The sequence below is a fragment of the Mauremys mutica genome, chromosome 13, assembly GCF_020497125.1.
Source record: "Mauremys mutica isolate MM-2020 ecotype Southern chromosome 13, ASM2049712v1, whole genome shotgun sequence".
In the NCBI taxonomy this organism is placed as follows: Eukaryota; Metazoa; Chordata; order Testudines; family Geoemydidae; genus Mauremys; species Mauremys mutica.
In genome coordinates, this window is record NC_059084.1 from 15,166,988 (window position 1) to 15,291,175 (window position 124,188).

General features: G+C 43.0%; 1 protein-coding gene and 2 long non-coding RNA genes across 5 annotated transcripts; 2 read left to right on the forward strand and 1 right to left on the reverse strand.

The window, feature by feature from the left end:
- Nucleotides 1-32,133: 32,133 nt before the first annotated feature.
- Nucleotides 32,134-88,404, forward strand: LOC123348791. The gene is made up of 3 exons (XR_006573258.1): nucleotides 32,134-32,779; nucleotides 34,595-34,763; nucleotides 87,470-88,404. It is a non-coding gene; the product is annotated as an uncharacterized LOC123348791 (long non-coding RNA).
- Nucleotides 57,489-60,468, reverse strand: LOC123348789. The gene is made up of 3 exons (XR_006573257.1): nucleotides 60,237-60,468; nucleotides 59,240-59,373; nucleotides 57,489-58,288 (listed from the first exon to the last, which is right to left on the reverse strand). It is a non-coding gene; the product is annotated as an uncharacterized LOC123348789 (long non-coding RNA).
- A 6,923-nt stretch (nucleotides 88,405-95,327) lies between the features above and the next one.
- KCNG1 (potassium voltage-gated channel modifier subfamily G member 1) lies at nucleotides 95,328-110,163 on the forward strand. 3 transcript variants are annotated; one of them, XM_044986428.1, is made up of 4 exons: nucleotides 97,163-97,293; nucleotides 101,393-101,495; nucleotides 103,200-104,007; nucleotides 104,544-110,163. In XM_044986428.1, the coding sequence occupies exons 3-4, from the start codon at nucleotides 103,246-103,248 to the stop codon at nucleotides 105,312-105,314; spliced, it is 1,533 nt and encodes a 510-aa protein (XP_044842363.1). In that variant the 5' UTR covers nucleotides 97,163-97,293; nucleotides 101,393-101,495; nucleotides 103,200-103,245; the 3' UTR covers nucleotides 105,315-110,163. The 3 variants fall into 3 exon arrangements, with proteins under 3 accessions (XP_044842365.1, XP_044842363.1, XP_044842364.1); XM_044986430.1 differs by lacking the exons at nucleotides 97,163-97,293; nucleotides 101,393-101,495 and adding an exon at nucleotides 95,328-95,423; XM_044986429.1 differs by lacking the exon at nucleotides 101,393-101,495 and having other exon boundaries at nucleotides 97,169-97,293.
- Nucleotides 110,164-124,188: the final 14,025 nt, after the last annotated feature.

The window sequence follows — 124,188 nt, forward strand, 5'->3', positions numbered from 1 at the left end:
AGAGGAACGAGTTTGAAGTGACTGGAAGCATGTGGTCCAGACTGCGCTGTTCTCAGTTCTGCTGCAATAAGTCTAGGCAGTGGGCCAAGTTCACCACGGATGTCACTGGCTACAACTTCAGCAAAGGTGCTCCTGTTTAGCTAGGATGGATTTTGGCTTCAGTGGAGTTGAATTATAGTCTGTGTGAATGAGAGAAGACTATAACCCATGTGTATTTATTCTTATGGATTTTAGTGCTGCTTGGAAACTTTGCAATCCATAGAACAATTTTTAACAAGTTTTTCAACTAGCTTTAACACACATTGTAATAATTTAATATATTAAAAGCTAGAATATGAACACCAAGTATTAGTTGAGGCAACAGAGCGGGAGAGTTTCATAGAGATTTCAGCAAAGATTCAGCTTGTTCTCATGAGATTTAGCCTGATTCAGGCGGAAGCAGCTCAGATAAGTACAAATTCCCAATTTGTGGCATGTCCCTTACTCACTGCCTAAATTCACACACACACTGTCAGCAAATGGCCATACAGACACAGGGAGAGTTTAAAGATATGCCAAAATATGGCTTCAATTTAGTACATATCAGTTATTAGAAAAATGCATTTTTCTACATGAATGATCGTACATTGCTTTTATGCACATATTCCAAGCCTTTGGATCTTGCTTGTTTCTGCAGTTACAGATTTACTGAGGCCTGTATAAACTTGCCTGGCACAAACCCTGCATCATCTGCCTGCTCTCTGATACCAAATGGTCTTGCTTTTGCATCTCTTTCCAGAATCTCAGAGCGCACAGCCCAGCAGCCATCTGCAAGGCTATTTTTTTCAATTATCTATTTTTTGGCCATATAAGCAACAGCCAAACAAAAAACTGCACCCAAATCCTGATGAGCTATTTTCACATCTGATTGTGTCTGCAGTGGAGCTGCTTTCCTGCTTTGCAAAACCATTTCATTTAGCTGAGCACCAACAACGAGAGAGGAGCCAGCTCAGTCAATAAGCGATCGCACATAACACCGATGTCATTGATACCGCCAGCCTCATACACCTTGGATAGGAAGCAGGTTACAATTCCAGAGCTCAACGTTGTAATGATGCTTGTTTTCTTCACATCTTATGGCCAAATCTGTCCTCTGATGCAGATATACAACTCCCAGGGATGTTAATGAGTGCAATGTACATGCATCCTCCAGAAGAGCTTGTCTCTTAATTATTTGCATTGCAGTAGCTCCCAGGAACCTCAGAATCAAGGATCAGGGTGCTATTGTGCTAGGCACTGTAGAGACATGTAACAAAGAAGATGGACCCTGCCACAGAGAGCTTGGACAGTAAATTTCACCATGCCATTATTCCAGTTTTGAAGTGCTCCTTGCTTTACTCATCTTCACATCTGGTCCAGTCTGGAATGAGAGAGCTAAAGCAAGAATATTGATATGCCCTGTTGGTGCAACTGATGCTCTTGTCCTCCTCACACAGGAACATAGATCTGCTGCAATCCACCACTCTGATAATATTTACTAGTCTGAAAATATTGCTTCTGCCACCTTTCCCTTTTCTCTACTAGACTTCTTAACTACCCAAGCTCTCTCTCCTGTATGGCCTTTTGACACTTGAGCAGGTGTTTCTCCTCTACAGTTCCTTGAGCTATAACCCCCGTTCTCCCTCTTTCACTCAGCTGACCCCAATTCAATAGGAGGGATGAATGAATATCCTGAACGATTCTGGTTACAATGAGAACCAGAACTCAAACTTTCTGATCATCAGAAAGTGTTTTCACTCTCATTCTCCTCTGTACTTCCTGGTTCCAGCCAACCCTGAAAGCATAGGTACCAAAACTGTTTTAGAAGTTGGTTTTCCAACTGAACATGGTTTCCAACTGAAACTTCAAGAGGAATTTTAAAAGAGGCAGACTTCAATTATGCCAAACTGCAATTTGGCCAGGACACCGCTGCTAACACCAAAGTGCCATGGGATCTCCAATGGCCACAGGAGATTAGAATTTCACTTGAATCTCTCATGTAGGAGACCAGCATTCCCAGAAACAGGACCCAATCCACTGGCACTAGACCCCTTATTGACTGAAAAAATACTAGCTATTCAATCCACAATATCATTTCCCACAGCACCTGAGCTATGACCAGGCAAGCCATACTTAGCTTGTGAGCCCTGACACAGTCCCCAGCTGCTGAAAATAAAGCTTTAGCCTGTCAGAATAAAGCAGCCCACATGTTTCCATTATGTGCCTGCTTTGTTGGCACACAAAAGATCCAATTTTGAAGTTATCACAAGGGACACACTGATCAATAATTCCTCCCTCATCTCTGCTCCTTCTCCACTCATATTTCTGTGATAAGAATGAAAAGCATGAAGTAGGCCAGCACAATAGCCAGACAGTGAAATTACCATCATCATGGGAAGAGATTCAAATCCTGCATACAATTTTCCCTTTGAACTACCTTATGATTGTTAAACTCCTTCATTTGAATTGCACCGCATCTGTCGATAGGGACAATAGCTTTGATTTATTCCCCTTTTATTATAAAAAAAATTTTAATTGTAATTCAGGCCACTTTATCCTTCCCTTCCATTTATTTGAACAGCTGTTATATTTCTCTAGTTATCTTCATTACAGATTTTATGCTGAGGTGTTTTGTTTGTTTATTTTGTTGTACATCAATCAGATCGGCCTATTTTGGCTTCTGTCAAGAAGGCACTCTCATGACATCATCCTGAGAGCAGATGGAAAAGACTGCAGCTGTGCTCATGAAAGTGATCAAATAATCAACCTGCTGATGAGCCTTAATGATAGTCATAGTCCTTGAAGCACGGGAAATGCCACTGCATTTCAGAGTCAGGCCCAAGCATCAGAACTGACCTTCCCCCACAGAGCTCAGGACAAAGACAGGACCCAGATCTAGACCTGAACTTCCACCAAATTCAGAGACATTCCGATGGGGTCTGATCCTACAGCACATTTCAGTAAAGCAGTCAAAGCACTGTTTGAGATCATACTTATAGAGAGAAACTGGCCCAATTCAACACTCGGACAGCCTTGCCAATCACATGGGTATGCAGATCATGTGAAAGGATTTCTATTTCTCTGGTAATCTGAGAGCTCAATAATCTCTCTAGGATTTTGTACCATGCCTTCCACCGGAGAGACTAAAGTAAAGCTTGTTTGAAAATTGTCATCCTATTTTCATTAGATCTCCATTGCTTCATCTCACTTTTGGTTAATAAAGTTTATGCTGTAGGTTATTCAATTTACAATATCTTTTTCTATTCATTTTGTCTCCTTTTTCAACATGGGCTCCTCTGACCATGATATGTAAAGTGCTTGGCACATTCTGCAATGAACATTAAACATTAGCACAGCCTCTTCATGCAATGCAATAGGGAACACTGTGACATGGACATGTCATGAAGACTAAACAGAGAGAAGGTGGGTCAGGTAATATATTTTAGTGGACCAACTTCTGTTGGTGAGACAGACAAGCTTTTGAGCCGCCTAGATCTGAAGAAAAGCTCGGTGCGGCTCGAAAGCTTGTCTCACTCACCAACAGAAGTTGGTCCAATAACAGATATCACCGCACCCACCTTGTGTCTCTAACATCCTGGGACCCACATGGCTACAACTATACTGCATACGTGAAGACTAAATGGCATCAGACACTCATGCACCTGCCAGTCCATTGCCTTTTTAAACCACAATGTTTCAATGCCAGTATAACCCACATTTATACAGTGTGGCACTCTGTACAGCCTTTAAATGCATTCATTTCCAAAGATACATGGACTCAAATGCTTGAAATGTGGAACTCACCACTGCTGCATTTCCCAGTTATTGACTGGTAGCCCTGAGACCTGAAGATGAGTCATTCACTGCAGAGGGCTTTAACTTGCATGTTACACAAGCAGCATTTGCCTTCACTGGGCCATCTGCTAAAAATTCTTTATCTATTACCCAATTTATAGCTGACATGCCATGTGCATTTCCCCAAAGGGTTAAAATAAGTCTCTCGTATCTATAGCACCTTGTCTTGGTCCCCAGGTAAGCCAAATAGAATGGGTATTATCCTCTTTAACCTCTGGAAATATGGCTCTTGTCCTGAAGCATATGCTATAAACATGTTATTAGAATGGCAATATTGGCACAAAGTTACTGTTTTGGTTTTCACCCTTTTAGCCAAGAACAAATGCAGCAGTATGTAATTGATCATTTTTTTAATTGGCTTTGAATTACACAAAAAAACATGTTTACTCATGTTAAAAAGGCACTGAAGATATCGACTGGTTTGTTTCATAGTTGTCTGACGTCCTTTTCATGAAGCATCTAAAACAGATTATCTTGAAGGGATTACTCCACTTTTTCTCATAGTGACTGGATTTCAACTGGATTATAACATAACATAAATCTGAGAGCAATAATCTCTTAGCTAATATGTTTATGTTCTGAAAGTGAGTCAGCTGGAATATTAGCCACATGTAGACACCTGCTTTGGGAATTTTAGGATGATCACGCTCAGCACTTTGACTCCACTCACAAGTGACATCTAGAATTGATGATGACAAAACCAGCCAATGATTAGAATTTGTTTTTCCCGTTACATTCTTATATGGTTTTAATTTTTATTATTTAGTTGGCCAGTTTATAAATGAAGAATGAGAAACTGCAGGGAGAATCCATTTCAGTTATGCTAGCCTCTAGCTCTCATCTGAAGCCCAGAAATGTGGTTGCAACCTGATCCTTTGAACCCAGAAGTATGATAACATGATTCCCGTTTACAGGAGAACTTTTTCTGATGTCAATATAAATTTGCCAAGCACTGGAATTCAATTTACATTCTCAAAATGTATGAAAGCTGAACAGATTTCCACCTCTGGTGAATGCTAGTTAGGTTCACTTCCATATTGCTTTCTTGCCTATGATTGACAGGAATGACTGTAAAAAATTAGTGCCTGCAAACCATGCAGCCATTCCTTTTGACATGCTCTTGTAATTTATAAGCTTGCATTATTATACTGCACAGTCTGTCAGCAAAAGATGTCTGGGTTTCATTTAAGCCAAAACATTATATAATCATCTGCAGCTTTATCCTTTCAAGGCTTAATTTTGCATCCTCATTGCTTTCAGCAGTGACCAATTGGTGAAAATATTTACTGAGCAAACATCTTCATACACGTACTATTAAGGCTTCATGAAGTTCACACACGTGGCTTAGTTTCCCTCTTATTCAGCTGATGGAGGACAACCACAACATTTCCGAAACTGTTCTTGGGAGCTTTTAAAAGAAGGAGCTATAGGGAGAGCTGCAGGAGACTACAAAAACTTGGGAGTGATGGGATCACAGAAGTTAGAAGGAGAAAGGCTTATTAATGGAGCTGGTTGAATAATTTGTAGCAGATTGTTATCTGATGAATGTAGCCCTTTCTTCCTCCCCTCCCCCTAATTTGTGAATCCTTTGTAAATTCATCATTCATTTCTGTGAATGGATTATTACTAAGTATTTACCTAGTGTTTTAGACAAGATGATCTGCAGACTATGGTTTGTTTGCAAACTGACTCTTCGCTATTCGTTGCACCTGGTGTGAGACTTATCACTTGCATTGCATGGGATTGTTTCTATTCCCTAACTGGTTGAGTGAAGCTTTTTGGACAGTTGAATACGGAAAGCGAAATGATGCTGAGAACAGTGAAAACTCCTGTGGTCACACAAATCTGGCACCTTGTTTGCAGCGGGGTATGTGTACTTGCACAAAGAACAGCCTTTCCCCAAACGTTCATATGAAATAAAACCTATGTTTGCATCAGCATTCACGAATAACAATTTATAAGTGGTACAAACAAGGCCTAAGTTAACAGCTGTTCAGAAATCCAACAAATGTTCTCACAGACAGATTTTGGACTGCTCAGCCAGCTCCACCCATTTAATGTGACATCATCTAATCTAGCACCCAGAATTGTTCCCCACAGCACATGTTCTAGGGTCAGGACCAGTATATTGCAAGGGTAGGATTTTTCAAGGAAAAAAAAAAGAGAAGTGGTGTTTTACCCATGAAAGCTTATGCCCAAATAAATCTGTTAGTCTTTAAGGTGCCACCAGACTTCTTGTTGTTTTTCTGCTCCCACTGAAGTCAATGGTGATGCTCCCATTACACTTCAATGGATGCAGAGTTGGACCATTGCTCAGCCCTTTTGAAAATCCCATCCTAAAGTGGTCCAAGCAGTAGGGTTTGCCATGCTCCTGTTGGAATACTGTTCTACTCTATAGCAGTTAGGAATATTCAAGCTACATTTTCCTTTTAGTAATTGCAACCCAATACTCAATAATACCACCATAAATAATTCCTCCCCCTCTCAGGATTTATGCACCTACAGCCTACTGGACTGAGTCTGGACCTGGCATTTGAAAATAGAGATTGTATGCCCAGCTCTTCTAATGATCTTGAGCAAGTTACTTTATCTCTATGGTGCCTCCATTTCCCCATCTGTAGGATGGGAATGATAATACTTGCCCACTATTCTGAAGTGTTTTGAGATCTATAGTAGGAAAGCTCTATGAGGGCAAAGAACATTATTACTCATGTACTTGTAGATGCACAAGCCCTCTTACGTTGTTAGTATTTCTGAGACATGGCAGATAACTATCATCAAAGCTAGGGCTGTATAGGGCAAATGTTTAGCTCTGAAATGCAGAGACGAGTATTATAATAAAATCACAATTTCATATTAGCATTTTTATTACTTTAATCTGAGAAGCAAAACTGAATTGTGGTTTGTATATTAAATGTCTTAATCAAAAAGTCTAACCGATGTTTAATGTGCTGACAATTCTGCTTCCAAAGCAGAATGCAGAACTGTGTCTCACAAGATAAAATGCATTCTCCTCGGCCTGAACCTCCCTCCAGACTGCAAAGATTTATATTTCTTTTGGGGACCAAGCTAGCCTGTCCAACTTTTCTGGGCCTTCTTTGAATGCATCATCATCAGGGATATTTTTCAGAGGGGTAGGCGTGTTAGTCTGTATCAGCAAAAACAACGAGGAGTCCTTGTGGCACCTTACACATTTATTTGGGCATAAGTTTTTGTGGGCTAAACCCACTTCATCAGATGCATGGAGTGGAAAATACAGTAGGCAGGTATAAATACACAGTACATGAAAAGATGGGAGTTACCTTACCAAGTGCTATAGAGACAATTCAATTAAGGTGGAAGTGGGCTATTTTCAACAGTAGAATACCAAGGGAGGAAAAATCACTTTTGTAAGAATTTGAAGTCAAGTCCAGCCCCTTGCGCTGAGGCAGGATCAAGTAAACCTAGACCATCCCTGACAGCTGTCCAACCTGTTCCAAAAAGCCTCTAATGACAAGGATTCCACAGCCTCCCTTAGAAGTCTATTCCAGATCTTAACTACCTTTCCCTCACCATGGATTCCAATCTTAAACCTGACCTGTCCTCTAGCTTTGATTCAGGCTTGAACTGAAACCAGAAATCCCAATCCCAATTCCTTAGCCCATCTCTACTAATGATTAGGGAAAATAATTATCTTTAGACTTTAAAAAAACCAACCACTTATTAGGAGGAACAAAACATTTTAGTTAAATAAGAACTGACCAGGATCCTAACCTGAAGCTTAGACCAAAGTCGGCCTTTTTTTGAGGTTCAAGAGAGTTCAATTAACATTTTGAAGTTATTCCTTTCATCTCCACAATTCCTGGTTTCCAGAACACAACATTAGCAAAGTCCATTCATTTTCACAATAAGTTAGCACATTCCAAGGTTTGATTTTATAATGCCAAGCCCCAAAAGCATCAAATACTTACATTTAATAAAATACTTTTGCCTTGAGGATTAAAATATTGTGAGATGTTTTAGTATGAACCAGGAAGGAAAACAGCATTAGGAATCAATACATAAAGCATTTGTATTAGCTATGGGTGTTGAGAAGAATAGCAGGACAGTAGAAAAGCTGGTGTTTCATTAAACTAGGCAGCCTGTGCATAACATGCAAATAGTATGAAATCAAATAGATTAAACAAGCAAAGTCAAGCTGAAGTCGATATATTAAAACTTGGATCTTGCACTGAATAAAAGCAAGGCATTTTCTGGAGAGTAATTTAAAAGTTTTATTAAAGTTTCTGTTAAAATAGATAGCAATAATACTTGGCAAATACACCACTAGAGCTCTAAGTATTAGAGAGAGAGAGAGAGAAGTTATTTCTGAATGATAAGCAGTGTGAAATACCACACCATATTACTTTGAGGCAGGGAGAGAGTCAGGCTATGCCAGATGTTCGGTGGCAATATATACTTTCAGTTCTTAATTAAATGTAACACAAGAATAGCAAGTCCCAAGTCATCATCCTTGCAAAGAATTGGAGAAAGAACTAAATTAAATCTCTGCTGATTCTCCCAGGACTTAAATGAGTGTACACTAAAATGCACAGTTAACTACATGAGCATATATCTTTTTACTGACTTAATTAAATGTCACTCAACTGAGTCAAAACATTTTTGGAACCTTCAAAGATGGTACCGATCTCCCAAGGGAGAAAAAATAAAAATCACAGGAGAGTGTGAATGAACATACAGCTTATTGTACAAAATTGCATTTTGGAGATGATACTGGTAAATAGACTCCATATATTATGAGGAGCAGATTTAAAGATTTTGCAACAAGCTGTGCCAGACCTCTGACATTTGGTGCATAAGCTTCTTTGCTTCAGATAAGGAGGTAATGGAAACGTGCTATGCAGCATAAAACATTTCAAGAGGAGTAAAGCATTGATAGTATAGGCAATCTTATGAAATGTGCACTAAAGGTCAGTGAGCGAAATTACGGCCCTGTGAGCCTTTGGAGGGGATGGAAACACTTTAGCACTCCAGCTGCGTTGGAGAAAGGCATTTTGCTTGGAAAATGTTTAATGTTTCATGGGAAGCTGGAGAGAGTGAAGTAAGGAGTAGCCTGTGCTCTACCCGTTCTCCTCTGCCGGTGCTTACTTGTATGTAGAGATGGGACATGGCCACATTCCTGCCACACCCTCTGCAGGCCAGTAATTGTTGCCCACAGGACTAATTGACTCCCACCACTTACACTTCTAGTCAAACTACAGTTACTGCCATGCCTGCTCTGGAATACCTACAAGAGATACCAGTGTCTGCCCAGCATAGAACCACGCAGAGGTTTACAAGAGACGACACGCTTGATTTTCCAAAAGTGCAGTTTTCCAAGACTTCTGCCTGTGCACAACATCTATTGCACCTTTGCAAGCAGGGGAGCTACATGCACGTGTCCCACCTGCACACCTAGTATGTATCTGGACCTAGACGACATTAATACTGGAGACTGGCAAACCAGTGCGACTCCAATAAGAAATGTCTTATCTTGTCCATCCCTTTCAATGATTCCAAACCCAAATCCTGTCTGATGCTCACATTTTTTTCAATTAAGCATTTTGCCATTTTATGTTTGATTTGAAATTCCAGGCTCAGCACAGAAGCAGAAATGCCAGAAGAAAGAGGCTTTCACCATATTTAGGGTCCAGCCTAAAACAGGAAGCACTGAAAATCTTACTAAAAAACCTGGTTTTAGGCGATTTCTAGACACAATCTCAGCCCAAAAAGGTGTGGATGAGAGTCCAAACTTTCATGACTTCTTCAAACTGAATCTTTTGAGCCCTATTTAAGAAACTCCCCACAGCTCCCACTTTGCTTTGCTGGCAAAATTAGTTCTCTTGTTGTTCTGCATAGAGACCCATTTCTTTTTCTCCTAACATGAAAACAAACTCCATCGAATGTAAGAACTTTTTACGTGAAGATTTGCACAGCTTTCTGCCTACAGTATTTGTATTTGTAGTTTTATTGTATTGTTTGGATCTTGTAATATAAAAAGAAACTGTATAAAAGAGTGGAATCCCACCAAATACCTAGAAGTGGTGAGGAGACTTGACCTTAATAATATCACTGCTCTTTAGAGCTGTGTAAAAAAATGTATGAAACCTTTTTTGCGCTGACAAATGCAAATTTGTGTTGACTGAAGCAATTTGTAAATTTGGGTCAATTTTGGCAAATTGTTCTTAGTTTAAAAAAATATGTCAGAAATATCAAATGCTTCATTTCAGTATTTCCAAAACATTGCAGTTGTCACAAAACAAAAATATTTAACGTTCACATTTGCTGAAAATTTCAAAGCATTTTCATTTTGGCTCAACCCAAAACTCTCCTCCTCTCCCCCCAGGTTTTTGCACCTCTTTCCAAACCAAATAGTGCATTCTTCAAACAGCCCCACTTCTCATTTCCACTCCTATTGTATATAATGATACAGTATCACTTGGTGCTCACAAGTGGCATTTCAACATGCTGCCCAATATACATACAGTTAATAACAGAGGCGCATTTTCAAGGCACCCTATACAGATGGACTGTGTCTCATGGTTAAAGCATTGGACTGGAAGTCAGCAGAACTGGGTTCTAATTCCTGAATCTGCCACTGACCTGCTTCATGTTATTGCCAAGTCACTTAACTCAGCTTCCCCCTCTGAGATGTTAATTGTTATCTTTCCTTGCACCCCACATGGACAATGTGAGGCACACATCACTGTTTGCAAAGTGGTTTGGGATATCTGGACTGACGGTGCTATCAAATATCAGAGGGGTAGCCATGTTAGTCTGGTTCTGTAAAAGCAGCAAAGAATCCTGTGGCACCTTATAGACTAACAGACGTTTTGCAACATGAGCTTTCGTGGGTGAATGCCCACTTCGTCGGATGCAAGAGTGGAAATTTCCAGGGGCAGGTAAATATAAGCAAGCAAGAAGCAAGCTAGAGATAACGAGTTTAGATCAATCAGGGAGGATGAGGCCCTGTTCTAGCAGTTGAGGTGTGAAAACCAAGGGAGGAGAAACTGGTTCTGTAGTTGGCAAGCCATTCACAGTCTTTGTTTAATCCTAAACTGATGGTGTCAAATTTGCAAATGAACTGAAGCTCAGCAGTTTCTCTTAGAAGTCTGGTCCTAAAGTTTTTTTGCTGCAGGATGGCCACCTTAAGATCTGCTATTGTGTGGCCAGAGAGGTTGAAGTGTTCTCCTACAGGTTTTTGTATATTGCCATTCCTAATATCTGATTTGTGTCCATTTATCCTTTTCCTTAGAGACTGTCCAATTTGGCCGATGTACATAGCAGAAGGGCATTGCTGGCATATGATGGCATATATTACATTGGTGGATGTGCAGGTGAATGAACTGGTGATAGTGTGGCTGATCTGGTTAGGTCCTGTGATGGTGTTGCTGGTGTAGATATGTGGGCAGAGTTGGCATCGAGGTTTGTTGCATGGATTGGTTCCTGAGCTAGAGTTACTATGGTGCGGTGTGCAGTTACTGGTGAGAATATGCTTCAGGTTGGCAGGTTGTCTGTGGGCGAGGACTGGCCTGCCACCCAAGGCCTGTGAAAGTGTGGGATCATTGTCCAGGATGGGTTGTAGATCCCTGATGATGCGTTGGAGGGGCTTTAGCTGGGGACTGTATGTGATGGCCAGTGGAGTCCTGTTGGTTTCTTTCTTGGGTTTGTCTTGCAGTAGGAGGCTTCTAGGTACACGTCTGGCTCTGTTGATCTGTTTCCTTATTTCCTCGTGCGGGTACTGTAGTTTTGAGAATGCTTGGTGGAGATTTTCTAGGTGTTGGTCTCTGTCTCCGGAGTTAGAGCAGTTACGGTTGTACCTCAGTGCTTGGCTGTAGACAATGGATCTTGTGGTGTGTCCGAGATGGAAGCTGGAGGGATGAAGGTAGGCATAGCGGTCAGTAGGTTTTTGGTATAGGGTGGTGTTAATGTGACCATCACTTATTAGCACCATGGTGTCTAGGAAGTGGACCTCCCCGTGTAGATTGGTCCAGGCTGAGGTTGATGGAGGGGTGGAAGCTGTTGAAATCGTGGTGGAATTTTTCCAGAGTCTCCTTCCCATGGGTCCAGATGATGAAGATGACATCAATGTAGCGTAGGTAGAGAAGGGGTGTGAGTGGACGGGAGCTGAGGAAGCGTTGTTCCAGGTCGGCCATAAAAATATTGGCATATTGTGGGGCCATGCGGGTGCCCATAGCGGGGCCACTGATCTGGAGATATATATTGTCATCAAATTTGAAATAGTTGTGTGTGAGGATAAAGGCACAGAGCTCAGCAACCAGTTGTGCTGTGGCATCATCAGGGATACTGTTCCTGGCAGCTTGTATTCCATCAGTGTGTGGGATGTTTGTGTAGAGAGCCTCTACATCCATGGTGGCTAGGATGGTGTTTTCTGGAAGGTCACCAATGCATTGTAGTTTCCTCAGGAAATCAGTGGTGTCACGGAGATAGCTGGGAGTGCTAGTGGCGTAGGGTCTGAGCAGAGAGTCCACATATCCAGACAGTCCTTCGGTGAGAGTTCCAATGCCCGAGATGATGGGGCGTCCAGGATTTTCGGGTTTGTGGATCTTGGGTAGTAGATAGAATAACCCTGGTCGGGGCTCTAAGGGTATGTTGATTTGTTCTGGTGTTAGTGTAGGGAGTGTCCTGAGTAGATGGTGCAGTTTCTTAGTGTATTCCTCAGTGGGATCTGAGGGAAGTAGCCTGTAAAATTTGGTATTGGAGAGTTGTCTGGCGGCCTCCTTTTGGTAGTCAGACCTGTTCATGATGATATCAAAGAATTCTGCAACACGCTATAATCTCTTTGTGGCCGCAGGAGTGTTTGTGAGCCATTGGAAGGCTTAAATACACAGGATGTACCTTAAAATCACAAAAGTATGTCTCAGTGGCCAGGCTATCTTGTGTGAAATCTTAACTAGGTGGTTGAAGGCAGGTTAAAAGACTTTCTTCCTTATCATTCCCCATACCTTGGTGAGTGAGGTCATTTTACTTGGTATTAAACTATGTAGGTTGTTTCTCACTGCAGAGTAAATTGGCACAACATGATTAATGGCCAATTTTACACATTTCCAAAGGAAATCTATTTGGCTCTCATGATATTAAACTAGGTTTGAACTTTGGCAAATCTAATTTTCTTTTCTAGACCAATATTTCCAACATGAGGCTTAGGGAAAACAAAATTACATTTTCTGTACTTCTACATTTTGAAATAAGTCATAATCAGACCTTGTTTGTTGGCCTTCAAAACTCATCTCTTGTCATCTACTGGAAGGAAACTTTGGCTACTTAGTTAGCCTACAAAATAAAAACACTGATACAGACACAAGTTCTGAGGAATTAATGTCTTCACCCAGGGATTTAACTCACTCCACTATCACATCCACATAATCCCAAAACTCAAGGGCATTTGCTCTCATCGCTTATATTAGACAATGGGTTTGCTTGAATACTAAAGCAAAGAGTATTAACATCGGTGCTAGAGCCCATATAGGTCATGGCATTACATGGCTATTTGAACTTCTCTTGAATGTGCAATACTTTAATGTAAACCCAGTGAGACAGGATTTATTAAACAATTAAAGAAGAAAAATTACAAACTTCTCCAGGTAAGGACCATGCCCTCTAAAGTGTTTGGACAGTGCAGGAAAAATTGAGTGGTTTCTTAAACAGAAATAATAGTTCTGATAAACTGGGCTCATGAAAGCAGAATCATAATATTTATTGCGATTTTCAGCAACAATTTTTATACTGAAATTTTTAAATCAATTAAAATAAAACTATGTATCCAAACACTGCAAAAACAGGCATGCAGCAGGTTACAGATACAAGACACAAATTTGACATCAGAACAGTGCCTGTTCTAACCATAGTCCTGGTGTTTGATCCAACTCCCCCTGAAGTCAGTAGTAAAACTCACCAATTTCTAGGCTGGAAGGTGGAGTCTTGTACTAGATATATTCAAGATGAACAGATCAAAGGATAGAATGGTGCTTATCCCAAAACTCCTACCCTACTAACCGTGGGCCCAAGCCTGCTGCCTGAGTCAGGGAAGACTCCCCAGAATTTCATACCCAGTCCTATACCCATTGAAGTTAATGGAAGTTTTGTTGAATCAAGACAACAGGAGAGGGATCCATAGAAGTCTGCATGGAATATGGATAGTCAAAAAGACCTTCCTAGAAACCAACTTTTCACTACAAATCCAATAGTGTTTCTCAGGCCAGCATATCCTCCAGGGCTCCCAACATCTTCATAAGTCCCCCAGTTCAGCAATCCTGCCTCTAGATGGAGAGCAGGGTATGCGCAATACCCTCCAGAATCTACTAGCACCACCCCATGAGTGGCCAGAGATGTCGCATAAGAGAAGCTTGAGGTGCTTCTTGCTTTCCCACATCTGCCAGGGGTTAAATTACCTCCCAGAAGTATCAAATCAACTACTGCAGTACCATGGAGATCATTTAAAGCCTTCTATAAAGGGAAAAGAAAGACTATGACTTTGGCCCAGATCCTGCAAACATTTATGCATGTTAACTTTGTGTGCTTGAGGAATCCACTGACGTCAGTGGAGATACTTTTCAGAGTAGCAGCCGTGTTAGTCTGTATCCGCAAAAAGAACAGGAGTACTTGTGGCACCTTAAAGACTAACAAAGTCTTTAAGGTGCCACAAGTACTCCTGTTCTTTTAGTGGAGATACTGACACACATGAAGTTATGCACATGTGTGAATGTTTGCAGGATCAGATTGGTATTTTCTAATAAAAACCAGTTCACCTGCCCACATGGTACTCTAGGTTGGAAGCAGCACCAAAACTGCACTTTTCATCTGAAAATAAAAGATTAGCTCCGGCTGCTTCGAACAAATACACACACACAGTCTGGATGGAGTTAGTTCACCTCACTGTTTAGTCTAATACAAAATGCAGTACTGACTCTGAGAGACACTCAATATTCTTGACCGCTTCTATCATCATCTCTGTCCTTTTTAACTTTAGGAGGAAGAAAACTTCACAGGTTCTCCCATTCCTTTATTTTGCTGATTTTATTGATTGCTTATGAGCTGTGTTATAGTTTGTACTCAGAAAAGTTACTTTAAACACAGCCACAAAACGTCAAGCTAATGTACTAAAATAATGTTATACTTTATGGGATATTCTTCTGGTTTTGCGAACAAAGCTACAATGCACAAAAATCATGCACACGCAAATGAAGGCTATGTTTTGATAATCTGCTCCAATACACACGTGGGAGGGAAGCCAATTTTCAGTATACAAAACAATGAATCAGATTTATAAATAGTTTAGACACAAAACTATATTAAGAATGCATCCACAATGATTACCCACATAACCTGGTATCTGCACAGAGAAATGGCCAGTTATTCTTTGCCTTTGATTTAGGCACTTCAGACTCTAAATTGTCTGGTTGTGGAAGCTCAGATTTGGAAAAAAAAAAAAAAGAGAGACAAGTGGCTGCAGCATTAGCCTTGATGTGAAACAAAGCGATGAAGAAGAGTACCCTTGAATAGCTTTTATAATATTGAGCAAACAGAGCTATTGCTGGTAGATATTTTTTTTATGCTTTCTCCCTTCAGAAATTTTTCATAGAGCAAAACAAACACCACAATCCCAACTCTTCTCTCTCAGTCATAATGCTTCTCCTCGCATCTTCTGTTTGGATACTCTCCCCCTAATTGTTATCTCCCAGGCATACATTTGTCACAATAGGCAGAGGGTCTCATCTTGCACTCAATTAGGAAACTGTTTTCTTCTTGAAAGCTCATCAGATCCCTGCTGCTACAGTACAGCATTTCCATTGCCTCTTTAGATCCCAAAGTGCCTGGGCTCCATGCTGGGATGAGTGAACAGTGATATCTCAAAGAATGGCAGCTCCCTCCGTTCTGGGTTCTCTCAGGTCAGTGGGAGATTCCAGCATGAGGCCCCAAAACAAACTCTTAAGAAAGCACTTTGCTGTTTTAGGACATCTACTTTTCCACACACCATGGTGAAGAGGTTGTGTTGCTATTCTTAATAACTAATTAAAAAATATCAAGAATCTTGTTAAATAGTTTATCTCAGAGGTTCTCAAACAGGGGGTTGTGAGGCTATTACATGAGGGTCCCAAGCTGTCAGCCTCCACCCCAAACCCCGCTTTGCCTCCAGCATTTATAATGGTGTTAAATATTTTATTAAGATGATGTCTAAAAAAAGTGAACGGTACAGAGTTTATACTATAAAGTGCTTTTAGCCTATTGGAGGTGTGTCATGCTCTGAGGCTCGCTATGTGAAAGGAGTCACCAGTGCAAAAGTTTGAGAACCACTGGTGTCTTTACAACAAGGAGTCCTATGCCCAAATAAATCTGTTAGTCTTTAAGGTGCTCCCGGACTCCTTGTTGTTTTTGCGGATACAGACTAACATAGCTACCCCATGATTCTTGACTGCTGCCTTTGAATGCCAGGTAATAAAAAAAAATTGTTTTCCCCTGTGAAAATAAGAGCAGTGGTTTATAAACAAACAAAAACTCTTGAGTTTGAGGGAATGTCCAGGTTGTCTACAATGCTATTTTAATGAGCCTAATTAGGAGAGTGTGATTTAAATGAAAGGTGGGTGCAGAAGCTTTAAGGTAAAAGGATAGGATGAAACCAAGAGAGAGTAACATACAAACAGATAGGTATAAATACAGAAACAAGAGAGAGAGAGAGAGAGAGAGTCAGTTGCCACCCTTTCAACCACTGAAGTCAAATTAAGACAATGACATGGGATTAATTGCAGCAGACTAAAGGGTACTGGGCTCTTGGGACCCTTGTCCATTTCTTAGGTATAAAATGGAGGAAATACGTACAATAGCAGCAGAGAAAAGGAGCTGGTGGCTTACAGAATAACTCCACTGTCAGAAGGCAAACAGCCTCAGCTAACATGCAGCTGCCTTAGGTGGGGTGCTCTAGACTCTGACCCCCGTACCCCCTGTGGATTGCAAGCTGTATAAGGAAGGATTTACCTGTAGAAACAGCTCTGACACTTCACATTTTGTGAAGCTGGCCTCTAATTAGCTTCTGGCTTCTTCCTTATGCTGGGTCTGTGGATCAGGAATATTTTGTCCCCTACCACTCAGACTTTGTCAACACGTAACCTTTCCCAATTCCTCCTTGGAGTGTCAGGCTTAACCTTTAAGGCTCTATAGAATTTGAAAGAATATGCAAGTCATCAAAAACAGCGAGAAGTCCTTGTGGAACCTTAGAGACTAACAAATTTATTTGGGCATAAGCTTTCGTGGGCTAAAACCCACTTCATCAGATGCATGGAGTGGAACATACAGTAGGGAGGTGTAAATACACAGCATATGAAAAGATGGGAGTTGCCTTACCAAGTGAAAGGTCAGTGCTAATGAGCCAAGTCAATTAAGGTGGAAGTAGGCTATTCTCAACAGTTGACAAGAAGGGGTGGAAATCACTTGTGTAGTGCTAATGAGGCCAGTGTAAACAAGGTGTATCAACAAGGGGAAATTAGTTTTTGTACCTCCCTACTGTATGTTCCACTCCATGCATCTGATGAAGTGGGTTTTAGCCCACAAAAGCTTATGCCCAAACAAATTTGTTAGTCTCTAAGGTGCCACAAGGCCTCCTCATTTTTTTTAATTTTTTTTTTTTTGCTGCTACAGACTAACACAGCTACCACTCTGAAAAAAGGTAAGTCCTATTTTCTACTTTGCATTTGTAGAACAGCTTTCTTCCAAGGACCCCAAATCCATTGTGGGCATTAATTAATGAAGGCTTTTAATATGCCTGTGAAGGAGGAATTGTAATTGTATAGTTGATTAAATTGAGCATAGGAAGGTTCACGTCTAGATTTTGGGTTGTACATGCAAAGGCAAGCCTGCTTGCATACCTCATTGGCACACACAATTACCGTAGCTGTGCGCACAATTACATAACTGTCTGAGTAAATAACCAAGGAACTGTCTTTGTCCAGATTGTGCACTTTTGCACGTAAATGCATCAGCAGATTAGATGTGCAAGTGTACGTGGGTCCATGTGATTTGCCCAAGACCACACAGAGTTAATGGCAAAAACTAGAACCCCAGAATTTTGATTCTAAGCACTGGACTTTGCTGCTGCACTAGTTATGAAAAGAGTGGTGCGATCAGTGGCAAAGTTAAATAAAAAGTCCAAGTGTGCTCTTTACTCATGACTAATAATGTTTTTCTTGTATGCTTGCCACCACCTCTCTTGTGGAGGCAGTGCATCATCAGAGCCTGTGTGGTCTTCTCAGCTGCCTGTCTCCGTGTTTCGCTCCTCTCAGTACAAATGGTGCCTTGCTGTGAGCGGGAGGTCCTGGACCACAGAGTGTGCTCTGAAAAAGTAGCTGTCATTAAGGAAAATGGTCAAGAGAAAAGAACACACTTTCTAAAGGTCAGCTGAACCCATGAAGCACTTAGAGGAGAGGAAATTATAGCTTTAGTCATTCTCATTAGTACAAGGCTAGCGGGCTCTGCAAGAGAATGAAAGGAACAAAGATTCATTACAATGTGCCCCAAAGAAAAGCCTTTTTAGTGTAGCTATTAGAAGGTTCCATGCATTTCATTGGCACAAATGAAAGGCAGCTCTATTCAAGTGGAATGTTCTTTACTTTTCATGTGTTAAATGGCTCCCTTGATTATACAGGCTTGCTTGGCAGTTCCTGTAAACTGCATATTAACTTTTAGAGTAATTCTGATACCACGTGCAGATTAGGTGAAGTTAACCCTGAATTAGTGATCCTGACAGAAGCCCAATGCTTTTCCTTTCCATCCTACTGCAAAAAGCTGACATGAGTGCATGTTCATCAGGTGCTAGATAAGGATTTTGGCAACGTGGCCTGATTTACAGTACAAAGTTACAATTCTCTCCTCTCCAAAAAGGGTTGGGGGGGTGGGGACACTTCAAGTATCTTTGCACAAACAACAGAAATCCTCAATGCCCAGGACAATGAGGCTCTGATTCTTATATAGGGGCTCCAGGCACTACTGCAATAGGAATAATAAAAATGGCTGTTTTATAAACACATTTCTGTACTTCTTTGCAAGCTGCAATGTATTACCTTTTTGGCTAGGTCCTGGTAATGTAATATAACTAGAAAAATTGAACCAAAGTCATTTTTCAGAGTCCTCTTAGCAGAAACAGTTGCAAACTGCAGAATGTGCAATGTGACATAACCTAACTGAAAGGTTTTTTTCACGCAGAATTAAGCAAATTTGCAGGAAGAAACCGGTGTCCTGTTCAGACTTGATTAGCCCAAAAGACCCCACACCAGCAACAAGGCTATGCCTCCAACATCCATCAGTGACCTGAAGCCTTTGCCTTCTGAAAATTCCTCAGGACTTTAAGATACCTAAGGCTTTACTGTATGTCTGTGCAAACCTACTCATAGCAGCAATATGTCTTGGAATATCTAGGAGATATTATTAACAGAGCAGCACTCTGTATATATTAGAAATCCTCCTCCTTTATTGTACAGAAAGCTTTCTTAGCCTCTCAGTACTATCTAAAGGATAAGTTTCGATGGTGAAATGCTATGCAACATTATTGCTATACATCAGCTATTTGAATGTCAGTACATAACTTCTAGCTACAAATATGGTAATTCATAAGAGAAATAACCAATATAAAGTATGACTTTGCTAGAGGCTTATTACTCAATCCATTAGCTTTCCAGATGAAAGTAAGGACATTATAGAAAAGCCTATTAAATAATCACATATCTTTTTCTTTGAAGACTATTCTAGAGAACTGGAAAGAATTTAACATTCTGGATCTCAACACTTGATTTAATCCAGCGGACCAAATTCTGCTCTGAGTTACATGAGTGACATTTCAAATTACTGGCTATAAGATCTTGCTGTCTAATCACTCTCCTGTTTTAGGATATCGGACACACATATGCATGTGAAGCATTACCCAGAGCTGGATCCTGGCTTCCCAATAGTTCTGCAATGCTCCTGTTAGATACTTACATGTTCGCCAAAGCCTATTTCTTCCAATCATAGTTTTAGCCAGCCAGATGCCAGTGCAGATGCCAGTGGATCTGAGTATGCTAGCATAGCTTGAATGGCATCATACATGACCAACAGTCCATAAACTGTTTGACCAGCCTAACCACAAAATGCATGATATGGCTGAAATAAACATTGGCAAAATGAGCATTTTTCTTGAATGTTGGACAAATTCATGTAGTTTTCCAACAATAAAGGAAATGTATTTTGAATGTTTTCTGGTGAGACAGAAGCCATGTGAATGAACTGAGGAAGAGTGATAGTGGAGTGCAGTGCATTCAGCATAAAGGTCAGGTGTCAGGGGAAAAAATACTTTATTTTCTTGACCAACTTAGTAACTGGATAACCTTCTACAACATGTTAGTTTCTCTTTGAGAAATGCAGCCTGTTGATTCTGAAGCACATCAGCATAAGAATAAATTATCATTCTCTCTTTCAGCATTACTATCAAAGTCACCCTACTAGTTGTGGTGAATCTGTATAACAAATTCCTACCTTATTGTAACTAGGTTGACTTCAGTGAAGTTACACCAGATACAAGTTTGATTGCATGTTTCCTGTCTTATTTTACTACTAATCTGTAAACAGAGATATTTCCATTTTTATAGCAGTTCACGATGGTCTCTGCACAACGCAGTCCCTATCCTGCAACCTTTTTAGGTGAATCAGGAATGTTTCTCATTGGCATTCAGGGAGGATGGATTGAACATCTTAAAAATTGGCTTCCTTGTGTTTAAAGTTAAATTCACTGAGTGCTAGACCAGGGCCATAGCTTAAATGTAGGGAAATTCCCCTTTTCATCAAAGGTGAATTTGTTTTCCATTCTTCTTCTTCTTGAGTTTCTTTGTAATTGGCAACATGCCTCTTCACTTGTTCCCTTGTCTTTCATGTCCTGGAAGACTTGCAGGGAAAGTCAGAGTTCCTAACACAGCAAGTCAATGGCCAAATCCTGCTCTTACCATCACAGGAGTAGACTCAAGGAAGTCATTGGGACTATTTGCGAGTAGAGCGAGTGGAACAGAAGCGGTATTCATGGGGGGAGGGAACCCTCTATTTTTGCTATTATTTGTATCAATTTATTCAGACTGCATATTTGGATGACTGCTCAATAGTCACCAAAATGTTTGTAAATTTGGAAAGTTTCATGCATTTTAGCACAAAAGATGACTAGTAACAAAAAAAATCATAGTCAAAAGTGTTATTTGTTCTTCCTTGTTCCCCTGTTGCTTGTGAAATTGGGAAGCAGAAAAAATACCATGTGATTTACAAGACTTACTGCACACCATGAAGAACAAATAGCTGAAGAGAACAATCAGAAGAGATCCCCATTGTGCTGCACACTGCACAAACACAGGAAGATCTGGACCCGACAAATCTCATTGAAGACAAAATGCAACAAGTTAGTGTAATAAACAATGGAAAGGAAGGAGAGGATGAGGGTAACAAGATCATAGGTCATGTAGGCTAAAATGTGCACAATTTGAAGGTTCCAAATCACACTCTAAACAAATAGTGAATACTTACAAATAGTGTGAAGAAACTGTACTTGGTTAGTGACTATTCACTAGTCAATTAAAAAAAAACGTGCTCAGTTCCTGGGGAGATCCTTGACTGGTGTGAATGTCACTGAAATCACTAGAAATATGACCAATGCTATGACAATTCATACCAGTTTAGGATCTGCCCTGTGATGAATATTAGATGCAACATAGTTGAACAAGCACAACTGCAATGCCAAGTCCTGCTTTGCTCATCTGAGACTTTCAGGTTCTGGAACAAACTGTTGTTTGTCTCTGTGGACTTCAGAGGTAGTCTCCATTTCTGAAGGGTCCCTATAGCTTTTCCCTGCAGTTCACTTATAGCTCACTGTGACTTTTTATTTTGAAAACTATGATCATAATTGCAATATGTCTTACCTCCACCACCACGGCAAATCTGTTAATGTGTTTGCATAATAACTTGTCTCTCACATACAATCTGTGTTGGTGGAATATCCAGCCTTTTGAATTGGCTATTCTGCAAGATACAAGCTGACAATGCAGCACACATTAAAGACGCCCTTGCAAAATTCTTTGCCATCACCTGCTAATGTTATGTTATCAACCACCTTTCCTGTGCTGAATGATCTCATACAAATTGTCACTACCCTATCCATTCCTTTTCTTAAAAAGGATTGCAGTAAAGCAGAGGATTAGTTAGCTGAAGATAATGACACAGCTGCAGCTGGATGACTCAAGTGAAAGCAATGTTTACTGAGAAAATTATCACAAAATAATTAGCAATGAATAAATCCTTAGTGACATCGGTCTGTGGTATTTGTACAGTATTTTCCTGCAGATAAAAGTGACTAGAGCTGGGGTTTGTAAAGTTTTAACCAATTATTTTATGTACACAAGGCAGAGTTAAAATACAGCTGAAGAACCTGCATTATATTTTATATAGGAAAGAAATGGTCTGCCAGCTCCATTCTCCACTGCAGCTCCATGGTTATAAGCTCACTAAGATAGTGCATGCTGGGGTGTTGTCCTAATGGAGTGTGACCCTGTGATCTATAACTCTTTTGATGGGGCATAAAAGGTGCTCATGTGCTCCACATCCCTCTCTTGCTTCTTGGGGCATTGCTTTGCAAGTCGATCACTCAAATCAAAATACTTGGCAGAATTTTACTATTTATACTGTGGCCATTGCGTGACTGAAGGGCACACAAATTCCCATGTGCCCTGGAAACCAGAAGGGGAATCCACTTCCTGATCTGGCACCACTGAAGTCAGCGGGAGCTATACCATTGACTTGAGTGGGGACCGGGTCAAGCCATAAATATCCTAAAGGAAAATGGTGCATTAAGTGTGGCAAAACAAAGTAGGAAAATGCCTCGGGGGCAAACAAGAATGAGGCAAAGGGGTGACTGAAAGCAGAGCTGATCATTTTGTAAATGGGACCTAATATCATTGGTCTTAATTCTTAAAAAATTAGAGACCAACAATAGTAATCTCTTCATTGCACAAAACCGCTGCTCTAGAGGTATCACTACACCCGTTACCCAGGGGAATAATAAGAGAGAGATAAGGATGGGGGCAGAAAACAATATTTGTGAGCTGGGGAGGGAGAAGAGGGTTTGAGGATGGGGGAGAAGACTGCACACCAGTAAGACGATAGACCTAGAGCAGGAAAGGGACCTCAATAAACCTTACGCTGCAGGTTATCCTGTGTGTGTGGATTTTTGTTTTGTTTTGTTCATTGGGACGAGCAGGAACAATATGGCCCAATGGGGTTCTTAAGAGCCCAGTCTTATACGCAAGGCCTAATGGAAAACAATGCATTTCAGGCTGCAATGTCCAATGACTAAAGGAAAACAGGGAGACAGAAAATAGCACTCTGTGCTGGCCTGCTCCGATGGTAGTTAAAATGTATCCACTCTGCCTTCTGAATTGGGTGCAGAAACAGGCCCTTAGATAGATAAATCATTTTAGTACCTGCTAGGCAGACACACTTTGAGCTGCAAGACTGAATCCTTGTTCCCCCCCCTAGTTTCTAGAGGAGATGGTGGCATGAGATACCTTGTGGAATTTGTGTTCAGTTCATTCACTTATTGAAAACGCATTGCAGCAGGGTATGGGGCTGGATGTTCGGGGGGGGGGGTAATGGGTTATGGGGCGAGGGGGTGTATTTATATTGCTGGTTTGAATCTATTCCAGGCTGGTAGTAATAGAAAGCCTTTATCCAGCTATTTGATATCCTGGGGCAATTCCTAGTGGAGCAGTGCTTTCATCACCAAATCCACTACTGCTTGGCCCTTTTGTTGCCTTTCTCAGATGCTGTAGTTCTGCTCCCTGTCCACACTAATGCTGTTCTAAACCATTTCACCTTCCAGGATCCCACTTGGCTCTCAAAAGCATTGAATTCTGGGAGATTCTTAAAATGCATAGTGGGCAGTAGTGAGCAGACAGAATTTCTAGGATGCAGTCAGTGGCAGGATGCAGCCCTCATATCCCTGAACAGTGGCACCTGTCCATGAGTGTGGCCACAGCTCCTGGCTTGAAGTAGTTTCCATCATATGGAGGTGTTGCAGGTTGGTTCAAAGGCTCTCAGCACCCCCACTGTACAAATTGTTCCAGCACCCCTGCACATGGTGCTTTTGCTGTACCTTGGTGACCAGTTTGGTGTCTGCCTTCCACTGCTGGATGTCAGGTGGAGGAATATTGGCTAGGATTGGTAACTATGGAGGTTCTGTTGGCTTCAGTGTGCCTCTGATGATTGTCATGGCATGGCTGAGCTGTGTGACTAGTAGTCTAGTGTGGGCAGAGTTTAACCAAAGTGGGGCAAAGTATTCACCAGCTGAGTAGCAGAACACGAGCCTCGAAAGATGCAGTGTTTGCACATTGGCTCCCCAGGAATCCAACACAGGTTTAAGATACAAGCACACGGCCAATATTCATAACTTCTGGTACAAAAATGAAACATGCATATAACAGTATAATCATACTTAGCAAATCATGACATCTTACATGATACACTTGGTATAAGATTATGGAAATTTGTGTAACCGTGATATAAATGGTCACCTCTCTCATACACAGCATCACACTTGGCTAGACTGTTTTGCCCATGTGCAATCACTATAGACAGTAGAGTGCAGGCACTGTGAGTTGTTTCTGAGTCATCATGGCACCATCAGGGATATTAACCTGGTTCAGACTAAGCCAGTATTTATCTACACTGAAAACAAGTCTAATCCATGTATTCAGATTGAACCACTCCAATATGCTCTACATGCGTGCTGGGGTGCCATGTTGTTCTTAGCATGGCAGACTTTCCTGGGGTAGACAAGGCTTGGATGAGGAGGAGACTGGTATGTTTCAGTCTCTGACCTGCTGAGGAATGCAGTGCAGAATGGTGCTCCCATGTGCTGTCACGTACCCAGGCCTGCTCACAAATCCATCCATGACAGGTTGGCCAGGAGAAAAACTGATTTTAACAGTATTAAAATTGGAGTGTGGGGGGGAAAGATTCACCCTCCCACCCCCACCGAAATCTGGAAGAATTTTTCTTGGAAAAGGCTCTCGGTGGGGCAAGTTCAACTTGAACCTGTCAATGTTCAAAGTGTCCCTTTAAGTATGTAGAGCATTGGGGGCATACAGTGTTTCTCATAGCATCCAACTTTGTGCTTCATCAGAATTGTCAAGTTTTACCTCTGTGTTGTACAGGAATAATAAAGGCAGGCATTCAGTAACAACTGTCAGGGCCAAGTGCTGGTAAAAAAATGCTAGGAGAGCATTGACTGAAGAGTGTTGGGTCTCCTCAAGGGAACAAATATCTTCTGAAAATAAACAAGTTTTGTCAAATTTTAAGTAGAAAAGAAATCCAGTTGAACCTTAAAAAGTTTCCGTTACTGATGAGCTCAAAATATCCAATGACAGAACTTTGTCAACCAGAGTTTTTCTTGCCACAACCCATTTTACCTTTTCCAAGGCAGCATATTAGTTTTTTGTGCTTCCATTTTAAGGTCTAACCATTGTACTTAACATTCATTGCCCTTCAGCACTCCTCTTCACTCAATGATATGATTATTCCTGGGGGAATTCTGCGCCACTGCAGATTTCTTTGCTTCCCCGCAGAAAAATGACTTTCTGATAGGGAATCAAAGGAAAGTAACAAGAACGGTCATGTGACCCTCCCCAGCAGTATGTTTCAGGTGCCCAGGGCAGTCGGCAGAGAGGTAAATCACCATGGGGCAGGACTGGGGAAGAGCTGGCTGCTGGCTCCTACCCTGCGCCAGGCTCAGCTGCTAGTCCTGGATGGGCTGTGGAGGACAGGACTTCCTCTTCCCCTGCACAGCATCCAGGGCTGGATCAGACTTGCCCCCAGCTTTCTCCTCTGGCTGCAGGAAGCTCTGCAAATTCCCCCCCACCCCGGCTTCCTGCGCTCATTGTCCTCAGCCGTAGAGGGAGGGATCACTGTACAAGAAGCTGGTCCCCCATCTGCCTGTGCATCCAGACCCCTATAGCCAGACCCTCCCACTGAGCCTCACCCCCCTCAGGTTCCCCCCAATGAGCCCCACTCCCCCTGCACCTGGACCACCCCGATGAGCCACCCACACCTGGATCCACACCCTACTGAGCCCCACTCCCCCCAGCATCCAGACCCCCATTAAGCCCTCCACACCAAGACTCCCCTGCCGAGCTCTATCCCCCCCATGAAGACATCCCCTGCTGAGCCCCAACCACCTTCACCCAGACCTTCCCGCAGTCCCATTACCGCTGCACTCAGATCCCCCTGCCAAAGAAGCCCCTGTGCATCCAGATCCCCCCACATCCAGATCCCCCACTGAGCTGCCCACACCCAGATTGCCCCATACAGAACCCTCTCAACCCACACCTGGATCCCCCCAGACTAAGCCCATCCATACTTGGATCCTGGCTTGCTGAGCTTGCCTGACCACAACCTGGTACACCTGGCACGGAGGGGCAGGGGCCTGGGGTGTCCTTGGGGCAGACCTGGTCCTTGCTCTGTGTCAGGGTTGGGTGCAGCCTCATCGCTGAGTCCATGCCCCGGGGGGGGGAAGGGGGGAAGGGGGGAAGCTGCACAGTGATCTCCCACCTCTATGCAGCTAGTGGCCTGTGCTCCCCAATGCCAGGCTGGAGCCTCCACATTTATTTGAGAAATAAAATTTACAGAATTTTAAAATATTGTGCACAGATTTTTTAATTTTTTGGTGCAGAATGCCCTCAGGAGTACATGATCTCCATGCAAGCATATGGTGGTGCTGCTCTGTACAAATGGTCTAGCTTTGTTGTGTGACTAATGGGACAGATTTTTCTGGAATTTACAAAAATGTCTCTGCATATGCAAAGTAGGCTCATGTGTCTACACTCACTACACAGTTAGAATTCTAAAAATCTGACCCAAAGAATTGATGTTTGCATGCAAAATTCATGTCTTAACTACTTATGACATTTCCATGAGATGTGGGCTAAATGGATAATACTATGCACAAATGATCAGAACTAAAAGTTTCAGGTTTCAGAGGGGTAGCTGTGTTAGTCTGTATCAGCAAAAACAGTGAGGAGTCCTTCTGGCACTTTAGAGACTAACAAATTTATTTGGGCATAAGCTTTTGTGGGCTAAAACCCACTTCATCAGATGCATGGAGTGAGAAATACAGTAGGCAATACATATATTACAGCACATAAAAAGATGGGAGTTGCCTTACCAAGTGGGGGGTCAGTGCTAACGAGGCCAATTGAAAAGTTTCAGGCATTTCAATATTTCAGAGTATTTCAAACGGAAGTTTTCAGCTGCAATTCCCCTTGTTAGTATCTGTGCCAGGGTCTCCTGCTTCCTGTTAAAGGTCTCTGGATGGATAGATGGATGGACACAACTATGATGGTGGATGTTATGTTTCTGTACTAGATATAGACTGGCTACAGAGCTTCCTTCTTAGCCAGGTACGCAAATCATAAGATCCTTTAACATTCTCCCAGGTATGGCTGAGGTTAGCTTAAATAAGGTATTTATACTCAGTGCCACCTAGTGGTGGAACAGTATAATACAGTTTAGCATTCCTTTGCAGTTGACACCCAGATACCATGACTGATGATGGACCCTTCATATATTCATTAAACTGCCAAAGTTTTATGTTTAGAAAATTGTCCGCTTATTAACTTACATTTAGGGTTTGATTCTGCAATCCCTATTCAGGTCAAGTGCCAGTAATATTGATTTTTAAGGGCTTACTCATATGAATAACTGACTAATGGTGGCAGATTTGGTGGGCTATATTTACCATCATACTGATACATAATGTAATACCTGGTGCTGAAAGTATCATGGAAATTCACTTGCTAGTATATTTTGCATTTCCCAGACTGAGTGCAGAATTTCATAGAGTTCAACAAGAACTGTGAAATTCTTCTCTTAATAGGGATTCCAGAAGGATTCTTACAGCACTTCAATTTTTTCCTAAGTTAGGTTCTTATAATACACTCAGTCTAGTATTTTGAGGCCTTTGGATGGAAGAGAACAATCTTGTTTTTTTATAAATATTATTAGAGATGGGCCCAAACCACAAACCTCAGATTTGACTCCAAAGCTCTGCAAGGGTAGGGACGTTTAGATCCGGCAGTTTACTTTGGGCCCAATTCTAATTGTATTTGAGGTTGAGAAATACAAAACTGAGGTTCATTTTAACAGTGAAGCATAATAAATCCAGACAAAACCACCCCAAATTCTTCTCACCAATATAAATGTGAAAGAATACTACAGGGAGTTCAGATCTTCTTTCATTTATGATGTAACTCAAGAGTGGCTCCACTGAAGTCAGTGAATTTACACAGATATAAAAATCAGTGCAAGTGAAAGACGACTCAGACCATTAATATTTCCTAAGTGTTCTCCTCAGACCTCATCAGAAGATCTGTTCAGATTAAAGTTCTTGGTTGTCTTGTAACTCAAGTTACAATAAAACAAAAACCTCTAGTCTAGACAAAGCCAGTAAGATGGCTTTTTTCAGCTCAGGTTTGTCAGGTTACTCCAAGAAACAGCAGTATTACAAAGCTGTAGCTCCTGCTATTCAGTCAGCTTCTTTCAGACCCAGGTGTTTGTTTATTTGGTAGTTACTCACAGAGCAACATCCAGATATATTTTTACACCACCATTAGCAGATGGCTGCAAGGGGGCAGGAAGCCAACTAACCTATTCATCACATTAACCAATGACATTATTCAAGTGGCCCATGTGTTTTTCCTGGGCTTTTATTTGAGCACAATGCAATTTAGTTATAAACATTGCTTCCTCTTTCAGCTGCAACAGTCTTTACACAATTAACTTCTCAATAAAGAAATCTTGAAGTACAATTAATTCACTACCTCTTCCATAATATTCCATTAATTAGTGGTAAAAATAGGTACATCTGCCTGCCAGACAGACTATGCAATTATATAGTAAGTAGAACTTTGGCACTCATAATATGCTAATAGACTGGTAATTAATAGCTTCAGAATTTTTTTTAATTACTATGTTCCATTGCCTAAAAATTAACTCATCTTTTTCCAGCCCTATTTTTTTTCTGCAGTGAATATACAATAGACAAGAACTGTGCAGACAAAAAAAGAATTTGATTCATGTTTATGGTAGTAAATTGAATATATTAGCTGCCAAATCAACATGCTTTGTATGCTAGGATGCACGTGAGACAAATATTTCTTCTCTTTTCTTTGAGGGCTATTCTGATGCCAAAAGTTAACTGATAAGTCATTTCTTCCTGTTAGGGACTAGTCCAAGCCCATCCCCAAATTTGGGGTAGCTCAAATGCAGTGTTCAGGCCCCATTCCTACTCACTGGTCATAATCCGGCAAGAGGCAAAACAGAAGTGGAAAATAAACTCTTCTCGGAGCAATACCTGTAGGTTATAGCAAAAGTGCAACACCCATCATAGACTAAGGGGACCAAATGTCCCAATTTTATAGGGACAGTCCAGATATTCAGGGTTTTGTCTTATATAGGCATTACCCACCATTACCCACCCGCCCACCCCACCCCCCCGTCCCAATTTTTCACACTTGTTATCTGGTCACCTTATCATAGACATTTCTCTCATTCATCAAGCCAAGTCACTGCAGCCATTTTGCTACCCTGTTAAGAGTTCCACAGATCAGGCATAAAGACACCATATTTATGGGGAAGTGGAGTGGTGGAGAAGACCCGTAGGATGCTGTCCCCTGCTAAAAATCCACTGACACCCTGCTCCAAGACTCATGGCAACCTGGCTGAAATGTACCATATTTGCTTCGAGTCAGAGATTACACCAACCAAGGAGTCAGAAAAACACAGTACCCACCAAGAAACATACTTATTTTGTTGTATTTACCAAAATTAGGACATCATAAAAATCCTTATATCTGAATGCACAGAAACAACCTGTACACGATCAGTTATAGCCTAACCTTGCTGTCCCTATACGATTGTGCTGTAATGCAGAACACTGGATTCCAACTCACTAAGGCCCTTTTGCTTGGCACTGTAGACACACAAAAGGGACAACCTGCACCTTAAAGGGCTTACTTTCTAAAGGAGTTGTACAAAGTGTATTTGTATATGAGTGACTATGTGAACTCTAGACTATCTCCCGAATACCTCAAATCTGCCTGACTAGCTTAGACCAGTGGCTCTCACACTATAGACCAGTGGTGGGCAAGCCACTAGTGGCCTGCCAGATTGTTTACATTTCCACAACCGCCCGCAGTTCCCAGTGGCTGCGGTTTGCTGTTCCCAGCCAATAGGAGCTGTGAGAAGTGGCAACCAGGCCCACACCATTTCCTGCAGCTCCCATTGGCCGGGAACAGCAAACTGCAGCCACTGGGAACTGCAGGCAGCTGTGCAAGTGTAAACAAACCGTCTGGTGGCCTGCCAGTGGCTTGCCCTGACGGGCTGCCGGTTGCCCACCACTGCTATGGACCACCAGTGCAAAACCACTCCTCAGTGAGCTAGAGAATGAAGCATTTCAGGAACCAAGCCATGGAGGACTGGGAGTAGTTAGATGGGTGAGTGAGACAGATCTCTTTGTGATGTCAAATGGTTATAGAATAAATACATGAGTCACTAGCGTAAGCACATATCACTTAAAGTAAACTAAGAATTTCTTTTTCTTCTCTACGAATGTATTTTTAAACAAAAAAAGCTCTGTAGATTTTAAATTTCAAATTGGAACATATTACACCCCCTGACGACTGCTTTCTTATCCACTATAACCCCACCCAGATTGCCTCAAACTCAAAGTGTCTAAGATTTTTCCAGTAATTGTTTAACAGCACATACCCCTAAGGGATGTTTAGCTGCAGAGAGAAAAAAGAAAAGAAAAGAAAATCAGAAATTGGCAAATATAACCCCATCTGAATTTACCTAGCAGCAGTAGAAGGGAAACTAGACATTTCCATCTTTCTTTGTCAAAAGTGAATTCAAAGCATCACAAAGAGAGCTACAGAAATCTTGACTATATTAAATCTCAACTGAAAAAATACATTTAAATACTAAGGCGCAAGCTTTAAACCTACACAAGCATGAAATGGCCTCTCCGTCTTTAATTCATCCCATTTAACTCTAGAAAAATCATTAGACCAGGGAGTTAATTTTGTATTTACAATCAACTTGATACTCAATGTTCATATTAATGCATTTGTGACCTTTTAAACCTAACCTTTCAGAAACTTTTAAGCATCTCTTGTACTTAAAGTCAGCTGTAACCTAAAATGTCCAGCTTTTCTTTTTAAAAATTTGTATAAAAACCTATTCTCTGCTTGAAGGAGCGTGATACATCTGCAGTGCTGATGGTTACCACCCTCTGATACAGGGCAAGAGTCTCCAATTGCCATGTCCCTGGAATTGCAACTTCAATCAGTCCCATTGCAACACCTGTTTATAACACCGCATCAGTTAAAGTAAACATCATTAGGAAAGAGGTTTCAGATGGATTCAAGATGGCAGATGAGAACTTCTGTTGACATGAATAATTAATCCGTGGTCATTAGAGTAATCAAATGGTATAACCAACCAACCACCTCATACTGCTACCTTGGGCACAAACAGTTCAATCTGATTACCAAGTGTTAGCATTCCCCCACTGAGAATGCTCAATGGAAACTCACTGACATTCCTATGATGGCCATGGTATCTTACAAGGATATTGAACGGGCCCATTCACCTCAGTGTGAGCTGACCAAGTGCCTGCCAATTAGACTAACTTCCCTGGAAACAGATGAGTTTCTTGTAATTGGCCTAAGCAATTCTAACTTTTAGTAACTTCCACCCCATCCCCCCCAACACAGCAGAGGGAGAGAGTTACATTGGTATGTTCAAATGCATGTAACTGTCTATTCGTGCACGTTTGATTTCATGACATGCAAGTACTGCCATTGTGCACAGAAGTTAGCTGAACAATTAAGATCTTTTCCCCCAAACTGATCCTATAGATTCTCTGGAGGGGCCCTGACTAAAGGATAAATTTCTCTCCAAAATTATCAGAAGTTCTTCTGAATCTGACCTCCACTATCTCTTCAAGAACAAGCAGCATGGGAACATTCCTCAGTAATGAAAAGTTTTCTTGGGAAACACTCCAATTACTTCCTTAGTGTGCGTTTCCTTATAAGGCTGACATCCAAATACATGGAGGGGAAAATTATCTGTTCAAGAGAAGAAAATGCCCCATTGAAGTCTTTCTATGGACAGACTAGGTCAGATCATCATAGAGGAAAACATCCCAATAAGAAAAGGGGGTAATCGAACGTAGAAAAAGAGAGTTTCTCCACATTACGAACAATCATAAAAATGGATTAATCTAGCAAGACACAGGAAATGCTTTGTTTTCACACAAGAAGTTACATGGCAAATCCATCAGAAACACAAAATGGATCACTTGGATTTCTCAGCTACTGTGTAACAAACTGGATAATATAATAAGGGAATTGATTTTTGGACAGTGAAGATAGAAACTGCATTTTTGTGGTTTCTCCCTCCTCACCGTTTATCTTTGGGAGACACCTCTTCATTCTAAAATGTGGGGGGGGGTTGTTGTTGTTTTTTTTTAAACCAAAGTGCAGTTTGGATTCTGTCCCAATGGTTTTGCCAGGGAGGCAGTCATTCTTGAATTGCATCTGACACTTAGCACTTCCTGTGTTAGGCAAAAACCTCAGGAGGAGGCCAGAAGGTTGACTTTACACTTGTAAAGACGTGGGAAGGTGTGATCACACCCTCAAGGAGAACATCTGCTGTAACAGGGCCTGAGTATGGGGACTGGATACTTGAATTCATTTTCTGCTTTCTATTCATCTCTCTACAGAAACATGAAAGACAGTGTTTGAAAGATACCTTGCAGGTCAGTAAATCAAGACAGCAAAGCTATTTAACACACAGTCCCAGCAAGGCTCAATCCATTCCATCAGTGGTTCTGCCTCCTCTTTGCCCTTTTTAGGATGCAATGTTGGTCCTCTATCCCCCACGGTCCAGAGGGATCACTCCTGCACTCCACCAAGCATGGGGACTCCCGCTGTGACTGGAAGGCTCCTTTTGTTCCCCTGAATTTGAGAGGTGTTTATACCCCAGGATGTGATCAAGTTAATTGCAACCTGTCATAAGTAGTTAGTTAAGGGTTAAGTTCTACCTGTAAAGGGTTAACACAGACCTGGTGAAACACCTGACCAAAGGACCAATCAGGGAAGAGAATTTGAAAATCCCAGAGAGCGGGAACTTGGGTCTCTGTGTTCTTTGTTCTGTGTTCTTAGCCGTCTGGAACTACACCAGCCCAGACGCTTAATCAAGTCTGCTCATCTTTCTGAACTAATTTCTTCTATTCAAGCTAGTGAGTATTAGAAGTACTGGGTAATTTCATATAAGAATCCTGTGTCTGCAATTCTGTGTGTTTGTATTGATTATTCATAATTTTGCCTGTATTGTTTGTACTGAGGAAAAGGGAGAAATTTCTCCAGGAATTAATAAGATTAGACCCTATGAATGTCTATCTGGGATTCATAGAGATTGTGTATTTTTTTTCTTTTTTTATTCTTTTAATAAACTCTTTTAGGTTCAGGACTTGGTTAAGTTCCTTACCTGTGGATTCAGGGGAAGGAAGCTAGGCGCCACTCTGTGGAGACAAGGGTTGTCTCCAAGCAGAGAAAGCAGGGAAGGGAGAGGGAAGTGAAAGGAATCTTTCTCCCTCTGTGATTTGATCTGTGCTTCCCCAGGAAAGTCTCTGGAAGGAGGAGGGGGGAACAGAGGGGTGTCTCGATTCACCGAATCAATCGAGTGGTGGCAGCGAAAAGGAAACCTACCCTAAGGGTTAGGGTGGGGGGAGAATACATGCGGGTCCCCATCTTTGAACGCAAAAGCTCAAAGTGGGGGTGAGACCCTATGACACAACCATATTGAGTGTATTCAGCCACTCTGAATTAATGAAATAGAACACCACATTGTTAAGGGTTAATTTGAAGACAGGCTTTCAGAAGGAAGATCAAAACTAGCTACAGTTTCTGCTAATCAGAATAGGAGGAGGGGACAGACAAGTGAACAACTGAGACTGAAAACCTTGGTGGTTGGAAAACCTTGAATCTAGATGCCCCCGATATTAAAAGTTTATTGAAAGTTAAAAAAGTGATGATCCACCAGGGGTCATTTTGACCTATGTGTTTTGTAGAAGTTAATTACAAAAGATTAGCTAATATTGTGTATTTTGGAACAGTCCTCTGAGGCCATCTTGAGAGAGGTTTTTCCTCACACCTTTTCTCCCTGGCAGCTGAGCAACTGGCCACTGCAAACCTGCTGTTAATTAGTCAATACTGTGACAGTTAGCAGCGACCCCCCGAACAGCTAGTAGCCTTATAATAGCTGGCAACCATTAGGGGAAATTGGACACCTTACGGACACAGTAGCCTGAACTTTTGAACTGTTTTTTTTATTGGTTTTGAGGCAGTTGAAGCTGGTTTTAAGCCATTTTTTGTTGAGCAGATTGCAGAAGTGCAGGGTTTGCTAACCACCAATTAAATGCTAACACAACCGAAGCCTGTGTGTGAGTGTGTATAAAAGATTTTTGGCTTTTGTATGGAGTAGAGTCTTTGTACCAAGGTACAAAACTCTCCTTTTTTTTGCAGAATAAAGCAACCTTTTTTATTCCTGTTTGGCTGTTCTTGGCTTTTAGCTAGGCGGACCCGACATTTTGGTAACGGTTTCTGGCGACCCCAGATGGGACACTCCTAGCTCGGACATCGGACTCCGGACGGCTGCGGCGAACTAGGAGCGGCGCCACCGGGGTGCTTAGCCCCTCTTCCTCACTTCACCGCGGCCCCTGGGGTTCGTGCTCCGATAAGGTGAGCCCTATAGGATAAGGAAACATTTCCCGGGTTCTGGTTATATTCTGGTTACCTGGTTACTGTATTTCTGTCTTATACCTTTGGGTGTCAGGTGTGTGGGTGGAACTGAGCTTCTTGTTCATAATTCCTCAGAGTGGAAGCCGTGGGATGTTAAGGATTGACTAGATACGGGCACTAGATAGAGCTTGATGTCCCGGGGTCAGTACATGACCAAGGTAGGTTACCTGGTTTTTGGCAAACTGAAGCTTAGAACGGGACACTTTATGTCCCTTATTTGCCAAGCAATTTAGCAAGTAAATAGTAAATTTGTAGTCAGCTGGAAGAGTGACTGCAACCTTTCTGGGGCTATATTATCAGTTCAGCTGTGCAATTGTATGCTAAACTTGCATGCAGAAAAACTACAGCAGCTGTACTTGCTAACCAGACAGCCGTCTTCAAAATTAGCTAATAGGATGCATTTATGCTTGCCGTTATGCAATTCATATTAGCAAACATCATAACTGCCTGCTCAAAATAGGTATATAATTGTGCATGGCTTTCACAAACATAAGCTGTCTGAAATATGGCTCCTGTTGGCTGTGGGAATATGTTTAAGGGTTCTATTCGTAGGTTAAATCTGCTCTAAAGAGTTGCACACTAACAGATGAACATATCCTTATCCCCCTCTCCCAGCACCATATACTGACATACATTTTTTCTTGCCAAAACAGCCTGTCTCCCCATTCTTTATAACAGCATACTTCTTGCAATATTTGGCACTGAAGTTTCAGACAGCAGTAAAATATGTTGCTCAGTTTTCCACACGCTAACAAACCATTTAGCTAGTCCACTATTCTTAGCAGTGTCAAGCAATCAAGACTCTGTTTATAATACAGCTTCGCCTTGAAAGCTAACCAAATCCTCAAAGTAGTTTGAGGATTTGTTGTTCTCACCTTTATTGTGAAATCTTAAATAAAATAATAATAATAATAAAAAGATATGGTTTATTGTGAAACTTCCATACACCATAAAGATTGCTCTTAATTGTAGGGGAAAATGCTATTCTAATAGCCCACACTGTATTTTAATGACACTGAATGATCAGAAGCCTGCATCCCAAGAAAGGGGAAAAAATTCATAGGCAGGAGTTGTAGACCAAGCATCTCAGAGAGGTGATTGAGAAAAAGCAGAAAGCCTACAAGAAGTGGAAGATGGGAGTGATCAGCAAGGAAAGCTACCTTATTGAGGTCAGAACATGTAGGGATAAAGTGAGAAAGGCCAAAAGCCAAGTAGAGTTGGACCTTGCAAAGGGAATTAAAACCAATAGTAAAAAGGTTCTATAGCCATATAAGTAAGAAGAAAACAAAGAAAGAAGAAGTGGGACCGCTAAACACTGAGGATGGAGTGGAGGTTAAGGATAATCTAGGCATGGCCCAATAGCTAAACAAATACTTTGCCTCAGTCTTTAATGAGGCTAATGAGGAGCTTAGAGATAACGGTAGAATGACAAATGGGAATGAGGATATGGAGGTAGATATTACCACATCCAAGGTAGAAGCCAAAACTCGAACAGCTTAGTGGTACTATATCGAGGGGCCCAGATAATCTTCATCCAAGAATATTAAAGGAACTGGCACATGAAATTGAAAGCCCATTAGCAAGAATTTTTAATGAATCTGTAAACTCAGGGGTTGTACTGTATGACTGGAGAATTGCTAACATAATTCCTATCTTTAAGAAAGGGGAAAAAGGTGATCTGGGCAACTACAGGCCTGTTAGACATCTGTAGTATGCAAGGTCTTGGAAAAAAATTTGAAGGCGAAAGTAGTTAAGGACATTGAAGTCAATGGTAATTGGAACAAATTACAACATGGTTTTACAAAAGGTAGATCGTGCCAAACCAACCTGATCTCCTTCTTTGAGAAGGTAACAGATTTTTTAGACAAAGGAAATGCAGTGGCTCTAATTTACCTCGATTCAGTAAGGCATTTGATATGGTTCCACATGGGGAATTATTAGCTAAATTGGAAAAGATGGGGATCAATATGAAAATTGAAAGGTGGATAAGGAACTGGTTAAAGGGGAGACTACAACAGGTCATAGTGAAAGGTGAACTGTCAGGCTGCAGGGAGGTTACTAGTGGAGTTCCTCAGGGATCGGTTTTGGGACCAATTTTATTTAATCTTTTTATTACTGACCTTGACACAAAAAGTGGGAATGTGCCAATAAAGTTTGCGGATGACTCAAAGCTGGGAGGTATTGCCAATACAGAGAAGGACCGGGATATCATACAGGAGGATCTGGATGACCTTGTAAACTGGAGTAATAGTAATAGGATGAAATTTAATAGTGAAACGTGCAAGGTCATGCATTTAGGGATTAATAACAAGAATTATTGTTATAAGCTGGGGACGCATCAGTTGGAAGTAACAGAGGAGGAGAAGGACCTTGGAGTATTGGTTGACCACAGGATGACTATGAGCCACCAATGTGATAGGGCCGTAAAAAGGCTAATGCGGTCTTGGGATGCATTAGGCGAGGTATTTCCAGTAGAGATAAGGAGGTGTTAGTACCATTATACAAGGCACTGGTGAGACCTCATCTGGAATACTGTGTGCAGTTCTGGTCTCCTATGTTTAAGAAGGATGAATTCAAACTGAAACAGGTACAGAGAAGGGCTACTAGGATACTCCGAGGAATGGAAAACCTGTCTTATGAAAGGAGACTCAAAGAGCTTGGCTTGTTTAGCCTAAGCAAAAGAAGGCTGAGGGGAGATATGATTGCTCTCTACAAATATATCAGAGGAATAAATACCAGGGAGGGAGAGGAATTATTTAATCTCAATACCAATGTGGACACAAGAACAAATGGATATAAACTGGTCATCAGGAAGTTTAAACTTGAAATTAGATGAAGGTTTCTACATCATCAGAGGAGTGAAGTTCTGGAACAGCCTTCCAAGGGGAGTAGTCGGGGTAAAAGACATATCTGGCTTCAAGACTAAGCTTGATAAGTTTATGGAGGGGATTGTATAATGGGATAGCCTAATTTTGACAATTAATTGGTCTTTGACTATTAGCGGTAAATATACCCTATGGCTTGTGATGGAATGTTAGATGGGGTGGGATCTGAGTTACTACAGAGAATTCTTTCCTGGGTGTTTGGCTGGTGAGTCTTGCCCACATGCTCAGGGTTTAGCTGATCGCCATATTTGGAGTCGGGAAGGAATTTTCCTCCAAGGCAGATTGGCAGAGGCCCTGGGGGTTTTTGCCTTCCTCTGCAACGTGGGGCACGGGTCATTTGCTGGAAGATTCTCTGCACCTTGAAGTCTTTAAACCATGATTTGAGGACTTCAGTGGCTCAGACACAGGTTTGATACAGGAGTGGGTGGGTGAGATTCTGTAGCCTGTGTTGTGCAGGAGGTCAGACTAGATGATCATAATGGTCCCTTCTGACCTTAAAAAGTCTATGATTCTATGATTATTGCTCTTTGAAGGAAGGAGGGGGGGACTAGATCTTAGATAAGAGATTGTGGGGGAGGAGGGAGGGAATGGAGCTAAAGGAGTTTAAAAATATGGAGCAGACATGACCTGAACTTGTATATTTCTCAAAGGCTTGGCTTTGTAAGCAAACCTTGACCTGAATCAGCATCATTCCTTTGTATGGCTCTTCCCCTCTCCTTTCCAAGCTAGTAATTATTGCATAGCTCTGGGTAATTTTTGTTACTTCACAAGCGTGGGCCCTCATTGAAAAAAAAAAAAGCCAAGTGAAGCACAAAGTGCTAAGTTCATGCTAAGTTATTCATTTGTATGCCTCTTTAGCACTTCAAGTACACACTGGTAGGGTCACTGATTATTTTAAGCAAAATAACTTGCCACAGTTGAATCCCACCACCAGGCAAGGATGGAGAGGACAATTCTAGCCACCCGAATATAGGATTTTGACAACAAACAAGTAACAGAGAAAATAGATTTGCCAGCCTTTCCTACTGTGTAAGACTCACGTGCACTCTTATGGAAGGAGACAACAAAACTTTTCATTCAAAAATTCACAGTCTACATTATGTGAGTGTTATAGGGTCTTTTAGTACTAAGCTAGGGTACTGAACGTCTCCCAGCATTCACAGGAGGCTTGCTTTAATCCCTCTTCGTGCCTTGTGCTGCACACCCTCCCTACCAGAGACAGTGATCACTACTGTGAGCAGACCCAATGGCTCCCATTATCCAGCTGGAAGGAGGCCAGGGATGTAGCTTAATTAGGCTGCAAACTTTATTCACTTAAAATATCTGGGAGTAGCCAGTGATAGATTGTACAGTGCAGGTCATCATCATCTCCAGCCTGGTGCCAGCCGTTCTGTTGCTGTGACCCGGCCGCCCTCCCCTGCCATAAGAAAGGGGGCTATAAAAGACGGGGGTCAGCTCCCCACAGTACCAGACATAGGAGCCCCAAACCCCTTCCTCATCTCCCTTAAGAGAAGCTTTCCTTCAAACTCAGTCTTAATCCATTTTATCCAATAACCATACCCCTTCCATACCAAGTGATTGCACTGGACTTCTGCCACAAGGAAGAGCCAGCAATCATGCTTAGCTGCCTCACCCTAACCCCCATCAAGTTCCCAGGTAATCACCGATTCTTTCCTTACAATCAGACAGGACTCCTCTGTACAGGGCTTCTCCGAGGTATAAATACCCCCCACTCTTCCGTCAGCAAAATGGGCAGTGCTCTCCCCACCCTCTGACCTGGTCCAGCCCTTTCCTGCCCCTCTCCGATGAACTAATTGCTGGGGAGGGGACTTTAAAAGGGGCAACAACCCCTTTTCTGCCATCCAAGGACCCACCACATCAAGCTGCGATGAGCACTTTGTCTGGCTTCACTCACACCTACCTATCCTTTTCCTTGCCCCTGCTAGCACCACATTTATACTTATTCTCTCTCCTTGTGTGTCTTTCCCTACAACCTTCCCCCATCCTTCTCTTCCCTGCCACCCACAGCTGGCTTCCTCCTCTCTCACCACCTCAGTTTCTCCTGCCCTCTCCTAAAGCCAGCGCACAAAAAAATCCATTATCGACCATCCATATTCTGAAGCAGCCACTATTTAAAACCCAAAGCCCTGGCCCTTTCGGAACTGTCCCTCGCTAAATGGAACAACTACAAGCCCTTATCATATCTCACGCCCTCCTTTCTTCTACTAGCTCTAACACATTTTCCCTGGCTTTCCTGGTCACGTGAAATCCAATCTGAGATTGTAAATCCTTTGTGGCACACACGATGGTCTGATCTGCACCCTGCTCTCTGCTATGTGTGTGTAAATCTGGAGTAATTCCAATTAAATCAGAGTTAGACTGCACCATTGAGACTGGGTCTGTCTTTTGTCTGTAAAATGATGGGCCTATTTATGGATCTGTAAACTTAAAGAAATAAATGGCATATAAAAGCAAATATGACCCATACACCAAAGCATTTTAATTCTCCATCAATAATAATCTAGGATACTTTTAAGGTTTGTTTTTTTGGTGGTTTTTTTTTGGTTTTTAACACATAAAACTTAGGTGTGTACAATTAAACCCATAAAGTAGCAAGAGGAATCTTTCCTGTACCACAAGTCATCTTAATCTCAAAATCATTTCCCAACCAAAATACACACTCACTTTTGCAGAGAGAATATATCTACATCTGAAACTGTAATTAAGTGACTGCCGTAGGTACGTTGATGACATTTGCAAATCCATCGTCACAATATGCTGTCAGCACTTGATAACACAATAAGCTGCCTCATGGAATAAGTCAACATACTGTTTAGAAAATAGTTCCTATGACAACTATGTGGTCAGAGCTCCCAAAATATCAAACTGAAAGTGACATGTAGGTAGAGAAAGCTCTATCTGAACATCAAGGCAGTTTGTTAACTTGTACTAAACAGCAGTTCAGAGCCCAATTCTAAACACCTTTGTTCATATTCGGCAATATTTCAAGGCCTGATCTAACTCTAGCTGAGACCAATAGGAATGGGATCAGACCCTTAGTACTCAAGAACTCATACTGATTTCAGTAAGCCCACTTGTAGTGTAAGTTATTGCTCAGTAAGAATAAGGATCAGGCTCTCTGTGATATTACCTGTTCATTTGACTCATGTTAGAGATCAGTAGATACTGGGGAAATTGACAGGAAGTCAGAACATACCATTCTCTGCACAGCTTGGCATTGCGAACTTCAGGACATTGAGCCTGGTATGCTGGCTCCAGTGGTGTCACATCTTGGGGCACAAACAAGCTCTCACTCTTCCAGTCTGGGAGCAGAGTTATGCCAACCCAAACACACTGGGTCAAATTCAACACCTGCATATGCAGGCTCATCGCCCATTGAGCAAAATGAGCCGCCAAATTTAACCCATTTATACCCATTTAACCCAATACTAGATTTGGAGCATTGTCTCCAAACCTACTACCCCAGGCTCTTGGTCTAAACCAGAATTTATTTTGTACAGACGTGTGTGACTAAGTCTCAGCTAATCACACACACAAATGGAGACATCATTTACAAAATCTGTTTCAGTCTTTAGCCTAGAGGGACATGCCAGCAAGAAATATGCTCCCACTCACTCACGTTTATCAGGGAAGGTCAAGCAAGTCTGATAGCAGCAGTGATTAACTGGTTCAGCTGACCAGTAAGTACATCTTTAGCGGGCCCAAGGGGGGAGGGGCCATCATCTTTTAAATGTACTAAAGTAGTCATGGTGATGGGAATAGAGCTGTTCTACAGTTAGCAAACATCATGTTAAAGTTGTGGCCTGCCACTTAATAGAAATTCACATTGAATATCATCCATCCTGCCACTGGAACTTTAATACCCTAGGCTTGGGAACAAATTTTAAGGGAGAACTATTACCATAAGAACAGCTGAAAAAGGCAAACGCACTCACCTCAAAACTTTTCATTAGGTTATTTTAATCACCTTCATAAATCAACAGATATGTTATTTTCCTCCAGAATAGCTTTCCAAAAATCACTCAATATCTGTCTTTGAATAAAAACTACCACTGGGGTGCACAAGAGGAAACATTGTTGCATACATAATAATTCCATACACCGTGAAACCTTCAAGCAGAACTAGAGTTTATTAGGTGAGAAGTGTGATAAGCTGCAATATACACATGCAAAACATCCTGCTCAGATTCTGTACACCACAAACTAAAAATATCCCCGTGGCACGTCATTTGCAAATTCAAAGGCTGTTTAGATTGTGATCAAACACCACTTGATACTGTTTTTTACTAATGATTAAAGATACTGCTTGATTTTAGGTGTTCTGATTGCTTTCCTTGATTCATTTTTATTTCTATTTTTAACCTGCACTTCACGTTGTCAGCAGCACTGCGGGAAACATAAGATACAGAGTTTAGATGGGGACTAACAGGACACCTAGCTGGAGACACTGAGTGCACTGGCCAGTCTTTCATATGAAAGTGACATGAGGGTGGCCAAGGAGGTGAAGGGAAAGCTATTGCAGAAGCACAGACTGGTCAAGTGTCACTGATTTACACAGTAAAGGGGATAAGAGGCTGAAGGTATCGAGTGATACGTTTTCCAGCCTTTATTTGTATATGTGCATTACCTGGGCTTTGCAGCTGCAAATACCTGCTAAAAATATTAAACACTTGCACATGCCCTTTAAATTATCCAAAATTTGTGCACATGCATAGCTGCATCCACAAAATCTACTGATCACAGTGGGTTGTTAGAGTCTGATCCTGCAGGGTGCTGAGTGCCCACAACTTCAATGAAAGCAGAGGCCACAATACCTCACAAGCATTTTTCAGCACACATCAGGATTGGGCCCTGAACACATGCAGGTTTTATGCTATCTAAAAGCCTTGGAATAGTGTAGCATGGGGTATTAACACCTGGGAGTGTGTGGAAATTTTGTGCATTTTCAAATAGAGGCTGAGATCCGAAAGCCCTGAGCGGAAAGCTACCAGCATAACACGCTCCCTCTGTCTGTCCTTTGAAAAGATCCAAAGTCTGAATTAAAAAGGATATTTCAAGTCCAGGGTTAAAAGGTACTTGAACATAATGACTATAATCTTAGTTGGGTAACATGATTTTTCCAAAGCATTTGCAAGGATCAGTCAGTTTCCATTGAAATCAATGGGAGCTGGGAGTGGTCAGCACCTCGGGGGGAAGGAGGGAAGGCCCCTCTTATTTTAGGGGACTACACATAGATTCAGATGCCTAACTTTAGGCAACAAAATTGGAACATTGACCTTAACTTACCAATACAGGAAAGAATCACCTCTTTCTCTCCGGTCTTCATTTGTGGATATGAATTTGGTTACTTTGGGCTTTTGACCTAGGCCCACAGCATCAAGGCATAAGCAGCTCAAAAAAAAGAAAATAAATAAAAACCAAACAAACCAGACCCTTATATTTTTTGATGAAAAAAAGAAAAGCCCCCATCTGACTCTCTCCTCCTCCCACCCCCCTTTTTCCAACCAGCTGTAATCAGGACCTTTGCACAGCTCCCTAATCACCTCCCAGAGATTTCATAAAGGAGTGACTTCCAGATGCCTGGCTGGTGAGTCTTGCCCACATGCTCAGGGTTTAGCTGATCGCCATATTTGGGGTCGGGAAGGAATTTTCCTCCAGGGCAGATTGGCAGAGGCCCTAGGAGGTTTTTGCCTTCCTCTGCAGCGTGGGGCACAGGTCACTTGCTGGAGGATTCTCTGCACCTTGAAGTCTTTAAACCACAAGTTGAGGACTTCAATAGCTCAGACATAGGTCAGGGGTTTGTTACAGGAGTGGGTGGGTGAGATTCTGTGGCCTGAGGTCAGACTAGAAGATCATAATGGTCCCTTCTGACCATTGTGTAGAGCTTAAGTACATCTCTACCCCGATACAACGCGACCCAATATAAGGCGGGTTCGCATACAAGAGCTTTACCGCCTGACAGGCTGCTCTGAGCAGCGTGTTAAGGGTGCCGGGCCAGGCCAGGCCCGAGGGGTTCGATAAGGGGCAGAGGGTCTCGGGGGCGGTCAGGTCTGGAGGGCAGGAGCTGCGGGAGGGCACTTTTGGGCACCTTGCAGTCCCAGAGTGGGAGCAGCCCGCTCTGTTTCCCTCGCCCCGGCCCCAGCCGTGTCGCTCAGGGGAGCGGACTTGGGGGAAGGGATCCCCCCCGCACTCACCAGCAGTGGCGGAAGCAGAGCAGCCCGGCCCCAGCCCGCTCCACTCCGCTTCCCACCGCAGGTGAGTATGGGGAGGGCGTTCTTTCCCCAACCTCCCCGCACTCACGGCAGCAGGAAGCGGAGCAGCCCAGCCCCAGGCAGCTCCACTCCGCCAGCTCCCAGCCGTGGCGCTCCGCTTCCCGCCGCAGGTGAGTGCAGGACCTTTCCCCAGCGGCACCCTGTGACACAGCTGGGGCCGGGGCAAGGAAAGTGGAGCAGGCTGGGGCCGCGTCACTCCGCTTCCCGACGCAGATGAGTGCGGGGGGGCATCCTTTCCCCAACCTCCCCACACTCACCGACGGCAGGAAGCGGAGCGCCATGGCTGGGAGCTGGCAGGGTGAAGCGGGCTGGGGCCGGGCTGCTCCGCTTCCCGCCGCTGCTGATGAGTGCCTGTCCGGGGGGGGGATAGGGGTCAGAGCAGTCAGGGGGGTTAGGTAGGGGGTGGAGTCCTAGGGGTGATTAGGGATGGGGGTCTCTGGAGGGGGTGGTCAGGGAACAAGGAACGGGGGTTGGGGGGAAAAGCAAGTTTGATATAACATGGTCTCACCTATAACGCGGTGAGATTTTTTGTCTCCCAAGGACCACATTATATCGGGGTAGAGGTGTAGCTTAAGAAGCAGGAAAGCCCTAATGCAACAGAGCAGTTCTGAAGTCCAGACCGCCAAAGAGAGGGTTAAAAGCAACAGAGTAGAAAATTCTGTGTACAGAGCCCTGCTCAGCAAGTCTGGCAGCATCCTCAACTAAGTGATATTTACTGCTTGCCTCTCCGCTTCTTGCTTCTTTATGTGTTCATTGGACATTAGCCTTCATTCTTTATGAGTGTGCTCATTTCTTTTACTTGTTCTAGGAAGGCAATAAAAAGCTACTAATGGGCTCCCACTCCCTCTGAGCACAGAGCATATGAAAATTTGAAAACTCAGTTCAGCTTCCCTTTCTGAAGGCTCTCGGAGTTTCTCTTGTGATAGGCTGGTGAGATAAGAGGGGCAAAGAGGATTGTTTTAACAGAAAAGCCTCACACAAGCACCAGAGGGACTAGTTGCCTCTGGGGTCTCCCTTCAGGATAATAGACAGGCTATATTTTAAAGAAGGAAACTCCTATATCATTTTGCTGCACAAAGGGTCATGTCTAAGTGTGGCATTAGCTACCAGATTTAGCCACCCTTCTCTAGAAGGGTAACCTACTTTTATGCAGCCCATCTAGGAGGTGCTGTGGAGCCATTTTGCTACAAGAGCAACAGTGGAAGAGATTATAGCTCAGAGAAACAATCTCTCCAGCACTGCTTCCCGTGTGCAGAAGGTGAGCGATCTCTCCCTGGACAAGTGGCCTCATGCAGAAGGGGGGGCGGGGGGGCAAAGAGTGGCTCCACCTCCTCTGACCCTTTTTCATCATCTTTCTCCCTGGAGGATGGGGAAGAAGATGCAAGCAAGTCCCTGTACTCCCCAGAGCACAGGAAGCTCTCCTATGAGATTCCTTTGTACATCCATGCCAAGGGAGGGCAAGGGATGGGGAGAGATTCTTGCTCACCTCTTCAGTCATGCAAACACCTCTGCTGATGTAGCCCTCATGTAGCACCTAAGCACTTTTTATCACTTAAACTGATCTACAAAGCAGAATACAAGGATTGTGTCACCTGTCACCAAAACAGAGCCTTCTCTAAGGTGAATCAGAGTGACAGGAAGACTCCAAGGCCTTTGAATACAAGATGCACCAGAGCCAGAAGGAAGATGATATTTGCCTTACTCCAAGCTTTCAAACTGGAGCAGCTGATTTTGATTCTGTCTTCTGGGAACTATGCAGGTGACTAACTGACCTGACCATGCGATGCCACGGCTGCTCCATGCAAACGTATCCAAGAGAAAGCTTCTATGGCAAGAACAAGAGAACAAAACTCTTAAAGAGCTTCAGAAACAACAGCTTGTGTGTTCATGTTTCCACTCTGAGTTTCAGACTTCAGAGAGAAAAAACCTCAGGCTGTCTAATCTTTTTGCTTTCTAATCCCTTCAAGAGCAGAGTGCCTCATCGGACAGGATGGAAAGGAAAACTTTCCACAGCACAGCTCCAGGTTTAAAGACATACAAGGCTGACTGCCGTCTGGAGTTCTGAAAGTCAAAAGGACACCGTTAGAGATTTATGTACAGGTGATTATACAGCACAAGCCGCTCTGATTAAAGGGAGCTAGCAAATGCAAGAGATGAGCTGAAAGCCAGAGTGCCATGCAGAGAGCTTGTACAACCATGATCTCCAAATAAAAAAAATTGGGAACAGTCAAGTTACATGAACTCTATCTACCAACATCTAAATGGAAGAGTCTCAAAGACCCCAGATCTGCACAAGATTGTGTCATGGTTATTTTTAGTTAAAGTCACGGACAGGTCACAGCTTCCATTAATTTTTCTTTTTTGCCCGTGACCTGTCTGTGACTTTTACTAAAAATATCCATGATAAAATGGGGATCTGCGGGTCCCCACACCGCCTGAAGTGGGGCAGCAGCTAGGGGCTCCAGGGGTTCCCCCACTGCCTGCAAACTCCAGGGGCTGCCAGAGGCACCAGGTACACTGCAGCTCCCTGCCCTCGTGGGCAGCAGAGGACCCTGCAGCTCCCCACCACCTGAGGCTGAAGTCACAGCGGTCACTGGAAGTCATGGATTCCGTGACTTCTGCAACCTCCGTGACTAAAGCGTAGCCTTATGTACAAGTCACCTTATAATAGGAAGGATTTTTAGAGAACCACCTCAGGTCACCACAACTTAGAAAGATTGTCTCTGTCGTTCATTATTCATATATCTGTGATAATCCATGGCTGTGTGTACAAACAGACACCATAAACCTCAGCCCTAAAAATTAAAAAAAAATGTAAAAGACCCACAACATGGGGAATAGCATTCAAGAAAACTGGCTCCAGAAACATGGGCTTCAGACTTAAGGACCTTACTTCTTTCTACTCGTGGGCAGCGGGTATAATAGGCAAAGGAAGGCAGTGCCTCCCCTAGCACAGCTGTCCCTGCCATCTGGTCCATGGTGCTCCCTAGCCCTGCCCCTTCCCCTCCCTGCTCTGATCCTTCCCCAAGGCTCTCAGGGACTGTCGTTGCCGCCTGGTCAGTCTTCCTCCTCTTCTCTCCCCCATCCCCCTTGGGAGGTCCCCACAGCTGCTGGCTGAGTCTCTCCTCCCCCCTTCCCCCTGGGGCATGGTGTGCGTGCGCCTGCACACACACACACACACACACACACACACACACACGAAGCAGATGAGGGAAATGAGGAGAGGAGCGGAGGGGATCCCTGAGAAACTTTACACAGTGAAAAAGCCTTCCAGAGCAGAGACCTAGTAGCAGATCTCTGAAACTGTTCAAGGGCCATTAAAGTGGTAACGAAGCTGTTTAACAGGCATTTGCCAATGCCCAGGAAGCCTTTGGCCACATTCTGCTGGCTTTTATATTGTAGGAAAATGTGTTATTGGGGTTAAAAACAGTTTCCAAACGACCCGTCCGTTATTCTCTGTACCCAGCAGAAGTATTTTTGAGTAGCCTCGCTCAAGGAGAAGCTGACATAGCCAGTGAGTTTATTTCTCGATCTAGTCATTTTATACAAACCCAGCTTAAGTAAACGAGTCTGGCAGGGGATTCTGTGTATGAAAAGGGTATGAAACACTTTTTCAAAAGGAGAGATTAGGCTTAAATTTGGTGCAGGTAGCCTGGCTTTTCATCTCTATACAGTATACACTGAACTCCCTGCCACACAGAGGAGAATCCATCTGGCAATTGATCTATAGCTGCTGCTTGTTCGGTTCCCTTGGGGAATGTTATTAGTGCGTTAAAGTGAAAAGGGGGGAGGGTCTTGCAGTGGTGGTGGGGGCAGCAGCAGTGTGAGGAGGTGAGCAGCAGGCCAGCTGCACAGCAGGTGGGCGTGGGCCTCGTGTGGAGGGGGAGAGTTGGCGGGAGGGTGAGGAGGCGAACAGTAGGCGGGTGGGGGAGGAGGTCAGTGGAGGGGGGAACCTCATGGGGAAGGGGGAGAGGTGAGCGGTGAGTCAGCAGTGGGTGGGAGCAGGGCCTGGGGCAGAGCGGGGGTGGAGTGTGGGAGGGGCCATAGGCGGAAGAGGTGGGACAAGGAGCTAGCCTCCCACAGGGTAAGTTTCTCCCACCACCCATGTTTCTACTCCCCTCTTCACTCACTCTAGCATTGGCCTTCTCTGCTCTAGCCTGCCATACAATCTGGCCTCTGTTAGTTCAAGAGCCTTCTCCTTTGCAGCTCATGTCTTTACCAACTCTACGCCTCATTTGAAGACCAATCTGTTCTCACTAGTTGTACCCTTTAACTTTTTCCTTTTGAATTCTGTTAGTCAAGGACACTGCAAGATGCTGAGGCCTCCCGAGAGGAGCTGAGCATACTCACCCCAATAGGAACTATGGACATTTAGTGCATTGCAGAACCTAACCCATAGCATCCTCTTTTACAGAAACGCAATGGCTCCCAGGGCTCCTGGGGAATGTAGCCACTGTACTTCTCCAGAGAAGGGTTTGCATTGTGCCCCCTCACCTCCTTCAGAGTGGTTAGCACTTCCAGGGTATTAGCAAGGAGACACTCGCATCACTCAGCAGGGCTGAAGTATCGCAACAGTGCTAGGCCCCTGCACAAGAGAAAGCGAAGGTTCCTTGTACCCTACTTCCCCCTTAGCATACCCACACTATGAGACCCCAGACCTTTCCCTGTTCACCACCACCACACTCTTCACTTGCAGCAAAAACCTCATAGGACTGCTCTCGTGAGTGGAATTACAGACACTCCAGCTCCAGCTCCAGTTTCGCCCAGCTCTGATCACCTCATCTTTCATTTGTGCAGAGATGAAACAGATGGTCTCTCTTTACGGATATAAAACTTGATAGTACAAAGGCCAGGACATCCCCCATAGAGAGCAGGGATAAAATTCAGAAGAAGCCCATCATACTGATACAAGATTAAAGGTTTCAAATGATATCCCTTCTCATCACAACAGACTTTAAAATAGTTTTGACTTGCATGATGCAATCTCAAGAAACCATTGACTCTTTCATTGGTGAAGAAAATAAAACCTAGCTAAAGAATTTTTTTAATAAAAAGCACGGATTTAAATTTTATGTGATAATTTAAGAGATTAAGCAACTGTGATGGTTTGGGGTTCAACCCAGACCAGTAAGAGGTTGTGTTACCACCTTCCCTGCAATGCTGACTGCCTTAAAATGCTATCTTGCTAGGGCTCACAGCCCTCACATAAGCATTCAGGTCAACCCCGGGCTTCCACCACCCAGTCACTTTTTGATGAGTGACCCCAACACCTCCCAGTCCTGAACTGTCTGCCAACGTGTCCAGCTTTCTCCTGGAACAGTCCCAGAAGTCTGTTGCTCTTTTAAAGAGATGGTATACTGCAACCTGTTAGTTTAACTGGGATTAGCATACACTTCCATTCAATCAGTGTACAAAATTGGTTCACAGTGAAAAAGTGAAACAAATTTAACAAAAAGACATAGGATTAAGTGATACCAAGTATAAGGAAAAAAGATAGAAAGGGTTACTGTGACGTTTCACTTCATGTTCTTTATGAAAATATGTTTATGATAGGAATATGACATAACTGGGATGTACTTTATGCAAGATGCGTCTTGTAAAATATCATTGGAAAAGTTATAATTTACTGAATGTGATTATCCAATTTGTATGCATGTCTCATTTCTGTATCTGAAGTTAGGAATATGGACTATGTAACCATTACAACTGTATGTGTACTGGGAAGACACCCACCGGACGACAGGCCATCAAATCTGATGAGCCATCAGGAAGGAACAAAACCATGATGACACTAATCTCTCTCCCTCCTGGGAGGTGTCTGGGGACATAAAACTGTGACACTACTAGGTCAGGTGGTCTTGTCACCTGATACTAAACATTACCTGGGAGTTCTTGTAACTTCCCACTGGAAGGGAAGGGTGGGGGGGTCAAGTTTGGGAAACAAATGATTCCTGCCTTATGTTAATCCTATTTAAGGGTGGGCAGGAAGGAAAACGGGACTCTTCTTCTCCATGGCCTGTCTGCCCAAGAAGAAAGACTGCTAAAGCCACCTGAAGGGATAGCGGTGGGGAGTCCAGACTGAGACAGGGGTCCAGTCTGAAAAGAAATATAACTGGAACTCTGAACCACAGAATCTTTGCAACCTGCCTAAAATAACATTTAGGGTAAGAAATGCCATTGTGTAACCTGTTTCTTAAGTATATTGAGTTTAGCTGGTGTATTCTGGATTATTGGTTCAGTAATCTGCTTTGTTCTGTCTGTTATCTCTTATATTAACTTGAAATTCACCTTTTGTAGTTAAGAAACTTATTTCTTGTTTATATTATAAACCCAGTTTATGTAATTTCTAACTGGGGAGAGGGGGCAAGAAGTTGTGCATCTCCCTCCACATTGAGGGAGGGGGCAAATTTCATAAAACCTTTTGGTTTGTACCCCTTAAGGGGAGAGGACACCAGAATGTTGGGGCCAGCCCACCAGCATGTGTGCTACACAGCCCTGAGGTGTGTGCTACACAGCCCTGGTTCAGCACCTCTGACACCACCAGCCTGTCTACAGCCCCACTTTGGATTCCACCAGCCTTGGTTAACACACTCCCAAGTCCCAAACTTTCCCAAAACCATGTGTTCTGCAATGTCCAGCCCAATACTAGAGAGCTCAGAGAAATAATACAGTTTGTTTGTTCCTAAAGATACCAAAACACATCACAGCTTATTAACTTAACAGGAGTGAATATACCTTTTCCTTTAAACACAGCACCGTAAAATAAAACAAATTGGTTAGCATCACATATTTCCTATTGTTAAGTAAAAGGAATAAAGTTACAAAGGGTTACAAGCAAATAAAAAGTAAAAACACGCATCTAAAAGTCTAAACCTTAATCTAGCAAGATACAGGCTTTGTTCAAGATGGTTTCTCTCACCAGTCAGTAATTCTTCTTCTCAGCCATGGCTGACTTTTCCTCAGTCAGGACCTTTCACAAAAGTACAAGGTGCTGGCTTCCCTTGTCTTCTTAGCTGAAAGATCTTTCTTTGCCTAAGCAAGTTTCTCATCTATATTCAGTTCCAGAGACTTCAACCCCTGCTTGGTTAAAAGGACCCAACTTTCTCAGCTTGATCTTGTACAAAGATTATTACAATAGGGATGTGAATACAGGGGTGCTTAATGTCACAGTGTAGTATGTCATGCCTAACAAGAGTCATGGACACAGAATAGCAAGGCACCAGTGGCCCCTGGTGTCACAGTTGCACCAAATTCTCACAAATAAAATTCAGGCAGAACTTGATCTAACAATCCTATGAAATTCCTCAAAGTATTTAATTTACATTTATCTGCCACAAACCACCGCTAACCGAATGGCAATTCTCACCTCCACCACATGATACATTGTATAGATCTACAGATAGAAGAGCCTCCAGCCTGGAAATATCAGGGCATACTTGAAATAATAGATTTGAGAGATTTTCAAGCCAAAATTCTTCTCCAGAACATTTCCAAGCAGGAACTGAAATATAGTGTCTGGTGGGATTTGAAGGTAGTTTTATATTAACACTTGAAGATATAAGGGCCTTGATTTTCACAAGCCCCAATCACCAACATGAAGTCATTGGGAAGGGCACTAAGCCCTTCTGAAAACCCAGGTGCAGAATCTCAAAATAGTCAGAGAAGATTGGGAGTCAAAATTCCCAGGTTCTATTCCAAGTCTACTGCCAACTTACTCTGTGGCTTTATGTAATCCACTTCACCTCTCTGGGACTCAATTTACTCAAAACATAAAACCAAGACCTACCTGCCTCACAGGGGTCATCATCGGAATCTATTTGTAAGCTTAGTGATCCACAAATCATATGATGCTATAGAAATGCATATTACAACTAAAGTATTAAAAACACTAAGTGAAAGGTAACTGTCCTTTTGTTAATGGCAAAGGAACTACATAAATGCTGTGCAGCACTCAAGAATAGCTAGAAATTAAAACATGATCATGTAAAGAATTTTTATGTTTAAAGTCTCCATCCGCTGTATGGAAATTGCTCCCGCTGTATGCTGGTGTAACTCAGAACAGAATCAGGCCCAACATGTACAACTACACCTGCAGAATAATATAAATAAATAAAAACTTTGCTACATCACAAATCATGTGAATTTCTGACTCATTTCCAACAAAGAATATGCTCACATTTACAGAAAGGATTCACCTACATCTCAAACTTCAGTTAGGCGACTGATGATAGTTACCTTGGCGACATTTAAAAATCCATTGCCGGGCTCCACTGGCAGCACTTCATAACACATTAAGCTGCCTAGGAGAATAAATCATCACACCGCTCAGAAAACAACTTCCATGACAGCTCTGGCCTGTCCTAGACTAGCAAGAGCTATACCAGTAAACCCTCCTAGTGAAGATAGCTTATACCAGCAAAAGAGTGCTTTTGCCAGTATAGCTTCTACCATCAGCTCCACCAATGAAAAAAAGCTATGCTGACGAAAGGCTTTTTTGCGGTATAACTGCATCTATACTAAGGCTTTGGCCAACATAGTTTTGTCGTTTAGAGGTATGGATTTTTCACACTCCTGGCAGACATTGCTACGCTGCAGAAACTTTTCATTATAGACCAGGCCTTAAGGCACAGAGAAGATGCCAGAGATCCCAAGGTTTCAGACAGTGGTGTATGGGTAGAGAAAGTCCAGATGACAGTGCTGATGTGGTTTTGAAACTCATATTGAGTCGTACGTCAGTGAATATTCACTGCTTGTGCTACATATGTTTAGATATTGAAAAAGGCACTAAAGTGGATTATAGAACAGTGGTTCTCAAAGCCGGTCCGCTGCTTGTTCAGGGAAAGCCCCTGGTGGGCCCGGACAGTTTGTTTACCTGCCACGTCCGCAGGTTCAGCCGATCGCGGCTCCCATTGGCCACGGTTCGCCACTCCAGGCCAATGGGGGCTGCGGGAAGCGGCGGCCAGCATATCTCTCGGCCCATGCCACTTCCCACAGCCCCCATTGGCCTGGAGCAGCGAACTGCGGCCAGTGGGAGCTGCAATCGGCCGAACCTGCGGACGCTGCAGGTAAACAAACCGTCCTGGCCCGCCACCAGTGGATTTACCTGACGGGCCGCTTGCCAAAGGTTGCTGATCCCTGTATTAGGGTTTCTGACAAGAAAGCAAGAAATCCCCAAAATAGATGCAACCAAGAGAAATTGTACTTTATAAATGTAAATCATATGCTTGATTTTTAATCCTGGAAGGCACTTAGATACCACAGTGATGATATCTGCATAAGAATCTAACAGTAGTCTACCAATAGTAGACATTGTACAGAGATGGATCTGAGCCACAATGTTCACATCTAGATACAAGCTCTCCATAAGAATAAGGAAGCTAGGCCCCATCTATGGTCAGTAACTTGTATGGCATGCTTGGATAAATAGACTAAATATTTCGCTCAAATCCTTGCTCCTTTCTTCCCACCCCTCATTCAAGACTCCCACTGATTTTAATAGGAGTTCCACCTGAGTTAGGACTGGGTAAAAATGAGCAAGGTTTCAGGAACTGGTCCATGTACTGCAGATTCAGTGGCTAGGCCCAAGTGTAATGCTCACAGATCCCGGTCATCGGCAGGCAGGCTCAAACCGGAGACCTCTGAAGCTTGGCGTGTGCCTCTACTGCATGAGCTAAAAGCCACATGCCTCTTATTCAAGCCTGTAGCAGATCCATTAATCTTTAGGTGGGCTAGGTGCCATTAGAGGGGGACAGAGCGCCACACACCAAGCAGGCATGGGTTACACAAGCAAATACTTATTTTACAAAAATGAAACCGATTTGAAGCAGGATCATCTATAGCTGAGGGGACTAAGATCCTAATCCAATGGCCATTTAAGTCAACGGGAGTGTTTCCATTCTAAATCCTAGAATCCTGATCATACTTCCTTAGTTATGCTCTCCCCACCTTGGATTTAAGACAATTTAAAAATACTAAAACCAAAACACAACAACCTTCCAGAATCCTAAAAGTTTCAGGCAGAAAAGAGCTTCAGATTATATTTCAGTTACCTCCAGATATTAGCATTTCAAAGGACTTTTGTCCAACACACAATACAAGTTTTCTACTACCTTAATTTTACCTAGTCAGTCAATCTGAATTCAAAAATCACCAGATGGTTTTATTTGAAATACAAGCAAGTTCCATACCTTTCTAGCTATGCAGTCTTGAAAAGGTACAATGTTCTGTTTATTGATTCAACATACATACGTGGGTGGTTTCACTTAAAAAAAAAAAAAGACCCCAAAACTAATATTAGGTATTGTGTGTTACAAAGTAAACTTTTTCACTTATAAAACAAGCTGTTTCTATAGAAACTAATCCTTTTCTAGCAACACATTTCACATTGGGGTTGCTATAGAAACAGATCCAGAGAATTATAGAAATGTGTACAGTAAATAAATTCTCAATAGCTCTGTTTCCCCCTATTACCCCACCCACAGTTTCTACCTAGGGTATCTTAATTTCATTTATTCTTCAAACACTTAAGTATGCGGAACATTTCCCAGAATATAATTCTGACTGTGTAGCACTTGAATTCAATTCCACATCTTTCTTTAGTAAAGAAAATGCTCAATTCTGAATAAGGGAGTACTTCTGGAGTAGAGTCAGATAATAAGCCCAGCATTCACTGGAGCTATTACTCAGAAGGACAATAATGAAGCATCTAGGTCTTCATAGAACAAATGGTATTATCTGGCAGGCTGAGTACCTCTAAATATCAACCAGAAAGGCAAAAACTCCATATAATAAATTTTAAAAGTTAACCAAGACTGTGTTTTACCTTGTAGAAACGTTAAGGCATTGCTAGTAGTTATGGCAGGGAAACTCATGCAGCGAAGAGGACTGAATCCCATTTTTAATTATGGTTCATGGGCATATGTTTAGGACTATATGCTATCATCAGTCATGGCTGAACTCCCACTCACATCAAGGAAAGGTGTGCGTAAAGATCAAGCCTACAATTTGATGTTTACATAGTATGAGATATTGTTTTTGTTCAGTACCTTGTTGTTGCATTCAGTAGCACCCATGAACTCACCTTTAGAAGAACTACTATTTCTGCTTCTCATCTTTCCAAATCCTCCTTTCTTTGTTCTGCTGTCTCTTCCCTGCCTTTGTTTCTCTCCTCCTTTCCCACCTCCCCACCTTCATTTCCTTCCTGGTCTACAGTCTCAATCTCTTCTCTTTTCTGTCTGCTAAAATGGATCAGCAGTTAAATAGTTAATAAAAGTGTCTTTGTAAGGCTGTAGAGAAGCTCCTGAAGAGATGAATGCAGGATGATGTCGTTCGCACCTGCCATTGCTTCCAGCGGTTTATAGACTCAGGAAATCAACACCATCTCATTTTACACTTAGTTCACACATAGAAAGTTATCTTTGCAACAGTGAAGGATAGAAGCTTGTTCTGCACTTAAATGAAAGTTTGGATCCTGCAGAATCCAATTATGACATGCAGGCCATGTAATATACATCAAGTGAGGTGTATAACCACTGGGCGCAACTGTAATATAAATATTAAATGTTTTTTCCCTCCTCTTTCTAACTCTTTCAAAATCTCCATCTCACTGGATCCTAGGGTCTAGTAGACCTGTGCAGAATGGTCTCGTTGGCTGAGTTACCTCAAGGCAAGCACAGCTCTCTAAGTTCACATAGACTTAATTTCAAACAGATTGTCTAATGAACCCCACAAGAAAGCCAGGAAGGGAAGAGTCCAATCCAAACCCACAGCACTTACAAGCTATAATAGCCTCACTAAAGAAGAGGGATATGAAGTCTCACTAGACCCAATTAGACATTACGTCTACACACTAAAGAGTTTTATATATGTTCATCTGATTCAGGGTTCCTGCTGAACTTTTTTTAAAAATAAAGATTGAAGATCTTCGGTTCAGTGCATGTCTAATTGACAAATACTGCTATTTACTCAACGCTGTTCCAAATTTCTATAATATTCCATGAGTTGAGGAACGATACATGATTTGCACACTAGGAACATTTAAGTAACAAAAGCCTTTCCATACAGCACAGACATATGCGTTAGGTCATAAACGCCCCCAAAAGAAAGAGAATATAAGATCAAAAGGAATCCAAGAGATCTCCTCAGTAACAGAGTCTTTCCTGAGGCCACAACCTCTCATCTAGAGTTTCCTATGGGGATCTGAATTATTTCAGTCAGACATCAATAGGGTCTAATCAATACAAAGATAAAAAACTCATACCTGAATCAGAACTAAGAACTATACCTCCCTTAAAGGTACAGTTTCCCAATTTGTCAGCATATCACAGCAAACGACTCCCCCAAAATGTCAAGCAGGAAAAAGAAATCACAAGAGCAAACATTTGATGCTAATAATATTCAGAGTTGTATTTTAATTAAACTATGAAAGATGTGTTAGCTCTTCTTAAGGATAATTTTGGCATTCAAGGTCACCTTAAAAACATGACTGGCGTAAGAATCACCATCACTAGAAATGACCCTGAGCCAGCAAGTTTGGAAAGAAACCCAAACCTCCCCAATATTCAAGTATGCTCAGATCTGCGGTTTTTCATAGATTCATAGATTCTAGGACTGGCAGGAACCCAAGAGGTCATAGAGTCCAGTCCCTTGCCCTCATGGCAGGACCAAATAGTGGGGTGTATTGGTTGGGGTTGGATGAGCTTAACTCTACCTATAACACGGGTTTCCACATAGCAATGTGTGTTGCTACGGCCACCATATCAGGTTGCCAACCTGGTTTTTGCCATTTTGAAGTCCAGCCACTAATGGGCCAGATTCACAGGGCCGCCCGGCGGCGGTCCAGGTCTTTGGCAGCATTTCGGTGGCGGGGGGCCCTTTAGTGCTGCCAAAGACGCGGAGCGACTGAAGGGCCCCCCGCCGCCGAAATGACCTGCGAGCCCTGGCCCGGCAGCGGTCCAGGTCTTCGGCAGCATTTCGGCAGTGGGAGGCCCTTCAGTCGCTCTGTGTCTTCGTCAACACTGAAGGCCTCCTCCCCCGCTGCCGAAATGCCGCCAAAGACCCGGACCACCGCCGAGTGAGTACAAGCACTGCAGCTCCCCCGCTTTGCCCCAGGCCCCCTGAATCCTCTGGGCGGCCCTGCAGATTCAGATGTGAAGCTAAGATGATTGCCATGCTGAGGGGGTCAGAATTTAGTTATATTAACTTATACACACTGACAATCCTGCTCTCAATTACTCCATTGTAAATCTGTATACAGTCTATTGAGATCAAAGAGCAAGGTCATTTCATTCCTAAGTTTCAAGTATTTTAATATTTGGCTGTCATAGATAAAACATGAGTTACCCCAGCCCTATATTCATGCCTCTTCTGGAAACAACACCCCTCCATCTAAAGCATTTGGAATACTTTTTTTTTTAAGTCACTCTTCGCCACACCTGTGAAAACCACAGGTAAAATCCAGATCACCTTTCCGTCCTTCCAACCCAGTCCTGAAAATGGATTCCACGAATGCCTTGTCTCTCATAGAGGTTTTGTCATTTACTAACTGCTCTTCCGCTGGAGGATCTCCAGGGCTTGACAGATGCTCTGGACAGGTCTTCAGTAGCAACAGAAGGCCACTTAAGAAATTCTATGCCAGCAGATAACACAAGCACATGTTGCCTATAGAATGGCTGACTCGTCAACCTGAGGTGGCATCCAACTTCTAGGAGAAGGTCTCAGACTTTCACACCTCAGGTCCAAGGAACTTAGAAGTCCTTTAGCTGACCATTGGCATAGGGCCTGAGTCTGCCACCTGGCCTAATTTCTTCTACAGTCAACTTCTCCTCTATGGCAACTGCACAAATAATTTTAAGAAGTGTTGGGGTTTTTGGGGGGGGGTTAGTATTTTTGCTGCTGAAACACAACAAAAGTCTGAAGCAGTCAGTGATTTACACTGCTTATTAAATCGGAGAAATGAGTCTGAATAATTATAGTCCTCCTTGTCCTCAAGTAGGCAATAACCAGTGGCTGTTAGAGACTCACTGAGAAGCAGCAGAAGACACCCATCACAGGAAAAGAGCATAGTTTGGGGCTGGCCACGAATGGGTTCCCCAGGAAGAGAAGAAAAAAAAATACTTCACACGTCCCCCAGCAGTGTGTTCGGGTCCTCTCAGCTGTACATCACTGCAGCAGCTCATCGCAAGTTGCTGGAAGCAAACCCTGTGGCAAAAAATAGCTTTTCCAAATGGCAAAAACAGAAGGTGGCAAACTGTGACATATTCCCAAGCTTGCACACCAACAAAACAGCCTGCAAGCAAATTAAAAATAAAGGGACAACTTAAAATACACAGACTGGAAAGAAAGTTACACGCTTAATAAAGAAACCAACTTCATGCTGACTAATAAGAAAGAAGATTACACTTCCTATCGACAGGCTCCAAAGGGCTGTTTCTGTACGTTTTGAAGGCTAACTGAAGAAAGTTTGGATAAAATTGTAGATAGTCAGGATCTGACTAACCACCTACCTGCTTAACATTACTGCTGGAACTGCAGGCAGGACACAGGTCTCTAAAAAGGAGGGAAGTGGCCCTTTTTAAAGGCCGTGCATTAACCAAACTGTTCTCATGACATTTTGGCTTCAAAGAGCAAAAACTTTGCCAAATCTGCTCACCATATAAGATTTCCAACACCTTGACTTATGGCCAAAGTCACCTCTACTATTGAGACTGAGCCAAAACCTCTCAATAATAGGATACTTCTGACTGGGTAGCAGACCCAGAATCAAAACATTAAGGGCTTTCAGACACGGGGATCTGAATCTGAAACTACCCCAGATAAAGGGATCTGGATCTAAGGTTGTGGGTTTGGCTCATTTCTATTTGTAATCCTGTTAACTGTGATGTTGTTATTATATTGCACCCAGATGTTTACTTGTCTTGAGCATTAATTCGTCTGAGAAGTTGACCTGCAGACAAGCCACCAAGACCGGCTTGTTTCCTAGGTGAAACAAATAGGATAGAGAATTCAGTCCAGTCAATGGCCTGGTTTAACAAGAAGCTTGCCTAAAAGCCCATCCGTGGGGCAACGCTTTATACCACTTTGTCTTTTGGAATTAAATGACCCGTTTCACATCCCAGTGTTTCTACCAACATGGTTCACAATTGCTACACATTCTTAGCTTTCCACCATTCAAGATTCCCCTGCCATGCCTTCAAATTACTAAAACCCCAAATCTGCAAAGACTGGTGTATACGCTTACCTTTATTCGCTGAGAGTAGTCACACTGAAATCAATGATTCTGCCAGCACAGCAAGTACAAATTGCAGGTCGAGGCTTGAATTTGCAAACTCCTCATCCCTCACATCGTCCTCATTCAGTGTCACCAATTCACCCCTGCAAGAAGCAGTTGTTGCCATGAATATATTAACACTGACTTACCCAGTCCCTTTTCCCAGAACAGTTTTGTTTGAGTGCTTGATATGTTCATTAAAGATAGATAAACTTGGTTTACTTACTTCCAGACATTCTTAGACACTGGGGGCTCAAATGTTTAACCCCAACTCAAGTGTTGTTGGGTTTGCATTCTGGTTAGGGAGACTGATTAAGAGTAGCAGAGGGGGAAGGGAGGAAATCAAATTAAGAAGTAGGGGTCAGTATGAAGCAGGGAGCAAAACATTATTGCAAAGAGACTGTGGAAAAGACAAGAAGCAGAGTAGGGAAGTGAGAAGTTTTAATAGGAAACAGAAGCCTATCTGTACCCTATGTATGCCTTTGCCAGCTCAACATTTTGGGAGGGGATCTTCTATCATTAACACAAAGAACATGTTGCCCTTTGGGTAGGAAATGCAGTGCATTGAGTTGTCTTTTTGTTGTTTTTTTTAATTGAAAACACTCTTCTTAGGAAGAATGCAACTTCCCGGGTTTAAGAACCTGAACAAGTTTTGCAAACCCAGAACTAGTTTGAGAAGTTTTCAAATCTCAGATAACAAGGCTCACCCATCCCTGCATCTTGCATTTGAGAACAACAGTGCATGTTGTCTTAAAGGTGAATAAAAGAGTTTGGGAGGTTTTTTTATTATTTATTATTATTATTATTACTACTACTACAACAAAATACATTTTCAAAATCCTTTTAAGATCCAAAATTAGCTGATTTGTTTTGAGTTACAATTAGGGCCTAATCCTCCACCCTTACTGAGGATGGAGACTAAATACATTTTGAACTAAATGGTTGGAAAATCGATTCTTCTACTTACCTGCCAACAGCCAAATACAAGATTTGTGCTTCTCTCATAACAATTAACACATTGTTGTGCCTTTAAATCAAGGCACTAAGGGCCTGAATCTCTCCTGCTCTGTACTTTATGGAGTCATGCACACGTTGACAGTTGTATTTTACACTAACTTGACACAAATATAAATGACCAGCAGCACAAGGGAGCTAGCAGTCAGGTTCTGACTCACTAGTGAGGTTTATAGCTATTAGCTTTATTGATCACATCTGCACTGCATACCTACTCCCACAGCACTCATTAAACTCCAAAACTCCTGTTCTAGAGGCTCCAGGCACAATGTAAAGCCGGGATGGATTCTCTATGGTCAGCCTATTCTTTGGTTGTTCCAAAATCCTGGCCAGGAATTAAGAATGGATGGCCCTACAGCATTGCATACACTGTTACTACTTGAAGCAGTGCAAGAAATTCTGGTAATGCAGCTCTATATATTGATATCCATTAGAATTACATTGTGACTAGCCCATGCATAAATGCATGGCCAGGATGCAAGAAAACTTCTTGATCCCCTCTCGCATGCCCCCCACAAAGACAAAGGACAAGCAGAGTGCAGGGACTTCTCCTTCGGGGCCTGAACTAACAACCACTGAAGTCCGGATCGGGCTGCCAGTGAATGATTAGGTTTGCACATCTGCCCAGGGAGCCAAAGAAGAATTAGAACTATGGTTCCCATTCTCCTCTACATTAGCTCACTCTCTGAGAACCAGGTACAGCAGTGGAAAATAGACTATGGTGCAATTTACTCATTACTCAGCCAGGCTGGCGAGCTCAGGGGGCTTTCTGCCCCCTGGATCTGCACCACTAACAATGTAGAGACATAATTTTGCCCTTGCTGTTGCAGGAGAAGCAGAGACTCTTAAATGCAGGTTTAACAGATAAAGCAAACAAACTGAAAGTTCTGTTTAACCTTTAATATTAATATAGGCATCCATCCATCAGCATCTTTCATTATCCCATTTGTACAAAGCTCAGTGGTATATCACTTAGCATAAAAGAACAAAGCTTCATTTACAAAACAAATATAGTAAACAAAGAACTAATCCTCACAGACCAGAATAAAATCAAATGATAATAATGATGATAATTTTACTGGCAAGCAAGCCACTCAAAGATATGTCTGCCTATACGGAGGCTGATTAACTGACCCTCAGATGGCATCACATGCCAACCAGTGGGCAACAAACCTTCCCAAATAGACAGGCCCGCCAATGTGGGGGGACAAAGGGGACAATTGCCCAAAGGCCCGGGCAATTAAAAGGGTCTGAGGGCCCCTGGCCGCCGGCAGCGGAGCGGGGCTAAGACAGGCTTCCTGCCCACCCTCACTCCACACCACTCCCGAAGCGGCCGGCCCGCCCCTGCAGCCCCTGGGGAGGGGGTCTCTGTGTGCTGCCCCCTCCCCGAGCACTGACTCCGTAGCTCCCATTGGCCGGGAACTGCAGCCAATGGGAGTTGCGGGGACAGTGCCTGTGGTCAGAAGCACACAGAAACCCCCTGGGCCCCCCTGCCGAGGACCCTCTGCCAGAGGGGTGTGCCAGTCGCTTTCGGGAGCTGCCTGAGGTAAGCGCCGATCCCCTGACCCACTCCTGCACCTGAACCCCCTGCCCCAGCCTAGAGCCTGCACCCCGCACCCAAACGCCCTCCCAGAGCTGGCACCCTGCACCCCCTCCCACACCCAAACTCCCTCCCAGAGCCCAACCCCAAACCCTCTCCCACATCCAAAGTTCCTCCCAGAGCCCTCACCCCCTCCCGCACCCAAACGCCCTCCTAGAGCCTGTACTCCACCCCCCCACACACCCCAAATTCCTGCCCTAGCCTGGTGAAAGTGAATGAGGGTTGGGGAGAGCAAGCAATGGGGAGCGCGGACACAGCTTGTGTGTGCGTGGGGGCCCATTGACTGTTCTGCCCTGGAGCCTGGAATTGCTGTCGGCGGGCCTGCAAATAGACAAGAAACATTACTCTCTCCTTCAAGGAATCACAAATAAGGACAGATTGATTGCCCCTTCCAATACACAGAATTGTTCAGCTTTTCCAAACCATCATCGAAACATCTCCCTTATTTGTCAACAACTCAGCCTCAGTCTCTCCCTGAGATTTCCCAATACCAGGATGAGGTTCAACAAACATCACTGCATTGGGAAGGCCTTAATGTTCACATTCAACACTGAATGGATATAAGCACAAATGTTTACATTCTGCTGTTCACACAAATCAGTGTCTGTCCCCCTTCCATGTCCTGGAGATGAGAGTATGAGATTTTCTTTGGGAGAACGACCAGGCTCTGATTCCTGTTGGGTATCAGGTCCCAAATACTTCCTTTGCAAGTCTTCTTATACAGGTTGATGAACATAGGAGCCTAGAAAGTGCCATGATATTTTTTAAAAGCAGCTACTGGAGCCCACCAGAAGAGAAGCAGTTAGGTACAGTGAGCTTGACCCTGTATTCCTCATGAACCTACAGTTCGCATTAAAGTCAGTGGGCGTTTTGGTCATATAAGGAATGCAGGATCCAGCCTATTATGGAACCATAGATATCATTCCATAGTTAAGGCTCCAGTCCTACAAGGCAATCCACATTAGTCTTTACATCCATATAGAGCCCCACTGAAACCCATATAGATCAGCTCACAGGATCGGGCCTTAAAGTTGCAAGAAGCATTTAGTCAGAAGCCTCATTTTTAACCCACTGTTAACTTTCTAATTAGATAGATAGATAGATAGATAGATAGATAGATAGATAGATAGATAGATAGATAGATAGATAGATAGATAAGAGGAAAAGAGCCAGTGAGATTTTGCAGCTTATAAAGTGTGTTTAAAATACAACTACTCCTTTTTATAGAACTCCAAATATATGTCCAGTATTATTGTATAATGAGCTAACAATTTGACAGAATTCTTAAACTAAATGTGATTTCCAAAAGCAGCACTAAAAATAGAGACTATCTGGAGCTGGAATGGATCTAATGGTGATGCCAGGGGAAGCAAGACTAAACATGTTAGTTGTTACCGCAGTAATTTGTTTAAGAACACGTATACTGTTGTGTAGCATGGAGAAGAAAAATTGATTTTCCAGCAGCACTATAAAACATGCCAAGAAACTGCAAACCAAAGCAAAGCACAAACTATGATGAGATAATAAAGCACCCAATATTTCTATATATTTCCATTTATGGAAGGAATTAAGGAATTATTCTACACTTCTCTTGCCTTCCTTTTATGTCCTCTGCTGCAGGTCAAAAGACAAAAACACATATATAAAGGCAGAACTGGAACTCTAAAAGCTTGAATGCTAAAACTTGTGTGCATAAAGAGAGATACAGAAAGTGATTTAGCTGAGATGATAGAACTGGGAACAGAACCAAAAATTACTGATGATGATAATAATGATGATTTGTATTGTAGGAGTGCGTAGGAGCCCCACTCATAGGCCAGGATCCCACTGTGTTAGGTTCTGCACAAACACAGAATGAGAAGACAGACCCTGCCCCAGAAATCTTACAGTCTAATTACTAACCCCCAGTGCTTCTCTTCTAACTACTAGCCAAAGTAATCAGTAAGTACACTGAAGAGAGATATGAAGCTCCTGAATATGCTAAAACACTTCTGTTCCTTTTCTGTTATTAGGGGTCCCGATTTCCAGTTGGTATAACTAAGGGTAGTTTCACGGACTTCAGTGGTCCTACATCACTTTACACCATCTTATAGTCTGGATCTAATACATACCTTAATGCAGAGGTTCCAAACTGTGGTCTAAGCTCCATTCAGGTGGTCTGTGGATAGTTCCTTCTAAGGTGTGCACCTGGGCGGCTGCACACGAGAGAATGAAGGGCCGCCCACCTAATTAGTGGAGCCGTGCAGGTGTAGCTCCACTAATTAGGTGCCTGGACCCTGGAGAAGATGCACATGTAAGCTGAGGTGGTGGCCTTGGGGGGAACAGGAGGTAGGTGGGAAGGGACAGTGGGGTGAGGTGAGGGAAATAAGAGGTAGATGGGGGGGGCAGGGAGGTGAGAAGAGGGGGGAGGGGGAATTTAGGACATGCAGGGCTGCAGCAGCCAGAGAAAGAGGCGACTTGCTCCAGCTCCAGGGTTGCGGCAGCGGGAAGAGAACCTCCTCCTTCCCAGCCCAGCTCAGTGGCTGCCACAGCAGGAGAAAGACTACTGATATTAAAATATGAGTTGTGTGCTTTTATTTATAGAACAAAAACATGTTAATTATTATTTAGGGTTTTTTATATAACACATTATCCAAAGCGCTTTACAATAGTTAGCTAATGGTACAAACAACATTTGGAAAGATCATTAAGTGGTCCGCCAAGACCCTCAGCAATTTTCAAGTGGTCCATGAAAAATAAAAGTTTGAGAACCACTGCCTTAATGCTTAAAGCCATGCTAAAAGTTACGCAGCCATGTGGATGTAAGTTACACACATACCTCGAAGAGGTATCTCAGGAAGGCAGTTGCTACTAAATAACGGATGCAGAGCTAGTACTTGGGATGAAATGAGGATGGGGTTAGCTGTGCACGGGTGTATATAATAGGATTAAGGATTTCATCTTCATGAATTCTCTACTGGTTGGTTAGTTCTTTCAGGGTATTTAACAAGCTTCCAAAGAGCTACATCAATTATATGGCTTAATGCCATTGCGAGATGTTTGCTTCCATCAACCTGCTGATTCATTTCACATTTTATGCATCACTTTTTTTCTTCTCTCCCCTCTCTTTAGTGAATGTTTTTTGGTAAATATTTTTGGCTCATTTATAATTGTGCCAGGAGATGGCGAGTCAGTGCTGGGAACTGAACTCTCTGGGGTTATGACCAACCAGCTTGGTACAGGGCCATGGGCTGAAATGTCAGAATCGCATGAGTGAAGTGGCTCTTGCTGTGATCCAGCTAAGACTTTGCCTGGAAAATGCACCTTTCATTCTTACCACCTCACCCTTTTTGGGATAAGGAGGTCAAAGTATTCAGGAAACAAAGTGGGGAGAGAGGATTGGAAAAACTAGGGGGATAAGGAGTTAATAAGATCTGCCTTAAATTGAATTGAATAAAGGCCCCATTTCCAGGGAGTCTCCCTAGCTTCTAAAGAGTCGCTGATTGAAGAGTTGTATCATGTACAGCAGGGCCAGAAAGCATGCTCTGAGAACTAAGGTCATGCCACTAACATCAGTCACTACTTATGGAGAAGACAGAAGTAACTAGGATGGGACAGAGAAAAAAACAAATCTGATCCATAGTTCTGGTCCTTTAAAACTCATCCTATTCTTCAGGGTGGACTCCACTAAATAACATTGAGCTCCTGTTTTAAAATAAAAACATAACACTCTCTTCCTGAAGAGTAAGTGGAAATTTAACAGCCAGGACTGTAGTTAAAAAAAAAAGTTTCAAGTCATTTATACCAGTGTAGCCAGACCATAGGGTTAGATTAAATTCTATATTTCTATATTGCACCTAGAGGTCACAATTTAGGCTCCATTATGCTAGACACTATACACACACACACACACACACACACTTAGAGACAGACTCTGCACAAAGGGTTACAGTGTAAACAGACAGAGGGTGGGAGGAGAACCCAGAGATGAAGTGTCTGCCCAATGTCATACAGCAGGTTGGTGGTAACCGTGGGATTAAAAAAACAGGTCTTCTGACTCCCAATCCAGTGCCCTGTTCACTAGACTATGCTAGTGCTGACACCGATTTCCTGTGTCTTTGAGCATGTAACTCAACCTGACAATTATCCAGAGTGGCTGCTGCCCTTTTTTCAGATTTAATTGACAACACGCATTGACAGCTTCCAAAATTCCAACAATATCTGGAAAGGTAGGTTTAGAATGGAACATTTGTCCCTGCCCAGGAATTTTTTTTAAATTATGCCACTTCTAACCATGCAGGACCCCAACTGAAATGGATCCAGGGCCCTGTTTCACAGGACCATCATGCACTTGCACAGAAACAGCTCAATCTGTGTTTTTTAAATTTTTGTGCAATGTTAAACACTCTTGCCTGATATGAGTTTCCATCCATCTGCCCTCACAGGACAGAAAATTATAAAGACACCAGGAGTGATCCTGGGGAGTGCTACACACAATTGCCTGAACTGCTGTGATTCATAAAGGATACAGTGTGCAGGTTTATAACCACTATATTTGGAGGAGATGATTCAGAATGGATATTAAACAGGGAACCCAAACATCCAACTGTTGGAGACAGGATACCGGACCAGATGGGACACCCTTCTGATCCATAATGGAAATTGCTTATCTGAATGGGCCAAAGAGTTGTCTGTCTCTCACAGTTTAGTAGCCATGCCCTCCAGATGTCTCCCAGGGTGAGAGAGATCACTCATTTTACTCCCAAAGTTACCTATGCCCCACACATCCCACTGAGTCTAATTTATATCAGAAGTGAAGTTAATGAGGTTGAGGTTATAGTAAGAGGAATGAATCCCACAGCATACACAGTTTCCTGCATGAATAATTTTTTGTGTGTCCCTCCTTTTGAGTCTTTGTCACACATTTAGGCCTTAGAGGGGGTCCATGCTGGGAAGTCTAATAAGGTTCGAAGCCCCATGAACAGGCAGTTGCGTGAGGGCACTAGACTGCTGCTGTCTAGGCAATATACACCTCTAGAGATGTGTTTCTTTTGCTTTGTGTTGCTCTTTATCACCTCCTTTTGGCTGAATCAGAGTCAGGCTCCTTGACTAGGAGGTTGACTTGGCATGTGGAGTAAAACTGGGAAGATCCTGCTAATTCCCTCCAAGAGCAAGAGGATGCTTTAGTTGTAGATACAAGGTATTGGTATGCTACAGTCGTTGTAACAAAGCAGCTTATTTCTCCAGTGTAATTTATTGCAGACTCTCACTATAATAACTAGTGCCTCAAGCTTCCTCTGCAATGGCACAGTCTGGCATCAGATGATATTCTCTCATCTAGCTCAGAGATCTGAATGCACAATCCAGCTCTCAGGGACATCAGAAGGATTTGTGATACTCCTTGGAGGACTGTAGGTCCATAAACCAGCGAATTATTACAGCAAAACATAAATACAGTATTTTCATCCATGACAGATACGATGCTGTTCACAGTGTACCTACGAACATCATACCCATCTCGCTGAGATCAGCAATCAGAACGTCTCAAAGACACAAAGTGCTCCTCAACATTTATAAATTAAGTAGTGCATTCAAAACTGAAGTGTAATTAACAATGATAACAAGAAACTGAAATTGAGTAACTGGCTGTCAGTTCTTTGCTAAATTTCCAGTTTAGATGGCAAGCTACAAAGATAGTCACATTAAAAAGAAAGAGCTCAGTATAATTACTTCTTATATGGACCCAAAATGTTGTTTTATGGATACTGTTTAATTTTTATGCAGCTCTTCATTCATCAATACACCCACACGAACAGATCACAGATGATGTGCACCCCCGAATAAAAGATCTCCAGAAAACTGAGATACTTTTTGTGTATTTTTAAAGTAACACACAATATCCAAAGCTACCAATATTATCATGATGAATGAGGATCAGTCAATGGGTAAACTTTTCAAAAGTGTCTAAGTGATTTAGGAGCCTAAAATCCCTTTTTTGAAAGTGACTTAGGTACTTGGAGCCCAATTTTAAAGGGATTTAGGCACCTAAAGATACAGCTATGCATTTAGTGGGATCTTCAAAAGCACCTGAGGAGCTCAGCTCCCAAAAGTAAATGGGAGTAAGGCCTAGTCTACACCACAGACCTATATTGCTATAACTACATTGCTTGGGGGCGTGAAAAATCCACACCCCCTAAGCAACGTAGTTATCCCGGCCTAACCCCCTGTGTAGACAGTGCTATGTAGATGGGAGAGGTGGATTAACTATGCCCAGGGCAGACGCTCTCCCGTCAGCATAGTAACATCCTTACTAAAGCGCTACAGCCACGCAGCCACTGTAGCATTGTACGTGAAGACAAGCCCTAAGTGCCTACATCACTTTTGAAAATGAGACATGCTCCTGAGTCTCTTAGGCTCTTTTGAAAATTTTAGCCAATATTCCTGTTATGGGCCTGATCCAAAACCCATTGAAGTCAAAGACAAAGACTCACATTAACTTCAATGGGTTTGAACTAAGCTTCAAATGCCTTTTATAAAGAATTCATAAACTACCACAAATGATCATGCCGGCCTAAACCATGGCCTGCAAGCCCACTCCAGTTAGATACAAATTTCTTTATTCTTACAATATTAAAAGATTGGCTAACTAGTCTTTCTCTAGGCAAGTCAAACATTTAACAGCTACCGGAGCCTGTACACATTTGAGAAAGTTTAAACGAAAACCCCAACTCTGATTTTTGTAGAAAGGACTATTGAAAATAAATATGAGACCTATCAGATCCCATAAACTAAGCAGAGTCAGGTCCAGTCAGTACTTTGCTGGGGTGAGGGAGCTGTCAAAAACCATCCTGATTCTCAGAGAGCAATTACTGGTAATTCAGTCTGTGGCAAACCGTCTAGTGAGTTACCACTGAACCAATTCCCAGCACAGTATGTCGGAGCAAGGAGCTGTCAGAGGGGCCATTGTTTAGAAAAGGGCCAAATTCTTTATAGTCAGGCATGTTGGCAGGTTTAAAAAAATAAAGTTTTGGGGTCTGGAGTTCTGGCCAAATTCCAATTTGGGAAATTATAATCTACCTACATTTCTTTTATCGTTTCAGCTGCTTTGTATTCTTCACTTCCTGTCCAAATTGTGTAGTGTTGCTGCTAAACGAGATACCACATTGCACCCTAGAGCTGATGGCAGTTCACTGATGTCTGAAGTGACAGTAACCAAGCATTCGTGTAGATGTACATGGATAGCCTAGAGACTGCCCCTAACATTAAGACCGTTCATCAGGCTACCAACACCAGCATAAAAATCATGACTATAATGTTTTATCAGTACATCAGTCAGACCTGTAATGAAAGCAACCCACTCAAACTGGACATTCAGTTGATACCCAATGTAAAAATACTTCATTCCCAAAAAGAACAAAATAAGGTAGAGAATTAAAATGTTAAGCATGTCCACTTCCCCAGGGACCACTTGATATCCTTTATTATTCTGGTAATATGCTTATTATAACTCCTTTTCAGATCATTTTCTCAGGCTAATAGCTCCCCTATTACATCCAATCCTAGAATCTACAAAGAGCAGTGACAGGTTTAATACACTGAATGGTTTTGGGTCATTTTCATTCCCTGAACATAAAGGACATTAAGTGGCACAGTTACACCAGGGCTTTCGTTTTTGTATAAGTCATCTCAAGCAAGGGGAAATATTTGCTTCAGACATATTATACCAAGTCAACACAAATGTCTTGTAAACTGTAGGCCTCACACTGCATCCTTTATGTGCCCATTGAAATCAAGGAACTTTTGTGTGCACCAGAAATGCAGAATTGGACACTCTGTATTTTCATCTCATATGAGATGTGAATACAGTATAACATATGAAAATACTTTTTACTGCATTATATCGCTGGCTCTACAGCTGCTTAAAAGTTATTTGTCGAATGATGGATTTGATTGAACAGCAATATTTGATGATTAAATAATATGTTCACTTTTGCTTTATTGACTAGCTCTATTGAACAATCACATGTGATATTTTGCTACACAGGCCAAATTTTGAGTGGGGTCTCCAAAACTGCATTAATTATAGGTGTAAGTGCATCAGCTCATGCTGGGTCATGCACATGGGTACTGGCACATAAAGAGCCATCTTTTCAGACCTCTGCTTGTTCAAAGTCATAGGCACAAAAGTTTGCCAGTTTGTGATTACATTTATTGCAGTTGTGCATGCAAGTGAGGAAAAATATGCATGCATATGACAAATTATTAGTCTAACTGCTGTTTTTTCTATACATACCGACCATGAGTATATGCATTACTGCATTAAATGCACATACTATTAAAAACCCAGATCTTCCAAAGCTTTCAGCATGTCCTTAACTTTAAACACATGAGTAGCCCTATATGCTATGTTGAAAGTTAAATGCATGCCCAAGCTTTTGCAGGAGCAGAGCCTAAGTATTCAAATACATTCATGTTTTTGAACATACATTTTCACACACAGGAATCTGAAATTATGTCCCCAAATTGCCATGATAGCAAAAAGGAGAGAGGGTTGCACATAAGTATGTTATACACTGAATTGATAGAAGCATTTCTGAAAGCCTTTTTGAAAATCTGAACCACATTTGCTTTATTTCTGTTTACTTTATACACCATTAAGGAAACAAAAATAGCATGGAATATGCGTAATATGTAGCAGCACTGAAATCAGTCTCTTTCATTTGCATTATTATTTTAAACATCTGAGGTATATTTTTATGCAGTGGAAAATAAATGTTACTTTCACGCCATTTGAGCTCATTTTTCTACTTTTCTGTGATAAACTATTCTTTTAATTGATAGTTTTGAAAAGAGACTGAAAAGCTATTTTCTGCAGACTGAAACATCATTGTCAAAGTAAAATGAAATCTCCAAGCTCCACAAATCTAGGATTATTTGTAAGCATAAGTGTCTGAAGAAATTCCTGTGCTGTTCTGAACCCATGCGGCAGGTAGCGATGGTAACAAGACTAACAATGATAGAACCAAGCAAAGATAATTGAGCACATGTATCTTTTTATTATTGCTATTTTAAAATGTCTCTACTCTCTAAAGCAGCACTGTTGTCAATAAACACTTTCCTTCCTTCTTTCCTTTTCTTTTTTCGGTGAATTTACATTTTCTCCTTAGATAGTGATTATCATATTCGATTCTTATTCTCAAACAATGGGCCAAATTCATCCTCGTGGGAACTCCACTCCACTCCAGGGCATAGGTCGTGGAGGAATGACCTGGTGCATTTAAAGTTAGATTTATTCTGCAACCATTATTCTAGTTAATCAGAGTATCATTCTATACAATAAATGCTAACATTGCTAAAAACTATATATGGTTAAATTATCAAAACATTATGGGCCAGATTCTACCCTCAAATTACTGTAATTTGGTCCAAAATTTAAACCTCTTTCCTTCTCTGATGCTGCCATGTAATTTATTCCTCAGACCTAAACTTACCCTAAATCATATTTTGCATAAATAGGCCTGAGTGAGATTGTACAGTACAGCCACTGTGCTTCCTCCCCTCACAAAGGACATCTGTTCTGAACAGCCATTCCTACTTGGACTGATTATGCTATCTGCATTACTATGGTCATGTTTCATTAAATGTAGTCTCTAGAGCAGTGTTTCCCAAACTTGGGATGCCACTTGTTTAGGGAAAGCCCCTGGCGGGCCAGGCCAGTTTGTTTACTTGCCCTGTCCACAGGTTCTGCCTATCGTGGCTCCCAGTGGACGTGGTTCGCTGCTCCAGGCCAATGGGAGTTGAGGGAAGTGATGGCCAGTACGTCCCTCGGCCCGCATCGCTTCCAGCAGCTCCCATTGGCCTGGAGCAGCGAACCGCAGCCAGTGGGAGCCGCGATCGGCCGGACCTGCGGACACGGCAGATAAACAAAGCGGCCTGCCACGGGTTTCCCTGCACAAGCGGCATCCCAAGTTTGGGAAACTCTGCTCTAGAGGCTCAATTCTCCTCTCCAACTGAGTTCTGCTCAGCCCAGGAAAGGATGAAACATTTGGGAGCCATAACCAGCTCCCTGATTCTGTGTCGGCTAGCCCCAGCTTGAGGTGTGCTCTAACTCATACCACTGGCATATGGGACATTATTTCAAAGAAGGAACAATGTGGCAGAACAATGCTCTGCCACGGCCCCAACAAGCCACCTCACCATGCTCCAGCATGCCAACTGTGCCAGGAATGCAAAGAGCAGCTGGTGTAAGAGTCAATTTCACCTGCTGTATGCCAGTTGGGGAGTATCTCTCCACTAAAGGAATTCTCTGCTGGCCATTTATGGTCAGACTCCAGCTCCTATGTACCACCTGCCTGGCACAAAGTGGACCCAAAAATCTGGGCCTAAAAAAAATCCCTGCTCGTAGCAAAAACACAGTACATAGACAGATCTATCTACAGATCTACATCAACCACAGAGTATAAACAAGCCTCTACTGAAAAAGATCAGGGTCAGTTTTCATTTTTCACTACTTTGCTAAAGAAACAAAAAGTTTTAACCCCCTAACCAACTTGCTGAACCCTCTTCCACACATTCCATGAAGTTTCATTTCCCTTTCTCACCCCTTATATTATCCCTTTGGCCTCCTGCCATCTAAATCATAACAGAGGAGAATTCCACAGTTTGATAAAAAAATTCAGACAGAGTGTTCTGAGCCATGGCAAGCAGCTACTCTGCTCATCCAAAGAGTTTAATTCCTACCTGCCAAGGCTCAAATGAGGGGTGCTGCACTGTATGCCAAAGACCCAGAATGAGGGAGACCAATAAATTATTCATGCATGCATGCTGAAATGCTCTGGGACTCATTTATTCAGTGCAAATAACTATACCCTCACTTTTTTATTTCTGTTATAAATAATTTTCAGTGGCAAAAGTGAGAAGATCCTACATGTATAAGGGATGTAGGTAACCCTGGGATTAATGAAAATGATGTTCCTCAAAATGGGGGACATTGGAGAGATAAGGTTTAATTCAAAATGTGTCAATACTGGATTGAAAGCTGAGTTGTTTTCTATTTTCCTTGTCACTCAGCTACAAACAGACGTCCAGCTTTCCTAGAAAACTGGAACTCTACAGCGGGGTTGCATGACAAAGAAATCCCCAACATTCTAGTCATTATTGGTATGTTTACACTACAAAGAAGAACTGGTGGTGGAGAGTCTCAGAGCCTGGGTCAATTGACTGACAGGCTTACTCGCAGGGGTCCAGCTGCAGGGCTAAAAATAGCAGTGTAGATGGTCCCACTTAGGCTGGAGCCCAGGCTCTGAAACCCAGCAAACGAGGAGGGTCTTGGACCATAGGCTCCAGCCCGAGTGGGAATATCTACACTGTTATTTTTATTATCCAAGCTCTGAGATTCAGTGCCATGGGTTTTTCTGTGCATATCTTAGTAATACTGAGTCTTGGACTATGGGAACAGCTCATCAGCATGAGTAGAAGCAGCTTCTTTACATAGAGCTCCTTTAAGTTCTGTGTTTCTTTTGAATTCAGCAGCACAGCCAGGCACTTGGCAGGATGGAAGGACATAGTTTCACTGCCACCCAAAACAGCAAATGTTTAAGAAAAACAACAATAATCCTGATGTTTAAGCTTAGCAACTCAGTCAAAGATATTCCTGAGCTCCAGGCATCTCAGGTGAAGAAAGAAACTCAGCAAAGCACAGCAGCTGAAGAGATTCATTTGCAGTTAGGATTCAGTCACCATCCAAACAGATAGAAGGACCACACCAATTGCTAAAACACAGGGCATGCCAAAGAGAGACTGCACCACCCTTTGAGCTGGGAGTCGAACAGCAGTATTAGCCACTGGCACAGCCAATGATCATTCTACACCATTCAAGAGAATACCTATCCCATCTCAGTTGTTCCAGGTACTAAAGGCCAAATTCTGAGTAACACAAAAATAGAGTTTACTCTCTCTGGATTTATACCAGTATAGCTGGGAGGAGAACTGGGCCCAGCTCGTCTATCAAATTCCTATGTTCAGAAAACAATGAGCAAGCAGATAGGTTTCTCTAATTTCTTCTGGCAAATGAGCCTTACAGCAAAGAAAGAAAGTCTAACCTTCTCAGATACTGAAAATAGCTATCATTAAATTCTCTCCTTCATTGCCTTCAGAAGGAAGGTACTGAGGGTACGTCTACACTACGGGACTATTCCGAATTTGCATAAACCGGTTTTGTAAAACAGATTGTATAAAATCGAGTGCGCGCGGCCACACTAAACACATTAAATCGGTGGTGTGCATCCACGGTCCGAGGCTAGCGTCGATTTCTGGAGCATTGCACTGTGGGTAGCTATTCCATAGCTATCCCATAGTTCCCGCAGCCTCCCCCGCCCCTTGGCATTTCCGGGTTGAGATCCCAGTGCCTGATGGGGCAAAAATCATTGTCACGGGTGGTTCTGGGTACAGCCTCACCCCTCCCTCCCTGAAAGCAGCAGACAACCGTTTCGCGCCTTTTCTGCTTGGTGAACTGTGCAGACGCCATAACACAGCAAGCATGGACCCTGCTCAGCTCAATACCGCAATCGTGGATGTTTTAAACACCTCGCGCACTCTCGTGCAGTATATGCTGAACCAGGACCTTCAAACCGAGTCGAGGAGGAGGCGGATACGGCAGCGCGGCGATGACAGTGATGAGGACGTGGACACAGAATTCTCTCAAACCGCGGGCCCCCGCGCTTTGGAGATCCTGATGGTAATGGGGCAGATTCTATCCATTGAACGCCGATTTTGGGCCCGGGAAACAAGCACTGACTGGTGGGACCGCATTGTGTTGCAGGTGTGGGACGATTCCCAGTGGCTGCGAAACTTTCGCATGCGTAAGGGCACTTTCATGGAACTTTGTGACTTGCTTGCCCCTGCCCTGAAACGCCATAATACCAAGATGAGAGCAGCCCTCACAGTAGAGAAGCGAGTGGCGATAGCCCTGTGGAAGCTTGCAACGCCAGACAGCTACCGGTCAGTCGGGAATCAATTTGGAGTTGGAAAATCTACTGTGGGGGCTGCTGTGATGCAAGTAGCCAAAGCAATCACTAAGCTGCTGCTACGAAAGGTTGTGACTCTGGGAAACGTGCAGGCCATAGTGGATGGCTTTGCTGCAATGGGATTCCCTAACTGTGGTGGGGCGATAGATGGAACCCATATCCCTATCTTGGCACCGCAGCGCCAGGGCACCCAGTACGTAAACTGGAAGGGGTACTTTTCAATGGTGCTGCAAGCACTGGTGGATCACAAGGGACGTTTCACAAACATCCACGTGGGATGGCCAGGGAGTGTTCATGACGCTCGCGTATTCAGAAGCACTACTCTGTTTAAACGGCTGCAGCAAGGGAATTACTTCCCAGACCAGAAAATAACAGTTGGGGATGTTGAAATGCCTGTCGTTATCCTGGGGGACCCAGCCTACCCCTTGATGCCATGGCTCATGAAGCCATACACAGGCAGCCTGGACAGTGGTCAGGATCTGTTCAATTACAGGCTAAGCAAGTGCAGAATGGTGGTGGAATGTGCATTTGGCCGTTTAAAGGCGTGCTGGCGGACATTACTGACTCGCTCAGACCTCAGCCAAACCAATGTCCCCTATGTTATTGCTGCTTGCTGTATTCTCCACAATCTCTGTGAGAGTAAGGGGGAGACCTTTATGGCGGGGTGGGAGGCTGAGGCAAATCACCTGGCCGCTGATTACGCGCAGCCAGACACCAGAGAGATTAGAAGAGCACACCAGGAAGCGGTGCGCATCAGAGAAGCTTTGAAAACGAGCTTCATCAATGGCCAGGGTACAGTGTGACTGCTGTGTTTGTTGATGAACACCCAACCCCCCTTGATTGACTCATTCCCTGTAAGTAACTCACCCTCCCCCTTCGAGTACAGCTTACTTATGCAAATAAAGTCACTCTCATTTAAAAATCATGAATTCTTTATTAATTCATTATAAAAAGAGGGAGAGAAGTAAGGGTGTGGTTTGGGAGGAGGATAGGAAGGATGGAGAAGGCCATTAAAAAATTTCACATTAACGACAGCCTTCTGGTTGGGCTGTCCACGGGGGTGGAGTGGGCGGGTGCACGGAGTCTCCCCCCACGCGTTCTTACACGTCTGGGTGAGGAGGATATGGAATATGGTGAGGGTTGAGGGTGGTTACACAGGGGCTGCAGCAGTACTCTGTGATCCTGCTGCCGTTCCTGAAGCTCCACCAGACGCCGGAGCATGTCAGTTTGATCACGCAGCAGCCCCAGAGTTGCATCCCGCCACACTGATCTTCCTGCCGCCACCTCTCATCTCGGTTGTCCCTCCTGTCCTCACGTTCACTGGCCTCTTTCCTGTAATTTGATACCACGTCCTTCCACTCATTCAGATGAGCTCTTTCATTGCGTGTAACTTCCATAATATCCGAGAACATCTCATCTCGCGTCTTCTTTTTCCTGCGCCTTATCTGTGCTAGCCTTTGGGATGGAGGAGGGACGCTTGAAATATTTGCAGCTGCATGAGAGGGAGAGAAATATTTAAAAAGATACATTTTACAGAACAATGGTTATACTCTTTCACAGTGAACAGCACTATTCACCTTACATAGCCCATGTGATTTCCCTACAAGGTCGCATTTTTCATCTTAATACTGAGTGCCTGCAGCTCTGTAGTTACAGATCTCACAGACACAGGTCCAGGCATCAGAATTCAGCTTGCATGCGGCCATGGTAAGCCACTGTCTTTCGGCTTCTGCAGTGATTTACCCCTCCCCCCAATGCATGGCTAATACCACGCTATCTCCCTGCTAATCAACACCCTTCCCACCCCCCCCACCCACTGCGTGGCTGGTAGCTTGGGGAAGCCCCGCTGGCCAAACACAAAAAAGATCATCGGCATTTCATTCCTCCCCTCCCCCCGCTTGGCTACGTGGAGGAAAGGATTTTTTTTAAGCTGCTGCAGTCCACGAACCCAGTAGGAAAATGGCCATCCACCTTACTTAAATTCCTGATTTTTAACCAGGTTATCCTGAACGATATCACTTTGCTGAGGATAACACAGCGAGATAAAGAGCGGATGCTTCTTGAATGCCAGCAATCACCGGGACCATACGCTGCTATGCTTTGCCACGCAATGATACCGGACTACTTGCTACATGCATGGCGTGGTAAAGTGTCCTACCATGGTGGGCGGAACAAGGCTGCCTTGCCCAGAAACCTTCTGCAAAGGCTTCTGGAGTACCTACAGGAGCGCTTCATCGAGATGTCCCTGGAGGATTTCCTCTCAATCCCCGGACATGTTAACAAACTTTTCTAAGTAACTATACTGTCTGCGAATGCATCCCAAGTCCTCAGGGCAAATCAATCATTAAAAAACGCTTGCTTAAAAAACAATGTTTGCTATTTACAAAGGTACACTCACCAGAGCTCCCTTCCATGGCGTCATTGTCTGGGATACTTGCTTGGGAGGGCTGGGAGGAGGGTAATTCCGTCAGGGTGATAAAAAGCTCCTGGCTGCTGGGGCTCACGGAGTGCTGTGTGCTCTCTGCTAGGTCTTCCTCCTCTTCTTCATCTTCATCTTCCCCGTCTGCATAATCCTCAGCCATGGCTGAGATTACAACCCCCACCTCGGAATCCACGGTCAGGGGTGGGGTACTTGTGGCGCAGCCCCCTAAAATTGCATGCAGCTCAGCATAGAAGCGGCATGTTTTTCGACCTGCCCCGGACCTTCCGTTTGCTTCTTTGGTTTTCTGGTAGGCTTGTCTGAGATCCTTAACTTTCACTCTGCACTGCACTGAGTCCCTGCTGTGGCCTTTATCCGTCATAGCCTTAGAAATTCTTTCAAATACTTTTTCATTTCGTCTTTTGGAACGCAGTTCTGTTAGCACTGAATCCTCTCCCCATATAGCGATCAGATCCAGTACCTCCCGTGCAGTCCATGCTGGGGCTCTTTTTCGATTCTCAGGAGACTGCATTGTTACCTGTGCAGATGAGCTGTGCGTGGTCACCTGTGCTGATGAGCTCTCCACACTGGGGAAGCAGGAAATGAATTTCAAAAGTTCGCGGGGCTTTTCCTGTCTACCTGGCCAGTGCATCCGAGTTCAGAATGCTGTCCAGAGCGGTCAGTGGTGCACTGTGGGATACTGCCCGGAGGCCAATACCGTCGATTTGCGGCCACACTAACCCTATTCCGATATGTTAATCCCGATATTAGCGCTACTCCTCTCGTCAGGGAGGAGTACAGAAACCGATTTAAAGAGCCATTAAAATCGATATAAGGTGCCTCCTAGTGTGGACGGGTGCAGCGTTAAATCGGTTTTATGCTCCTAAAACCGATTTAAACGCCTAGTGTAGACCAGGCCTGAGGCAATGGAAGAGCCCCAGCCTAGTCTAAACACAGACTTGGTAGCAATATAATTATGTAGGTTAGGGGTGTGATTTTTTTTTTACCAAAACAGTTATATTGGTATAACCCTAACATGGACAGTTAAACTGGTCCAGCTTATTCCCCTTCCTATACAGGAATAGCTATACTAGTATAATGCACCATAATACCATTATAACTATATCCACACTGGGGAGCTTTAACTAGACCAAGAAAGTTATAGGAGTTTCTATGGATGTCAAAGGGAATTTTGCTACTGATTTCAATCGGAACAGAATCAGGCCTTCCAAGAGCATTCTGTGACTGAACTGCAAATGTATCCAACTAAAATGCATTGCCTAGCAGCATTTCTAGGTGGAAGACAAAGCCGTGCACAATCATAACTTAACAGGAAATGTCAAGCCATGATATTTATTTTTAGATAAATACTTGATTTTTTAAAATGTGGTAAATGTGAATGACTAATGCATAGTAAATTACCAATAAGGAACCTTATTATATTTCTATGATTCCTAAAATAAGAATTATTTTAGAGGAATGTTTCGTAAACTTAATAAGAAGAAAATAAATCTTATTAACCAGAAAGCTGGTCTACATTTTGTGGCAATTTTATTGTAAGCAAGATGTACGGCTGAACAATAATTAGGTATAGTAATCACATTATGTGTGTCTTGCTTCTTGAACATAAGGTTCCATTTCTGAATTATAAGAATTATGTATTGTTTAAACTTGAAATGATATACCAAGTACCGTTGTTAACTTCATTCACAGGGAACACTAAATGGCCTGTCTGAGGTGGTTTGCTGGAAAGATTCTTTCCAGTATTTTCATTTTTTATAATTGCTAATAAGGTCCATATATAATTTAATCACAGTAACTCATCCAATCCCGAGAGGAGCTAAGCACCCACACTGCCTCTAAAGTGAATGGAAGATGTGTGTGCTAAGCACCTCTCAGGATCAGGCCCAATAATATTCTAGGGAAGAATATTTCCATACAATTCAATAACCCATAGATAAGCATTTGAAAATTCATGAAAGGAATTTATTTTTGACACTACTTACAGGAAGATTTTAGCCAGTAGCTATTACTAGCCACAAAAGGGAGGCATAACAGATGGACTTATTACAAGATACTACATGTAGCTGGGATCTAGCTGCAAAGTAAGAAATTCTCAGGAAAGTTATTAGATTATTGTATAATGTGGTCACCAATTGTGCCAAGATGTTCTGCAAAGATTCTGCAAAAATATCAATTATAAACAAGTATTCCTGTGCAATGATTCTGTAAAATTGTTCTGCATTGTGGTTATCAACTATAACCAGATAGTCCTCTGATGGGATAAAATTCTGATTATGTTTGGATGACTAATGACTCTCTCTTATCATGGAGTAGCCTGGTTAACAGCTCTCTGAAGATCTGTCACATTAGATCTATCTAACTTACATGTACATTACTTTATCTATAACTCTTCCTTCTACAGACTGAGATAAGACCTATGCTGCTGTTAAAATATCTCAAGGACTGCAAGAGTCCCAAACCTTGCAGGTTACCAGAAGGTCCTTTTATGGTGCTGTAATGGGGTGCTTACATCGGCAAGAGAAAATATTTAGGGTCATCACATGTCTAACTAGGTCAATGCAAGCTGACTTACATTGACCTAACTTCATAGTGCAGACCAGGCCTGAGACTGAAATGTTAGAATATTACGCTAATATCGGACCACACCATTGGCCTTAACTGCAGTAGCAATGAAATTTAAAAAAAATAATCACTTGAGTACAGCCCGAAGACTCAGGTGATTGGTATGTAAGTTGCCAGGTTTTTCGCCTTCCTCTGCAGCATGGGGCACGGTTCACTTGCTGGAAGATTCTCTGCAGCTTGAGGTCTTCAAACCACAATTTGAGGACTTCAATAACTCAGACATAGGTTAGGGGTTTGTTACAGGAGTAGGTGGGTAAGATTCTGTGGCCTGCATTGTGCAGGAGGTCAGACTAGATGATCATAATGGTCCCTTCTGACCTTAAAGTCTATGAGTCTAAATATGACCCAGGCCAGTACACCCCAAAAATTGCCACACCTTCTGGTGGCATACATAAAATACATTGACACATGTCCACATCACAATGACCATTGAGCCGCTAGTCTCAGCAAAGTGACCAATAACTGAATAGTCTGTGGAGACTGCACTCACCTCTAGAGATGGCCTTTCCAGCTCAAGGTTGAGACATACCGATGGAGTAATATGTGCAGAAAGCTTGCAATCCCATAATCTGTGGTGTGAGGAAAAAATAGAGCATGTCCGTTCTCATTAAATTCACGCAAAAATGGAAAGAAAAAATGCTTGCTCTTTCCTTCAGTCCAGCTGCCCCATACCACCCACCAACAAAATCTTTAGCCCCAGAAAATTATGGGAGACATTATGACAACATATGTGCATGAGACTAAATCTGTTTGAAGGTCCTCTGATGTGGTCAACCCCCACTGCCTCCTAGAAAAGGGGAAAAAAATCAATTAGAGTCATACTCCGCATCCGTAGAGTGATTAACCAATTACCTCCCATTCAGAGGGGATTTAACTAGCAAAGGACCCATTAGGCACCCGACCGCATAAGGAGCTGAGGGCACTCAACTGAGAGGAGAAGTCCCAGGAGAGAAGTAGTAGGAAGTGTGTGCTTTTGCTCTCTTGGAAGGGCCTGAGGTAAGCAGACTAAGGAATGCCGCAGGGACAGAACTGATCCCTGTGGTAGGCCTTGGAAAGGGGGCAACACCCAAGAAGAGATTTCAGAGGACTCAGGACTCTTCTGTGGAAAAAATCCCACAGAGAGCAGAGTAGGCTCCTGTGGGGGAGAGCCCTGAGAGAGGCTTTGCAAGTGGAAGCAGAAGATTTCTGTAGTACAAGGAGGCAGAAGAATTATTAGTTGGATTTTCATTAGGACCTTTCAGTTATTCACAAAGGGAGATGTACTTTGTAATGTGGCTGGAGGGGGCCGAGCCATGGAACACTTGGAGTCAGGAAGATGGCCTGCCGTAACTGAGAATAATGGCCACACTATGCCTTGATGAAAGGGGGCACTCTAAGGGTGTACAGTAATAAAAATGCAGACAGTGAGCCAGATTCTTAGTTCGTGTAAATTGGTGTAGCTCCACTGAAGTCAACAGAACTATACAGCTTTACACCAGCTAAGAATCTAGACTATTTCAGATGTAACCCAGAGTAAGGCTCAAATCCAACCTAGTTTATTCAAGTGAGTAATCACAATTCCATCAAAGTCATGAGTGTGTAAGTAAGCTGAACAGGTTTGATCCCTGTGGGCCTGATTGTGATAGACAGTGAATAGTGCCTTATCCTTGAGCGTTCCCACTGAAGTTAATGAGACTATTTGTGAAGTCAGAGTCTCATAATCTGACCTTTTGTGTTTAAAATACTGATTTTCATTTTCACTGAGCCACAGTATGCAGAACATTTGTGGAGATTCAGAAATGTCATCTACAGAATTAGCCTATTATTATCCAGCTAAATCCTTTGTTTTGCCACTGTCAAAATTATGGCAATTTATTTTTTCTACACAGCCTTCAACCAATCAAACATGTATTTAAATTAAAAATGCAGAGCACAACGTGAAAGGTACAATGAAACATTCATACGCCACATTTAACAAGCAGCATTGAGACACAAAGAAACAGCAAAATACTGTTCATGAACAATGAAGGGAAATTAACAGGAAGGCTCCCCATTTGCACAACTCCATGCAACAAACAGACACACACAATGTGTTCACACTTTGGTTTGCCTCATCTGAGCACAACATTAACAATAATGTATGTGAGCATAGACTAAATTTGTGTGCAAACGACCAGATGCTTTTATTAACAACAATAATGATAACTAGTTGCATTATAGTATAGCCTATCAGTCTCAAATGAGATTGGGGCCCCATTGTACCTAGGCATTGTACAGTCCATCCTCCAAATAACTTACAGTCTAAGAGGAGAGATTTCTAAAGTCATAAATGTGCCCTATTTGCTTCCCCCTAAGCAAACGATATAGACTAAGGTTGGGAGGGAAATGGACCCACAGGAGATTACCTGATTTACCCAGTATTGACCAGAATTAGGAATAGAACCCAGATCTCTTTACTCCCACTCTAATGCCCTATTCACAGTAGACCATGCTGTCTATATGTGCAATTGCACATGCAATCATGGCTACTGAATATGTAAATTACGTGTATTTGTGCATGAACAAGTATTGGCAGGGCTGTCCCTAGGGGAGTGCGGGGCCGGGGCAAAAGTGACATCGCTTCCAGGTCCGACCAGGCCGGGGATGGGATAGGGGAGGCTGGGGGAGGCAGTGCCTCCCCGAACAGCCAGGCATGGCCCCGCTCACACTCCGCCCCCCCAGGGCCCAGCTTCGGTGGCACCGCTAGGCTCCAGGGTGCTGGGGCCATGCCACCCGCCTTCCTGGGGCTGGGAAGGCTGCAGTGCCACCGTGTGTTCTCCCTCCCCGTGCAGTATCCCTTGGGTAGAAGGGGGAGGCTGGGGGTAGCAGTTCACCCGCGGCCCATGTGGCACCAGCCAATTGCTCTGGCCCACAGGGCCCCCCAAAGCCCCAGGCCTGGAGCAGTTGCCCTGATTCACCGTCCCCTAGGGATGGCTCTGAGTACTGGAATATTAATCCTTTGAAGGATGCATTATACTGTATGCCCATGTCTTTTCAGAACAGCAATCACAATAATCATGAGGAACATATTTGCCTAATAATTTTCTTTTGAATTGCAAAATATGGTACATTTTGAATGTCAGGGCACCAAAATAAATAAATAACACACTATTCAAGGAACAAATATTATATTAATAAATTAAATCTTAAAGATTATGTCACCAGTTTGAAAAATGACTGAGATTTAGAAAAACAAATGTAAGTCCATCTCACTTCCTTAATTAAGAGTGTGACCAGAAGGGATTGGCTGGAAACTGGGTGACACATAGGCACATCTATCCAGCATTGTTTACTACAGCTCATTAAAATCCACATTTGCATCAATCAGATTAAAAAAATATCATTAGAGTCATAAAGACAAATGTATCAAACTGGTATTTTCATAGTGCCCGAACATATCATAAGGAAAATGATTTTCTTCATTTAATTTCATACAGACTGATTATCTTTGCATCTGAGTATTTGGAACTTAATCCAGTCCAACTCGCAAAGCCACACAAAACTCAGGCTAAAGCACATGCATGGAAAAGCAATTTGCAGATCCTTGCAATACTCCTTCAGCTCAGCAGCTCCAAAAGAAGAGTGACTTTTTCTAACACTGCCAGGACCCTGAAAAACAATACACTGTCCCTGATAGTTCTCTATACAACATTTCCCTGAAACTCATTATGGATGAATAGCCTTCCTCTTCTGCAAGTACTTTCATTGGTTATTGCCTGTACATGATGTACATTAATATTTACAATAAATAAATAGATGAAATATTTATTGCATTGAACTTCTGGAAGCCTAATCATTTACAAATGTGGGTTTAACATTTGTGCTTAATTTGCTCTTGCAATAACAGTGATTGTGCACAAAACCTGCATAGTGATGTGCAAATGGCTAATTATTATTTGCACATACTGATACCCGGGATACCCATGCAGTTGCAGTAACTGCATATTCAAATTCAGCAGAGATTTTGCAAATGCCATTGTGTGCCCAGGTTGCTGTTTTTCAAACTATCTGCTTCCCACATTCTTTGTAGAGTGAGTGCTTACACTTACTGCATTTTTATACCCACATGTGCATCTCATTTGTAGTGTGTCAGACTTCAGCATGTTAGGACACATCCATCAGCTGCACAGTATTCAGCCAGAAAAATTGGCAGAATACTTATCAGTGCATCTGCATTGGGGAGGTAAGAGGAGATTAACAGCATAAAGCATTTGAAAAAGACCTCAAATGTCTGTAAATTAATTTCAGTCACATTGGCCACCTTCAAAACATAAACAGAATAATTATGCAACCACAAATGAGGAGGAGTACATTACCTTTGTACTCCATCAGTGCCAAAGATAACACAATACAGATGTGGGGAAACTCTAGCAGGAGTTTTATCTGATCATACTCTGATTTTGTTCAACAGCAAAAATAAGTGGAGCCAGAAGGAAAGTTTAATTCTGGGGAAAAAAAAGGTTCAAAAACAAAAGCTACACAGTTTATTCCAGCAATACTAATACCTCTGTAGCTTTATTTACAAGTTAAAGCAGGGATTGTGTGTCAGGATACTGAGACAGTAAATCTGGCTCTCCTCCTGAACCCTATATGAGCTTATTCAAGTGATTTCCCCTCAGCGTGCAGCAGCTCCTCACCTACAAAATGAGGATATGATACTCACGTATCTTGCAAGGTGGCTGAACTAATATTTGCAAAGCATTTTGGGTTTCTCAAGACACTTAAGAAAGGCAAAGTATTCTCACAATTATTATGAAGACCTTTTGTTATCTGGCACATATGTTCCTGGTGGATTATGTCAGGTAGATCCTGGAGACAGAGGCCTCGGGTCAAAGTTTGGAACAGTGGGTCAGAGGCAGTACAGTATCTCCTCACTTAAAGTCGCTACGTTGTTTTGTTGTTATGTGGCTGATCAATTAGAGAACATGCTTGTTTAAAGTTGTGCAATGCTCCCTTATAACGTTGTTTGGCAGCTGCCTGCTTTGTCCACGGCTTGCAGGAAGGGCAGCCCATTGAAGCTAGCTGGTGGGGGCTTGGAACCAGGGTGGACCGGCAGCCCCCCTATCAGCTCCCAGCTCCCCTAAGTTCCCTGTGCGGCAGCCGCCCAGCAGGCTAGCAATTGCTGGTAGTTCAGCTGTCCTTCCCCCCACTGCCATGTGCTGCTCCAGCCTTGGAGCTGCTCCCTGGAGCCTCCTTCTTGCTGTGGGGGGGAAGAAGGGGAGGAAGAAGGGGGATAATGTCAGGGTGTCCCCCTCCCCCCTGTTCCTGCCCCCCACTTATCCCTTCTCCATATAGAGCAGGGTGGAGACAAGACAGGGCTCAGGACGGAGGGAGCTTGCTGGGCGCAGCTGCTGTCTCAACTTGCTGATAGACTTAAAAAGGCAGTTTACTTAGAGTGCGGTCAGCATACTTAAAGGGGCAATGCGCATCTCTCTCTCCCACACACAGGGTGTGTGTCTCTGTCTCTGTCTCTGTCTGCCATGCTGTCTCCCCTCCCTCCATTCCTGCTGCCCTGTAGAGTGTGAGGCTACATTAACAACAATGTGTTAACCCTTAAGGGCTCAGTCGAATGCTAGTTCATCATTTAGCAGTAAGGCATTCTCTGGGAAATATCCCACCCTCTTCCACCCTCTGACTTCACCACCTCAACCGAGCTTCACAATCATCATCGCTGTGTACCGTATTAAACTGTTTGTTTAAAACTTATACTGTGTGTATATATTTTAGATATATTATCGGTTTTTTGTAAGTTAAAAAAATTTCCTTGGAACCTAACCCCCCCATTGACATTAATTCTTATGGAGAAATTGGATTCGCTTAACATTGTTTCGCATTTTTCAGGAACATAACTACAGCGTTAAGCGAGGAGTTACTGTATAGCTGATTGTTTCTGTCTGGCTAGCTGCTTTCAGGGACAGAGCAGGCTGCGTCTCCTGGAAGAAAGACGGGACAGGATGCAGGATAAGCATGCATCTAGGTGGCCGGGAGGGAGACTCCACCCCAAAGACTCTGGGCTTTGGAGGAAGTGTCTGCCTGTCGTGTGGGGAGCTTTGTGGGAGTTCTTTTGGAGGGTCCAAAATGTTGGGCCCAGGCCCCTGCATGCCAAGGAATTGCCAAACCAGAACTAGGAGATTTGTGAGGACATTTCAAGGGGCCCGATTTTGAAACTTTTACTCACATCAGTAGCTCTTATTCATTCATACAAACGTTCTATGTGAGCACTAATTCAAATAGTACAAGGAACATCTGTTACTGACCTTTAGAGGGCTTCTTAAGTTGTGTTTTCTGTGAATTCCTTCCACCAAAAAACGGACTCTGCCTGAAGCCCTATATTCTGCTGCTCACAGCAAGTCAGAGAGACTGTCCCTTCTTGAGCCTATACCTCATGAGTTTTAGAGCAGGGGTCGGCAACCTTTCAGAAGTGCTGTGCCGAGTCTTCATTTATTCACTATAATTTAAGGTTTCACGTGCCAGTAATACATTTTAACGTTTCTAGAAGGTCTCTTTCTCTAAGTCTATAATATATAACTAAATTATTGTTGTATGTAAAGTAAATAAGGTTTTTAAAATGTTTAAGAAGCTTCATTGAAAATTAAATTAAAATGCAGAGCCCTCCGGACCAGTGGCCAAGACCCGGGCGGTGTGAGTGCCACTGAAAATCAGCTCGTGTGCCGCCTTCGGCACCCATGCCATAGGTTGCCTACCCCTGTTTTAGAGCATGTCATAATTCCACTCTTCATTCTGATTTCCCCCATTTAACCCCCTTCCATCCCATTCAGGTTCACACACACTGGAGCCTGGAACACCACTTAACATAACAACGGCTATAAGGGGTGCTTGTCCCTCAGGTGTTGCATCCCCAGAGGCTAAAAACATGAGAATAGGCCTGCTGTTTCTTTAATACTGTATCAGAAAGCAATGGGCCTGGGGAAGGCTCTGAAAGGAACTCTGATGCATGGAGATAGAGGGACAGATTTCCTTATTTCTAATAATGAACCTTTGCTCAGTATTAGAAGAAAGCAACTCTTTGTCCTTGTGCATCCCAATCCATTCTGATGAGTATGAGCTAAAGTTTGACTCAATTGTAAGCCTCCAAATGACTGTGGGCTGTGCTACCCACTGAATCAACCATTCAGCCTAACATCTGGTGTATGCACTGAACAACATCATTGCTGTTAGAGGCAGAAGTATTGGGATTTCTAAGAGCAGGTAAATAATTTGTAAAGAATAATTTAGTCAAATAGTTTTGCCTCCTTCTCTGTTTACAAAAGTGCACTCAAACAGATGGCATTTGTCCTTAGTGTACTCATTAGCTGAAATTGTTTGCTGAATAATTTCTTGTGCATAATTCTTGCTCTGTAGCTTGGTGTTGGAACTCCTCACTACTTGACTTAGCAGATATCCTAATCCTACCTCATAAGAAATGAATTTGTTCTCCTATTTTGTTTAGGGAGCAAGAGGGCAGAGGTGCCATTAAGCTGAAATATTCTGTTTTGCAGGTAGCACCACTCCTGACTGCAGAGTGATGCTAGAATTATCTGCAGCAGCCAGAGAGAAGGTAGAACAGCATTTCAGCTTCAGCATTCAAAGGAACAGAAGGAAAGACAGCCCGCAAGCAACAAAAAGTAATGAAAGAGGGATTAAAATTTTCCTCTGCAGCAATGCTAATTCTTCAAGGAGCACAGAGTGTTTGGTTTTCTCAGGGAATCCCCAGACAATTAAACATGCAGTCAATTTATTACTACAGAAAAAATGTTAGCCCCCTATTCATCCTCTTCACGGGCATGTATTTGAATTTGTTTAACATATGAATTCAGTACTCATGAAAGATGCTGGTATGACACCCTGCAGACCAAAGTCCTCTATTTACCAACAGAACAGATATACAGGCTACAGGATCAAAACAGAAGCTACCCTGTTTTCCTTACCCGTGTTCAAGTTCTTTATGATGCTTTTTCTTCTCTCAGAAGCTTTAATGTTAGCACCCAACACTCAACATCAGGCTTACAATAACTAAATGGTTCACACATTCAGTGGTGGAATAATAATAAACAAGAATTGTTTAGGTTCCATGCTACTGCGAGGCTAACGACAAACTATTTTCGTTAGTTAATATTGTGCAAAAAGAGCAATCATTCACTGCATTTTTTAAATGCATCTCTGGTTTGCTGCATAACTGGTCTTCCCTACCCTGGATGGAAGTGGAGATAGGCACAAACGTAACCCAGAAAAAGATATACCTAGATGACAAGAAGTAAATCATGGGAAGTAAATCATAGTGTCTCTCTGATCCCCTCTCCCTCCATAACCCCATTAAAGTTTTACAGTCCTGATCAAGTAGACCTGAGACTCGTGTTCATTGGCTCTGCTGTGTGTTACGGTGTGGGACAGGACTGAGTCTGACAGCTGGGAGGAGGGAAGGATCAAGTGAACTGCCAGAGACTGATGGGGAAAGAGCAGCAGACCCTGAGACCCTTGTACATATAGAGCTATTTTAAATAATTGTTGAATTATACTATTGTAGCAACATAGTGTTTCATGTCTATGTAATAACATTAAAAGACTCCCTGCTTCTAAAAGTAAACTGGATCTTTATTAAGAGGAACTTTTCATAGAGATGTTGCAACTGCAGCTAGCATTTCTGCCATGTGCACACAGACTGACTTCCTGGTGCCTCCTCCAAACTCTTCCCTCCTGCAACCTCTGCTCTTCTCTCCATCATTCCAAGCAGGTTGCTACATCATTCCCTTTTACTATTTTTATTATTGTTGTGTCTTTTATGCAAGCCTTTTCGGACTTGCTGAGGCCAGGGATTACTAGTACATAGACCACCTTAGGGATATGACCTTTACTGCTAGGCCTCAGAGTCCTTCAAGCATGCTAGCCTTTGAACCAGTCTCACACTTTTTGTTTGTGTTATTGTTATTGGTGGGGTTTCTATCCTTGTGCTATCATCACTCTGTTGGGTGGTGTCCTGTTGGTCCTCGGTATTGCTCATAGTCCTCACTTCCTCTAACTCTCCTAGGTTAGGTCAGCTAATGGCTGAGGCTGTTTCTATATCCTTCTGATCCTGACCTTGGCCCTGTCTGACTAGATGAGCCAGCTGCCAACCACTACTTTGCAATTGTCTTAAGTTTCATTTCCACCATTGTCCTGAGTCTGTAGCTACTGCATATGACCAGCTTGAACTGTTGCTTTTTGCCATTGCTTTCTGTGGCTATTGGCAGGTTGGAACCAGATCTGCTTACCTGTACATTGTGGCCTCAGGTCCTTGGCTCCTTTGTTGTAGCAGGCTGCCTGCCTACTTTGGTATTCTCTTAACTGCTTCTGCGTATTGACCGCCCGCTAGGCTCCAAGAGATTACCCCACCTGGGAAGCAGTCTTGTTTCTCCAACCCCTCAATCCCGTCTTCCACACAGAGCTCATCCCAAACCTAGTAGTAGGGGGTGACCTTGTGTGGCACTTGCTCCTTACGACACAGCCAACTCTGGAATATGAACTGTTTTACTGTCCACTGTGGGCTGCTGGCTTTGCATCAGCACTGCTCCTCGGCCTCCTTCTGAGGCATCACACTGTAGTACTAGCTGCTCCTCCAGGTTGTCAGGCTGTAGGACTGGTGCCTTGCATTTTATTTACTTCTTTCAAATGCCAGTTGTTGTGTCTCTGGCCCTTCCCAAGCTGCATTGTGGTGCATTAACTGACTCAAGAGTTCACAGGCTTCTGATAGGTGTGTGCAGAATCTGGAAAGATAGATGGCCATCCCTATCAATAGCTGGACTCCCTTCCCCTCTGGCCTGGGCATTTCCCTAATGACTCTCACTTTCTCAGTGTCCTGCTGGAGTCCCACAGAAGTCAACAGACATCAAATATAGGGGACCTCAGTCCCACCATGTCTGCGTTCAGCCTAATATTCCACTCCTGGCACCTGTTAGGAGTTGTTGCAGATTGATATCATGATCCTGGATTGCCTCTTCCTTGACATCTACTACAATTAGAATGCCAACAGCTACAGTCTTCATGCCTAGGAGTCCCTCAAGTGCCTGGTTTGGTTTACCTTGGAACACCTCTGAGGTGGGGCTGCTGCCCATAGGTTTTTTTATTCAGCAGTACCTGCCAAAAACTTGTCAGACAACTGGATGGCTCATCTTTCCATCACAAACTCTGCACAGTTGAAGACACTGTCTGGATAAATCAGACAGTATGTCTTCAATTATTGGTAATGGGTAGTGACTTCTGTTCAATGCTCTGTTCAGTGGGTTTGGGTCCATGCAAAGCCTCAGTTTACCTGAACATTTTCTCAGCATTGTTAGGCTGCTGATCCACTCTGCACTTGTTTCAGTGGGTGCAATGATGCCTGTTCTTGGCAGGTTTGCCAGTTCCTTCTTCAGTGGCTCCACCAGGCCTCATCGTACTCTGCATTTCAGTAGTCTCACAGGCTGCATGTGGGCTCTGTTTCTAATTTACGCTTGGCTCTAGGTATCCACCTTCTTGAAATAATCCGTATCTTCTGTTAGACTGCTAGACAGGGCCCTGGGTGACTGTTATCCCTCCTTGTCACATTGAGAACATTGCGGTGTTATACTGTGATCAAATCCCTGGCCCGCTCTGCCCTGCTGTCCAGCAGTGGGTGGTATTCCTGTGTGCCAATTACTATAAACACCAAATGATAATATCTCTTGTTACATGGGTTTCTTATCTACAGCCTGCATTTGCTCACTGGACTCAGAATTTATTGTACATCACCTACATTTGGTCACACTTCTCCAGACTAATATTGCTGCTTATCAGTGTTGCTGGGATTACATTGCAGCTGATTCCACAATCCAGCTGGAATCGAATAGGTTGTTGATCTTATAATTTAGATGCAAATGGCAGTTGAATGGCTGGAAGCCTTCTTCTGCAGTACATATACACTGAGAGTCTTTGTACCTGCTAAAGTCACACTGTAGATATCCTTCTCTTTAGTGGAAGTCTCTACTTCCTCAATCACTGCATGTGGTGTCACTTTTTTTCTTCCTGGGATAGCTGCAGCATTGCAACATAAAGTAGTTCTGTTTTCCACACCTCTTGAACAGCTGTCCATACGCTGGGCATTTTTCTTTCTGCCTTTCATGTTGTTTTCCATGGACCATGATTCCATGGACCCATCCTCAGTGGGTTTCTCTCGACCTGCTTCCTGCATTCTTTTAGCTTGAGCCTGTATATCTTTCCCTGCACAGTTTAGTTACCCCTGCTATGGGAGGCATTTCTTTAAGATTAGATCTGTTTCTCTCAATCTTTCCTTTAAGCCAGAATCACGAGTCCCACAAATGATTCTGTCTCTAATAAGGAAGTATTTTATGTCTCCAAAGTTACATGTGAACGCCAGAGTTCTCAGCTCTGCAAACTAAGTCTCTATTCCCTCTTCTGCTTGTTGATTTCAGGGAAACAACCAGTATCTCTCTACAATGTCATTCTGTCTGGGACCACAGTGCTCATCAAACACCTTGATTAGTTGTTCTAGTGCTTCACATTATTCCTGGCACCAGTGTCTCACTCACCTCTCCTCCTTTTTTCCCAGTGTGACCGTAAAAAAGCTTTACCTTCATTTTATTATCTTTATCCTTCACGGTCAGCTCTGTATACAGACTCACTTCTTGCTTCCAGGCTTGTGCAACATTTTTTGTTTGAAAATCCAGTATTCTCAGTGGTCTGAGTCCCTCCATGCTGCCTGTTTGCTCTGTTTCTAGATGCTGCTTCATTTGCCTGTTAATCCCACTTTCTTCCTTGCTGTGAGTTTCACTAGACTGATTGCTGCCACCACGTTTCATGTGCCGCATGCTGGGTAACATGAAAGGACTTCATGCTTCTAAGAGTATGTCTACAATGCCCATGTTACAGCACAGCCGTGGTGACATGGGCAGTGTAGTCACGCTTTATCGCCAGGGGAGAGCTATCCTGGCAATTAAAAAACCCACCTTGAACGAAGAGTGGTAGCTTTATCACTGGGAGCGCGGTTCCCAGAAATAAAGCACTGTCTATACTGGCGCTTTTCAGCGCTAAAACTTTTGTCACTCAGGGGAGTGTTTTTTCACACCTATGAACCATTGGCACCAACTTCCCCGCTTTCCTGTGGGTGCTCAACCCCGCCTCTGCCCCGGCCCTGCCCCCACTCCATCCCTTCAATGAGGACCCTGCCCCACCTCCTCCCACCCCTGTCCCGGTCCCATTCCAACCCCTTACCCAAAGTCCCCACCCCAACTCCGCCCCCTCCCTACCTCCATTCCAACTCCTTCCCCAAATCCCCGCCCTGGCTCCATCTCGTCCCCTGAGTGTGCCACGTTCCCATGCCTCCCGCTCCCTCCCGGAGTTTGCTAACGCCACCAAACAGCTGTTTGGCTGTGGCTGAATGGGAAGCACTGGGAGGTAGGTGGAGGAGTGGGGACGCAGCGTGCTCAGGGGAGGAGGCAGAGGAGGAGGAGGAGGTGGGGCGGCAGGTGAGGGGAGCTTGGCTGCCAGTGGGTGTAGAGCACCCACTAATTTTTCCACATGGATGCTCCAGCCCCAGACCACCCACAGAGTCGGCGCCTATGCCATGAACGACTAAAGTTTTAGCGCTGAAAGTGTCAGTGTAGATGCAGCCTAAAACTAAACTTCCTCTTTATTTAGAGAACTAAAATGCTGCAACTGCAGCTAGCATTCCAGCCATGTGCACACAGGCTTCCTGGTGCCTCCTCCAAATTCTTCCCTCCTGCAATCTGTGCTTCTCCCTCCAAGTTCCATGCAGGTTTCTACACAGAGCATTAAAAAATCATAATGTGGATTATACTGGGCTAGATGGACCTTTGGTCTGACCCAGTATGGCCGTTCTTATGTTCTTATGTACTGCATTCTCCCCCTGTATCATGCTATTATGTCTCTTCCTAAAGGGATAGCTGCAGTTTGTTTACTTTCACATCATAATTAATAATACTTTTCATTGCCTAGCATATTTCACCCAAAGAACTCCAAACACTTTACAAACATCAGTGTGGTCAGTAGTAACCTCCATTTTATCAATGGATAAACTGGGAGACAGGGAAGCTAGACTTCCTAAAAGTCACATTGTAAGTGATTTGCAAAGTCAGATATAGAATCCAAGATTCCTGGCTCTCAGGCCTCTGCACAGCTGCTGGTTAATAAATGTTGAGTAAGAGGTTAAGTATATCTATACTGCTGTGTCCACAGACTTCTGAACTTCAGTACCACTCCACTTTAGTTTAACAAAGGAGATATTTTAAAACAATTGTAACTGAGATTTTTTTAATATTAATATTTATTTGTATTAGAGTAGCAGCTAGAGGCCTCACCAGAGATCACAGCCCCACTGTGCTTGGCACAGTACATAATACTTATAGTAAGAGATGGTCTCTGCCCGAGGCAGCTTACTTTCTAAGGTCCCAGTCCTGCAAGTAGTTCCACATGGGTCCAAGGGAATGCCTGCATGGGTCTCTTTGCAGGACTGAGGCCTAAACAGACAAAAAAGACAGATGGTGGACAAAAAGAAGCAGTATTATCTCCATTACAGATGGAAACTGAGACATGGAGAGATTAAGTGTTTTGCCCAAACTCACACAGCAAGTCTGTGGCAGAGCTGGGGACCCTATATTCCCTAAGTCTCAGTCCAGTTCCCTAACTACCTAACCAACATTTAACATAAAGACAGACTCCTTTAAAATCAAGATTAAATCCATACAAATGAATCTCTACATATGGTATAAGGATTCTTACCTACCTGCTAGACCATACATCTTTCATGAGAAGTATAGCAATGATGGTGAGTCATGTAGTTTTCAAAACTTTAATAGCAGATCATTAGTTTTAATAGCATTTTGTGACTTGCCATAGGAATAAAATGTATTAATATTCATTTAGTTTTTATTGGTTTATGTGGGTTTATATGATGTGGTTTATGTTTTTAATTGCCCTTTGTTCTGATTATTTTTAAATACCATTCAGGTGCCTTGGCACAGAATGGGGGATGGAACCAAGGGTTTATTATCAATACTATTTGATACAACCAATGTGTCACCGGCTGTTTCCCGCAACTTCACAAAAATGTATCAAATTGAGGTTATCCTGTTAAGCAAACAGCAGTGCAGCGACACCATGCGGCCCAACGGCCCAACTGCAGGGCACAGTGTGAGCTTTTCCGTATCCAGAACCACGCAGACTAGGCTTTGCAGAAGAGACGATGAAATGTTGCCATCAATTTAGCACTGAGAGCCTGAGGCCTTTGAGGTTTCAGCTGAGTGGGACCTGGATTTTCCTTGGCGAACAGCCTGACATTCCTCATCCCTGTAACAATCTAATACACTTCACCTGCCCTCCAGAAATAGTTTGGTGCAGAAGGTGCAAAGTATCTCGTATGTAGGGAACAAACCGCTTCTGTGGAAAGATATGCTCAGCTTCTCCCTTCACTCCCAGTCAGGTCAGAGCTTGGGCAAGGTAAAAACTGAAAGTCTCTGTAAAAAAAAATCTGCAAAATACACATTCTCAGAAGGTAGGTTGGCCAATTTCTCTGCAGTTTTAACATGATGATGCAGTGTGTGCAAATATGCTGCACATGGACTATGTATGCGCCTGTGTGCGCACAGGGAACATGCGTGTTCTATGCACGTATTTCCAATCAGCATACACCCGTTTATTTTGAATGGGCCAAAACTTGGTCTTCATAGTTGTGTGTAAAATACCTACCACAACGCTGGTCTACTATACAAATAAATAATACACAGAGTGTGTGCATCCCTCCTGGGTGTTTACAATGGGCATAGGCGTATTTTTGTGCATTGCGGGTATGCATGCAGGTAAGCAATGTGTGTTTGTTGGGTGTATGCCTGTGTCTAGTGTGTGCACTATGGGTGTAGGCCAGTGCCTGCTACACATGTGGGCCTGTATTGCCTGTGTCCACCTTGACCCTGAGCTGGATTCAGGTAGGCTTGTCCTACTCAATTCATGTTCACAGTGTGTGTGTGTGTGTGCGCGCACACTGCACAGTGCCCGTGTGCGGCGGCCTGTTGCATGTGCGGGGTGTGCACGTGCCGCTCGCCCGTGCGCGGGGCTAGTGTCTGCGGTAGGTTGCATGTGCCGGGTGCGCGCCTGTCGCTTGCGGGTGGTGCCGCCTGCCCGCGCGGTGCCCGACTCTCCGGAGCGTCCCGGTGGCTCCCTGGGTGCTGCGGCAGCCGCCGGTTGCGAGCCGCGGTTACCATGACTCTGTCCCTCTCCGTCAAAGGGACTGGAGCAGGCAGCGTCCTGTGGGCGCAGCCCCAGCCCCGCCGCCTGCGCTCTGGGCGCGGTGCCTCTGCCCTGCTCAGTGCAGCTCAGGCTCCCTCCCCAGCCGCCGCGCTCGCGGCTCCTGCTGCCGCTGCCCGGCTCCTCCACGCCAGCCCAGCTCCTCGGGGGAAGGACCCAGCCCGCCGGAGCCGCCACCGCACAGTAAGAGCGTCCCGAGTCCCCTGCCCCGCCGGGCGCCCCTCTCCCGCACCGCTGCGCTCCCCGGCTCCCTGCCCAGCCGCGTCCCGGAACGTCCCGGGCAAGTTTCTAGCCAACTTTCCTCCCTCCCGGGGAGCAGCCGGGGCTGGAGCCCTGCCTGGCTGCAGCGCCCGGGCTGCGGCTCCTTGGAGGAGCGTTGAGTGCGAGTCCCCCCTCCCCGGGTCGCTCCCTTTCAGGCCGTTTGTCAGTGGGGGCAAAGCTGCTTTTTCTGGGCACTCCAGTCCCCGGGTCACCAACCCTCGTGGGAGAAGAGCCGCCCGCCCGGCCGGACAGCTCTGGGAGGCTGCCCCGTGGCTGTAGGCTCTGACGGTGTCCCCGGAAGGATGCGGATTCGGATGATGATTTCAGCCCCGTACACATCACGTTCAAGCAACAGGTTTTCGCCCACCGCAGGGATCTAACAGACGGAATCCTGCCCCTTCACCCGGCCTCCGTTTCCTACCCTGGAACTAAAAGAATGGTTCTTTGGCTCAGCAAAGTGGCTGGTCCAGGGAGCGAAAGTGCCGGGAGCTCCTGAACTTTCGCTGCTCTCCAGCCTATTTTCTGTTTCCTTCTCTCCTGCCTTTGAGTGCCTCGCCGACGCGGCCTCGGCTAATCCATCAGCTAGACACGGCTTTCTATTCACATCCGCTTTCCTTCTCCGTGTCCCGTTCCCCCTCTCTCAGCTGTCTGTTTGTCCAGTGCGATTCGCCGACTTTCAGAGTCGTGTGCCCGTTGTCTGGGCTCTGATTGTCCTTTAGCCAATTCATTTTAATTATGTTACTGTTTTCTGTTTCATCCTGCTCATGTAATGACTTTGTTTTGTGTTTACTGTCTTAAAAGCTGTTCTTCACAAGTAGTGTGCTTCAGTCCTATTTCTCCTGGGGGGGAAGCTACTGTATGTATTATTAGTAAAGAGTGTTCACTTTTCATTTCAATGGCAAAAGGTGTACTAAACGTTTATATATATAAACATACTACAGATCTGAAAAACAACAAGGAGTCCCATGGCACCTTAAAGACTAACAGATTTATTTGGGCATAAGCTCTCGTGGGTAAAAAACCTCACTTCTTCAGATGCACAAATCTACATTTACTTGTTAAAACATGCTTAAAATTTACTATAATTTCTATTGACTGTATCTCATTTTAAATTGCTTACAATGAAAAATCTATTTGGAAGTAAGAGAGCAAGTTATCAGTTATAATCCCAGGAGGATAGGGATTCTTTTTTGGCAAAGTTGCTTCTCTTTTGATTGTTTATTGACAGAAGCATTAGTCTCAAGAACATGCTCAAATAAAAGGAAAGTCAGCATTTAGTTTGTGGGTTGGCATAATATAACATGCCCTTGCCTTAAGTATAACTGCTTACCAAATCAAACAGAGCAGCAGATATGTGCTTATCATTTATTTTCATAGGATATATTTATTAATATGATTTTTAATGTCATACACTAACTTTTACAAGACTTGTTTTGATGAGAAGTAATAACAATTAGTCTAGTGGGGGAAACAGATCCTTGGGGAACTTCCTTAGGTTGCAATATGTAGGCTGCGTTTGTAAGTAGAGTAGAAGTTTGAAGTACCCTGTCACTACATAAGTAGTTGTGTCAGTGCAGTCTGGAGTATTTCAGCATGGTACCCTCAGACAGGTGTTATAGTGTAAGCACCATATGATGGATAGATGAACTTCAGGTACTGGAGAATAACAAGCTGGATTTGTAATACAACCTGAGAAGCATGTGGAACTTTTTTTCCATTTGGAAAAGTATAACACAGGAATAATTTTTAAATGGCAGGAAAACTTCTTATGGCAGAGCCTTTATTTGCAGAGGTAATTACATAAGTAGTCACACTGTATTGGAACATGTTTTACCAGAGGAAATGGTAAACAGCAGCAAATGTAAGACGTATTAGGAACCAGACTTGGGATAGAAGTCTGGGGAACTATTTAGATAGAAGTTTGGGGACCTGTGTCCCCCTAGCGCTGTTGTTATTATCCAGGCACAACTTTGACTTGTCTCTGCAACAGAACAGTAGCAAGGCTTCTTGCAGGATTTCTGATTACATCAGAGATGCACTGCAGAAATCAAAATGCTGCAGAGGACATTCAGAAAAAATTGGAACTGGAGTTTTAACAAGTAACTAGTTGTTTCTGTTTGCTTTAGAAGGGCATCCTTAATAATCCCTTCCCCCTAACTTAATTAGTCTGACAGCCTCCCTCAATTGTGGGGATAATCAGAGCAATCAAATGGATTTCTAACTTCGTTTACTCACAGAACATAATAGATAAGGACACACAAACTGAGCATGAAATATTTCTGAAGCGGTTGTGTCTGTCTGTCTGTCTCTCTCTCTCACACACACTCTCACACACACACACACACACACACACACACACACTAAAGAAGTTAACCAAGGATATTTCCCCCTCCACCCACACACACACTAGAATACTTGTTATTATGTATTACTTGTATAACAGTGGCACGTAGAGCTCACAAACAAGATCACGGCTTTCATTGTGCTAGGCACTGTACAAACACAGTGAGAGACAACCCCTCCCCCAGTGAGCTTGCAAGCTAAATAGACATGACAGAAAAGGGTGAGAGGGAAGAGAGCCACAGAGACAAGTGACTTGCCCAGGGTCACACAAAAGGCCAGCAGCACTGCCAGGAACAGGACCCACATTTCCCAGGTCCCAGTCCACTCAGAGCAGAGAGAGTGTTGTCTCAGAGGCAATGAAAGGAGCCAGTGGATTGTTATCACTGTGCATTACCCAGAGCTGTCTCCGTAGAGCAGGCTAATGCAAACACATCCGTTTACAGCTTGACCTGTCTCAGCACCCAGAATAATTACTGATATGGACTGACTAGTTTGCCTAATGAGTTAATGTTCATATGCAGTGTCTGACTTAAAACATCTCTTAATTGAAACTGATGGTTTATGGTGCTTTTGTGAAACTGATAGAAGGCTGATTTGCTATCAGGGTAGTGTTGCTTGGTTCTTGGTCTGTTGTGTGTCATAAAAATATGGTTGTAGCTTCTTGCTTTTATACACTATTGGGGTTGGGCTGAAATGGGATAAGTTAATTCCTGGTATAAATCCATTGCAGCCAGTAGAGTTACCCCAAGGATGAACTTGGTCCTTATCGAGCTTTGCTGTAGCTTCCTTGTAACCACAGAACATTTTTATTTTTCAAACTAACAACATGTTCTTTGAGATAGGCATAGAAGTCAAGTTGCTGAATGGAAACTTTACACAAGTACAAGGGCTGAATTTACTTATCTTTTAAGCAAAAGCACAGTCCTAATATTGGCTTATAGTTCCTTGAGGGGTGAATAGAATTTGCTCATTGCTGACGAGTTTTTCAGCAACAGAAACCTGCAGTTGGTTGTCTCTCTCCTGACCATCTTGGTCTTCTGGCAACACCTATCACCATAGTATAGGAGTGCCTCCCAAGGAATAATACAAACAACACAGTCTAACACTGCACTGTTTCATTTGCCTTCCTGCTTCACCCAGTCAGGGACTGTGGGCTTGTATATTATCTTTGATTTTCTTCTATTCTCTCACCTCATTTTCCTCCCTTTTCCCCCCCTTCTTCTCCATGTTCTGCCACATTTCCAGGAATGCCAAGTTGAAGGAGCGAGTTTTAAACCTCATTTTGAAGGTTTTGAATGTGGCCATTCTGGTCTTCCCCAGTAAGGAGTGCCAGAGATTTGGCCCTGTTTCCAAGAATGTCCTGTCTTCTGCTTTCACAAGCTCCATCCTGGATGTTGACAGTTTCGCATTTCCTGAGGAAAGCAGCTGTGGGGGGTGGTGTTGTCACAGCGCTCTCTGGGGTACGTTGGGACAATCCCCTGTAAGGTCATAAAGCTTAGCTCAGAGACCTTGGGTTTGGCCCAGTATTCCACAGGAAACCAGGGTAGTGAATGGAACGGGGGTGGGACGGATGGGACAAAGTTCTCCTGGCAAATTTGGTGTTGCTGAAGAGAAAGCTGCTGTGTTCTTGAATTACTGAAGCATTGCTGATGTTGGAGAATTCATACCTAGATACAATGAGTGGTAATTGCCTAGTGTGGAGGGTAGAGTGTAGTTTTCTGGCTAGTCCTAAATAAAATAATTGTTGTGGCCCAGCAGCATTGAGAAGACCTGGAGGACCCTTACGCTATGGACCAGTTTGGCCATCTTGGGGTAGACGCCTTTCATGGAGGGTAAATAAAAAGTGATAGCTAGCTGTCCAAAGGTAAACACTAACTAGCTGTTCAAAGTGTTTCCCGCCTTCCAAATGTGACCACCTGTGGCTTGCCTGTGTTTAGCTTCAGCCAGACATAGGGATGGTTAGGAGGTTGTGCTTTTTGCATATGAGATAAAGGAATATAGAGATGGATATCTACCGGGCACCCACCATTGTAGCATCTAGTTGTACTGTCTAGGCTTCTCAGCCTCTCGCCACAGGAAAAGGGTAGCCAATGGCCACATTTTATAGCCCCAGCCATTCAGTGGGTTACACCAGGGATTAATTTGGCCTGTCATCTTGCACACATACAGAGACAGAGGTGGGAAGGCAATGAAAGAACACATTATTATAGCTTAATGATTTCACCGTTGGTGCCTGTGGGTTACAGTGTAAGCCTGATACACACATAACATTTACATTTTTTCTCCCATTTCCTCACGTTGTATCAGTGGATGTACTGGGGGATCAAACCAATTACAGAGATGAGCTGCCTCCTCATTTTTTTTCTGGCTGCAATTCAGGGCATAAGCTGTTATTAACCCACATCATTTAATATAGCAGAAGGGGAAATGGTTAATTTAACTCCCCTCCTGGCTATTCACAATTTTCAAGAATTGTAAACGTATCAGCATTCACTTTGGCCCAACCCCACAATAAACACAGTCAGATTGGTAAGAATAAAACACTTTTTTGAAACAGAACACCGGGGAACACTGAAGGAGGGGGTGTGGGTGTCAGTTCAGCATCTTACAGTGTCTCCCACATCTCAGCAGAGGCTATAGCCTGAAGTCCCCAGGGCATCATTCTCACAGAGAACATCATCTCAGGAGTACTTTACTAGTAGACTACCTGTAAAGTCAATGGGAATGCTTTATATGATAGGACTATATCTCAGGGAGTTTGGTTGTTAGTAAAAGCACTTCTCTGAGAACTAGAAGCTAACACCAACCTACCCTTGAAGCCAATCTATGAAAAACGGCCTCTAAATTTGCTCCCCTTGACCTCTGTTCTTGGCAGGTGCAAACTTTTGAGGCACAGCTATCATTCTATACAGGATTTATTAGCTTATCTGAACTCTACAGCTTTAATGGCAGAGAACCATCACTTGTCATGAAGCTTCACTAATAATCTCACTATTGGCTGGAATTTCCCGGACCATGTCTTTTTACATAGAATTACATTTTGTGTTAATGTTTCTGCAGAAAATATGACATGTGAATCAATAGCCCATTACTCCATCTTTATTCAGGCAAGACACTTACTGAAATCCATTAGAACCTTGCCTAAGGACCAGTGGATTTGACCCTTTGTTTGCGCTCCACGTTTCAGATCCAAAGATTTTTTAGAATTGCATTTCTCTTGCCTTGGGCATTGCCATACGTGTATGTTCCTGGCCAAGACAGAACAACTTAGAGCTCAGTTTTGTGAGCGAGTGTTTGTGGAATAAGGCAGGGAAAGTTGAACATATAGGGGTTTTTGGCACCATTCCAGTCAGTTGTGTTCATGGAGCATGGAGGAGCAGCAGTGGAGATCCTGCTCCATGATACAAACAAGACGACAAAGCCCTCTTTGCTTACCTCAGGCCAGGAAAGAGCGCTGTGGCTCTATCAGGAGTTGAATGAAGCTTTGGCTATACTTGTGTATTCTACAAAGGTTTTCCTTACCCAGGATCCTCCATCTTCTCTTTAAGGGGAGGTGATTGTTGAATTCCTTTATGCTGAGACGTGTCAGAGGCACGAAGGTATCACGCCACCAAGAACGCAAGTCCATCTGCCCTGAGGAAACAGGAAAAGGTTAGCTCCAGAAGGGGGATTAAACTTCAGCGTAGAGAATAGTTGAGATAATGATAACAGTAAAGTCTGCCATGTACAGAGAATTTGGACGTGCATGAGCAGCCCATCATGCTGAGACTGAAATGCAGCTGTTCTGCGGCTTGATACTTGTGGTGCTTCAGGCTATAAGTATGCAAGCTTTTAAAATAAATGGCTTCATTCATAATCTTTAACACCAGAGAAGAGTAGTTCTATGTCTAATGGAGCCTACTGTATCTGCTGACCCCCTCTCTGCCCATTAAAGGAGAGAGAGTAAGTGTCCCAAACACATGCAGCAAAAATATATTGTTGTGTAAGGCAGGAGAATGAAATATTTACTGCCCCTCTGAGCCAGTGACTAGCAAGTGTGATTACTATTTATTTATTGCACTCAACTGTTATTCAGTGAAAACACTCCCCCCACCCCAAATTAAATAGCTACTCATGTTAAATGTGGCTGAATATACAGATGAGAAATCGAGAACCAGCGTGGCATATTCCTCTCCTATGCTACAGCCACCTTCTAAAATAATTCAAGTGAATGTTGCAGTGCAGCAAGTTAGGCAGAGAGAGAAAGAGTTTAGCAGTTTCAGGGCCAAATTTTTATATTGGTATAAACTCAAGATTACTCCATACCTTGTGTGAAGTCACTCCAAATTTACACCAGTGTAACTTAAGAGCAGAATTTGCTCCTTCATATTTTCAGAACCATATCATAAGAACCTTTTGGAGACTCTTAGAATGACAGAGAAAGGTACCTTTGCTCCAACTATATTAAATATATTAGCAGTACAGTGAGAGTAGTGTCAGACAAAATTATTGACTCCAAAGAATAGTGTATGATTTGTGTGAAATTCATATAAAGTTATTAAACTATCTTCTCTGAATAAAGCTCCAGAGAGCAAGCTGTCATGCTATTTATATGTCCAGTTACACACAACATATGAGCATTATATTTGAATAGCAGTGCAAATGTTTTGTCAACATTGTTTCCATTTGACTTCCTTGAAAGTAGTCTAAAACTTCCTGAACAGACTATGATGAACTTCACTAAATATCCTTATCAGCTTCGGATTCTTTTGTATATACTTAATTGTTACTAAAATATTTAAGAAGATTTTTAGCTATGGTAAACAAACTGGAATGCCTTTTTCCAATTCCTTTTCTGCACCACACACTTGAACTCTTTGTGTCTGTGCAATAACTTCTTTTTTACAGTTGCATTCTGCTAAATACACAGAGCCACTTGCAAGTTTTGCCTGTGATTTCTTTAGCAGCCCTTTGGATAGTCAAGTTTCAGATCCAGAGGGCAAACATATACACTAACACAGGGGTCAGCAACCTCTGGCACGTGGCTTGCCAGGGTAAGCACCCTGGTGGGCCGGGCCAGTTTGTTTACCTGCCGCGTTGGCAGGTTTGGCTGATCGCGGCTCCCACTGGCCGCGGTTTGCCATCCCAGGCCAATGGGGGCTGCTGGAAGCGGCACGGGTGAGGGATGTGCTGGCCGCTCCCATTGGCCTGGGACAGCTAAGCGCGGCCAGTGGGAGCCGCGATCAGCCAAACCTGCCGACGCAGCAGGTAAACAAACTGGCCCGGCCCGCCAGGGTGCTTACCCTGGTGAGCCGCATGCCAGAGGTTGCCGATCCCTTGCACTAACACCAAACATCTGTATTTTCTTTGTTCCAGAGTACTCTTGCTGGAGTGTCTAAAGGATGTGAAGTTAGCTTCCAAGATGACTCTTTTAACAGGAGAAAATTCTGATTATGACTATAGCGCCCTGAGCTGTGCTTCAGATACCTCCTTCAATCACACATTCTTTCCAGAAACAGAAACCCTCAAGGGAGTCTTTTACCAAAGAGCCAAGCTAGTTCACCCTGAAGAGGATCTCTTTAAAAGCATTCACCCTGAGGACCGGAAGCATCATATCATCATAAATGTAGGGGGCATTAAATACTTGCTGCCCTGGACCACACTTGATGAGTTTCCCCTGACGCGCTTGGGCCAATTGAAATTTTGTAATAATTTTGACGACATTCTAAACATTTGCGATGATTATGATGTGACGTGCAATGAATTCTTTTTCGACCGTAACCCGGGGGCGTTTAGGACAATCCTGACATTTTTGCGGGTTGGGAAGCTTCGGCTCATGCGAGAGATGTGCGCTCTTTCTTTCCAAGAGGAGCTGCTCTACTGGGGCATTGAGGAGGACAGTCTGGAATGGTGCTGCAAGAGGAGGTATCTGCAAAAAATGGAGGAGTTTACAGAAATGAACGAAAGGGAGGACGATGACCTCATAGAGAATGAAAACCCAGGCGAAACAGTGGAGGAGACAAGAGCCAGCCTGTGCATGAAAAAGTTACAAGACATGGTGGAGAGGCCTCAGTCTGGGCTTCCTGGGAAAGTATTTGCATGTCTGTCTGTATTGTTTGTGACCATTACTGCAGTGAACCTATCCATCAGCACCATGCCCGACTTAAGAGAGGAGGAGGAGAGAGTAAGTTGACTTTCAGGATGGTAAAACATTGTTCCCTGGAAAAAGTAAAGCAAATACAGGGCCTAATCCTGCTCCCATTGAAGCAAGTGGGAGTTTTGTAGTTGTCTTCAGGGCAAGCAGGATAAGGCCTGTAGATAAAGATACTGAAAGTTGTAAATGACACTTTTCTCTGAGAAAAACATTTTGTAAATATGCATTATTCTGGACAGCCATATCATGAATTTTTGAAGCTTTGTTTGTGCTACTTAAGAACACCATAACTACTAATAGAAACTAGGGAAGTTGGAGCCAGACCTCACTGCCTCTGAAGTCAATGGGAGTTTTGCCATTGACTTCAGTGAAAGAAGTATTGGGCATCTGGTAAGTTTTGTATTTAGCTTATAATTCAGCAGATTTGCCAAACTGGTTACCCCTTAATACAGCTTCAATTCATTTAATATTATGGTTTAAAAGACCAAAAAAAAATTCCTGTCACTTTACCAACTAAAACAGTGAATGTTCATTTACTGAGTATAAACTTCTTCTCTTTCTTCTAGGGTGAATGCTCCCAGATGTGCTACAATATTTTCATTGTGGAGTCTGTCTGTGTGGCGTGGTTTTCCTTGGAATTCCTGTTGAGATTCATTCAGGCAAAGAACAAGTTTGTATTTCTGAGGAGACCATTAACCCTGATTGACATTATTGCCATTCTGCCCTATTATATCACTTTACTAGTAGATACCACTTCGGTGGGCTTTAAAAAGCCAACCTCTGGCAACATCTATCTGGACAAAGTAGGTCTGGTGCTCCGCATACTCCGTGCCTTGAGGATTCTATATGTCATGCGGCTGGCCAGGCACTCCCTCGGCCTGCAGACTTTAGGACTCACCGCTCGCAGGTGTACCCGGGAGTTTGGACTCTTGCTGCTCTTCCTCTGCGTGGCCATTGCGCTTTTTGCGCCGCTCTTGTATGTCATTGAGAATGAGATGGCGGACTCACAGGAGTTTACCAGCATCCCTGCGTCCTACTGGTGGGCAGTAATCACCATGACAACAGTAGGCTATGGCGACATGGTTCCCAGAAGCATTCCAGGCCAGGTGGTGGCTTTAAGCAGCATTCTGAGTGGCATTCTCCTCATGGCATTTCCAGTCACCTCCATCTTCCACACGTTTTCACGCTCCTACATTGAGCTGAAGCAAGAGCAGGAAAGAATCATGTTCAGGAAAGCACAATTCTTATTAAAAACTAAGTCTCAGCTAAGTAATGCATCACAAAGGAATGACATTTTATTTCCCAGTATCTCTTCTGAGACTAGGGAAAATGACTGAAATTTAAGTTGCCATAACTGTCTGATATTGGGCAAAGTTATGCAGTCAGATATCCCATCTTACCATTTGCTTTGGAAGCATTTAAAGAAATCTATATACAAATAGCAAGAAAGGGGATTTTAGCCATCAAGCTGATACGGTTTTAAAAGCCTATTATTGAAGGCTTTTTCTTCTTTTCAACAAAATGTACAGTTAAGACAGTTTTTCCCCGTGTGATCATGCAGTGGGATATTAGGAATTTGAGTTCTCTGACTAAAATGAGAACAATGTAAAATTACATACTTGACAGACTGTGTGTGATGTACCATTTTCCAACCAAGACATTATGTAGGTATTAATTTTGATCATTAAATAAGTTCTTTATTTTCTTCATGTATATAAATAATATAAAGATAACAAGTCCAAGTCTAAATTCATCCCTGGTGTACCTCCATTGACTGTAGTAGAATTAACCAAATATGTAAATTACCCATTGTGCCCTTAGAGAGGATTAAACAAGGTGTGTGTCATTTAGGGCAGGCAAACATAATATTTTCCTTGTGAGCCTTTCCTGAAAATAACAACAACAATGAAGAGGAGCTATTGGTTTCTGGGTGCTCTGGGACAGCCATATGCTGAAGATGTAAATACTTATAGCTCAGCAGCTTCTAAACTTATATGGGCTTATACTGTAGCTCTGATATAGTTCAACAAAATATTCCCAGTGATGGGTAAGAGGGTCTTGAGTTTTATGACATCCAGTACAGATGACAAAGAGATATCTAGCTGCAAATTAAACTGAATGTGCATGATAACATCATAGTAATGATGTCTGTTTCAATATTATCCCTTTACACCCGATAGAAAACAGAAATTAAAAAAACTCTGTTTCTAGATGAAGCTACAGCATTACTAATCAGGTTGATGCTAGTGCTGTGCATTGACTGTATGGCATCTGACTTCTTTAAAAAAAAAAAAGCAAAGAGTATTACAACAAGTTGCCAGTGATGTAAAAAGGAAATAATATCAGTTGAGTCATGGGAGACTAAGTCAGTCTCCCATGACTCAAGACTGTAAGGTGTAAAGCTTTCAGCTAATTAGCTCTTCCTTCACTGATACAGCAGGCATCATAGCACTGAAGAAAAATTATCTTGGGAAACTTAAAGGCAACTAAAGAAGTGCAATCCTGCATCTTTTACTTTACTAGTCCTTAAACAAGTTATTCTCTTTAAGTCAATGAGACCAGGTGGGCAAGTAAGGCTTTCAGGACTGGGTCCTGATCTGGCTCCCCCAGAAGTCAATGACAAACCTCCCATTCATTTCAATCAGAGCAGGTTTGGGCTTCATGACAACTCAAGAGACAAAGTCCAGAACTTTAACAAAGAAATCAAATTGGTTGATATGTCTCTTCGTGAGTGTATTGTGTTGAAAATCTTAACTTTAGGTGAAGTTTCCCAGTTTAAAAGAACTGTGAATTTCCTGTTCATTAACTGTCATGAGCCAAGAAATATGAATGTTCCCAGCATATCTGCCATCTCTCCTTAAACCTGTTTTTCAGAATCCCTGTTCTGGTCTCTGATCTCTCTTGAACAGGGACTTTCAGTCATGCTAAACTATATGATGGTTTTGTGATTTATATCAAAGAGGTTGGGGATGAAATGCAAAACTCATCTTAACTTGAATTTTTGTCTGTGAAACGTGAAACCTAGTGTATCAACCTACACTGAATGGCCAAGTCTCCATGTTACAGTGACCTGGTTTAACTAATAAAATAATATTAGATATATACAATTATAATAATAGACATCTTATGTTTTCCTACTAAGAAATAATAGTTCAAACCTCCTTAGCACCTTTTAACCAGAGTTCTCAGAGCACTTTACAAACTCTAATGAATGAAGCCTCACAAAATTGCTGTGATATAGGTAAATATTTCCGTGAAACTGAGACATGATGAGTCAAATGAGTAGCCCAAGGTCACAGTAATTGTGTGACACATAAGTGAGTTGTATTCCTAGCTGAACCCCATTCTTGTGTTTTAATTAGAGTTGAAAAAAACAGGGACTATTTTTTCATGAAAAAATAATCCCTTCTCCATCAAAAATATTCTAAATTCCAAATGTTTTGACCAGCTGTAACTTTAACCACAACACAAGCACGCCACATCTTCATTCCTTTGTATTAGCATCCATTATAAAAGGATTTGGTAATGGGACTGTTTGAAAGAGTAACATTACTTGTATGTGTTTGCAGGATTGGGCCCTAAAGGAGAAGCTGTATGTCAAAATAAACATAAATCAAGAGATTATGGGCCACATCCTCAGCTCAGCTCCATGCTATGCCATCTTACACCATCTGAGGATTTGGCCTAATTTAATCAATGTATGTTTAAATCAGCATTAAGTAAGTGTATTTCAGATATTGTTTTTTCTGTTGCAAAATTATGGCCAAATCCTGAAGTCATGCCTTGAGTCAAATCCTTAAGGGTACTAAGCACCAAGCCAGCCAGGGGATTTGTCTGAGTCAGAAACAAGTAAGGATTTCAGGATGTAGCCCATTGTAATTTTGCACTTGGCAACAAATAACTTGTAAGAGTATCAACATGTTGTACTATGAATCATTGTAACAAATTGCTTGTGTTTTACAGCAAAGTGATATATGCTGTAGTTCTTATGCTAAATTAATACAGCTATATGTCTTAGGAATACAACATTAGCATTAAACCCACATGCTGAGTTCCAGTTTCTACTGTGAAGGCTGAAGATTTTAAATGATTATAACTCTTGACAGTATATTATCTCAATTTTTAGACAAATTTATTAAATTGTAGATTGATTCAAAAGCTGACTCTGAAATGTTTCTAGCCACACAGCTGACAGCTACTGAGTCTGATATCTTTCCTTTCTTGCTTTTTAACAGCATGTGAAGTTAACAAAAAGTTCCTATAAAAACACTCTGTGCTTAAATGAAGTACAAAGGAATTGTTTAAATTGCCTCTGATAAAAAGTGGTACTTGTCAAATATCCTACTAGAGATGAATTTGCTTTGCTATTTGTATTATCCTGTATATACAGCAATAGTATGTACAGTTTCAAATTGAACAGTAGTAGCTATATTAATTTTGATTAATAAAGAGTTGGGCTTTCTTTATATTTTCATGTGCTTGCTTATAGTGCAGGCTGGCTACCACAAGCAGCTGAAGCATCATCAGGGGAGCAAGGAGATGATGCAATAGTAGAGCAAATCTCAGAGCAGACAAAGACTTTCATCCACCTTTATCCTCTCTTAGTGACACATTCCTCATGCCTGAATGCAAGAAGGGAGGGATGGAAGAGGCTGCAAAGAAAGCAAAAGTGGGAGAACTTTCATGGGTGATTGACATTCTGAGGTCCCACATAGGAAGTGACTACCAGTTGGGAGAGAGGACTTGGGCAATGAACATCACTAGCTGAAGCAGGTTGGCTACAGAAGAGAGCTTTAGTCAGGAGTCAAAATGTATCTATCTGCCTACATACTTCTAGTGCACCCTTAGGCTCAAAGTGCCAATTCAACAGCTTGAGTACAGGAACCCCTCTCTCACATGTGTTTCTGAGAGCCAGAAACTTACCCATTCCCCCCTGCCAGTCAGGACATAGCTTTAAAACTGTTTGTAAAACTAAGTAAGAATGGAAAGAGAAGAAATCAGGGACAGAAATTGGAGGAATGAATAGGAAGCAGATGGGGAGTTCAAGTGAAGAGAAGAATCCCCACAGAGACCTGCATTTCCAGTTAGGATGACAACACATTAAATTACACTCCTGAAAATCTCTTCTTTTTTCTCACCTTTCTCAAAAGTGGCAAAAAATAAAATTCAGCAGATCAGTGTAAAAATCATTTAAACACATTTCTATAACAAAGAAATAGTGAGTTTCTCTTTGATTTTCCCTCACTGAACATCATTTGATGTGGATCACTGACTGCAGTGGCAGTTTGCACACTGCCATGCATCTGGAAGAATGGGAGACTTGCATTATACTTCCCTTACTAGAGGTTTACTCAATGCCACTTCACCATGAACTATATCCTGCAATCCTTACTCAGGGAAATCTCCCTTTGTGGCAGATGTAGGAATTGGGTCCCACTGTACCATCATTCCATTGTACTTTCAGTCTTTCCTCTATGAATATTCAATACCTTTGGCTACATCCTATTAAACAAAAACCATTTGTGCAGGGCTGAGTCACAGATTCATGCATCATCTAATACATGTATCTGAGAAGGAAAACTGGCATGTTCTGCACGCTCATGATGTGTGGGCAGAGTTTAGCTGAGTGTTCAGACTGATGTAAAACCAAAAATTGCTGTGGTGGAACAGCACCTCTTTTCCACTGCTCTTCTTGTCTATTGAGAAGAGTTAGTCTTTATAGGATCCTTCAATAAAAATACCCTATCATAGGTGAGGCAGGACTAACCCTTGGACAACAGTTTTAGTCTTCAGTTGTACAGTACCACCAGTTCCCACCCCCATCCCCCATTCAATTGTTTACTGCACATCCTAGTAATTACATAGTGCCCATTAAATCCAGATGTAGTGCCCAGAAAGGAGCTGGCCTGTATCAGCTCAGAGCAGTTAGATAACACAGTAGCAGATAACAGATACTAAGAGATTCAGGACTGACCAACACATTAACTGTACCCTGTATTATAGGAGAGATTTTTTTTAAAAAAGAGTTAATGAGTTAAAAAACAAAGAAACTGATAAATATTTCTGATAAAACTAAGAAACACCAAATCCAGGGGCGGCTCTAGACATTTCGCCGCCCCAAGCCGCGGGACCAGTGGACTCTCCGCAGGCACACCTGCGGGAGGTCCACCGGAGCCACCGGACCAGCGGACCCTCCGCAGGCATGCCGCCGAAGGCACCCTGCCTGCCGCCCTCCCGGCGACTGGCAGAGCGCCCCCCGTGACATGCCGCCCCAAGCACGCGCTTGGCGTGCTGGGGCCTGGAGCCACCCCTGACCAAATCCCACTCACAGATTTGCCAGTAGAAGTTAGCACAGCAGAACAGACTGAAAACTGGACAGCATACTCCCAAATCTGTGCAGATTGAAATGAACATATTTTAATTTCATTTTTGATTGAAGAGTGACAAATACAAATTAGAAGATGGGAGGAGGAAACTCAGACTCTGAGCCCAGATCAGCCAATGGTATTAACTAGAATCTGAACTGTTTGCTCTAGGTTTGTGGGAGGGATTGTCCACATGGCCATTTTCATTTACACCTTGTTAGCCAGCACATGTGTGTTAGGGCTGGGGCATAACAGATTAATACCATATTATACCCAGCATGTGGGCAGTTATGTTAACCAATTTGTATTATGTCTTTCGCACGTTTTCCACTTTGCTCACTTATGTCAAGAGATATATATCCCACCATACTCTGCAAAGCTAAATGTAGCTTTTGCCATTAACAAATATAAAGGCTGTCAAAGGCAAGATACATTCATTCTATGTCCTTGTACCAGTAACTTCATGGGCAACTGGTTTGAAATGTAGTATCCAGAAGAGAGATAAGGGAAGGTACAGAACCACAAGTTAAGGAACTCGACAAACTGGTGGGTTGGATCTCAGGTGACACAAAGTGCATTCTTGCAAGCAACAGTAGCATAAATATAAGTGAGTTTGGGGGTATATTTTGAAGACCACCTACTGTGTACGGTGAAAATGCTGTGGGATAAACATTTCTTCCCAAAAGGAGGGGTATGTATGTCTGCTTCATACTGTACTACTTTGTCTTAGACAATAAACTTTGGCTAAGCTTGTTTATTTGGCCTTCTGAACATTTTTAATAATGAACTATAAATGTAGTCAATCAATCAATCAGCTATACTATTAATCAGCACCCTGAAACTGATTGAATTAACAGATGTCCGAGCTGCTGTATTTTAACAGCCTTTTTCAATTGCTTATCCCATGGAGGATTTTGCAGGACTCCAGCATCCAGTTATCCCAGCGATAAATTAGGCCTCTTGTCTCAGAAATACAAACCATCAGAGTTTAAAACTAGGATGTAGAGAGCATGATGGAACAGTGAGTTTGGAGGGTCCAACAGAGGTGTCATGAGATCACAAAGGGTATGGCTACACTGCAGTTAAAAACCCACAGCTGGTCCATGCCAGCTGACTTGGGCTAATGGGCTCAGGCTAAGGGGCTGTTTAATTGCGGTTTAGACATTCGGGCTCAGGCTGCAGCCCAGACTCTAGGACCCTGTGAGGTGGGAGCTTCCCAGAGCTTGGGCTGCAGCCTAAGCCCAAATATCTACACCACAATTAAAACAGCTTGAGCCAGCTGGCATGTGTCAGCTGCAGGTGTCTAATTGCATTGTAGACATACCCAAAGAGAGCCATTCCCAGAGACCAGGCAGTGGCACAGGGCACAAAAGTAGAGTCATGTTTTATAAATCCTGCCCCCCAGTGGGGAAAAAAGCCTGTAAGGGCATATTTCTAAACTAATGCTTAAAATGCCTAATGCTAGATCCACCAGCTCATTTACTTATCATTGTTTCTTCATTGCCTTCTGAGATGCTATGGTAATGAGCAGTCTGAAAACCTGGAGTGCAACAGAGACTAGATGAGATCCAAGAAACTTCTAAAACTCTGCCTAGTTCACTGCAGCATGCAGGCTCTGTGAATGGTTTGTATTGACTTGTACTGTTACTGTCCCTTTGGGACAATATTGGTTATCTGTTTGGCACTGACCCACCAGTGTATGCAAGTTTAACCATCATCAGTAAAGCTAATGGGCATTTTGCCTGTGTATTGATTAAAGAAGGAGTTCAGAATCTGACCCAAAATAATTAACAATAAAATTACAACTTCCAACTATTGTGTCCGTTTCTTTTGCGTTTCTTTGGAATGCTCCATCATCCCATATTCTCTGAAATCCTCCACAGATATCACCATGGACACCATTAACCAGGCTGAAAGCACAGCTGATAAGCTACAGGCCTTACTGATGAGGAAAGCTAGCAAGCTCACATGATATTGGCAGATCTTTCCGCACTCCTTGTCCAATAGCTATTTTACCTCCTCTCTGCCTCGAAGACCTAATCCAGAAATGAATGTCACCTAAACAGAAATAAAGTTCTCTCCTAGCTAGAAGCACAAAGACCCAAATAGACTAATTATAGAATGTGTGTTACATGTATACAAGCTACCATGACCACATTGTTACCCTGTGGCCCTGCTGATAGGCTTTGTACACCCATACAACTCTCTGAAACTAGTTCTGGCACTAATCTTAGCATCTTAAGGCCAAATTTTCAGCTTCTCCTTACCCAAGCCTCTTTTTCTGTTAATCATTTTGTTCCTACTTTTATTTTTTGAATCCAAAAAACAGTTGGAAAATTTGGTCATTAGCATGCATCAAATCCAAAGCTCAAGTGGCTAACCTGGAATACACAGTATTATTCCATACTATCATCTGGGGATCTGAGTTAAAAGCCAAGGTTGCTTGCTTCCCAGGCTACGGAGTTGTCAATTTTTGAAACTTCTGTAAATTAAAGTACAGCAGGTCAGCAAGTATTTCCATATTTAGATGTATAAATACTCCACAGATCAGTATATGTTTCTGCAATAAGCACTTCAATAAATATATGGACATGCATGTATTTCCTGTACATTTAATTATATTGGGATGGTAGCTGGATATTGTGTTTTGACATTAAGACATACAGTTGCTAAGCTATGAATCTAAGTAGTACATACATATTTTCATTAGCTAAATACTTAATAAAAGAGTCTGATGTATTTCATCCTACAGCTTTTACAATGAAATCTATCAGGTCATCCAAGGGAAAGATGACTCATTGCAAGTGTCACCAATTGCCATAGACTTTGGAGTGTAAAAGCAGCATTAACCCAAAGCAAAATAGGCCAAATGCTGTGCTAGTATAAAGGGTATCTTAAGAAATTGGGCAGGTAACTTTAGAGGAGCACTGGAGTGAGGAAGCTTAAGGCAGTGAGGCATCGTGTGGCAAAGTAAATGGGTCATAAATTATTTTACTTGTAGGGTGCAGTGGAAATAGGGAGAATAAACTCAAAAATGGATGTGACAGTAAAAGAGGGCATGGTATAAGCATGGAAAGAAAAAAGAAGTATAAATTAAGGTTAGCACTTTGCCCCACCATAGGGCCTTGTCTGTACACAAAAGTTGCACTGATATCCCTTTTCTGCGGGTGGGAACTACCATGAGTCCATACACATATTTTCTCCCATTACTGGTTCCCTGGCCTTCCATTTATAGACGTCACTCTGGTTTAAAACCAAGGCAACTCATAAACACTCACAAGGCCATGCTGCTCACACAGGCTTAGTGGATGTCACTGATATCCAACGCCAATGGGCAATTTTCCACTGTATGCTGAAACTCTAGTCAGTGTTTGTAAACTTTGTAGAGGTTTATACTGCTCATTTTAGAAAGGTCCAGCCTCAAAAGATCCATGATAAACCACAGGAGCAGCTGTGTTCAGTCCCGCCTAAAGCTAGAGGATCTGTGATTTCTAAGATATACACTGCAACAGTGCTTCAGTATGAGAGATAGGCTTTGGCTACACTTACACTTCAAAGCGCTGCCGCTTTGAAGTGTAAGCGTAGCCAAAGCCTATCTCTCACTTTGAAGCGCTAAGTGTAGTCAAAGCGCCAGCGCTGGGAGAAATTTTCATCAGTGGAGAGTTATGAGTCAAATTCAGGATTCAGATTTATGCATCCTACATTGCCATCTACAGACCATACATGGTATTTCACTCCAGAGGTTTGTAACCTAGTGATAAGCAGGGATCCTAGTTTATACCGTGATTAATCAGAGAATTTAAAAAAACCAACCAACCAACAACAACAAAAAACCCACCTTTTTCTGCTATTAAAATGAAACACTGAAGTTTAGTTTCCCTGGCTACAATATATATAAGTATCAGTTGAATACAATGTTTTATTGATATATTTAAAGTTTTTAAGCAAGTTTGAATATGAAATTTGTCCTTGCCAAACTCAGTGACACGGTCTTTTGAGATGATTTTTAAAGTTTTCAGCATCTTTTCATAACTTTAATTACTCACATATGAAGGCTGAAGTGAAATTTTAGATGCATTTACACACAAACCCCTATATACCATTAAGTAATCTCTGTATGCCAGAAGAGTTTATTGGAGTATGTTTAGCTATGTAAATTTAAAGCGCATTCAGAAAGCAACCCAAGAGGGATAGGTTGCACTCACTGAAAAGTGACACTGGTACTTTCCGTAAAATTTAGTTACTTGTTAGTATGTGTTTTCATTTTTTCACAAAACGTAAAAACTAAAAGATGCTCTTGTAAAAACACACAGCTCACTGGAGTGGCAGACTTGGGGATTTCTGAGCAAGGAAACTGCCGGATGCTGTTTGTTTCTATTGTGTTCAGAGAACAAGGACTTTAGATACACTTTTGTAATAAAACAAGATTACACTGAGGATATATCTGACTCTTATCATCTCTCATCCAAATGGAAACATCCCTGCCAGGTTCTGAATTCTGGCAAACTGCTTTGACCAAAGGGGCAACACCTGTTTAGCTGATTCCCATCACTCCTGAGCAAAAAAAATAAATCTGTTTCTCTGTAAATTAATAAATGTTTTAATCACATGGTAATACTTTAGCTTCTAACTTTGTCAGATAAATTATATGTTGCTTGAGAAACTGCTACCTCCTCTTGCAATATATATTGTTTATATATGTTTAGAAGTGCCCTCCACACACAAAAAAATTTGCACACACAAAAACTCACTCAGTCCCCTGGGCACCTGCAATTTGGGTATTCTAGACCACACTTGTTTTAGGGACCATCTTACACTTCTTCATTGCCAAGATATGTTTATAATTGCATAGTAGTGTGAATGTATGCATCTAAGTAGTTCGACCCAGATTCTAAAAACACTTATTACACATGTGCTTAGGTTTAACCATGTAAATAGTTCCATGGGACAAAAGTTAATCACGTGCATAAGTGTTTGTAGCATCAGGATCTCACTGCTGTAAATGAACTGAGAAACTGAAAAATTCCACCATACAAACAAAACTATATCCTGTGCACTAATTGCTTATTGTTTTGGGAAATGTGTTTGAAAATTAAGTCACCATAAACTGAAATATAGACATTACAGGTTCTAAACTGAGCTAACTGAAAAAGACCACAAATGCAGCCTATATGGCTAGACACCTCAAAAATCTATTGCAAAACTGATTACTAATATCACCAAAAGCCAGGGTAAAGCATTAAAATAAGTGAAGAAGGAAGCAAAAATGGCACTGTCATAAGTATAGGATCCCTGAAGTCAATTTGAATGGTTAGTGGTACACATATATTGGCAGAGAAATGTCACACAGCTACAGAACAGTCTGAGCCAGACCCAAAATAAACTAAAACACTGTAAGAGGAAAAATGAAAACAGGACTTTTCATCCTGATTAGCTCAGCTTTGTATAAAGCAGACTTAGGTCAAGCACTTTGCTCATTCTGAAGGTGCACCTGTGAAGTGGCAGATTTCAAAGTGGGGGAGGGGTCTTGCTGCTGCCTCCTGAGCTGAGATCCCTTTCAGCAGCAGCATTCCATAAATCTCAAAGTGCAGCAGGGAGAAAATGCCTGGGCTTTGAGGAAGGAATTCACAAATTTGTAACACAGCTTTTTGTGTATGAGGCCCCTTCTCTTTGTGAGGAACACATGAATCTCAATCACTTGTGGAGCTGATCCAATGACAGGCTTCAACAATCTCTTTACTTTTCCAAACAGGTAAAGTATCCAAAACTTCCCTATCATAAACCTCAGTAAATTACCTTCTTGCAAGCAAGGCACCCCCTACTGGGCTAATCCATAAATCAGCAGTTTAGAGGAAACCTTTATTGTGTTCTCTTTAGGGTGACCAGATGTCCTAATTTTATAGAGACAGTCTTGATATTTGGGGCTTTGTCTTATATAGGCGCCTATTACCCCCCTACCCCCTGTCCTGGTTTTTCACACTTGTTGTCTGGTCACCCTAGTTCTCTTCAATGAGAAGCAAAGCACTGAGGCTTGGCTGCTTTGTCAGGGAAGAAGATTGGAAAACAAACTTACAAGAAGCCATGCTGAAAATAACATTCTGGCCTCAATTTTCAGAAAAGTTTGGCACACAATAGCACACACAAAATATGCACCCAATTGATTGAGCCAGTTGTGGTAATCGCATATGCAAATTTGTTGTGTAATTGTGAAAACTTGGGCCAATGGGGCACATTTTCAATGGATCCCCCCCCCCCAACACCCACAATATTTGTGGATATGTCTAGTTGCGCACAGAAATCCTACATTTGCATGCTCTAGTGCTTTATGTAGTGTGTGCCATGCACACACAGTGATATCTCCATTCTGCAGGAGTATTTTTGTCTGCCTATTGAAAATGTGACCCTCTGAATCCTTAGGAAGAGTACAGAAATTCAGAGTTTAGAGAGACATCCTGGATGAGATTTTCAAAAGGGCGGGGCTCAGTGTGGCCTTAGCTTTTTCCCCTCTGTCAATAGGCAAACCCACTGTGACCTCAGTGGGAGCAGAGTTAGGCACAATAAGGAGCAATGTGTAAAATCTCACCCTCTTTTTTTATTTGTGCCTAAGATTTGCAAGGCTTTGGGAAGTTGTTCAGAGTTTATTTATGATTTAAGTTGCCTCATTGTTTTGGTGTTGTACAAGCATGGATTAAAAACAGTCTCTGCACCTCAAAGAGCTTATAATAACAAGACACAACAGATAAATGGGACAAACAAACAAGTGGGACTGGGGTAAAAAGAAAAAGGTAACAATTAATACGAGCATTTTTCCTGTAGACTGGCTGTGCGCACAGTGCAGCTTTGCCACCTGCCTAATTGATAGGTACTGCCCTGTAAGCATCGCATCAGAAGTGAGATTTGAAGGAGGAGAAGGAAGCAGATTAATGAACTAAGTTTGTGGGTGATGTGAGCAGCACTTGTGGCCATTGCAACATCAGCACAGATACAGAAGGCATGTTGTCAGCCTCTTCCTATTACTGACGCCTTCAGAGGGGAAAAAAGGAAAATAAAAATTGTCACACAAACAAAAATTCCTGGACCTATAGAACAACACATCCAGTGAAACAGCAATAGCTTTTCCAGAACTGCTATGTCTAAATACAAAGGCATGAGATACTTGTGAACAAAAAGCATCTTCCTCTGATGCCGTATCAAGTCCACCACTCCTGTAGAACTGCCCTGTATCAATGGAACCATTTAATATGGTCGGAGTGAATCTAGTGATTCTAGAACTAGGAGGCACAACTTTTGGGTTCTATTCCCACTATCAACCCTCCTGTGTTGTGAGACACTGCACAAGTCACAAGATAATCTCTCCCCTTTGCTCAAGTTCAGCCATCTATAAAATGGGTACATGACGGGGACTGGTCCACTCACCATGCCTAGTGGCTCATCTGGGGAATTAGCTCCGCTACCTGGTCTGACCCCGCTTCCTGTGACTACTCAGTCTGTCGTTCTCCTCAGTTACTCCATGGCCTCTGATGTACCGGAGGCGGCAGCACTGTCCTTTTCATAGCTTAGCGCTCTGGCTAAGTCATATTAAAGTTCTCCCCCCTTCCAGGGTATCACAAGCTGTTTGAGGCAAACTGTCGCAGGCAGTCCACTCCCTACCTCTTGGTCTGTGCCACTCCTCCAGTGACCAGTAGGGAGGTTCCAGTCCAAGGACCCCTCAACCCAGAAGCATTGGGCTTTTACTCTCCCTGTCCCTTCCCTGGGCAGCTTCCTGCTCTTCCCCGTGTATCAGGGAGTGCAACTGCAGGTTTTCCTCCCTCATTGCAGCCTACCCACTTCCTCTCTTTATAAACCCTGCCCAGCTCCTCCCCCGGCTGGACTTCATCTGCAATTCAGCCTTAGCACTCCCTAGGTACAGCCTAAGGTTAATTTGCCTAATTTACCCATTCAGGTCTTGTGTGGGGTGGACACCCCCTTGCAGATAATATTTTACTTCCCAGGGATGTTGTGATGCTGCTTCAGTCAATGTTTACAGTCTGAGATCCTGGAGTGAAAAGTGCAAAGCGTTATTCCCATCAACGCCCACCTGTTGCACAAGATTCCCACGAATAGCGTAAATATTTCTCATGCAATATGATTGCTCCCTAAAAGTCTGGGACGTGGAGGCAGGAGCTAGGGAAAAGAGGTTAAAGGAGGGGGCTTGTGATAAGAGACAAGAGCAGACAGAATAAGGAAGGGCAGAGTTTTGAAGGGGCTGGAAGGTGAAGATGCGAAGTTGGAACTTGATCCGATGAAGCAAAGGATGTAGGGATTCAAAGAGGGGGTGATGGGATCAGAGGGACCAGGAAGAAAGTCCATCCTAGAGGCTGTGCTGTATGGACTGGAGGGGGCTATGTTGGAGAGAAGGAGCTTGTCACCAGGGGCGGCTCTATGTATTTTGCCACCCCAAGCACGGCAGTAAGGCGGCTTTCGGCAGCACGCCTGCAGGAGGTCCACTGGTAGCGCAGATTCGGCGGCATGCCTGCGGGAGGTCCGCCAGTCCCGCACCTTCGGCGTACCTGCCGCCAAATTGCTGCCGAAACCGCAGGACCAGCAGACCTCCCGCAGACATGCCGCCAAAGGCAACCTGACTGCCGCCCCCACGGCGACCGGCAGGCCGCCCCCGTGGCTTGCCGCCCCAGGCACGCGCTTGGTGCGCTGGTGCCTGGAGCCGTCCCGGCTTGTCACAGTAAACAGGGCTGGAGATGGTGTGGGCCTGGTGAGCTTTGACTGTATGAACAGAAAGAAAATATCAAAAGTTTAGAAATATTATGAAGGAAGAAGTGCCAAGCTTTGGATATAGCCTGGATCTGCAGAGCAAGGGAGTCGAAAATGAGCCCTAGGTTACAGGCCTGAGTGACAGGGAGAATGGTGGTGTGGTCAACAGTGATAGAGAAAGGCAGAAAGAGAGAAGGTGAGGAGCTCAGTTCTAAGAGTCAGTGATGGGGGAGGCAGGGCAGAGAGGCCCGCATATGTGCCTGAATTGGGCCTGATTATTATTACATCTTTGGTCACCCCCAGGCTCAGTAACAGAACTGTAGTCTAGATCGGATGGTTCCAAAAATATATTTGAAACCTATAATACACAGCGTACATCTTTTGGGAGTGCTTCCTGTACATTCATCTTACACCTGAAAAACTACCCATGATGCCATCATATGTTACCTTAAGTATGTTTGTGTTTGTATGAGAAAAAAATGAAATCCCTTATTGGCCCTTAAAAAGTTAAAACCCTTATCTGCCTTACAGAGAACTAACCATTCCTTAGCTGGTGGAGGCAAATACTTTTATCATAAGATTTGGTCTTCTGTTCAGTATTCATGGGCAGGTGAATTCCCCTTTGTGTAGGAGAATTAATTTCCTAGTTAAAGATGGGAGATGAGCCATTTTAAATTTGGAAATAATCTTTTCTCCCAAGCAGAGAGTCAGTCTCCTAGCAACGGCAGGAACACCTTGTGAATAAAACAACAGTGATTTGCACAGAAGGGCTTCATGCCAGGGGCAGGGAGAGCTGCAAGAATGTTCAATTGTCAGTTTCTTCCTTCGGTGATCCATTATGAATGATTTTGTCAGCAAAATCTGTGGCAGATGCACACCTCAGGGCCGCGGTGAAATAGAGAAGGAAGGGATCTATCTCTAAGTACCTACATGGCCTCTATCACCATAGTTTCTGAGCACCTCCCATGCAGTTATAGATCATCAGTAACAACTCTCCCTTCCTTCCTTCCTAGCCTGTAGGGAAAATAGTTTGATTAGTTTCGGGGGGTGGGGGGAAGGGAGTATATATTTTTATAAGTGTATTGTGTTTGAGTGTGAATTTATCAAGGCAACAATAAGTTGAAGAAATTAGTTTTGCATTTTGTTCTGAAGGGATAAATCCAAGGACGTACTTGTCTCTTGCAGGAGTGAGTGACATAGACTAGGTCCAATTGGCAAATTCTGTCCCCTGAACTCATGATGAGCCTCCCCTATACTACTTAACAGTTTCATTGTTCCAGAGGGAGGCAGCCACCATGGGAGTTGTGGTTATGCAGGGAGAAATTATCTCTCCAGTACTACAGCGGATCCCACAAAAGGCTCTGCATCACACATGTTCGTTTGGAGACTTTGAGCAGGACTCCTTACTTAGTGGTGAGTGTACAGGATCTGAGACTGGGAAGGCCAAAACCAAACTCATAAATTTAAAAAATAAACAAATGCAAGCCCCTTTAAGAAGGCCTCCAAACCAGCCCCGGCTGCAGAGTTCCCTGTGCCATTATTGCTTTAGGAGGCAGGCAGACTTTCTCCCTTTCCCGGAAGCAGCAGGTCAGGGAAGAAGCAGCTTAATGAAGTTCATAAAGCTCTTAACTCACAGCCTTGAACCAGAGCAACCAAACGTAGGGCTTGTCTACACGGTGGACTATTCTGTGCATTCACTGGCCTGCATAGACCCTGCTGGCGCACACTAAAAGTTTGCTAATGCACATTAATGAAGTAGTCTCGTGCAGAATGCTACATAACTAGTATGTTACATTACAGTACTACCTTAAAACACACTAGGGAATTTTTAGTGCACACCAGCAGGTCCACATGTATCTGTTACTACACACACGCTAGTGTGCACTAAAATATACTCCCCTGTAGTGCAGACTACACACTATGTAGACAAGCCCTTAAAGTCAGAAAACAAAAGTCTATAGGTCCTAGGCCAGTGTCCCAGTGCTTGAACGAGCCTGCAACCTGTAGCCATCAGCATGACTTCTGGTCCACCCCACACCCATCGCACACATACACGCTTTCCTTGCTCAACGTCCTTTTCCTGTTTATATAGCCCTGGCCCAAGGACAGGGCAGGGTGCTTCTGGATTGTGCCCAGACTGTCTTGGCTGTAAACTCTAGATTGATTCTTAAAGGGGCGGAACACCCCACCACAAGGAGGAAGTTTAGAGATCAGAACGCTAGGGTGAATACCAAATGTTACAGATGAGAATGGAAGAGCTACTGCAGAGAAAACTCCTAGGACAACCTGCACTACTGAAAGCAAGCACCACAGATGGAATACATTTTGTTTAGAAAGAAAATAATTTCCTTCTATGCTTTAGGGAAAACCTATGTGCTTTCTCTCTTTGCTGACAGAGATAACGAATTAAAGGGGTAGATCTAGTGTATTAATTGAACATATGCACGTACAAGAGGAAAGTGCAACTGGATGCATAATTTGCACACATTACAGCGTCACAGTTGCTTTTACTGCAATTATTCACTCAGCTCTAAGGCTGACCATATCCGTAACAGCCAAGAGGTACAGTACCAGGGTCATTTATACAAATTCATTTTCTGACCACAAACCTATTTAAGAATATGGGAACTGCAGAGATAATTCTGCAAACTCTCATAGGTAGATTAGACAGACTGTGCATCCTAACTAATTTAAGCAATTATGATGCACCAACCATCGCAGTATCTTGAATCCACAAGCTGCCCAAGGAACCTACCTCATGAATTAAAGGTCAGATTTTCAAAAGCACTCCGTGCTGGCCTAATTGCTCCCATTGAATTCTGTCCCTACTGAAATCCAAGTTTTACTACTGACTCCAAAGAGAGCAGAGTAAGACCTATGATGAGAGCTTATAAAATCCCACCTTAAAAGTATAACAGCTCTTCTTTTACACATCCCATGATGTTGGAATTTTATTAAACTCCTTCACCAAGAGAAAGTAGGTACTTTCAAGTGTCGCTTTCCTCTCCAGCACTTAGAGTCTGTATTTTACGAGAGGGAAGGGGGAAAGATATTCCATGACTTGGATTAATCTGTAAGATTGTAAAATGAAAGCATTAGGATGGAAGTCACAATTTGTGATGTGGCTGACAAAATCCAGGCAGAATGACTTCGCTAGTTTGGACACCGAGGATGTGTGAATAGGACCTGGTGAAGGTAGGATGGCAAGAGAGGGTAGTAGGAAAGGGACCCCGAAGAAAGCATAGGAAGAGATGGATGGATTGCATCAATAAAGATGGTAAGCAGATAGACCTTAGTACCGCCTCGGACACACAAAGATGGTGGATGCTTGCACGATGACCCAACCCCAAATGATGCAGGGTGAGGAAGGAGAAGGAGGAGTAGGAGAAGAAAGGAGTGTGCAATAGTCTCACTTTGAGAGATGCGACTGAGATATTTAAAATTGGACTGGACAGAGGATAGAGGACTGGAGAATTCTTTGCCTGGAACAATTTTGAGCCCCGGGGCAAGGCTTCGATGATCTGATAGGTCCTTTCCATCTCTTGCTTTTGTGATTCTATAGCAGGGGTAGGCAACCTATGGCACAGGTGCCGAAGGCGGCACGCAAGCTGATTTTCAGTGGCACTCACACTGCCTGGGTCCTGGCCACTGGTCTGAGGGGCTCTGCATTTTAATTTAATTTTAAATGAAGCTTCTTAAACATTTTAAAAACCTTATTTACTTTACATACAACAATAGTTTAGTTATATATTATAGACTTAGAGAAAGAGACCTACTAAAAACGTTAAAATGTATTACCGGCATGCGAAACCTTAAATTAGAGTGAATAAATTAAGACTCGGCACACCACTTCTGAAAGGTTGCCGACCCCTGTTCTATAGATTTAGCTATGGCTTGTGTCTAGACTTAATTAGGTACTCTTATTTTAAGCAAGCTTGTTAAGACATAAAAAATAGCCTCACTGTTGGCTTGAAACCATATATTGAAATAACCATCATTTAGAGAAATCCGAATACTTATAATCTAAAACACTGAAAAGGGAATAGGCTAAATTTACACCATTTTCCCTTTCGTATTAGATTCATAGGACAGATATAGATTTTGACACCGAGCCATTTTTCTGTTCTTCACTGCAGTCTTTGGCATGAGAATGAAATATTAGACTTGCAAATGCCTTACAATAAAAATAGACAGAACCAAGAGGTCAGAGCAGCACCATGACATGGATAGATTTCAATGGGTTTTAACAATCAGCTAAACCAAATCAAATGAAAAACACTGTAAAGAAAATTAATCCACCAGATCAGTGTTTCCCAAACTTGGGACGCCGCTTGTTTAGGGAAAGCCCTTGGCGGGCCGGGCCGGTTTGTTTACCTGCTGCGTCCGCAGGTCCGGCTGATCGCAGCTCCCACTGGCTGTGGTTCACTGCTCCAGGCCAATGGGAGCTGCAATCAGCAGGACCTGAGGACATGGCAGGTAAACAAACCTGCCAGGCCCGCCAGGGGCTTTCCCTAAACAAGCGGTTTCCCAAGTTTGGGAAACACTGCACCAGATGATAAAGGATCTTGAAAATGATGCAAACAGAATCCATCCTTCTTCCTGATTTCAGGACTGGAATGTTATGCACTCTCTTCTGTTGCTGTACAGACAAGAAGAGCACACAAACGTGCGACTAGACTTACTGACTGTATAATAAAAGGATATAATACAGCTGCACTGGAAGTCACCAACTACTTATCTCTGTTTCCAACACAGTCACTGCAATATCCCATCATCTGACCCCACCATGAAGGATGTGAGTTATATTACCTGTTCAAGTTCTAAGAGCTGTTCCAGAATAACACTTATAATCAGGCTTCTCTGGGGTCCCATCACCATAGTATCTGACCACCACACAGGCACTGATGAATTTATTGTTACAACATAATAGATAGAGGAGATAAGTGAAATGCCCCAGGTCACACGGGAAGTCTGTGACACAGCTCAAGAGAACTCAGATCTCTTTTGTCTCAGTCTATTTCCTTAACCACAAAACCATCCTTCCTTTGTGCAACTCTGCTTTACTTGTAGCGGGAAGCTATGGAAATCCCTTCCCACA

Excerpts from the sequence above, each read along its gene's own strand:
- KCNG1 (XM_044986430.1), top strand. The coding sequence starts at position 103,246 with ATGACTCTTTTAACAGGAGAAAATTCTGATTATGACTATAGCGCCCTG. Across the intron at positions 104,008-104,543 it reads TAAGAGAGGAGGAGGAGAGA|GGTGAATGCTCCCAGATGTG; the intron begins GTAAGTTGACTT and ends TCTTTCTTCTAG.